General features: G+C 40.1%; 5 protein-coding genes across 5 annotated transcripts; 3 read left to right on the top strand and 2 right to left on the bottom strand.

Annotated features, from left to right (window-relative positions):
- Positions 1-35,822: 35,822 nt before the first annotated feature.
- Positions 35,823-72,929, top strand: rnf32 (ring finger protein 32). Its single transcript, XM_074693267.1, has 8 exons — positions 35,823-35,882; positions 36,469-36,694; positions 36,766-36,908; positions 39,089-39,246; positions 40,987-41,095; positions 46,238-46,405; positions 47,205-47,438; positions 70,590-72,929. Exons 1-7 carry the CDS (start codon positions 35,868-35,870, stop codon positions 47,424-47,426), a joined length of 1,041 nt encoding a protein of 346 aa, XP_074549368.1. The 5' UTR covers positions 35,823-35,867; the 3' UTR covers positions 47,427-47,438; positions 70,590-72,929.
- On the bottom strand, positions 49,003-92,203 carry lmbr1 (limb development membrane protein 1). Its single transcript, XM_074693265.1, has 17 exons — positions 91,945-92,203; positions 86,936-87,008; positions 85,644-85,683; positions 84,553-84,692; positions 82,769-82,872; positions 74,870-74,996; positions 74,488-74,556; positions 74,307-74,371; positions 73,983-74,055; positions 69,400-69,489; positions 66,748-66,824; positions 66,194-66,271; positions 59,627-59,700; positions 59,326-59,416; positions 58,648-58,714; positions 53,635-53,796; positions 49,003-51,675 (listed from the first exon to the last, which is right to left on the bottom strand). Exons 1-17 carry the CDS (start codon positions 92,005-92,007, stop codon positions 51,590-51,592), a joined length of 1,479 nt encoding a protein of 492 aa, XP_074549366.1. The 5' UTR covers positions 92,008-92,203; the 3' UTR covers positions 49,003-51,589.
- Positions 92,204-92,260: 57 nt separating this feature from the next.
- nom1 (nucleolar protein with MIF4G domain 1) lies at positions 92,261-102,813 on the top strand. The gene is made up of 11 exons (XM_074693262.1): positions 92,261-93,394; positions 93,490-93,602; positions 94,571-94,766; positions 95,026-95,349; positions 95,452-95,562; positions 95,807-95,980; positions 96,821-96,942; positions 97,053-97,185; positions 99,142-99,273; positions 99,352-99,461; positions 101,317-102,813. The coding sequence occupies exons 1-11, from the start codon at positions 92,486-92,488 to the stop codon at positions 101,492-101,494; spliced, it is 2,502 nt and encodes an 833-aa protein (XP_074549363.1). The 5' UTR covers positions 92,261-92,485; the 3' UTR covers positions 101,495-102,813.
- Positions 102,814-103,909: 1,096 nt separating this feature from the next.
- Positions 103,910-105,924, bottom strand: mnx1 (motor neuron and pancreas homeobox 1). Its single transcript, XM_074693894.1, has 3 exons — positions 105,426-105,924; positions 104,624-104,784; positions 103,910-104,194 (listed from the first exon to the last, which is right to left on the bottom strand). Exons 1-3 carry the CDS (start codon positions 105,922-105,924, stop codon positions 103,910-103,912), a joined length of 945 nt encoding a protein of 314 aa, XP_074549995.1.
- Positions 105,925-110,871: 4,947 nt separating this feature from the next.
- ube3c (ubiquitin protein ligase E3C) lies at positions 110,872-143,229 on the top strand. The gene is made up of 24 exons (XM_074693690.1): positions 110,872-111,018; positions 111,612-111,722; positions 111,851-111,904; positions 112,022-112,096; positions 112,627-112,773; positions 112,873-112,988; positions 113,073-113,230; positions 113,339-113,492; positions 114,085-114,305; positions 114,401-114,552; positions 116,391-116,578; positions 119,303-119,389; positions 119,489-119,646; positions 120,894-121,120; positions 124,414-124,518; positions 125,405-125,492; positions 127,946-128,043; positions 128,669-128,801; positions 131,162-131,409; positions 135,666-135,878; positions 138,583-138,771; positions 138,857-138,923; positions 139,005-139,135; positions 142,214-143,229. Exons 2-24 carry the CDS (start codon positions 111,657-111,659, stop codon positions 142,382-142,384), a joined length of 3,246 nt encoding a protein of 1,081 aa, XP_074549791.1. The 5' UTR covers positions 110,872-111,018; positions 111,612-111,656; the 3' UTR covers positions 142,385-143,229.
- Positions 143,230-144,179: the final 950 nt, after the last annotated feature.

Below are 144,179 nucleotides of genomic sequence, written 5' to 3'. Positions count from 1 at the left end.
TAAAAGTCTGGGGTTTTGTTTTGTTTTTTGGCATGGTGTGTACATGGTTTCCAATCTTTCTGCAGCCAGCCTTAAGGTGACTCTTGATGAACTTTGGTTTTCAGCACTTCCACATAGGCTATCCTTTTTATTCTAGACCAGAGCTTGCCACTTAGGCCTGCATCAATGCCACTTTTTTTACTTCATACTAGATGGACTGAACAGTGTTGCCAACTTAGCAACTTTGTTGCTATATTAAGCTGCTTTTCAGGCCCCTCTTTCAACTCTTTTTCAGAAAAGCAAAGAGTGACAAATCTAGCAGCTGTCATGGAGTTGGGAGTCTCTGACATTAAGGCATGTTTCGATCTTACCCTCCTCAACAAGCAGTGGATGCTGCTATGGGCCCCTATTCCTCTTACACTCAAGGCGTGGTCACACTGCCAATCCAAACCATGCTGTACTCAAGCCCCATCGCCCCCTCGCAGCGCTGCTCCCCCACTGGAGAGTACAGCCAGTGGTCACACTACTCCAGTACGAACCAGACTTTCGTAGAAACAGTGGCACAATGAGACACAGAGGGCACTGCTACAACTTTTGTGACTTTTTGGCTTATGTTAAGTCCAACACAGCCCTCCAACGTCTGGGCTATTGTTAAAAATGATTGTTGAGCTACAGAAACAAACAGACAACATCGTGGAGACCACGTCAATGTATTTTAATGTCCAAGGCCAGCAATGAAACTATTTCAGATGCAAAAAAGGCATGAAGAGACAAACATAAGCAGCATGACGTGATTTTTTTTTGTGAGCATTTACCGTTTAATTCTACTCAACGTAATAGGTGTAAATTCATTCAACCTTTATTTCACAGGTAAAGTAATTTAAAAAAACATTGCTTATTTATAATGGCAGCCTGAGAAACCATCAGTCCATTGACAGAATAATGCTCTGCACTTCTAACCAAGCATTAAGGTAGCTTTCCTGGTTAATTAAGGTGCGTCCAGAACACAATGTAAATATACTGTATATGTATGTTGCCTTTATTTAGAGGGGTTGGGACAGTTGGAACCAAGCCTAGGCCACCTGCTTGTGGACTACTGCCTCTGACTTAACCATGACGCCAAACCAGCAGCCCTTTTACGTGAATTCTTGACTGTTACTGCAAAGTGTTTTGTATTAAGGAGCATGACAGTGCTAAAAGGAAAACAAGAAGTTTATTATGCAGGCACTTCAGCTGCAGAAAGTAGAACTTACTGTGTAATTTCATAGTAATTCACATTTCTAAAGACTGCTTTGTATTGACTTCATAACAGCCATATTCCATCATGGATTTAAGAGATATTGTTATCTTGAAGCTTTTGTAGCAAAAATCTTAGCTGACTCTTGAAGTCAGCAGTAAACAGTAATGTTCAGGTGTTTGAATATACTCCCATTTAATTACCTGAAGCTGCCTCAAACTGGATTCATCCAGATTCTCAATTGGCATAAGCAGCGGTTAAACTCCCGCTGCCTCAGCCTCGCGCACCAAACTCTGTTGACTTGTGCGGTCCTGGCCCATCCTTGCACACATCACTGAGCCGCTATTGTCCTCGGAGCTTATTTCAAGCCAATTGTCTGCCACTAATTGGGTGTTTTTGGACCAAAATTGTCAAATTCAGGGCACTGTTGCTTAAAAGTCACACCACTGCTTGAGCCGACACATCTCGCATCAGCAATTAGGTCATGTTCAAAGTTGCCTAAATCACACGTTTTGCCTATTCTCACCTTCAGAAAAATAGAGTTCCTGCTGACTCACTGTCTGCAGGATCAAAATGTGTATAAACAGGAAGACGTATTTGATAAAGACCCCAGACTAATCAGAAAGGAAGGATCCACCTAGTAATTTCCCATAAACCAATTTGATTTAACTACAGTGTTATGACGCCAAAACTTCCTTATATAAATTGGCGTGAATGTATGGCAGCTTGTGTAAGTAGTGAGAGTTGTTGTTGCCTTCCACAGTTACGTGTGAGCGTCTTCCCTCTTTAGCTGAATACCCTGTAATATTATTTCTTCTCACCGTGAATTAGGGACTCCAAAAATTACAGGCCTGAGGTCTGCATCGCAGTTTTATGAACTTTAAGTGCTGATATTGATGGAAGGGTAATGGTAGTCCTCAGCCCACAGTGTAAATAGTATCTAAGGTGATTACTCTTTTATCACATAGAGGGGGAATTTGTGAAGGAAGAGATAAGGAGCTCTGAGGATTGTTTTCATGGTTTTGTTTTACTTAAGTTTGGGTCCATAATGGTTCATATGTCGTAATTTTTGTTTGTACACTTTTCTGAAAATTCTGTAATTACGAGTGCACAAGTGTGTGTCAGTAATACTTTCTTAGATGTCTGCAGATGTAGGGCAGCTACACCTCAGTGAAATTTTTGACTTATAAGAGAAATGTGTCATGCAGAATCAGTCCCACTGTTAGATTAACTTTGACTTACATGGTTGTTTTAGTCATAAAACATAATTTGGATTTATAAACTGCAAACAGTTCATCCTTAAGATACATATTTATTAGACAAACTAAGTCAAATTCTCTAGTTAAAAAGTTGATGGGCTGCTTACACATATGATTTGGTTTCTTTCTTTTTATTTATTTATTTTCAAGACAGGATTCCTGTTGACACAATGTGGCAAAAAAATTCTCTCCTCACTCTTTCAGGATTACGTTTTGCAAAACTACACACTCACCGTACATCCAGGAAGTAGACAAGTAGTAAATTTTGAATGATTAGTTAAACCTCTTTGTGATGGTTGTCACATATTTGTGACATACCTGATTTACCACATAAGGTTGAAGCTGGGATGACTTTTGAACTCATTAATATCAAATGCACTATGTCACAATATGTTGGTGAAAGGGTAAACTGCTTAAATATGAATATATATGTATATTTCTTTGGACCACCTTTAGCTTTGATTATGGCACGCATTCGTTGTGGCATTCCATCCAGTGTTAAGTGTAATTTTTCACCAAGATCTTGCATTGATGATGGTCGAGTCTGACCGCTGTGCAAAGCCTTCTCCAGCACATCCCCAAAGATTCTCAATTGGGTTTAAGTCTGGACTCATGCTCCCTGAACCGCTCTTTCACTTGTCAAAATTGCAGCTTCCATTTTTTCAGACTGAAGTCGACTTTCCCGAAGTTTCCCTTGCAACGAGTACACATCCGACCAATCAAAACGCTCGTTGTTGACAAGTCACATACCAAAACATTTAACATTGATTGTGTTCTTGTCCCAGCACCCAGTTCTTTAAGACAAAAGACATAAAAACTGCAAAGGCACAAAGACATCATTTGGAGAAGAATGGCTGCGGAGATCGAATATGATGCCTCAAAATTTTTAGCAATGTTGTACTGTTATTTGCGTCGCCTTTGGTGTGCAAAGGCTTTAATACACAGGTTTGCAGATAAATAACCAAAGTGATCACCTGACAGAAAAGGCTTTGGATGAAAAAATGCTTTTAAAAGTGTTAGTAAGTAATTCAAACTTTCTGCTGTGGGACTGCAGATGAGAATGCAGGCTCGCAACCACACATTTTGAACTGTTGATTTATCTATATTGTGTCAGTGTGTGATGGAAATGAAAATGTGTCATTCTCTTTTTTTCCTACTAAGGTAATATTCTGTCATTTTTCTGATTAACATTTGCAACCGGAGCATCACCATGTTTATTAATGTTAGCTACGGTGCGCTGCAGGTGGAAGTCTTCTATAGTTTTGAGTCTGAAAAAACAAACATCCTGCAGAGGTTAGCTTCCTAAGCTGCTGAGCTCTATATCTCTACAACATGTTGAGATGAATGTGTGATCTTAAGACCTGGCACAGATCCACCATGTGTTCAGCATCGCTCCACAGCTGAGAGCTTGCCGTCACACAGCAGCTGAGCCCGACCTCAGAGTTTCTCTGTTTTGCCACATCTCCAATCAATCTGTCCGACAGCTCCTCTGTTCACAGTTAAGCAGCTGTTAAATTATTTTGCTCGAATCAAATGTGGAGGCAGGACTCCCTAAAAAGCGCTCTTGACACCTGTGTTGAGGGGTTAAGATTTTTTGATTTCCATCAGTGAGTGTGTCGTCGTCCCCCTCCTCCTCCTCTGAACGTATAGCTGATATCTTTCAATCAAGAGCTCTCTCGTCCTTGCAATCACAGTGTCATTGTTCGTCTCATGTTGTGGAAAGCTCCTTTGACAGAGCGCTGTGATGAATCACCTGGCTAAGGCTTTTGGAAAAGCAGCCTTCAGATCCCATCGCCCTTCTTTTTTCATTGAGTTGGAAGGAAAAAAAACAACATTCAATTCATTTCTCCTGCTCTTTCATGTCTCCTGCTGCTTTTTTTTCACTGTCGCACACAGTGTTTTAAAAGTTGTTCACTGCAAAAAAAAAAAAAAAGAAAGAAAACTCCTCTTTTCTTCTTGCTGGGCTTCGCAAAGCAAATATCTGGCGGGTTTAGCTCATAAAGGAAGCGCTTTTACTTGCTTAAGGTGCTGACGGCAGGGCACACTCTGTTATGTTGGAGGCTTAGAAAAACAAAACTTCGCGGGGTAAGTCTCAGCCGCCAAATTAAGTGGCGGAGGCTTCCAATTCTTCCCCTGCTCGCTCTGTGGAAAAACGAATCCCTCCGCTCTTTTGTCCCAATAAGCTGGAGCAATGCAGAGAAACTTGTGCTCTTTTTCAAGTTTGTCATGAAATTCTTTGAGTTTTTTTTTCCCCTCTTCTTATATCAACTCCTTAAAGTGAAAAGAGGGACAAATATAAACTTGCAGGAGCAGCATGTGCGCACATGATCAGGTCCTGGGTGAGTGTTTTTCAAAAGGCTGAACACATCATAGACGAAACCGACTGAGAGAAAATGACACTCCCTCAAACTGGGCAAAGGCAGTGATTTAGAGCACCTGTGATTAAAAAAAAACACATCAGTGATCGCTCATTTCCTCCAATATCTGATTTTAACATGCTCATTTCAACATTTACGGGATCTCAATCAAAAACGAGTTGGGAATGAGCTCCCCGGCCACTAGAAAGCCTCCTCTTCTCCCAGATACCTGAGAGGTTGTGTAAAGGTGAGCAATGTGATGCGTTCCTAGCCAAGAAATTTATAGATCCAGACGTTTCGTACCTGCCAGCTCTGCGGAGATCACTCCTCCAAATCCTCCAAATGCAGACATAACAAGCTTCCTGAGTGATGGGATAGAAACCCTTGGACTGGCCTCCAGAAGCTTAACCCAAACCAAACACTGTGAACTTCAATGACACACACATCAAACTGTATAAATACTGATATATTTATACATCCAGAAAATCCCTGACCACACCAAACACTTTGGTAATCTGCCATATGCCTGGAGGTGTTGCTTTTTATACACTCATGAGCAATTAAAACACCTTATTGAAGCTGAACACAATGCAGGGAAATGATTAATTCTCCTTGATTAACACTCTGTTAATCAGTTTTGCATACACAACACAAACTTGGATGATAAACAAACGCAGGTACGTGAGAGTCTCTAGGTCGGAAGTTTTCTTAAGGAACCAAAAAACAAGGCTTTCAAAACTCTTCCTATTTGTTGCCATAATGTTTTGAATACATGCTGGGCATGTTTGAACATTTCGACAAGGGGCACCGCTTCTTGTCACGATTATTATTTTTTTTCCTTCCTTGAATGAAGCGATGTGTACAATTAAAAAGCACAGAAGCCTCAGCAATGTGAAGTTCGCAGACCTGGACAAACCCTTTGCTGTCTGCGAGCGGGGAGGCCTGACACCTGGGCAAACACTGCAGCCCGATGATCTGTCATCAGCTATGGAAACCAGCAACCAACCCGGTCGCTTTTGTCAGCACACAAAAGAAAATGCCTCAAATTAATTTAGCACTCGGCATTCATCTTCTGTGGAGGCTTAAGACCTCATCTTAAGCTTGCGAAACAGCAAAAGGGGCTCACGGGGCTTCATGTAAGAATTTTGGCTCATGGGTGAAGCCGAACGCTGTTAAGACGTGACATGTTGACTGTTTAGTGAAGTATGTGTATCCTGTTAATTCAGACAGTCGCTAATACCTGGGATCTACGGAGCCCTCAGATGTACTTCTGTACGTTCCCTCCTCTTCTGATCCCTTTTACTCAGCTTCTCCTCCACAATGCCAGACCTCTTGAGGACGTACAAGATAATTGTCCGTCTCCCACACACACAACTTCAAACGCAGCATTGCCAATTCGAGATTATGGTGAGCATTGCAGGGATGATTCGTAAGGCCCGTATTGATGACATGTTGAGTTTTGTGGTGACCGTCCTGGTGACGCATCGCTCAGGCCTGAGGTGCATTTATACCACCTGGAACGGAAATGATCAGAGTGAATTCAAGCTTCTTCTTTTTTTTTTTTTTTTCCTTTTTAATTATGTAAAATATGAACATGTTGATTTATCAAAGCTAACACATCTCTATATAAAAAACTCATTAGTTCTGCTTTTTGGGAAGGTTATAAAACAGGGGGGAAATATATTTTAAAGAACATGCAAAACAAGAAATCATCCTCCAAAATAAAACTAATTCAGTTACACTTAAGTGATGTATCTGCATGAAAGTTTCATGGATTGTAATATCATAACACAAACAGGTTTAATCAGAGCACTAGAGGAAGAAAAACTGTCAGACTGAGAAATAACATCCCAATCTCACTTATTTAAAACAAAGAAATTAAATGTCTGAAATTAAGTTTTTCTAAAGCTGTTTTTTTAAACCCAGCTCAGTACAAGATCACTCTCTCTTGAATCAAATTCATGCATTTCACACACTTAGTGTTCAACCCCATCCCCGCAAAAAGAACCTTAAACCAAAAATTGTGTTCACATAATTTCTTTAACCATTTCGATTGAATATTTTTCTTCTCTATCGAGCTTGATAGTAACAAAACTGATGATGAAATGATGACAGAAAGCAAAAACAGGCAAAAAATTTGATGAAGATATTCCAGAAATCATTACCTTAAACCAAGAAAAATGCTTCAGAAAATGTTATAATAATAAAAAATTACTTAAAAAACTCTAATGAAATATTTCTTTTTCATTCAGAATCTGACCAAAGGATTGTAAAATATATTTCATATCAAAGAGTCACCAAAGGGGCGCTGGTATGGGTTAGTTGTTTGGTCACACGCCCCATTAGGTTAGCACTCGAGCTGCAGGCCTGGATTCTGATCCAACCTCCATCCTCATTTTCCCACTCTCATTCTGTTTCCTGCTCTATTTACTGCCCTGTCCTCTGAAAAAATGCACAAAACATCTGAAAATTTCACCTCAAATTAAAACTTTAAAAATTGCTTTGCGGCTATAACACATCTCCCATAAAGAGAAGTCCCTGAAGTGGGCTTCCTGGGCTGCATCCAACACCAGGACCAGGGTTTTCAGGTCTTTAGCTTTATAACTTATAGTTGATAAATAGCGTGTTTACATTGTGGGAACATCCTACACTGCTAAAAAAACAGAAATCTTATCAAGTATTTTTCTCTTGTTTTTAGTAAAAATGTCTTTTAGACGTGATATGAGCCACATTCACCTGACCTGTCCAGAAAATGTCTAATTTCAAGTTATTTAAAGACAAAAATGAGGCCTAAACTGCCTGTAACAAGTAAAAATATCTGCCAGTCAGGTAAGAGAAATGCGCTTGTCAAGATTAGAATAATGCTTTAACACAAGCACATTTCACAAATCAAGTCTAAAAAGACATTTTTACTGAAAATAAGACAAAAACACTTGATAAGATTTCAGTTTTTTACAGTGTAAAGTGTTTCTCTATTAGTACAGGTGTGACGAGATTGCTGTGGTTCAAGCAAGTTTTTAGTACTTTTGGCGTTGTGGGCAGGTGCTAAGTTAAAAAATGAATATGCTTCAGACCATTTCACGCTGTGTCTCTTTTTTAATAGAACTACTGGAATAAATAAACTTTTTTGTTAAAGTGTAGTTTAGCATTTAGCTTGTTATAGCATAGTATGCTTTCATAGCATAGCCTGTTTTTCACTATCACTAACAATTGTGCAATTATTTTTATCAGATGTGGGGCAAGTTTTGATGTACTTTTGAAAAGCACAGAGATCTGGCGACCTTTTCCAGGACCCACTGTTGTTTTTGCTCTTTTTTTGATTATCTCATTTCCATCCAAACAACCTCTTTTTTCACCCTTTATCTCTATGTTTTTTTTATTCCCCACTGCCCCCTGCTCTCTGTCTAAATAAAGGCGTAAAAGTCTCCTACTCCCAGGAAAAACAAACATATTCTCAAGATTACTGAAGAAAATTGTGCAGAGCTGCTGGAGATTTTCCATTAAAACATTTGAAAAATGTACATGAGGGAGATTTTTTAAGATTATTGTCTAACACCTCAGACTCCTTCCAGTAATCTCAGGGGTCAATTATTGCAAAATTTTCGCAAATAAATCCAAACTGTATATTACTACTTCTAGAAGTCTGCATTTTAAAAATGAAAGACTGATCTGACTCTTAATAGGTATATACTGATTAGCACATGATGCATTTTCTGTTTCCATACTTAGCTACAAATCAGCTGCAGCCTTGGATACATCCACTTCTACAGGTATGGCTGCCATAGATCACCTCCAAGCAGAGCACAAAAGGAGTAACCTGAGTGTTATTTCCATGGTAACGCCATGTGGCTTGGCTACAATCAGTGCGACAGAGCTACGGCTATCACACAAAGCCATTCAGACAGTCGAATGGCGAGAGACCTTGAGAAGAAGACGGAAGGAGAGTCTTTTTCTTTCTACGAGGCGCAGTGCTCAGACTTGATCACACAGCCGAGGAACTCATCTTAAGCTCTTTAAACTAACCAGTAATCCACCAATATGTGCAATGTGACATGAATCTTTGGGCTGGAAAGGAGGGCATGCTACTGCACCGCATTCAGGTCACCTAATTCCTTGTCAGTGTTATCCATCCCACATCCATGTTATTATTCTTAACAATACTTGCTTTCAGATCAAGCACTTAAAAGGGAGTTAGTGTATCATCTGGATTTGCATGAATGGCAGGATAATTTGGCAAACACATCAGTGTGTGATGCCAAACAAAACTCTGAGAATATTTTTAAAATGACATATTTATTTTAATTTTACGCCTCATTGCATCACATACAGCTGCTACTGAACCTAAAGATTAAATGTTAAGTCAGAAACGTCAACCGGGGATCATCAACTTCTTGTGTTTGTTGAAGAACCGTGACGCTTTCATGTGGAGTAACCCTTTGTTGGTGCTGACAAACATAATCAATACAAAGTATTTTCTGATCCACATCGAAGCATGAAGTCTGAAATGGTTTTAGGATTGTTTATTACAAGAGATTTGTGAATATAAACACGTTTTTTAAGAATAACTGACATTTGCAAATTTCAATCAAAGGCACTAAAGAGCACTTCTAGGGACGAGTCAGGATTTGGTTGGGCAACTTAAATAATTAAGTGTAAAGACTTAACATCAAGTTAAATACAGAAAAGAGTCTGTGGATTTCAGATTTTAGAAAGTACTTTTGGTCACAGTTGGTCTGTAACTTCAGCCGCCCCTCGTCCCACATAACCTAGACTCTCCTCATGGGACTGATTATGTGTTACATTAACCCCCACTGAACTTTAAATTACACAGCTCCAGTTGCACTTTGTAACCTCTGTTTCTGATTATAATTATTATTATTTAGTTTTTCTGTAAATATTACTGATTTTTTATTATTTTATTTCATTATATTTTTTCTATATTTTTGTGTGTATTTTATATCTTAACCTTTTCTATATTTTATCTGCATTTTTATTATTTTCTTGTTAATTGCTAGCACCAACACACCAAGACAAATTTGTTGTACATGCAAATGTACTTGGCAATAAAACTTTATTCTGATTTGGATTCTGAGTTAGTATAAAGCAGAAAACTTCAACCATAAGGAATAAAACCAGAAGTTCTGAAAACTACAGTTCCTTGAGAATCCACTTGGGGTTGGCTCTGCAAGTACCAGAGACCACATACACACCTGTTTAAAAAACTGGATTTTAGCAGCAAAAATAAACATGTTTATAGACTGGTACAAAAAAAACCAACAACTTCTGAATAGGTTATTTCCCTATGGAGATGATTTTATTCACAACTTTCTAGTTTCAAAGACATTAAGATTATGACTTTTGCATAATTAGCAGCACTGCTGACTTGACTGACGATGCTAATGTGGAGGCTCAAAGTCTGTTTTAATCCTCTTTACCTCAGGCTAGTTCGACTAAAGTTTGGTTGGTTTAGCATTACCAACATGCCAGCTGACAATGACAGGTTTCTAAACTTAGCTTCAGGATGGGAGATGTCATATGGGCTATGTTCATACCATACAGTCTCTGATTTAAACCCACTGTAGCTATAGAGGTTTCTGTGTTTTCAAGAAGAGAAAACACAATTTTGTTTGTGTCATTTTTGGCGCCCCTTCCGGTCAAAGAAGTACGTTTCTGCATCTTAACTGATCTGGTCCTGTGAATACTAAGGTAGTACTTTCAAATGTAATTTGGAGAATATTTTTTTAACATTATGAATAATAAATCTGTAGAAAGACAACAACTGTGGGGAGCAGGGGATGAGAAAAGACATGCAGCAAATCCTTGTGGCCGCTGCCCGAGTACTCTACATGGGGTGTGCGCTTAAACTGCTGGGCCAACAGCGCTCTTTAGGAGATATATTCAAACTAAAAATGTCACCCTGCTGTCTTTTTACAGACAAACTGTATCACTCATTGTAAATCTGTGACACTGACAGTGTTTAAGAAAAGCTGTTTTCTGTAGATTGACTGGTCTGACACCCACTGCTCTCATGGCTGTTACGGGCAAAAATAAATCAATAAATCATGCCTCTAATGGTCTTTTTTGTTTTGTGGATATAAAAGGTCATCCTTTCTTTTTTCTTTTATTTTTTTACAACCTATGAAAGATGCATAACATGAGCTTTAAACCATAGAAACTTACGATTTCAAGTGGATTGATGGCATGAGCACCCATTCAGAATAAAAACATTGTTTTATTTATTCCACATTTTAAAGTTTGCTTCATAAATTGTATATGTATCCAGATAGACATCTCCATACATTTTTCTCCTACATATTGTCCACCAATTTGGATTAAGCTGTGCCAAAGCTGTCCATGTGTGTTAAAAATGAGCTGATGAACAGGAAGAAGACCTTGGTACCTTAACATATTAACCTGATTTGCTGTTTTTTTGCGCATTTCACAGCACTTCAGGTTGTTCTAATTTCATAAATCTAAAAAAAAAAAGCTCAAAAACTATCACTGTGATTGATATAAGGAGAAACTAATCTAGTACCTTATTATTCAGGCCCTGGTTAGCAAATCCTTCCCAGAGCTCCTCTCTATGTCTCCAGAGGATGAATGATAAACTTTGTCAGCCCACCGGCTTCATGGCTGGCTTCCCTGCAGGTTTCTTTTCAGCGACAGGTTAGCCACCAGGGCAGATTAAGCCTTTCTCCCCTCCCCAATCATCCAGTAATACCAGCAGGCTGAATAAAGCCCATGTTGGGTTTTGCCTGTTGAATGGTGGCTTATGGCAGCTAAAGACCTCTAGAGGGGGAATCCTGAGGGGATTACTCTCACGTTCTCCATGAAGTGGGAAATCAAAACAGTCTTGAGCGTCTGGGGATGATCTCAAACATCCAGCATTCCCCCACATGCACTCTCATTTGCAAACATGCACCAGCACACACACACACACACATACACACACACGTTAACTCAAATTGTACACTCCCATCCCTCCTACCCATTGACACCCAGGCTTTTTGGATTCCCAAGTTATAGACGCCTAACAAGGAACAACTCCACTCTGAGAGGATTAGTGTAAGTCGCACTGATAATGAAATCATGGGCTGAGTAGCTCTTGGGAGGATTTTTATACAAAAGAGGCCTGAATTACTTTGTCTTTTCTTCATCCTCTATGGTGAGAACATTAAGAACAGTATGAATTCTGCAACCCATGTCACCCTGCGGCCCCCCGTCTCTTCGCGCGGGGAACCCAAACATTTCCAGCATCCATAAAGAAAGTGCTTAGGCTGCTCTCATCAGCAGCGGAACACATCGTCATGGCATTAATCTGCTGTAAGGCCTGCATCTTCTTTCACAGCCAGAATGTCCTCTGGGATTACACAGGCGATCAGCGCTCCCTCACATAAAAAGATTATTACACAAACTAGGTACAAAAAGTCGGCAGGGCTGTGATGAATAGTCAAGTGTCATCATGTATGTCTAAATTATCATAAAAATGTAAAAGTTCTGTCGACGCTTCCTGCTCCGTTCTGTAGCTTTATATCACATGGGGAAAAAAATCATCATCAGTGCATCAAATACACTTATAAGGGTTTCATCTTCCTCCAAATTTTAAATCAAGTCTTGAGTCAATATGTTTTTCTGCTAACTTTTCCAGGAAGTGTAAAATATTGAATTATCAAAACCAAAGAAAGAATCTCCATCCAATACTTAAATATTTATCTTTAATTTCTGTAAATTTCCTAAATAATATTCTGTTATTTTTGCCAGTGGGATGTCAACAACAATAATTTCACATTATGATTTATAATTGAGTGAAATGTTATGTTACATTACATTACAAGGATGTATAGTTTGCTGATTGTGATGAGAACTAAAAGCTCAACTTTCAAGAGTACAGATAATTTAAAAAAAAAAAAAAAAAAGTTTCTTCTCTTTTTTTTTTATTGTAAATAAAAATTCCTGTCCATATCTGAGGTGTTAATTAATATTTTATTATCCATTTTGTAATCAAGAAAAATCATATACAGTGTATAATCAGTCCATTTTGTCAAACACAGAAGAACCTTGGCCTCATGCACAAGCATCTTCTTTGGAAAGTGTGAATTACTAATACTGACTGAATAGAACAAGAGTGGCAAACTAAAATTGTAAAACTATTTTTTATTGTGAAATCATGCCATTAACATCAAACATAAACTTGTAGTTTTACATTGTGATATATACCCTAAGTTGCCATTCACAATGCAGAAGTACTTAATTTGGGACACAGCATATTTTTCTTTTCTCACCTTATCAGAAAATTTTTTGGGCCCAGCTCCTTCTCCAGATGCTCTCACATCTCTGCCTGATAACTTTAATTTTTGGAGCATTAAAACCAGCCTGAGACAGAAAACAATATTTTTGCCACAGCGTCAACAGGCTGTGCTAAAATGTGTTTGAATTTTTTTTTTATTTTTTGAGGTAAGTTTTGTATGATATATGTGATCAGTATGTCCCTGACAGGGTTTCTACTGATTGGAATATTATACTTTAAAAAAAAACTTAAAAGTCGATTGATTTAGAAATTTGATGTCCCCAAATTTTGTATGTGGTGTTTTTTTCCGCCCCCACAAAGACAGTATTATCATTAATTCAGGCCTGCTGAAGATCCTGATATTTCGCTACATTTCTCAGTGAGCTATTTCATCCTCTAGAACAGAATATGCAAATGAGCGTGGGATAACCCCGCCTCTCCAGGAAGTAACCTGCAGGCTAAGCGTTGTGTTACCATAGTAATTTTACTACAAACAAACAAACTGTCAGACATTAGCCCAAGGTTTCAGCCCATCATTTTCAGAAAGGTCAGCAGCACACGTCAATATGTACATACATTACAATAATGAAAGAGTAATTATAAACAGACAATACTTGGAGATAAAAATTGAAGGTTAAATGCTACGTGACTCGCGGAAACAAATAAAAAACTAAAATATATTACAGGATATGATTAAAAACAAAGTGCTTTGGAGTAAAAGGGCTAGAAGGTGACTCACAAAGCAGGTTCATAAACACAAGCACTGGTCCATGGTCTCTTGTCTGCCATTTAGCATGGAACCAAAGGCTCCAAGAGAAATGAGTTCGGACAGATTAAAGTCTGTCCGTAGAGCATTCCATGCAGAGGGAGCAGCAAAGCTAAAGGCGTGCTAGTGACACATATTTCTGTCAGTAAACCATATAAAAGTGGATTGTGTGTAATATGTCTCCTTTAATCAAGTGGCAACCTCTGGTCTAAGAATATGAGTTAATGTGGAAGTGTTAAAATCTGCTGTTCGTTGAGTGTCCACTTGATGCTGGCTGTGGAAGTGATGGAAACCACAAACACACCAAGCCAAAAAAAACATATTCACAGCAGAAACAAACATGTTTACAGCCTGGTTCAAAAATGACTTCAATCAAACACACTGTACCAAAGGTGTTTGTTTGTTTGTTTGTTTGTTTGTTTGTTTGTTTGTTTGTTTGTTTGTTTTCTTAATTTGAAGTTCAGACTATATTAAGATCACCACTAAGCCCAATCAGAGGCACAGCTCAGCTGATTGACAGGCAGACACCCTATAGCTGTTAAGCCCGCCACATTGACAACATGGCTCCTGCCAACAACTTGCTTCAAGACTCTGTTTCAGAAACAGAAGGCTAACGCCATGGAGACTAACTACATTTGTTTATTATAAAGTCTGTGATTTTAACCAATCATAATCCAGAATTTAAACCTGTTGTGACGAAATTTCAGTGGATTATGAAACACTGGAAGTAATACTCATGTCTTTTATGATCAACAAAAGCAAACAAGATTATCAGTTACAAGTAGGGTTGCAAAGAGGAAAAAAATGGTTTCAGGAAAGTCTCCTGGAAATTTCCATGGGAATTTTAGCTCTTAATTGGAAATTCTCTGGGTTTTGTTGACTTTTTTCTTAAAATTCCTTGGAAATTTGGGCTCTGAGATTTTTTTTTTCTTGTCATCAAACATGATTTAAAAAAATATTGCATTAGACATTTTGCATGCATGTTTGCTCATAATAAAACAAAATGTCTAATAATCAGGTAAATGCAGGGAAATTCTAGAAAATTCTCTGAAAAGTCCCATGGAATGCTTCCAACTTTGAAAAAGCCTAAAACTTTGCAACCCCAGTGACATGATGTAATTTTTCATGCGTATGCCAGCGTAGAACAGCTGTCACACAGGAGGTTAACTAATTGCTAAACAGCCTTTTTAAATAATTTGTGCCGCAAGAATTTATTGAAGAGGGAAATATTTGACTGCCAGAATAGAAAAGTCAAAATCTGCAAAGAGGTGATATGCTCCATTTTTGTCCACAGGGGGCGCTAAACTTTGAGTTCTTCACTGGAGCTTTAAAACAGAATAAAAATCATCATTAGATATTCAAACCAATCAAGACTGTCAAGATTTATCATGACATCTCGTGGATTTATTAAGGATTTGATGTCATAGAAGTTGTTTTATGTCGTTTTAAGCTTTTATTCAATTATTTCTTACAGTTATAACAATAAGGAAGATTTTCATTCACATATCTGTCAACCCGCACCATCACATCCTCATCTAAGGAAGTTATCTTTAAGCATTTACAACTGGAGTGAGTCATTCCCAGACACCCGCTATTTAGGCCACACAGCTATAAACAGCTGTTACCTGCAATCAAATTATGTTTATGTTTAGCAAACACAGACACATTTATCAATGACAGGGGCTTTTTCAGTCATGGACCAAGAGTGAATGTTTCCTTGAAACGTGGCGTCACAATCCCAGTGAAACTGACCTGTGGCTTATGCTCAAAAAGCTTGGGGAGAATGTAGGTCAAAAGCTAATTATGTGGTCTGGCAAGTGGGGCTTATATCAAGATATTTCACAAGGACTACAACAGCTCTGCCTGCACATGCTTGCTCAAGACGTGCACCATGTGATCGTTTAGGCTATTGTTTGTTTGGGTATGGGATACAGTCACACCTTCACCTCATGAACTTAACGGTCTTCAAAAGCCAAAGTCCAAATGTCAGAGCGAGCTGTCACAACGCTTTTGTCGACTTGAATCAAAGAGAGAATCCACCGCGATCCTATTTGTCAAACCCGGTCTTCTTTCGGGGTCTCACAGAAAGAGGCGGTAATTTAGGGATCAGGCAGGGAGAGCCACCTGTTGAAAAACACTAGGTAAAAGGCATCCACAGGCCTTTCCCAGCATGCCTCTCTTCGTAGCCAGGAAGTACAGTGTCAGGACTTAGTGTTGCATTCCTCCAGCTGCCTGTGCTGTGATCTCACAGGAATGCTGCTCTCAAAGTGTGTTAGATTAATATTTAACACAACTTGGGCTGAAACGCTGAACAGAGTCTGTGGTTTCGTTCGGCTGTGTTTTCTTAAGGGCTCTGCTGCCACTGTTATCGGGCTCTCGTTCGTAACAAAGTATTTATGGGTCGTCTCCAGTGATTGATGCACAGGTGGGTGGGTGGGTGTCCTGGAGAACAGGCTGAGGTTAGAGCGCACTGTTTGGGTTGTTTAGCTGCTCGATCACAATTGTCCACTCATTTGCAGCTTTAATTTAAAAAAAAAAAAACATTATGTTTTCATGATATGGACATAAAAAACAACTTTTTCCCAAGTTTTTCCATTGATAAAATACAAGAGATGATAAAGGCAACAATGAAAAAAAGATTCTATTAATTTCTGATGTGACAAGAAAAAAGTTGTAATATCTGAGACAAATGTTCTGCATAAAAAAGTTTTCTTTTATGTGAATTGGGTCGTAATTCTACAAGAATAAAGTTTTGATCCTTCAACAATAAAGTGGCAGAAAGCCATGAAGTTACGTGAAAAATATTGTAATGCTTCAAAAACAACATTATGAAACAAGAATTGAGATCAACCCTGAAACACTAAGGCTCACATAAAATCTAAATCTAAATTTAAGAAACAAATAATCAAACTTGAATATAAAATGTTGGTTTTACGGTAAATACTGTACATTGTTTATGGTTAATATGTTCATTAATAGACTTTTATAGCCTTCATCATCTCTTGATGGCATCAGTGAAGCCTACTTAAAGCTCCCGTAGGGAACTTTTTAGTTGGGTTCATTTTGGTGCCCCCTGTGGACAAACTAATACATCTTATCTTTTTGATGATTATGTACATGTACATGTGTAAGTAAAAACGATCTCACCCTGTTGTCTACAGACAGTATGCCTATATTTACATCATTTGAATCATTCAATGTGTTAATATAAAATATCTCGATATATTTGGGGGTTTTTTTGTTTTGTTTTGTTTTGTTTTTATTATTATTTTATTTTATGTACTTTTTTATTCATTAATTTTTTAATGTTTTTATTTATTTATTTATTTTCATTTATTTTTATTTTATTTTATTTTATTTATTTATTTATTTATTTTATTTTTATTTTTATTTTTTTATTTTTTTTTTTATTTTTATTTTTATTTTTTTTTGGGGGGGGGGGGGGTCTTGTGGGCCGTGACCTGGATGGCCAGGTACCCCAGTACCCCAGTACCCCAGTATTAATTTCAGTCTGTTTTGTTAACAGCTAAAAATTCCTTACAGGAGCTTTAACAGGACATAAAAAAAATGATAACAAACCGACCATAAAGCCAAAAGTCTTCTTTTATGTAGCTCGTTATGTAACAACTTTTAAAAAAGAAAAATTTAAAAAAGGGATGTGTTTAGATTGACTTACAGCTTCATATAGAGATAAAACTTTTCTAAGAGGGGAAAAAAAATGTTGAGTTAGAGAAACTGCCTCTAAAAATCTGAAGTCGAGAGTCAAAGCTCCTGTGAGGAGATTTTAACTGGTTTTGACACAGGCTGGAAACAACAATAAAGCTTCATTTTTTTGTTTTAATGTTACTGGGTTTTTTTTTCTTTTTTTCTAGATGTACAGGGGGCGCCAAAAGGGGCAAACTAAAACCTTACAGAAGCTCCAAATAGTATTTTTGCATTTTAGAAAGAAAAGTCAAGGTATTCTTTATCTGTAGACAAATTATACCCATGGCAAGTGAAATAATCTAAGTACTCTTGAGTTAATGTGAGCAGTGACTCTGGCCATAAACATTGCAGTCACTGTTGAAAACACCCACAGAAAGGTAACATTTACTTCTACCAGGAGAAACCTGGGTCCACATATTGCTATAGCAACAACAGCCTGACCACTGAGATAGGAACGTGACGAATGAATGAAGCAGGCTGAGGCTGGAGGTGCAGCACAGAGATGGGAAAGTTGGGCTTTAATGAAGACGTATTGGGTGTCTCTTCTTGTGCTGCTGCAGATCATTCATAGTTACATTCAGACCAACCTCAGAGTTATCCTTTTCTCCAAACACTCCAGTTCAAACAGATCTAAATTCAAATAGTCTTTATTCTCTGCTGATGTCTGGTCTTTATTTCTGTGTAAAAAGCACCTTTAAATAGTAGAAGGATGAACTGCACAACACAGACATAATGTTCGGCTGTGAGAAGTTCACATTAACTTTAAAACAAGACAAAAAGACGATAAAATTAGGCAGAAAGTTCTGACATTAAAAAGAAACCAAGTTTTTAGGTAAAGAATGTGGAGAGTTACAGGAAAGAGGAAAAAAAAACTTGGTCAAACATAACTCCTTGGGAGTGATCATTGCACTGATTGGGTGACAAAGATGAAAAAGACCTTTTCAATATCTCAGACTAATGTTGTGCCTTTGCTCAGACCGGCTGTTGCCCCGGGTGCGTGTGAAATGCTTGGCGTGGACAAAGTAAACCGCGGCCGGTGCCCATGCTCCATTGTCCCCAAAGCCTCCTAAAGAGGTCTCTTCACAGGTCCAGCAAACACACTCTCCAGACTCTTGGCATATCTCTGAAGATCCTCCTTTTGTGTGAGGAAACACATTACTCTCTCAAGGAGAGGAACAGGGGAAACAAGGCAGCACTGCTGAAAAGGCTTAAGTATCTCAACCCCCCCACACCCCCAGACCGCCTCTTCTCCTTGCCGGATGATAATTGGGACCGAAACACTTTTTTTGGTCCGCGCCTAATTCAGTGAGTAAATTGCAACATGGGAAAAACATGAATGGGGCCCAAGCTGTGTGATGACTCAGCCTCAGAGACGCTAAGAGTCGCTCTTTGTGGTCGCCCACAAAAGGGAAATGTTCTGTTAATCAGCATTGTTATATAAGTGTGCTTTCCTTCAAAACTCTGTGATTGAACGCTCCCTCTGAGGAGAAATATTGATAGTCGGTGTGAACACTGCAAATATTTTACAAGCATAATGTTGGGAAAGTAAACCGAGGGACGCTCACAGTTGTAACATCTGTCCGTGAGGTCCATCCGTTTGTAAACAGAAAGTTATGAGAGTGCAGGGTGACGGCGTTGATTGGTCATTTCTCACCGCCGTTTAATTCCTTGCAGTTGGCATGGAAAACAACCCACAATGCTGACCTGACCAGCTTATGCTGAATTGTTTCCCTCCGCTTGTATGAAAAAAAAAATGCAAAGCAGATTAAAATTCAGCAAGGAATGCAGAGCATGCCTCCAATGGAGGATCAGCAACAGTCTAAACTATGCCATACGGATGTTTACTTCACTGACATACACAGAACGTAGGATAACTCACAGATGCTCTGTTGTTACTTCACAAAACAGCCACACAAGTAGGTCATATTGAGTCTGCAGCTAAAGTGCAGAATAAGTATAGTGGTGCTCATCTCAACAAAGGTTTTGATTGTGTGTTTACCGTAGTGTGCCATTATAAAAAGAGGCCAAATAAATATTACGCAGAGGAAATTGTGAATGAAACAGCCTCCTTACAGCGGCTCTACCTGTCTTAAAGCTTGGGCTGGTCTAGCTTAAACCAGGAAATAGGTTGAAAATAAGAACAAGAATACACAAAAGTATTGCTTCAGGCAATCTCAGGTGATAATTTTCCAAATTGCTAGTCTCCTCTTTCTACTGTCTCACTGTGCAAGTTCAAATCCCTCCTCAGACTCAGACAGACGACTCTCTCATTACCTACCGCTCCTTCCACACAGATGATGGGAACAGGTAAACAGGTAGCAGTGCAGCAGTGAGCCCACTTCAAGCCCAAAATTAAATGAATGTAGGAGTAATATTAAAAAAGAAACGTTTAATTCATGCAAAAAAAAAATCTGTCTTCTACTTCTTAGAGTCAGATGATCTACGAGAAGATAAGGAGATAAATAATAATCAAACAAGTACCAAGTTGTTTGGAAGCCAAGTTTAACTGGAAGAAGAGATTATCTTTTAAATTATGTGCTAAACATTTATAAGACAGAAAAAAACAAGTCAAGAATAGCTTAAAAAAAAATAAAGAAAACAGCTTTTTCACCTAAAACATCACTGCACTTATCAATGTGGGACTTTTGAAATAAACTTTGATAACAATTTGGCGAGAAACTGATTGAACTTGTTTTTTCATGCACACAACTACCAGGTCTGAGCTGCTGCCAACTACAAGTTGTGATTTCTTTTTTATATTTTTTAAGCTTTCTTTGTTGAATTTAAGTTGCAGCCTTTGGATTTTAAAAACTATGAAGCCCGAGCAAAAGTGCTAAAAACTGCAGTTCCTCGTGTGTCCACTTGAGGCTGGGTGCAGAAAGACTGGAAACCACATACACAGCAATTAAAAAAAAAAAAAAAAGTAGGATTATCCTTCCTTCCTTTTTCCTGCCCCTTTAAGCCCAAATTGTGTGGTCTGAAAATTTAGTCATGGTGAAGAAACTTTATTATTCTATTGGTTTGGCAAAAATGCAGCCCATAGCGCCACCTAGAGTACCCCAAATAAATCAGCCACGTTGCATACCACCCAGGTTTTTGTTCATGATTATCATGCCTCCACCCACCAAAAAATGTCTTATGGTTATGGTGAAATCCAAACAGGAAGCATTTCTTTGCGATTTCAGAGTTCTTTTTAAATATATATATGATCTTCAAATTTATTTTGTATGTATCAGACCCACTAATAAAAAAAAGTTATAAAAGGATGTCACATGCCCCAATAGGCCTGTTGATTGCTGCTTGCTGTTTTGATCACAACTTGTTAATTTTTTTAAAAAAATTTAACTTACCAGTTTTCCCATGTGAGGGCATGGCTGACTTGATTGACAGGTGGGCACCCTCCTGTCAAGTCCTACCTCTTTAACTTGTTCAAAATATGATTAATCTGGGTTGAATTCAGCATTACTTATATGGCTCCGTCAATGATACACTTCAAAACTCTGTATCATAAAACAGTGGGTGACATCACAGAGACTACATCCAAATATTTTTTAGTCTATGGTTACATTTTGCTGAATGGATGCACATTTAAGGCACACCAAACAATTTTCAACAACTTTGCCCACAGTTGTTTGGACTCTCTGTTTCACTTTATGTCTGTGTTTGTAACTTTGATGTATCGATGGACACGTTCAGAACAGTGTTCCTGCTGCTCCAGGGAAGTATCGTCGTCCATTTCCTGGTGTATTCTATATATTCAGCACCTACCCACGATGGCGTGCAAAACAAGGGGACATAAAGGATGATAATCTCCTTGGAATTCCTCTGCATCTTCTTATAGAGACGAGAGGAGTGATGGACAGTGGGGTTGAAAGGTCAACGGGACCAGTTTGCTGAGGCCCATCTGTCGGCTCCTGCTCTGTTTACGCACCATCTCAGGAGTGAAAGGCGAGCGTCTCAAGAGCTATCCTGTTCTCATAACACCACAGAGCTTCATATTGGTGGAGGAGACACAAGGGGAGCTTGTGGTGGTCCAGTGGTGCCCCCCTTCCTTCCCTTCCCTCCCTCCCATTCATCATCCGATGAGACCTGTGGACGAAGCTAAAGAGACAGAAGAGCTTGGAGTCCAGAGGGCCTTTACTTTGCAGATTTAGTTTTCAGCCTTGATGCTGCAAATTTCCAGACAGCTTCAGCAGATGAAGGCTGCAGGAACATGAAAGCTGAAGACTTTTCTCTACGAAAGCTTATTTTAAGCGAAATCATGTCATAACTTGGGTATTTATAGGACACTTTAAGGAACAGGATGACACATCTATAGAAACACATGACAGATATAAAAATAGACTAAACAACAGACGGTAAACGTTTGACACAAACGCAGAGAAACAGCGTGTGTGTGCACGTCCGCAAATTTGCAACGTGCTTTTTTCAAAGGCTATAATTACCAATATCACCATCGAAATGGGATTTACACTGTAAAATTATCGTGGTTGTTACAATTAGAGAGCAGGTTTCCCATTAGCTTCATATCAGTGTGTTTATCAAAGTTTATTTTTCTTGTTTGTTTTGCACCTTATAAAAGTAAAAAAAAAACCTGCAGATCTCAAAAAAAGAAAAAAAAACTCTTCATGAATTAAAAATGACACATTCAAGCCTCAAGGTCTGAAACACTCAAAGTGCTCCTTACCTGCCATTTTGACTCCACAGCAAGTCGTTTCATTCACAGAATCTGTCATTATGAGTTTTAATGACACCGTGCCGCTTGATGAGAGAAAGGATGGCTGACTGGATATCAGATGGTGATATATAAAAAATGAGATGGTTATCCCTGCCATTTGAAACTCTGATACTGTACTTAGAGTGAATTTTGCCTTAACTTGTAAAAAATTACAGCCCTGGCTCTGTATTTAAGAGCTGACTACAGTCAGAAAGCGATACATGAACAGCCCATGACCACATTAAACAGCACTTTAATACTTGACTTCAAAGTTGCAGAAAAGTAGCACCAGGAGCAACTTCTGTGTGCATAAACAGTAATTTCACACATCATTGTAGATATTAGTTAAAATCGACTCTTCAGTTGGATTTTATTGAGTTCACCTTATGTAATGAGAAGTTTGCGAAGAAAACAGGTTATTTTTGAGAGGTTTTTTTTTTCAGAATGCACCTTTAATATTCTGTTTATTTAAGTGAAACATTGTTAGCTTAGCTTTGCATAAAGTTTGGAAACAGAGAGTAAAAAAAAAATGTTTTAAGCACTTGTAATGATCTTCATCAAAAGGTTAAGCTGATCAGGCAAGATGACGATACCTGGACTGAGTCTGAAAAATGTTGAAAATGTCAAAGCAAACAAAGAAAGAGGGAACATTTTCAAAAGTAAAAGTCTAACTGTTTTTGTTCCGTGACTTATTTCCAATGTGAGGTTTTATATGAGCCACACCACAGTTTTAAAATGTTATTCTTTAATATAAAAGAGGATGTAATTACCAAACAGCCCTGTGAGCTATGCTCATTACATTAATCACAGGAGATTAAGCCCAGGTAACATCAGTCAAACACAGAGGCATGAACCCTCAAAAAGGAAACCATGAGGCTAAATCTTTGGAGATAACCTCACTTTGCTTTAGAGGTGTGTGAACTAGGGAAATTCCTATTGTTGGCAGATGTACCAGCAGGCCTAGAAAGTCCTTTAGGCATCTACAGTGCAAGTCGTGGCTACACGAGACACGGCCTGAGGAGCTCAGACGAAAACATTCAAACCCTCAAAAAAAAAAAAAAAAAAGTCATCACACAGATGAGTGAAAAAACATAAATTGTCTTGTCAGCCTGTGTAAGAAAGAGATCACCATTATGTCACCTTAATTTTATGCCATTCAGTGAGCAGCTAGTATGAAATAATGATGTGACAAATGGGAACATCAAAGCAGGAGTGAAACATTAAGACTCACTTTGTGGAGGCAGACGTGAGCATGCTCAGACAAGTCCTAGCGAACATTTAATAAATCTTACATTGAAGGAGGAAAACCCTAAACAGATTGATTAACTGCTGACAGCTTTATGACAAAATTACTATTGTTGCACTCGGAGCACTCATCATTAGTTAAATCAATGCTAAGGCATGATCATTTAGCCTGTACCGCACCTTTGGAGTCTCTGTCAGCCCTTCCATTTGGGCCCACTCTATCAGCAGTCTGTAGCAGTACAACACACAGGCTCTGCTAACCGCCCTCAGCAGTTATGACAGAAGCTGTCATGTGACGTCTTATACCCTGTAGCTTCGACTTTATGCCTCAGAAAAGTTGAAAAAGAAATTTGTGAGGAGCTAACTGTGTTTGAACTTTAGAAAACTTAATGGGATAATCTCCACTGAAGTTGATGTTATCTACCTTGTTTCCTTTGTTTAATCAGAATTAGCCTTGTTACAGCTGATATGTGCCCTTGGCTTGTGACTTTGATTTGGTTAAATTATTTTTATTTGTGAAACACTTTTCCATTTGTTTATGAAAGGTGCTACATTATTAAAACCAATTTTAAATTAACTTGAAGCATTTCACAGCACTTTGTATTTGTCTCGCAAGCTAGCTAGCTAGCTTGTCATTGTTACACCTGCTGTTTCAGAATCCATCAACACAGAAAAATATTCAACTTCATAAAAAACTTTGCAGTTAAAATTTTGATTTATAACTTCATGGATTATTTAAGCTGCCAATTTAACACTGAAAACACTTTTTATTTTCCTTCTTATTTTATTTTCCAGTGAAAATTTTCCATAACCTGAACAGAAATGTGATTTCTCACAACATGCTCAAATAAAAGGAAAAGGGAAGTAGCCCATTGATGGATGCGCTAAAATCCAAATTAAACAAGAAAGAAAAATAAAGGTATTCCTTAGTGGGTTTTTCTTTTCTTTTTTTTTTTTTTTTTTAAGATATAGGGGTACTTTTTTGCAGTTTGTTTGTAAAATTGTATTTACTCTTTAGCATTGTTTGTCTGAGGAGCAGTGCAGGCAGTCAAATGTTTTCTGTTTTCATCTGCGAGAAGGAGCAGCCTGGGTGTTTCCTGTCATTACGCTCAGCATCTTGACAGTTAGGTACATTGTATTTTAAATGTTTTATTATAAATATTAATGGTTTGTAGAACAAGCTGAGCAAAACTCAGAATTTTATAAAACTCCCAGGGACATAATTTTACGACATAAAAAGGAGGACATGTCCGGGCAAAAGAAGACATATGGTCACAGTTACCAGTGGGCATTGCAAGTGTTGGCTAACACGTTAGCCATAATACTTTTAATGACTCCTTCGCTCATTATTCTGGCTGACAATTCAATGATGTGAGCACTTCATTTTCTTGCTTCTAAAATATCCAGCTAGCATTATGACTATAGCGTCAACTAGCATGTTACCTGTACATTCTGTGGGCATAGGAAGTGTTAGCATCCACCAACAGTCATGTTTTTACCAACACTTGGCTTTTATTTAACAATTTCACTTACTCACTCAAGTTACTTATTTTAGCTGCTGTTTTAACAGTTAGAATGCTTTTTATCTACCTGCTTTTAAAATCAAGCTAGAATTAATGCCAAAGTGCTAGCTAACACTTCAGTTATAAAGCCATTAATTAACCACTTCATTATTTTCACTTCTAATCCAACAGTGAGGCCACTTTTTATTTACCTGCTTCTAGACATCTAGCTAGTCTTATGGCGTAAGTGCGAGGCCAGAATGTTACCAGATCATTCTGTGGGAACAGGAAGTATTAGCAACATTGGTGCAACTAACTTACATATAACTTAATAAAATAAGCACATTCATTAATGCAACTAAAAAAAAAAATGTTAAAGCGAGTCACATAGTTGAAATATACATGATTAGTTCTCCTTTTCTAAGTTATTTGTCTTGGCATGACAACTGACAGCAAACCAGATGTATGTTCATTGTGCTGTCACTTGTCCTGAACTTTACAGTGGTTCTCAAATGGGGGTACATATACCCCTGGGAATGCGTGAGAACACTACAGGGGGTACACAAGATTGAAAATGTATATTCAGAAAAAAGCAACCAAGCAAAATTCCTTGTATACCGTCATTTGAATCCAATATAAGTTTAAGTTCATAAACTGATTATATCCAATAGACACACATAGTACATCGCTGGGTTTTACTTTTTTTATTTTCCAACCAAAACTGCTTTGCACTTGTTAGGGGGTACTTGGCGGAAAAAAAACATTTCACAGGGGGTACATCACTGATAAAAGTTTGGGAACCACTGCTTTAGCACACGTACCTCAAGGTATTACGACAGCAGTTTTCCATGCAAATGAAGAGGAAAAACACCCCAAACAATACCAACTTGTCTGAGGGAAATGATTAGGCTAAATCACATTTGTTTGGTTAAAGCAGCTTAGAGCAAGAAGCATGCAACCCCAACGAAATAACACGGCGACTGGTGAGGAGCTTAAGAAATACCAGAAGTCTGACAAAACAACAAACAGTCCGGGCTAATGGCCTCATTCAGCCTGTGCTTGGGTTCAAGATTATAATTCATACATGTTTATGGACTCTTTTAGCTTTTACCTCTTTAACTCGCTATTTTCAAGTCAAAGGTAAACAAATTAAATTAATGTAGATTATTTCTACCCCAAAGAATGAGGGGACTAAACATTTAGCATCATAAATCATTCCTTACCTGTACAGTTCCTCTGCCACTGACAGACGTCTTATTCAGTTTCTCAGTTTTGACTACTTCTTGTAAGTGCTCGCTTCAACTTTGGATCTCACTCGACACATTTTGCTGTCAAGATGGAGCAATCTAATATGCCCTTAGCCTCAGGTCAGCCCTTTTTTTCCTCTTCAGCGATAGCCTCATAGCACCGCAGCAGCAGCAGGTAGTAACTTCATCTCACTCACATCATCCTTCACGAAAGGTGTGTCTGTTTACAAAACCTCAGCGAACGCGACACTTACCACGTCGGCGGGTACAAAGCCCCCCAGTCGAGTGATCTGGGCCCTGCACTGAAAGATGAAAGCCCAGCAGACTGGGACTTGCGCGCTGGAGCACGTGTCTGGATGATGCTCTCATCGGCCTGCAGACGGACAGGTGGAGGAAAAGACGAGGACAGGAGGAGGACGTGAGGTTAAGCCTCGGCCAAGGTTGGGCTAACCTCATTCACATTTGATACACTTTGATATGAGCACTCCACCTGAGCCCAGACTGTGTGTGAGGGGCGATGAGCAGGGACTTGTCAGACGCTTTATGGGATGCACCGTTTGTTTATTAATCACTAGGTTCTGTGATGTGTCTCTCATCACCCCAACAGGTATAATTAAGCTTTAAAGGGCATGGGAGGCTTGATGTGTCTGCAATTCATTTTGTTTTATCTCCTTGTTCCGTTTGAAGTCACTGCTGCGTGGGTAAGGTGTGAGTGTGTGCGTGTGTTTGCATGTACAGTAGGCGAGTGCGTGTAAATCTCTGTATGGTCAGAGAGCTTCTTAATACAGATTACTCTGTGGTTCCCACATTGCATGACCTTTCAAATGTCTGCTTACACGCCAGCTTGTTTAGCCTGACACGTCTTGTTTAGCGTCGATTTGAGGAGTGACAGTTCAAAGGTTGTCAGCTTCTGATGGCCGGGTATTGTGCTGCTTGTACGGCATCTTGGGTTCCCAGCATGCAGCTGCGGCGGCCTGTTTTTCAACAAAAGTATGTAACAGATGTTGGGAGGGGAAATAACACAAAAATCGTCTCATGATGACTGAAGTGGCGCTATTGACCCGATCAAAAGGTCAAAGAAATTGGAATCAGAGAATTGTTTGAATTTCAAGACTTCTCCACTTTGTCTTTAGTGAAACTGATTTGAGGTGTCAAATGAGGAAGACTTCACAAAGGAATGTAAACAATGCTAGCTGCTCTTTACTTTCCTTAATCAGCCAGTCCAGCTTTTATCTCACAAGAACGATGCCTACCTTTCCCCTTAAAAGACTCTTCCCCCACTTAAAAAAAAAAGACAAGATATGTCTGAAACATCCTCTTTGAAAAGCTGAAATGAGTCATTAAAACGCCTTTGCTCCCTGAAAGTAGGCCAAACAATTGTCCGTGATGTGCTCCTTTTTGATTCCACTCCATGTGATCTCTGTCAGGAGCAGGCAAAGGTGTGAAAAGATGAGAAGCTCACCTGTTTACATTGGCAGGCAGCAGAGTCTGAGCAGGCAAACAGCCAGTAGCCTGTCACTTCTGCCGCCGGATCCCCCCTCACATGTGAGTGGATCGATGCAGCTCATGCAGAAATGTCACTTGGCACCACACTAAACATGGCAAGCGCGGGTTGGGGAGACACTTCAAGATCAGTCCAAGGAAATAATGTAAATTAAACTGTTTAACCTAAAAGATCTCCCCAAATGAAGTAAAACTGTAGAAATGTATTAAAGATGCAGAATCTCACTGGAATTTCATTTTTTTCCTCTTCCTGACGTTCATTTAATGGTTCCAATATCTAACATTCCTCTCTTTTGACAGTTTAAAAGCTGTCACTCAGTTTTGTGCGCTCATCTGGATGCATCAAGGGAAGTGGTATTAAGTGCCGTCAATCTGACATCAAATCAGCAAGCTTCCGAAATGCAAAAATCTTTCTACTGCAGGAAAAAAAAACTTTACTTTGCTCATTTGATTATAGCTAATAATGGCCACATGCTCTAAACCTGAAAGAACTACAAATGCCCTTCCTGTTTAACTGTCATTACACGCAGCATAGATAAATAATCATTCATCAGATGATCAGACAAATGGATCCAATGAGACTGGCAATGGAAACAAAAACATCTGCAGCAGCAGCACCTCTGGCACACTGACAAACACGTAAATAAGTGTTGCTACTTTATCTTTCATCGCTCACTAAAATTACAACAAGAAACCCAAGAGACTTTCTGCTTGTTTGGCAGAATCTCAGCAGGCTTTGAAGTGTGCGAGTGATGGTGAATGACTGTTCTTCTGAATGGTGAAGCAACATGTGTCATGTAGACGGCAGAGAAGAAGTGTTTTCTTAATGATTCACTTCGCTGTTTGATGATCAAATGGTTTTGGATTGTTGTATCTCAGCGGATGTTTGACAGTGGGAATGTGGCTTTGTCCATGCCAAAACACATGTTGGACAGTGTCAAGTAGTTGCACATTATCAATCAATCAACCATTTATTTTTATAATGGGCCAAAGTTACTACCCTTATTGAGAAAGACACCACATATGTTCAACGACTGTGAAGCCAAATTATTCAGGGCTCCCCCTACTGACTGGCTGCAGTAAAGGTTATAAGCTCCGCCTTCCTCAAGTTACTACACCAAGCGTGAATAAAAAAAAAAAAATTTTACACATACACATACAGTTTCTACCATTATTTGGTATTTTATTGGTATTTTGAGCGATATTGCTAGACGCCGCCTTATTGGCTATGACTGCCTTTTGCAGCAGCTCTCTCTTATCTGTCCGTTTTTGGGGTTTTTTTGTCTCTTTTTCGTAATCTTTGTATTTGGAGTGGATCATTACTTTGTATGGCTCATTTGTTGGTCATGGACACCAAACTTTTTGTGGCTTCAGCGATATTTCTACTACTTTTTCTCCTGTGTTTGTCTGGAGATCCTACATGTAACCATGGCTGCATTGTTTACATGTAAACTCAGCTGTTAGCAGTCTGTAGCATGTCAATGCTAACTGGTGCAAGGCCTGATGTCTTCCCACAAGGTGAGGAGAAGAAGGTGAGGACGACGGGCTGGTTCTCAGGTGTGAGCCAAGAAGTGACGTCATGGACCTGTCCTTCTATCCATCGTTATTGGGAACGTAGGATCTATCTCCAATTAGATGGACGAGCTAGCCATGCTAACCCAGCAACAGAGGGAATACCAGAGGGCAGAGTAGCATCATGCTATTCACAGACATGGCTAACAGAGCCAACATCAGACACCAACGGCATGTAGGAAGAGCTTCACCTGCTGTGAGCAGACAGGATGTAGGAGACAGAGATGGAGCATGACTGAAGAAGCTCAGTCCTGGACCCTGTGGAGGTGGAGGCTGGCTGAACTGGAGAATGATGGACAAGCTGTCATCATCTATTTTCTTATGGACCTTTTTGCACTTTCTATACACTTTCTTACTTTGTTTTCTTGATTGCTGCTGTGACTTCAATTTTGTTGTACTTGCTACAATGACAATAAAGTTCTATTCCATTCTATTTTATTCTATTCTCTGGTTTTTATTTTGCTAAAGAAATTTTTCTGAGATGTTTATTTCTAATTAGGTGTTTACTGATGCTTTAAGTCACCAGTTGACAGAGTAACTCTTCACTCTATAATATTGCAGGATGTCAGAAACACATTCCCTCTGTCAGGTTTCAAATAGATGATTTTTTAGGAGTTATAAAACAAAGTTTCAGCATCACATATGTGTGCGTCATCTTATTGTGGTAGGAGGGTGAAATAAAGCACTGCTCGGTCATAAGAAACCTTCAGATTTAAGGCCTGTTAGAGCCTGAAACTATCAACAACTCGAAATGTAATAATACCAAAAAGGATATAAAGCTTGAAATCTAATCTATACCTAATTTATACTTTAATGTATTTATACTTTTTTTTAAACTGTTATTTCCATCTTAAATTATGTGCTTTGCCAAGCTAAATATGGCTTTTCCTACTACCTCCTCATTCTGCATCACCTTAACATGGACTCATCCACTGCAGTACATGTAGGGTAAGAAAAGGAGACAGCGGGGTCCTGTGTAGACGCGGAAAGTCCCCAATTATGTGGTAATTCTAGAGAGTGGTTGTGATATTTACTCTTATTGCCCAAAGAACTTGGCATTTATGAGACTCACCACAAACACAATCCCCACGGCACAGGCAAACTTCAGGCTCTTTGCTCTGCTTCAGTCAGATGAAATGGCGGCTGGTGCTGATTTATGGCGCAGTTTGGAAGTCTCGGCAGCCTTGCTTATTTAATTTGGGTGCTCCTGTAAAATATTAAATAAGTTAATTATGTTTATAGTAGCTCCTTTAAGAAGAGGCTGATTAATTTCCTTTCAAACCTCCACATTGCTGTTTTCAGTCAAAGGATTATATTTTTTAATGAGCTGATCTAACTGATGGAATAAAAAAGTGTTTACATTAATGATGTAGAAATGATCTCAGACAAATCTTATACAAGTTTTCAATTATGGATTTTTCAATTTACAAAAAAACTGCCATATCACACATCATGCCTTTTACACCCTACAAAGGTCAAGCTGCTGCACTTTGTGCTTAAAAGGTATGAATTGACTCCACTGGAAGCACATTGTGTGTAATCAGCATGGAGTCAAAATGTAAGGATGAAAGGAAATGTGTAGAAGTTGCAATGCCTCTCGGACACAGCGGGGGTGGCTGGATTTTCAGTGCTCACAGGCAACAATTTATGGCCATTATGGTGGTCTATTTCTGGCCATAGTGATGGATTTTGCTCAATTATTGTCCATTATGGAGAAAGATGGCCGCACCACAGAGCTGAAAATATTGGTTTCCAATGCAGAGGGATTTCAGTGAGTTCAGAAAGCATGTTCAGCTAAGCTAAAAGTGACCTCATGTCAAATATTCTGAAACAAATAAATGATTAATTACCACCAATGATATTCAGCATTATTTTTTGGCCATACTCTGCTGCTCATGCTGTAGAAATAAACATGATCATAATGCCTTTAGTCCTCTTACATTTTCAAAGCTTTCTGCGCTTCTTTGAAAAATAAACAGCAGGGCAACAAAAACTTAAATTAAGAATCTAATCCTTATTTTTTGGCTAATTAGCATGTTAAAGTTACGAGACTCAATAACAAACACATTACCTTGCTTCTTTTTTGAGTGAAAGGTTGAAGAAAAGAGTTCAAGAAAGAAAAAAAAAGTTTTTAACATCACTCTAAAACTGCATGAAAGCTAGCAAAAATGTGAGCCATGGGATCCCATTCCTTAACAGCAAAAGCTACAGTTGGGATAGTGAAGTTTGTTGAATCTACAGGACGGCTTTCATTCAGGTTTTCTTAAAATTTAAAAACAGGGCATAAGTTTAAACTCTGTCTAGCTTCAACAGTTTTGTTAGCTAGCCAAACAGCACAATGGCTGGAGGAGTAGCGCAATTAATTGATTTAAAAGCTTTAGATTATACCTTTCCAAACCATACTAGTTCCAAACTGTAGTATTGCAAATAAAATGTTTTTGCTTTGACTTAAATTCATTTGGAAACACTAAAAAGTATCCTTTCATCCAGCAAATAGAGCTAATGTTTAGGGATGGGAATTGATAAGACTTTTTCAATACCGATGCCCTTATTGATTCTGCTTATCGATCTGATTCTTTATCGATTCCCTTATCAATTCCTGTTGTGAATTTTCTTGGTACAAAAAGTAGCTTTACAGGTTTTCTGTGTCAACAACATTTAATTGAGTTTATACTGTAAGTGAATAAAATGTAATTGGTCCCTAAGTCTGTATATTTCTGGGCATAATTATACAGAACCAGGTAAAAATTGCGCACAATGTGACGTTGATGTACTGTGTTGTAATATGCTGATAATTCAAGTAGGCCATCTAGTGTCTCAAAGTGGTTATAGCGATGGTTTAAGTTGTTTGGAAGCTTTCTGTAGCCATGAGCCTTTCATTAGCCTGTTAGCTTTTGACATTTGAAATTCTCAGTATTTTTCAACAAAGAGTTGATGTGATATGTTTCTGAGATGAAAGTTGAAATTCTATTCTGAAGCTGAAGTTATACTGATGTATGCTAACTGCTAGCATATCAGTGCAGTTTTCCATATACGTTAGCATCAAGCAAGCGCTATTTTTTTGTTATTTCGGTAAATAAGGTGATTTATACCATTTTGAATGAACTGAATATGAATCTCCTGAGAGAGAGTGATGTACATTTCTTTTTGAAGTCAGTTCTTCAGTAAAACTTCAAGCTGAAAATCCTGAATCAGAGTTTTCTTGGGAACGTTATCTAACTGCTAAGCTAAGATAGCTGCAGCAGACTAGTTGACGTAAGGCCCGGCTGCTCTGGCACAATGTAAAGAATTGAAAAGGGAATCGTTAAGCACAAAGGCTAAAGATATTGATGGATTGAAACATTTCTTATCAATTCTCAACAGGAACCGGTTTTCGATTCCCATCCCTACTATTGTTGGTAGCTAGCTATCTATAGACAACAAGTTTCAGTCTAAAGTTGTGATTTTCACATAAAAATTTGAGTAATTGATAAAAGCCAAGTGTCCTGCTTTTTTTCTTCCTTAAAGTCAGAAACAAAGGATCTGTTAAGTCTTAAATCTAAACTAATATTAAATGTTAAATCAATCAAACTCACCGACTGTTAATAGGAGTCAGAATCACCTTTGTTTGTGCTAAAAACGTTTGCCCACATAAGAAATCGTAATTAAACATAATTCTTATACATTTCATCTTCAGTGGTGCTGACCCCTACACAATTCAATGCCCAACAGGCAAATCCTCCTCTGCCCTCAAAGCATTTATGTCTGAATAATGGAGAAGAATTTGGAAATAGAGGGCTGCCATCATTCCTGGCACAGTGATGCTGCAGTGGCTGTCGTCTCGCCAGGGCTCAGGCTGGCAGTCAGCACAAACTGAGGGTAATTGAGGAGGAGGAGTCCCAGCCAGTTTCACAGGGAGGCCTCTGAATGCCACCGTAGCCCCCAGCGGGCATTAATCAAAATGCCCGATCAATAACTTCTCAAGTGCTAATAAGCACTGGCACATTTCGTGATATGTGAGCCCCTTCATCATTTCAACTACCCGGAGATTTATAGGAAATCCATTGTTAGGTCCAAAGTATGAGGTAATGTAGCACTTAGTAAATGAAGTAAAACCAAAAGCCTGAGGTGATTTGTATTTCATTTACAAAGGACATGTCTAATCATTGGGAGCTCCATCTCTCTGAAAAGTAACCAAACGGCTGTAATGATGCCTCTGTTCTTTTATTGCTTACTTACTCAGCAATGATGCGAAAGATAGTGATGTCTTCACCGTCCTCCCTCCCTGACTGGTCCACTTCCAGAGAGCCACGGGGGACTCCTACCCACCGTGGAGTGATTAAAGTCATGTTAGGGAGGCATTACGGGTCAAGTCATAAAATAATTTGATTTCTGTCCCCCACCACTGTCTCCTATCAAAGTGATTGGTCTCCAGGTCATCTCACCGGCTGACATAATTGTTAATTAACCATTATGGGCTGCCCTCTCTCATCTATATCTCACTGCAATTACTCATTTGACAACAATGCAATAAATCACGGTGCATTATGTATGGATGCAGAGCTGTTTTATGAGAATGAACTCTCTCACTGTCATTAAAGTGTTCTGTATTTACATACGTCAGGATAAAAGATTTCTCTCATTTTTGTTTGCACGTCATGCCTCATACGGAAGAAGTTTAGATGTCTTTCTTGACCTGCTTTTGATGCTAATTTTTAATGTCCTTCTTACACATACAGCTTTTTCTTCCTTCTTCTCTTTAACCTTTAAGTCATGAGCTCTTTACATGTCAAGGTTAGTTGTCTTTTCAAAAATACCACAGATCAGGTAAAGAGGTCCAGGGGGAAGAAAGTTAAATAAAAAGCTCTTTAAAATGGTATTCATGAAGAAAAAGACAAACAATGTACCTGTTGAAAATAAAAGCGCTCACTGAAATCCGTTCTGATGACAGTTGAGAATGCAAGCTTTACAGGGGACTTGAGCCCCATCTTTGCCGTATCTTTTAAGCGTGATTATTTACTTAAAACAACAAACCCAAAGCCCCAAGTCTGGCGTTGTGGACGACAGGCCTTTGATTGAGCTCTAAGCTTGAATTCTTAGCTAATAAATTGTTCCACGCCTTTGTCTAGAGCATTAACAGCAGTGGTCTGCGTTTTTCTTGCCCTAATCTCAAGAATGCAGCAACCTCTTGAGAAGCTCAGGGGTTTCCTCCTCTCCCCAGAGCTGAGTCTTCACTTTGTTTTCTTAGATTGACAGGCCTCACCGTTAGCCTGCTCCCCGGCCATCTGTTTTCACCAATTCTGACTGAACACATCAAAGTCAATCAAGACTGCAAAGCATTTTAAAAGTTAACACGCCCCTCGTGGTGTGTGAGAAATAAAGGAAACTTTTCATCAGGCGCACAAAAAAAGAGACGGTTTGGACGGTGTGTTTGTATGGTTTTCCATGTGAAGATGACCTGGGAGGGATCCCTGAGCTCACAGCACAGGTATGAGCAGCTTAGCTTTGTTCAGCGCCTACTCTGACGACAGCTTGGTGAGTCACCTAGACATAGAGATTTACCTCCTTTGGTTGGGTTCCAGCTATTCACTGACAACTCCCTGACAATAAAATAATCATTAGTGAGATTGAGACACAGCACAGGGTTCTCAAGAAGCAGAGGTGTCTAAGTGTGAAGATAGGAGGTGGAGAGCTTTGTGAAATTAAAACTATCAGTGGAAAGTTTAATTAGAAAAAATAACTCTAAAGGAAAAATCTAGATTATGATAAAAATGAACACTGTGCATCAGAATATAAATTGACATAAGTGATGCTTTTCTTCATTGATAATTATTAAATAACTTTATAAGAAGATAGAAGATATACTTTTTTTATCCTTTTGGGAGAAGTTTAATTTTTTTCACCCTGGATCATGCTCTAGATCACACGTACATGAACAGAAACATGCACTAATGAAGAGTGCAGGGTGAGGGAGCTGTACTGGTAGCACACATATGAGCAGTAGGGTGTTCAGTGACTTGCTCCAGGGTACTTTGGTAGTGCTCAGGACATTAATCTAGATTCAATCGGCTTCCAGCCTTATTTTCAGTCTTGGTTCATGCCTGGACCAAGATTATTAAGCTTTTTTTTTTAAAAAAATAAGCTGATGTATTCATTTGTTTATTATTGCATAATGTATTAATTTAACTGTGCAGGGGGTGCTTACCTGAGTTGTCATACAGCGTTTTCAGGTCTTCTTAAAAGACTATAGAGCCTTTTTAATGTGATTTTATTCATAAATCACAAAATACAATTCGAATATTTTAGGTTTTAACCGGCATTTGTGAGAATTTATTAATAAAATCAATGAAGATCTGTCTTTCCGGTCTCTGCCTCACTTTTGGCACCAACAACCAATCAGCTAAGAGAGAGCTCCCAGCTCAGCCAATCAGAGACAGCAGTTATGCTCCGCTTAGAGAGGAGGCGGTTCCTGGACTTGGTTGCCGAGTTACCATCAAACAGTTGTTGATAGGATGGCAGTGCGGAAGGTTTGGACTACTTAGGTTGTTTACTTGTCGAATTAGCTGATTTAGAAAACAAAATATGAAAGATAGCTCGGTAGAATTTCTCAGTAGAAGTGTAAATTTAGTTTGAGACTTTTATTTTAGCGGAAACTTTCGTTAGTTCGACACAGTTCAATTATTGGGATGTTTCTTTTGCACCTGCTAGCATGCTGCTTATCAACAAATACCAAACACCTGTGGTTATTTCTCTGCATAGCACAGTTTAAAATGATAGACAACTTATTCTGCAATTTATGGGAAATGTTGAGACAATTTCCCCAGTTTTCACCAAAAACGTGTCTGTTTCTAAGCTCTTTTTTTCAATTTATAGACAGACTTTCTATGATCACGATTTTCTCTATATGTTGCAAATTAGCATCTTTAATTTTACCCCACAGTGATTTGTATTTGTATTCCTTTCATCATTTTGTCCAGACAATAGGTTACAGAAATTATATTTATTACTTTTTTGTGGGAAAAAAAGTTTAAAACAAAAAAATTATTTGCTGTTAAGATCTGCTGTTAATTGTGGTGAAGTTGTAAGAAATTCACATCTGTATCATATTTTCAGGGCTTGAAATCTAAAGGAAGCAACAGTCTGGTGGTCAACTCAGCTGCCTTTCAAGATCACATCACACGCACCTTTTTGCATCCAGATTTCCCTCTCACTGACCCTTTTAGATGCAAAAGAAAAGCACCCAGAAATCCAAGAGCAAGAGGACCATCAGGCAGGGGTCAGAATCAAGAAGAAGAGATAGAATATGTGCTTGATTCTGCTCCACCTCCTTTAACTTTAGGTAAAACAAACACCCTCGAGTCTTTTTTGTCTCTTGAACATGGAGGAACTAGTGTTTTCTTCTTGCTGTAGCTCAGAAGTTGGGTTTGGTGGCCTCCCCTGCTGGAAGACTGACAGAGGATGAATGGATGCAGATCAAGGCGAGATCTGTTCAGCAGGGGGAATCAGCTCAGCCCTGTGCGATATGCAGGGAGGAGTTTCACCTTCAGCCTCAGGTATTTTCCCAACACTGTTAAAAGCTTGTGAGAGAACTCTTTCTTTCCTCTTTTCCAGCGTCCTGTCTGTCCTCAGGCAAACCTGTGTTTCCGTATGGGTACACACACACTCAAACCCCCCCTTACCCCTACATCACACCTCCCCCTTGCAGTTCCTGTATGTTCTAATCTGTGTAGACAACTGTACAAATTTACCCATACTGCCTTGGAACTCAACTGTGACGTGATGATGTAGCAATCAGTGTGTTACTGTGAGGGTCATTCAGTCTTTTACACCTTTTCTGATCCCCTTTTAAGATGCCAATCTCCTCAAGAATGCAGGACTAGAATAGGCAGCCTCACAAAGCACAGTTGCCATAGATGCACATGTAAATATTAGTTTGACTCAGGGAGGAAAAAAAAAGTTAATTAGAGCCTGCTAACAAGGGAAAGTGACAAGAGAGAATCTGTGTTGATTTGGCATTTTTCTGAGAGTATTCATATTGTAAAAATGTATTTGTGTGCTGCTGTTTTGTTGCTTTTAAGTAATAATATGACAATTAAAAATGCTTACAACAGAAGCCAAAATCAGTAAAGGCCTTCTTAAAATCCTTAGGATTATTAGCTTTTATTGTTTGTGTGCCTTTAACCCCAAATAATGTGTTTTCTTGCCAATATGTGCTCCACAGTATACCCTTGGTAACAAAAAACACATTCGTCAGAGGATTAAGGCCATGTCAATGAAAAAAAGTTATTTTTCAAGATTTATCATGTAAAATTACAAGAATAAACCCATAAATTTACAAGAAAAAAGTAGTCAGTTTATGAAAATAACTCTTTATCTTAGTCTATAGCTAAGAGTATTAGGAGATCTAAGAAATGTGGTATGAAAAACGTGAGATCACGTGTGTAAAATGATTTTGATGACCCTAGACCTTGCCTGGGTGAAGTTATTTAATATTTCCGTATCATATTTTGTTGGTGTTGTAATTTGCAGACATTTCATTTAAACAAGAGCTGTCTCTTTTCCTCCAAATGAGTGGTCACTGAGGAGGACTTGTTAGGAGGAAAATAATAGTAGTAGTAGGAGAAGCTTGTAGACTACCTTGCTGTGATTGCAGAGAGGTTTAAAAGAATTGTTCTACGGATGAGTTATTAATCAGGGAAAACTGAATCTGTAAATACCTTTCTGACTCTACCGGAGTTAAAGACCCAGTTTCTAAGCTGCCACAACATCAGCATAACATCATCAAATATTCAATAATTCTTTATTTTTGAAACCTACTCTAAAGTATAACTTCACAAGATGCTTTACTTTCACAATTTTTTTTATTTTTTATGTGGCCTTAAGCCTGCGTCTTAACGTTGAGCCATGTGCCTGAAACTTTTTTTTTTTTTTGCATAATTATCAGGCCAAGTTCTGCAAAAAACGTATCCTATTGTCATGGTGAAATCTGAGCTGAAAGTTTGGAAATTTTAGTTAAATGTTGGATTTTGATGATTCATAGTGTACGTATTTGAACAAATTCAACCCACAGTATTTTTCTTGATCATCTTCAAATTCAGTTTTAATTCTGACTGCAAATTTATTCTGATCAGACAAGATCTGAAAAACAACTAATGCCCTCTTTTGTCTTAATTTGATTAGGATTTATATTTGAGTCCTTCCATAAACCAGAGCTTCCAGCATTGTGAAATTTTCTCGCTGCCCTAATGGCTTGTTGAGCTCCTCGAAATTGTACACTGCAGGGGGTCCTTTCACCGGTGATGGAGTGTGTTGCTCAGGCCAAAAACAATGGGAAATCAATATCCCCCCTGCCCTCCAGAGATCTGAGTAAACTGGTTTGTGTGCCAAGCCCCAGAGCTGTGGCTGGTTTCTTTCAGACGATAAAAGTGTCCCTCTCACAGGTAGAGGAGACTGTAGTCCAGGTTCCAGCTGGCCCACGGGGGTCATGCTGACTCTCTCTATCCTCTCAGCAAATAACACTTGAAAGGCAGATATGTGTATGAATACACACAGATTTAGCATTTCTTAAGGCTCATGTACGCTCACCACATGCATAAAGGAGAGCGCTTAGAGAAGACCTCACAGCCAATACACATTCTGGAGCATCCTCTGGTGACCCATAGACAGGATTAGAGGCTCCATTCATCTTCTAGATGATACAATCTTTAAAGCTTGTGTCTCTGCTTCTTTTTAGGTGTTGCTGTCCTGCTCCCATGTTTTCCACAGAGCCTGTTTGCAGGCTTTCGAAAGGTTTTCAGGGCGGAAGTGCTGCCCCATGTGCAGGAAGGAGCAGTACGAAACCAGGGTGATCTACGATGCTGCTCGACTCTTTAGACATCAGTGTGCCACCAGGTAAAGCAAAGTTTTAAAACCACGCTAGACTACTGTAAAAAGTTGATATGGAACATTCCCTTCTACAACAATCAGTTCTAAAAGTTATGATCAACATTCAAACTGAATCAAAGACAGAGAAGATGAAGTAGCTTCAAAATACGACAAAAAATTCAGCACATTTCAGTGTGAGCATAAAAAAAAGATATAAAGTCATGATCAGATTTCTTATGTTCCAGTTAGACATGTTTAATTTCATCCCTAAAGTTCTTGGTGTTTTACAAGATTTTAAGAGTTATTATCTCCCCCAAGGAGGTTATGTTTTGGAGAGAGTTTGTCTTTCTGTCTGTCTGTGAACAACATAATGATTGGATCACTGTCTGGATCCAGGATTTTTTTTAAGGATTAATTATCATTGTGAGATAGGGCTGTTTTCACCATATGTGTATATAACTCCATGATAAATGTGCGCTCTGTGCGCTGCAGGACTGAGAGATACTGAAGATCGTTCCTCCCTGCAGCCATCAGAGTGTATAATTCTTTAATCGGAAGATGAGCCCAAACAACATGAATTTCCCTTCGGGGATGAATAAAGTATATTTTATCTTTATCTTCTTATCTTAAATGGTCAGATTGCTCTGCAAGACAATACAAGACAAGGTCATGATCATTTCTGACGGATGTAAAAGTACGATCCAGATCCTGGCAATATTCTGGATACTGAGATCTAGAATATGAAATATGTTCTGGTTCATCATAATTTTCAACACTGTCAGGAAACAAATTATACAAACCTGCAACTAACACCAAATTGTAGCAGACAGTCTGTTGAAAGGGAGTATAACATTAAAGTAGGGCTAAAGTGTTGCGTGACATCACAGTATGCTTGGCGAAGGTATGTGCTCTCTGAGTGTTTTTCTAGTTTATTTAAGATCAAGATATGATGTTATGTCATGATACTGAATAATGACAGGACTTTCTGATGCAGAATTATGACATTTCGTGTTACTAAATTGTCACATTATAACATGATACTATGACTAGGACTGGGGGATTAAGTGGAAAATAATCAAAACAGACAATTAGAACTTTTAACCAATGTAAAATTGGCATGTTGATTATTTCTATCAATCAACCACAGAATAAACTGAAAGTAGAAGGTTCGGTTAATCCTGATTTTTTTTCTTTTGCCATAATCGCCCTGCCTTAATAAAGTTGAGTTGAGTTGAGTTGAGCCCTAGTCATGAAGTTATGTGATATGTTTTCTGGCGGTGTTGGACTGGTGCAGCTTGTGTCCATGGAGCCTGCCAAGCCCCTCCAGCTCGTCGATGATAAATGAAGCTACCTTCAGAGCATCTGACTGATTCTTTCTTCTCTAGAGCCCCATGCATTTCTAAATCCATCTAAGTGTTTGCATATGCATCGCTATATCATCTGCATCGCTCAATAACAGCAGAATCTCCTAATGTCTTAATGAAAGCATGAAGCAGAGTTTAATCAAATCATTTAAGTGAGCCATGTTCTCCACTTAACAGTTTCTCCAGTTAAACATGAGTTTAGCAATGTAACTACTCATCGGACTATAATGTGATGCTGATCTGTTTTGTTTTGGGTTTTCTTCTGGCCTTGCAGCGATACATGTCTGTAGCTCTTGGATTAAGAAGAATGAATAACTTTTTTTCACTAACATCACTGCAAAGCTTGGGTTCTTGTGCATTTGATAAGATTCAATGTAATTTTTGTGTGGGTTTGTGTACCTAGAATCCAAGCAACCTGGCGAGGCTATGTGGCTCGAAAAAAGTACAAAGCTTTGAGGAAATCAATCTGCCCAAAAGACAAGCGACTGAGACGCAAATACTTTGAAGAAAAGGTGAGTTTGGAGCTGAAAATGTAGTAATCATGCTTCTGTGGATCACACTTCAGCCCAGCACCTGTCGCCTCTGTTTTCCTTTTCCCTTTCTCTTACATTTCATTCCCAAACTCTTTAGTTGATCATATTAAAACTCTCATCCTGAGGGTTGAGAGCGACTCAGTGACCTGACTGGTAACCTGCACTCACGCACTAACACACTCTAACACACACACCTTCACCTGCTCTCAGGCTCCTTTGATGCTTTGTGAATCACACACTGTTTGTCCAATAATTTCGAGAGTGTTTTGTCTTTAAGTCAAACAGTCTGGACCTTTCAGGGTCAACACAAAAGCGTGATTTGGGTCTGGTATTCCTTCATCTATCTCAATGTCTGGTGTGTGTGCGTGTGTGAGTATGTGTGTGTCGTATTGGTTCTGGGTATGATGGGTGAGGGTGAAGAGGTGAGGTTGACCAGGTTGTCATGCAAGGTTTTGTCCTCCTCACCCATTTCAAAGCCATAAATCACGCGACGACTGGACTTGACGGGGGGATTGTTTCCAAGTGGCTTCGAGTTGTTTGACTCTGAGGCTGTGTTGCCTTCATGGTCGCTCACAGAAAAAGGGAACATTGCCACCTAGTGAACCTCCCCCAACCAAAGCCTTGGATGACCAAAGACAAGACTGGTCACCATGTTGTTGTTGTTTTCTTTTAACCTTTTTTTTTTCCTTTTTTAACGTTTGCAGTCCTTGAATTCATCCTGCTTTAAAAGACTCACGGCTCCGACACACGTGTGCTGTGTATGTTGGGTGTCTTTCAGACCAGGCTCTCGTCGTCCCTGTGTGAATATCTGTAATCATGCAGAGTGCTCCTGCACTGCAGAGGCTGATTAAGCAAAAGTGACACACGCATGAGGGCCACACTTTTAATGTTTCCCAGGGTCGGATTGCTGTGCCCATCCCCCCCATCACTGTCCATCATCAGGCCAATAAACGCAGCCTCGACATGTCACGTAAACAAAGACACAGCATTTACCGAGCCAATTAAGTGTGTTCTAACACATTAGGCCATGTCCGGGTTAACATGCTGCGGATGGAGTCATAGACGCCGTCACTCACTTTACATTCACACCGTGTGATTCAGTGGTTGTGGGTGGTCATGAGATTGTCTCATGTCTTTTGTCACGCCAAGGATGATCTTCAAGAGCTTTGAGCTGCGCAGCACAGCGCTGACAGCTCTGATGGACTTGATTTTTAAGGGGAGGACTTATTTGCTTAGCTGACTGTAATGCAAACAGGCGTGTTAGAGCCGGGCTGGAACCTGTGGGAGACGGGGGAGACCTATTCTTTCAGTTTTTCCTTGTGAGAGCAGCAGCAGGGCAATAAGGCATCTTTGTACCACCAGGACACAGGTGTTCCCTCAGGAAAAAAACTGTCTGTTCTGAAATCTTATCAGCTGATCCTGCCGCTCAGCTTTTAATTTTCACTCACTTTGGACGCACGACCCTGAGTCAACACATTAAGGGTGACACCGCCAGCACGTAGATGGATGACTGTGAGATAACGCCACTGTGCACCTCCACCTCTTCCTCCTCCTCCTCTGTGTCTTCTTCCCCTTCCACATCTCCTGTGGAGCAAAGGCAAAGTTCAGGAGAGGCTGCTCTGTTTGCTCTGACCGTCGAAAAGTCAGCCAGGCTCATAAAAGCCTCCATCTCGATGGTCAACAGTTGTTTAATTAGTGATAAAAGCCCTGCTGTAAAGCAATTCTGATGCCACTGTGACAGGCTGAGGGATGGGGTCTGTGTGTGTATGTGTGTGTGTGTGTGTGTGTGTGGGTGTGTGTGTGTGTGTGTGGGCAGGTGAGTCATAGATGAAGGAAGCATACATATCTGAGAGCAGGTGTTACGTGTGTTAGGGGAAAATAACTTTTGTTCTCGATACAGTTTAACAGTCAAAATGTTGTGCATGAATCACTCTCAAAGTCACTGTTGAGGAATTCACAAGTGATTTTGAAATAATCTTCCTTCAATATATTTGCCGGATCCACGATTCAAAATGAGATTATTGGCACCAGAATAATTTACTTATAAATGCTATTTCTCAGTTTCTGTGGTCCACCTGATCACAGAATCCGTTTATGTAGATTTCACTGCGACGCCACCTAATGCAAAAGTTTAGCAGTGAGGAGCAAGAGCTGTCCTTTATCTTAAAGAAAATGATTTCTCAGAATTATTGTTGTAGTGGTAAAGCTGAACTGTCAAAAAGAGAGGAGGACAGAAGAGCAAAAGAAAGCTTAACAGGAGTGAGATAGAGCACAGGCTAAAACACAGGTTAAGCTGTTTGTGATAATGTTCAGTCTAACCCACATGCAGCAGTTACATTGTTGTCATGTTTCAGACAGTAGCGCTACGTAACTGTAAACACATTACCTCGCCGCTTTGCGTTCTGCAAAAAAAAGTTGTCTTGAACAAAGAAAAGTAGTGTTAAAAAGAAGACGATCCGCAATCTAAAAGAGGTGCATCCTTACCACAGTGGGTGCTAGTGCTCATGGGAAGCTGGGTTTATTCCAGAAAAACACTGCTGTCCAATTCTGGACAGTCCTCACTGCACCTTTAGGTGCTTTAAGGAATATCAAGAAAAGCTAGTGTTTTTCCAGGATAAAGACTCTATTTCCCATGAGTATTAGCACCCACTGTCACGAGGATGTGACTTCTCCATGTGAGTTTGTTCCAGAGAGCAGATTTTCTCTTTGACATTACTTTGTTTAAGACGTTTTTCTAGATACATAGCGAAGAAGTAATGTATTTATTTACAGGAGGTCCTCGACTTACATGGTTCTCAACCAAGCAGCAACCTCCGGTCTAAGAATATGAGACAATGCTGAAGTGCTAAAATCTGCTGTTTCTGGAGTGTTCGCTTGAGGCTGGCTCCGGAAAGTACCGGAAGTCACATACACACCAAGCCAAAAAAAGCTGTTTTCAAAGCAAACATTAACCTATTTACAGCCTGGTTCAAAAAACGTCTCCTGTCTGAGTCGCTTATTTTACTTTCAGCACCCACTGTACGAAAGGTGAATTTTTTTCTAACTCGGGCATCCAGAGGATATTAAGATCGCAAGCTCCCCCAATAAGAGGCACAGCTGAGGGTCACGTGACCGACAGACGCCCTATGGCTGTAGGCTAAGCCCTTGCAACTACCAACATGGATGCTATAGTTGATGTGCTTCATTTTCTGTTTCAGAAACAGACGGGTGACGTCGGAGAGACTACGTCCATGTTTTATACAGTCTATGTTCTCAACTTACGTCGTTTTGATTTTACGACACCAATAAATATATGCTCGTAAGAAAATAGAGAAGGTTTAGAAGCTATGCCGCTCTGTTCGTAAGCTTCTGCGACGCATACTAGTTTTTGACGTGGACCGCGTATAAATACATAGCTGTGCGCTGTGTGATCCTGCACCTAGTATCTCTCCAGAAGTCCCTTCACTTGCTAACCCTACCACCTCATCGGATAATCCTGATTTCCCAGCAGCTCTCACAGCCTCCCCTCCGTCTTCTTCAGCCACTTCTCAATAATACCTCTGCCCATCTCTAGATATTTAGGGGGTATTAAGGGTAAAAATCCAATTTACGTGAATTTTCGGGTTACATGACAACAAACAAACTCTATACTCAGTTTGTAGTGGAGTTAAGTGTCTCAGAGGTAAGCTGAAGATCTGTTTAGTGTTCCTCACAGCCCAGTGCTCTAAGACATGTCCATGACTTGTAACGTTAGTGAATCCTGTCTTATCAGTGCTTATCTACCAACTCCAACCTCACCAAGCAGAGCTAACGTAACAACACTCTCCATTTTATTGATAGACTCTCAAGTTTGAACAGTGCACTGTAGAATAACTGCTGACTGTGGGTTGAATTGAACATTATCACAAACAGTTTAGCTCTATCACTTTCCAGTTTACCTTTCTTCTGCTATTTTGTATTTTTTATATTTGACAGCTCAGCTCCTGTGTCCACCATTACTACAAATTCAATCCAAGACAGTTTTCAGCTGAGAAAAAACAGATTTCTCTTCCAACTGCTATTCTTTGTCAGCTTCTACGAGCCATAAATCACTCCAGTCCTGGATACTGGAAACAGCATTTAGATACAACCTATTTTGGGGTTGATAATCTCATTTCAAGAGATTACAATCAGGCATACTTAAAGGTGAGACTTTTTCAAACTCACCCAGAAACTCCTCACAGACACTTTGATTTTCAGCTGTAATTGTCAGTATGTCTCCTCTTTTCTCTGCCAAAGTGGGTATCTGAGATGCTGGTGTGTTTGTTTTACAGGAAGACGTCATACTGAGCTTTGATGAGTCACTTTTTTAAATTTGATCAATCCAGCAGTGTTCAGACTTTTGTCCAGACTCACTTTTTTGCCGTCTACTTCCAGAGCTTCAAACTCTTCAACGCAGGATGTGGTTTGCTCTGTTGTCATGGTGACGCTTTGGTTGTCATCACTGAATAAAACGATGATGTCGTTGCACGCTGAAATCTCCTCCGATCAGTCAACTTCCCCGGTGCTGTTAGAACCTACGTCTATAAATATCCCATTGTCTGATGGATATGTTTTTTGATATAAACATGCATACGCCGGTGTTTAATTGTTGCCTAGCAACAGCTGCTGTGATGGGAGAAGACAGATGAGGAGGACAGAAACTGGAGGAAAGTCTTTGAAATCTGTCAAATTAAGAATGAGAAGGGTGACTGAGTGCGTCTGTGAGCAAAGATTTTGGATCCACGTCATAGAAAGTGGATTTGGCAAAGTTTAAGTTTTCTTAATTTATGAATTAAATGGTTTCATTTGATTAAATTTATCTACTTAAATCTAGTTTTTCTATCAACACGAATGTCGTATGAATTCATCTGTGACTTCCCAGACAGAAACGTGTCAGAGATGTGTGGATTTCCATGTTTCCCATCACTTTTTACTGGTTTCCATTAATTCTCCATGTTAGTGAGAGACGCTGTTTAACAACTACACCCTGTCAGCGTGCCTCAGTCGCTACAATACACACACACACACACACACAATTAGCCCTCGCTGAAAACACGACTCTATTGTGTATCTGAAAGACACATGCCTCCTTTGTGCCACTAAAATGGTTTTTCTAATTAGCTGCAGGAGTTGAATGACAGCTTTGTCCGATACTGTCACACCGACACGGAGGCTTTTCTGAGTGATATCAACCGCTCGCTGTCATCAAGCAGACGAGTGTTTCAGCAGCTGGAGAGGAGGAACATCTCAGAACCTCTGGAGAGCGACTGGGATCGGATTCAGAGCCAGGTCAGACCGCAGAAAACACATTTAATCCTCGTCTGATTCTTCTTCTTCTTCTTCTTTTTCTCCGAGCCTTGCCTTTCCCTTAACGTGTCAACACTTGCACGGGGACGAGAGCATCACAGCTGCTGTGCGGAAAGCACACATCTCTGCAGAGGTCATCATTCACGTTAACCAAGTGAATGGAAATGAGGAAGCCTAATAATCCTCCGTGTCTACAGAAAAACAAAAGGCCGTCTGATAATGCACGACATGCTTTTCAAAGCCAGGAGAAATTGAAAGGACATTAAGATTTGCTGTTCCATAAGGCTCCATTGTTGGCTTTCTTTGCAAAAAGCAGCATTTTCCATGAAGGAGGGGGGTGTAAAGAAGATGCCTTTTTTTTCTTTCTTCTCCTTTATCTGCTGTAAAAAAAAAAAAGGTTGAGCACAAGGCAGGAGTGGCTCAGCCTTGACACGGAGTCTCGAAAGCTGAATGTGCTTTCAACACATACCTTGCACCTTTTTCACGGGTGCAAACTCTATAAAGCGGCGTGCGGCTCGTTATGAAACATTTAACAGAGAGAAATGTTGGCCTCCAAACACAGGAAAGAGTCTGCGGTTAATGATTGGCGGAGCTGTGCGTGTGCTGCTTTGTTTTTATACGGATCACTGATAAACACGTTATCACCTCGTGTCTGATTTCACCAACCAGGTGTTTGCCAAGAGTTCTCTTTAATGAAATGGCATTAGCAAGAATAAAGTCACTAATAATAGCACAGCAAAAAAAGAAGAAGTAAAAAATCCTCGTACTTTTGCTCTGACAGGTGATCCAGAGAGGAGTCTGGGACTGCCCCATCTGCCTGACAGCTCTGAGCCTCCCAACAGAAGCAGGTACATCCAACCATGGACAACACAGACGCGCCGTGCTCCTCTCCTGCTCACACCTCTTCCACCAGCTCTGTCTGGAGGCTTTTGAGACTTTTTCTGAGGACAGCAGACCCTCCTGTCCTCTGTGCAGATTCTTCTATCACAAAAAACTCATCTGAGCAGATACAGAGGTACGCCTCATGACAACTTTGGAGCTGTTACTGTAGAAAAACTATTTATAACTGTGTAAAATGATCCACAAACATATCAAGACATGTGCGATTTGGTCAAAAATACACCAATTTGTGGATTCATTTACACACTTGAATCTTTTATGTAACTTTTTCAAATCAGTTTTCATATTTGCAAATTTGTTTGAGCATTTCTGGATCATTTCAGATAATTACAAATGGTTTTGTGACAATAACAGCCTCACACATAACAAGCAGTAATAATTAAAGTCTCTTGCACCCATCATGAAGAAACATCCACTTGAGTATATGAAGTAGGGGCAGACTGATGGTCAGTGCTGGTCTTCTGCGTTTCAAGGCATACCAGCACCAGCCTTTCTTTAAATTCGACAGCAGATAAAAATAAGATTTAAAGCTGTGTTATTTTGGCTCTGATGCAGCCAGCATTGTCCCACTCCAGTACCATATCTTACGTACCTTAAAACAGAGATAAAAGATAATGTAACAATCTAGTTGAATTGAAATTTTAGAAAAATCAATTTATGCCAAAAAAAATTGAGGGAGAAACTTTTTTTCAGAGTTTGTATTATTCAAAACTTTGACACCAACATTTTCACCAAATGAATATCGGCCCCAAATATTGGTTATCGGCCTCCTTGACTAGTAATAGTCAGTATCAATGTTGGCCCTGAAAAAAACACATTTGTCTACCTCTAAAATGAAGGTCCAGCGCTTTTGGAAATTATCTCTTTGGTTTCGATGTGACTATTAAGTTACACCTGGTGAATCTGAAGCATCCAATCGCTCTGATTTGACACTAAAATCTTTCTGTCAATCAAAAAAAAAAAAGACCAAAAACACAAAATAAAACAGTCCATTTCTTTAAAAAATAATTCAAGTCACTAAAAGTTGATAAACTTGTTTTGAAACTGTAAGCTGATGCCAAAAAACAAGCTTAGCATACTACAAAACAGATCACACAGAACAGTCGGGCTGCATTCCAAAGTAATATGTAAGGGCAGGCGATCTGTCATCTGTCCGTTTACATCCAGGTAGTAGAGCATTACAGCTATTAACCGGAGCCACAGTCCCAGCTAGTGGTAGGTGGCTGTACTGCATCTTAGACACAACATAAGACCAGCATTTCAGTCTTGAAGCCTGTGCATACCAAAGGTGTCGCAAATAAGCGGCACGAAATTGCGAAACATTTGGAAGCGTCATATTGAATCTCCGCAGCTATTATCCTCCAAACGATGTTTTTGTAATCTTTGTCTTTGTAGTTTTTGTGTCTTTTGTCGTAAGAACCAGGTGCTGGGACATAAACACAGTCAGTGTTGAATGTTTTGATATGCGAGTGGTCAACAACGAGGGTTTTGGTTTGTCGGTTGTGTACTTGTTGCAAGCGAAACTTTGGAAAAATCGTCTTCGGCCCTGTGCGAAATATTGACGCTAAAAATTCATGTCTGGTGTGCAAAGGGCTTCACAAGAAAACAAACACCCAAGTTTTGAGGTCCATGTGTCTCATGGTAAATTATCAAATAATCCCAAAATATTTTTCTTCTTTTATTTGCAAACACACAAAACATCACAAAAAATAACGAAAAGTACATTTAGCAAACTGAGAAATCGTAAAAAAATACATTCACAAAACGTACCAAAATTTACATGCAGAGACCAACTGACAGAGACAGAAAAAATAAAAGTTGCTTCAGTTACAGTACGGGCCAACTATCAACTCTGACCCCTCCCCAACACAACACAGAGATGTACTGCAAAGGCAACAAGAGAAGACTACTGGAATAAAAAACAGAGCCCGTTCATTTCTGAGAGTATGATTGTGATATTTTATCAGGACAATGACACTTCCCTGCTAAATAAGATGGAGCTGGAAGAGAAACTCCCCTATGAAGTTATTTTAGTTCAGTCTCACTTTTCATCCCAAAAATGAAACCATCAATTTAAAACATCACTTTTTGGTCTTTCATGTCACTTTGGACAATCTTTATTTCTCACAGTCTTAAATGTCCATGAAATAGCTGCAGAAACAAAACTAAAGTGTGCAAAACTTACAGGATAACCCAACAACCATTAAGCCAGACATCTCTCAGAACCAGAAGCACAGTCCTTGTTTTTTGGGATGATAGAAGCCGTTGCATGAAGAACTCAACTTTAACGGAACATTCACTGGTCTGATTGAGAAAGACGGCTGAAAATGAGATTTGTGATTGAGAGTAGAACTTCCAGTCTTTGTGATAAAGCAACAAAATATGACAGACGGCTTCATTGAAAACATTCCCTGTCTCCAGAACTAAAAAAATCAGATGCATAAATAAATTAAAAATCCTTTCGGTATTTTTAAAATGTTTTTTTGTTTGTTTTGTTTTTCATTTTTAACATCCTTTAAAGGACACAACATCTACTACACCATAAAATGAACACCATTAGATCACTCCAGCCTATCCTAGCAAGTGCTCGAGCTTTAAGGGCGATGACTGAGTCTGGAAATGAATCCTCTCACTACAAAAGAGCGACTGTGACAACATTCATGTTTGAAAGTGATGTGTGAGTTTTTTCAGCTGGCTTCAGACTCGATGGTGTACAGGAGGGGAATCACAGTGGATCTGTCTACAGACGATGTACATGTACATATACTGCACATGTGCGACAACGACACAGAACAAGAAAGAACCTTAACACTAAGCCTGCGGGATGCTCGTCGTATAAGGCATTTAAGGTGGTTCTAGAGACAAAGAACGTCACAGTTCAGAAAACTATGCAGCAATACAACAACACGTAAATGGGGCCTGAGTCACAGAGTCTAACGGCTGCAAAGTTTTTTCCACTCATGCATTCTGTGTGAAATCTGCTCCAGGTTAGAGTTAGGTGTTTGTAAAAAAGAAGGAAAGTATGTACAAATAAAATTCAGAAAGCTTACTGAGTTGGACTCTCAGGGGGCTCAAGGAGAGTCCAGTATTTACATCCAAATTATGCAAAAGAGGTATGAAACACAATATAATATGTACATGTAAATACAACATTTACAAAAGTGACACAATTTCACAAATTCTTCCGTGCCCTGCTGATTTAAAATACCTTTTTTTTTTAATTTGGAGATGAACAAAAATCGTTGACATTTCTTTCATGTGCATAATAAAACCACAGGATCATCTCCAAGAACTGAGGCCCAGGCCACTCCTTTGTAGTTTCCCATTTGGAGAGGACCTCATTTCTAATCTGGAGCACCTAAAAAATGTCCTCACTCACTAATCCGTACTCACTAATGACATCATCAATAAAGTTAAAGCGCACTTGAGTAAAGCCAAATGAAATTTAAAAAAAAAATGCCAGTACGAGTGCTAAAATCAGCCAGTCGTTAGTTCTAATGCATAAAATGTGAGTTGTATTGCCATGCTGTTTAATGTAACGTGACAGGTGTGAGTAAATGACTTTCATGCTTCATGAAGCACATTTTTTTCATATTTCAAGCTTTAAAAAGTCTAATGTGACACCCTGACACCTGATCATTCTTGTATCAGTTCACATAACAATCAAAGATCAATTAGAAGAGACTCAACGCTCCATTTAGCACTGACACTGATCCATGTGGACATACTGACAGAAATAAGTCTTCACAGAATAGTTTGGATCTATTTACTGTTGAGGAAGAGCACAACGATGGAAGAGAACTAGATGTACAAAAAGAAAAACAAACCAAAGGTGCATTATTTCACCTGCAAACTCTTGCTTCTGTCTCGTTCTGTGGTTTTTGGGGACCGTGGAGGAGAAAACAGGCAGTGAAACCTGGGTGAGGGGAGAGCAAACCCTGAAGCGAGAGATGGGTGGTTTTAAAGTCACAGTCGTGGTTTGAGGTCAGCATCAAGGTGACTGCAGCGATGCCAGTCTGTCACTCCTCAGCCCCTGTCCCTGAATCCGTCCCCGCCTCCATCCCAGACGCACAGGATGGAATGTCACGAAGCTAAATTGCTCTCAGCCTCCATTTGCAGTATCCATCAGACACTGCCCGGGTTTATTAAGTTCCTTCCAATCCCTTTCACCTTTCAGCAGTCAGGCAGTACTGTCGAAATCTCCCTTTGGCTGTGCTAAGGTGTGTGTGTATGTGTGTGTAAGTGTGTGTTGATCTATCGTCCCTTTCACAGAGTTTTCTGATGCCCGTTGGCCGAGAGCTTCCCAGATTCAGGGTCTGTGGGGCTGTTTGACAGTTGCAATTTATCCAGACCTGGGCAGGGGGAGATAAGGGAGAGAAATCTCATTAAAAAGCCTCAGACTTTAACTTAGACAGAGGTATTGATGTGCTTTTTTTCCCTCTCCCTCACTGCCTCTGCCTGACATTTTCTACCACTATCCCACCCGGTGTATCAAACACCCGGGGCCTGTCACCACAAGCCTTTGAGACCGGCTCCATCCTCTGTCACATGTCAGTCCTGCAGCACATCACATCTCACTGGATTTCTTCCATTTTGTCACTCGGAGTGACAGAGAAATCAACACGGTTGTCCTTCAGGAGCAGGGAGGAAGTTGGTGATGCCACTCATAGAGCAAACCTCTGCTGGGATTGAGTCGTCAAATCATGAAAACAGAAGTCTTCTGTTTTATAAAACTTCTGGCTCATTAAAGTTATGACTGTGAGACTGTTAATGAAGGAATGTGTAGAGCAGGGATGCACCAATCTGACTTAGTACATTCAGACACTAACACTCATACCTGGGCTTTGGTATCAGAATTTAAATGTCAGATTGGTGCATCCCTTCTCTACATATTCTTTCTTTTATACGCTGATACCAACACTGATCCGATCTAATACCAGAATTATTTTAACAATCTTTTCCCTAATATGAGGATAAGATTGAGAGTAACTTTATGCTTTTTTAACTTTTTAAGTTTAACTTTAAACCAATTTAATTGTAAACCTCAGCAGTGGATAAGTGTGGAATTACCATATTGACCTGAATATAACACTATTTTTTTTTTTTGTTGTTGTTGCAAATAATGTGTAAAAAGGGGGATGGTCTTATAATCCAGGTCTAACTTTTGACACGTGCTGATAGTTGTCTAGGGTCGCCACCTGACTGTATCAGCACAGAGCTCCAGCTTTTTGAACAGCCAGAGACCTCAGGGTGGCTGTGGTCACCTGTCAATCATGGCAGAGACGCAGTGACAGGAGCTATAGACAGGAGATGGGAAATGGAGAGTTGAGGTAATTGTTCGGAGCAACGTGGATCAAAAGTAGGGCGAGTGAACAGACAACTGAGGCCGAGTTATGATGCTAATTTTAAGATGATGATGGTCAATGCAGCAGAGACGTTAAACTGTCAGGTAGACAGAAAATATGGAGTTACGGTAGGGCTGAGCGATTATGCGGTTGCGATTTAGCGTGCAATTTTTGGGGGTGGGACATTTTTCTTCTTCATTATTTACTAAACAGAAGCACAAAGTCATTCTATAGTATGACCAACACGATAAAGGATACTGTCAACTTATAAACAATTGAAGTTTTAAACACTTAATCAAAAAAGAAAAAGGAACACTGAGAAATTTTACCAACCTTTAGTTGTTAGTGAGAGTAACAAACCATACAGAATAAAGTGTATGGCTCTATTGTGGATCTCTGTAGCTCACCGCCAGAAAAAAAACCAGCATATTGACTTCTGAAAGTCTTGATAAAGAATCAAGTACAAGTTACTGCATTCCCTACTGATCCCTGTACATGAATTTTTTTCTATTTTTAAATTGCATCCTTTGCGATTTAAAAATTGCATTCCATCATATTGCGATGTCGATTTCAATTCGATTAATTGTTCAGCCCTAAATTACGGAGTGTAATGTCTGAAGATCGGCCGTCCAAAAAGACCAACTAAAAAAATGCAAACTTTAAATGAAAAGCTGTCGTAACGAAGGCATGCCCATTACCAGAGCTGTCATCAGAAATATATTTCAAAAACGAATCTTAGTGGTTGTATTTATGGTCAAAAATGAAAGCAGTCTAATTATAAAATCAATGATTTTCTCAGAATTTCAATAAAAAATAGTTTCTTCAAGCAAATTAAATTTTGGTTATATGAGTGTTTATCTGAAGATTGGTTTCACAAAGAGGAGGGTTGTCTTATAATCAGGGTAGTCTTGTATTTGGGTCAATACGGTAAAACTTGGATGTATCAGAAAGTTGCCGTCACTTTACCTAATGCCTTCAGAAGCTCCTCTCGCACTGCTGACGTGAACTTCCTCACAAGACACAGTGTCGTCACGACGGCGAACAGGAGGTTGTACGAAAGGACGATGTAAAAGTTTCCCAGCCAATTAAATCTCCCGAAGTCTCCCAAGAGGTCGAACCTGGTGATACCTGCAGAGACACAGATATTAAAATCAAAAATATGGCTTCAAAACAAGTGAGAAGCAAAATCATTGTATGTGTTTGACTTTCTCTTCTGGCATGTTCCAAAGTTATGGAGCTGTAGAATTTGTAATGGAGACAACTCTTGACGAAAAAGGAAGTCAGTTTGCATAGCTCACCCTTGAAAGAATTCTCATTGGCAAATTACTTTCAGCAGCAAACAAGAAATTTCAAAGCTTTTTAAAATTCAATTTCAAAAGACTGTTTATCTCTTAAATGTTAGAAGCGTTGCTTTCCAATTCCCCAGAACTTCAACAAATGTAATTACCCAGACTGAAGGTGAGAAAATGGGAGAAAAGGAAAACTTTCATCAGCTTGAAAACTAGAAAGCTAAAAAACAATTCATACAACTTATTGTTTGGATACTTGTTTTACATTTTGATCCATTTCTGTCTCAGTCGATGAAGCTGAAATTATGGTGTTGCATAAAAAATGTTGGTTTAATGGAAGCAATCATCTGAGTCTTTTTCTGAAGGGTGTACCACTTGTCTTTTTTGACCAGGATCTTTTAAGAAAAGTAAATTGACTGTCTTGAGCATGAGAACCATGGCGTGTTGCGAGAGGCCTTAGAAAGCCTTTTTGCTTTTGCCATCAGGAGGTCATGACAACGTTAGCTTAACGTTGGCTTAGCTGTTTCATTTCTCATGTAATGAAGTACGTCGTACTGAAGTCTACTTGCTGTGAATATGTCGCCCAAATCTGACATTGGTTTATCATCAGTTTGTAAAAATGTATTTTGTTTGGAAGTAGGGATGCACTGATATGAAATTTTGGCCGATACCAATATCCGGTATTAATATTGCTGTTATGGCCGAAAACTGGTATTTATCGATATCAACATTGGTAAAAAAAAACAACAAAAAAAACAATCTGAGATGATGTGTCGAGGTAGTTCAGAGAGAAAGAGCTGCGTGATTGTGAGAAAAGACGACCACAGAGAAGATCAATGGAGTGCTCGAGATTAACACATTAAAAAAAGTAGATTTTGTCAGTTTTTTTGATCAAAAACAGGAAGAGAGACATTAAAGAAGAGAGTCCACTCTTCTTAGATAGTTTGGTGTTTACATTGTCATAGAAAACAATATTATTTGGTTCTTGAAAGATCGTTCAAGATGCTCTGAAAATGGTTGGCAGCAAATGAGTAACATCGGCCCACTTTTACACATCGACCAACATTGGCCGATACCGCTGTACTGATACCTATAAGTTGTGAATCCCTATTTGGAAGTGCATAAACAGTCACTGTGCCTGCATCAGCCAGTGGGCAACTAGGGGTGGTGATGTAGTGGAGATCGAGTGGCGTATCATTTCTAAGAGATGCTTTTTTTTTACTCCTTGGCCCTCTGTTTTAAGGTCCAAGGGGAAGGGGTTAAAAACATGGGTAAAAACAGTGGTAGAGCAAAGGGAGAGGGGTAAAAGAGACAATTGTGATAGGACCTTAGACTTTTTAAGGTGATAATTTTAACTCCTTGACCAGCAGGAGCCTGCCTGTAGACTGTTGGTTGTCACCTCTTTTAAGATACTGAGTTTATCCATGGTCTCTCCAGAACCAATGATATCTCTGAGAGTGACATGGGGTGAATGGACACCTGCATATTCATATTTTCATTTACGCCACATATTAAAACATAATACCAAACAAGGAAAAAAATGTTCAATTCCTGTGTGTTCTTACTTCAATAACTACATACTATTTACCGTTACAACAAGTTGACTGCTGAGGTTAAAATTTTTGTGTTTCCCTTCGGAGAGACGCTTTCCAAAACCCCACATAAAGGCAAGTTATTAAATTTAATTTGGAAATGCCTTTTATAGGCATTTGAAGCATTTAAGGGGTTAAACTTTTTATCAGCTGATGAACAACCTGTTTAAGATTAAATACAGTTTTCAATTAATGATCTTTCTACGTTTTGTCTCCTGCTCCAGCTTCTCCTTTTTGCATTTTAAAACCTGCTTAAGATCCACTGGTGTAAAATGCAGTATCTTGTTTATGTGTTTATGAGTGTATAAACCTAATTCAACCATGAGAACAGAAGCTACACAGCGCCTTGATTCAATTCCTCCCTTGCAAACTTTGTCTTAGTTAGCAGTTTTGTGAAGACTGCTCCCTGGAGAGCTCAAAAAGATGGCGGACTAAATATAGCAGCAAAGGTTGTGTGCAGCTGGACTTCATCTCTCTTCCAGGACCTTCACACAGCCAGAGGAGGTTTCTTGTGCAAGCTCCGAACACCAGTTTGAGGAATCTTTAACACCAGGGTTGATTTGTTGTAACATCCAATAATAAAGTAAAAAACACAACAATGATATTGACAGTTGGTCACTTAGGAGATATTAATTTTTCATGCAGTGGAAATGACTACATCTGAGGTTATCTGGAGACGCAGCCCAGTGAAGAAGCACGAGTCTCTTCACATCCTACTCCTCCAGTAACATCTTCACTACCTCTGTCGTCAATTAGGTCGTCCAATCGATTCAGTGTCTGCAGAGATGTATTTACAGCCGCAGTAAGCAGTTTGCAAGCATCAAGGACCTTTAACAAAATTGCCTGTGAAGAGCCAGGGAGAGATATGATGGAGACCCCAGTCGATACAGCCTGCCACTGTGGTCTGGATCCATCCATTTCTGATGCCTGAGGTTTTGATCTCGGTTTGGTAATTTGAGAAAATCTAATTGGGGTTGAAAAAAAAGATGCTTGACATTTGGAATCTCAGGCTCACAGTGGCGGGGTTGGAGACGTTAGCATGCTGCTGGTCATACATTGATGAAGCACGTCATTGAGAAATGTAAGGCTTCCTCTGCATGTGAGGAAGACGTAAGTTGTGGTGCTTGTGGCCTGTTCCTTCCTATTGACAAACATATAATGACATCATATTATGTCATTACTGACACGACAAAAAGAGGTTTGTGTATTTTAGTTGTTTTTTGTGTGTTTGACGTGTTTTCTGTTGCTCCTCACCCTCTCGTACAGCTCATATTTTCCACACTGACACGCACAAAAAAGCAACACGTCACCGCACAAACCCCGTCTTGTCTCTTAACATCTTACTTTGTCACACTCAACTCTCTGCTTGTCTGTTTTTTTCTCTCTGCGGCCCTTTTTTTCTCTTCAACTCTGTCTCATGCATTTATTCCTTTTTATCTATTCAGCGCCACAAAGCAGAACCTGTTGATATTTTGTAAAGCCCCCAATGAGTCACTGTATGCTCACTCGGTCCCATTTTCCCACTCTGTTGGTCTCTCTAACACACACACACACACACACACACACACACACACACACACACACACACACACACACACACACACACACACACACACACAGAGTAGAGCTATTTGAACAGCTGTGCTCTGCACTCCGCATGTTTATTAGTGCCATTGTGATGCCGTTTCTCCTGTCATTTCTACCCCTTCACCCTTTTAATGTCGCTACGGGAAACTACGGGAGAATTCAACCAGCTAATGTTACTCGACTTCTGTTTCGTGAACGGACATATCTCCATTCCAGTTGTTTAAGGTAAGATTGTTATGTCCATTGTTTCTCAAGTTTGACATTTTGGGAAAGGTGCTTTTCTGTCTCTAAGTTCCTCTCATCTCTTCGTCAGTAATGTGGGGGAAAAAACAGAAGTTGAGACTTTCCCTAATATTCAACATCCATTTTATTAAAACAGCAGTTTTTAAAAAAGGAAAGTTGTCATTAAAATGAAGCAGCTATTTTTTTCTTTGGTTCCTTTTGTCTTCTTTTTTTCTTTCAGTGTTTAACATATTAATTAATGAGTTTAAAAGGGGCTGGGATCAGTTTGGATCAGTAAAGTCTGGTATGACTGGAGATTTGAACATGGCAGGGTTATGTGTTATTCTTTATTACCACTGTCACACAGGAAGTGATAAATCTTTCGACCAATCAACGGACTGCAGTGTTTCTAGCTCCACCTTCTGGGATCAGATGGGTATGTCTGGCACCCCAACAGAAGGGTACTAAAAAGTGGGACGGTAGGGGTTGGAAATTAAGGGACCTGTCCCAGTTTTAGTCAAAGGAAACGCCACAAAATATGTGCAGTATTTAGACCCACTGAACTGACCCCTCTGGTGGGGCCAAAGGGGGCAAGGCCAGCTGTTTTTCCACATCCCCTGTCCCAATGCTAACCTAAGAGTGCTTTTCAACTACAAAAACTTTCCCCAGGAACTAGGATCTTTTGGAAGAACTATATCCTTTTAACTGCATGAACTTTCCTCAATAACTATTTTTAGGGAACTAGAAAAATTTTTTGCTTTTTGAGCAAAGGAACTTTTCCCAATAACAAGGAACTTTTTAAAGAAACAAGTACTTTTATACCAGGAACTAGGGTCTAAATTTAGCTCAGTTGTCTGTTAAGTGGCTCATTATCAAACCGGTTGATTTCAGCTGTGTTTATGCTTTAAAGGGTGGCGTGGTCTTGTGATTCACTGATTTTAGCAGATTTGTGGTTTTTGAAACAGCTTTGACTGTCTTCTTCTATGGTGTCATTTTTTTCTAAATGGTCTTCGTCATTGTCTTACTGCCCTCTAATGGTCTAGAGATGTGCTGCAATCACCTTTTTTTTTTCTTCATTCATTACTTGCTTGATTTACATAATCTGCCCTGGTCTTCAAAAACACCAAAAGGAACATTTAAATAAATCTTTGTATCGACCTAGATTGGAAGTTTAGCATTAAGTCTTCTCAAGAAAGAGAACATGACTGTTTGGCAAAACGTCACAGTTCCTGCAAACATTTAAAGTCTTCACATGAACCCACATACTCTGTATGAACACACCAACTCACCCAAAGTTCTGGACATCACTGGCAGGGCCGAGCTCAGGACCAAGATGGACACACAACAACCAATGATCTACAAATCAGAGCAGATAATTAAACATCAGATTTCCCATCTCTTCTGCACACATACTTTTTTATGGCGGGAAACTGTGACATGTGTGAGGAAAAACAGATATGAGCCCACACATAACGCACATGGCACTTCATGTTAACTGTTTTCACATATTGCACAATTAGTACCTCTGAAGTTGCTCATTACCAGGTTCTCTCTGTTGTCCTTTCAAGCCTTTTCACTGGAGCGTCATGGCTAGTTAACAAGCCTCACCACTCCCCAACTCATTACCAAGTGAATGGGTGCCACTATTGGCCAAAGAGAGCACACATCCTTCACCCCCTCACCCAAAAAACCCCACTCTCCCTCTGATGTACAAGAAAAGGGGCTTGCACTTTGCCAATGTTTGCGCAACCCACAAACAAATATTGGACAGATCAACTAAAGCCATTGAGGGGCCCTGAGGAAAACATTAGTGAGCAGTAGGAGTTCAGAATGGAGAGGAAGGCGGGAGACAGAGGAGGGAGAAAAGGAGGAAATAGATGAAACGCAGGGGGTCCCAAACACACAGCACCTCAGGAGGAATCTCAGCCGCCACTTCACCCCGCACCCTGCCTCCATCCTGTCCTTACCGTCGTCATGGTTGTGTCATCCTTCCTGGGAGTGAGCACCTCAAAGACTCGCAGGCTGTAGAAGCCGACGACTGAAGACACCATCAAATAGCTGTTCAGCAAATCAATCAAGGAGCAACAACACAACAGCAGCAGCTTCACTGAGTCTGCACCTTTTCGGCTGAGAGGTGACGAAATTGTACATTGTTTTCTGGAAGATGTCCGGCTGAGCTATGCCCTGAGTAAACAAAGCTGCCCTGACAGTGTTGCTCTTGGCCGTGGAGCATGCAGACTGAGAAGAGGGGGGTCACTGAAAGGATACAACATGAGGATGATCTCCAGCGCCGCCTGAGCCACGCCGAATGTGGACAGAGAGGTGTTCCCAATGCCCCGATCCTGGAGGACACAGACAGGAAAAAACAAACAAACACAAAACAAGTTGTTCAATGCCATCTCAAAATTTTTAAAAAAAGGGAAACATAGCACTGCAGGCAATCACACATACATGCAATTACAGAAATCCTGCAGAGTGAGTGTGCCGTGCCGTGCACCAAGAATTTCCCCCACTTGAGAGAGACAGAATCAAATTGGCGAAGTAATGAATGGAACAAGATGAAAGCGGCTCTTTTTAAATCACTGTCGATCATACAATATGTGAACAGGTGTTCAAACAAAAAAAAAAAAGGAAAACGGCACATTGCTTACGGTAAGGAGAGTGAGGCTGAAAGCGTGCCAAAAACATAAAAACAACAAAACAAATACTTCAGCACACACTGAGGTGAATAATCCTGCTTGAGCCCCTTCAACTCCAAGACTTTTAGAAAGTGGAGCACATACACCTACATAGGCTGCACATACCAAGCATCTGGGTTGTCAAATGATTAATATTTGCTTTTGTCGGACCTGGCACTGGTGTGTGTTGAAAAAAAGCACACACAGTACTATCGAGTAAGATGTGACCACAGATTTCTCTCCTCAAAGATTTTAAAAGAAGTTTTTTTTTTCATAAATATGTTTTAAGTTAATATTTGTTTTTAAAGGTGTTTCTTCAGAGCATATCCCGAGAGCACTAACTTCCAAAGAGCCTTAAAAAAAAAAAAAAAAAACGCCTGGCAGGTTGTTTCATGCCTTTTTATGCAACTGTCATCCCGGGAGCTTACTGCAGAGCCATGGTGCAGTGCTCTTTCTCTCTTACACGGGGAATTAGCAGACAGCATCTGATGTAATTTATTAATGGAGGGAAGGCGGGCGTGCATTTAGACCGCGTGTGTGTGCGCGTGCACCTCCCAGCATACATGCGTGCACGCGCGTGCGCTTTGGACAGCTAGCTTTCACAGCGCACCTCCTTTCAACTCTTACTTCTTTTCATTCCAGTAGCAGGAAAGGGTGATGGAGTGTGTGTTTGTGTGTGTGTGTCGGAGGGAGGGAGGGGTTTGTGTGTGTGTGTGTTTGAGGGGGACTGGTAGATTAGTGTGTGCTGCCTGCCACTGCTCTTTCAGCCGACACGTTGCATTTGTTGCTTGTAAGATTAACACCTAGGTAAACCTGTGCACTGGAAAAGCTGTCAGTGTTTTCCTAACAGACAAGCCTTCATGTACTGAACATTTGACCTCGAGCTGGTCCTCTACAATTGTTTTTTCATTTTTTTTTGTGCTTCTTTCTTTATTGAGGAATGTCAATCTTCCTAAAGTCAGCGTTTACTTTCCAAAAGAATACAACACATACAGTAGATACAGTTCCTTAGCTACTCTGCTCCTTCAAGATTTGTTTTTTTAAGGTAACACAGGACATACAACAGGACATGGGAAGGATTCCATATTTAAAATGTTGAATTAAGGAGATAGTAAAAGTAAAACCAACAAGTTTGGGAAACTGAAAAATTATTGTATCTTGAAAATTGGCTTTATGGGTTTAACATCATCTTTCCATTTGGACCAGATTCCATGAGATCTTTCCTTTTGAGCTCTAAGAGAGAATGCCAGCCTTTCCAAATCTAAAATCGATAGACTATTACTATTAATTCATAAATTGTACAGGGTTTAGATGTAAACCATTTCCTTGTAATAAATTCATATTTAATTTATCAAAGAAAATGTCACCCATATAGATCGTATCACAACTAAAATAGATGTTAATGCCAAAGATATTATTGATGTGCCTGTGAATTTCCCGCCAAAAAGGGCATAATAATCACTGGGTAATTGTAGAAAATATGGTAGTAGTTGGTGTTTTTAATCCAACAAAGCAGCCGACAACAACAATCAATTCCCCCTTTTTTTAGCAGCATTGTAACGAAGACTGTACAACAATTTTCCAACAGAATTCCCACCAAACTGTTATACATGTCAAAATATTGTAATTCCCTTCCTTCTCCCGCCTCTCTTTGGTAATCAGTGTTGTTTTTCCAGGATAGAAAGACTCCAATTCCCATAAGCACTATCACCCACTGACGAGAAGATGTGACTGTTATCAAGGTGAGCTTTTGTTTTGAAAGGACAGCAGATCATCTTTTTACTTATCTTTGTTTGAGAAAACTTTTCCCAGGATGCAAAGCAACAAGGTAATGTATTCATTACCTAGGGGGGCAAGGCCAGTTTTTCCACATCCCCTGTCCAAATGCAAGGCTAAGAGTGCTTTTCAACCACAAGAACTTTCCTCAGGAACTAGGGGCTTTTTAGAGGAACTATGTCCTTTTAACTGCAGGAACCTTCCCCAAGAACCAGGAACTTTTCTAGGAAATGTGTACTTTTCAAGTGGGCACTAAGGCCAAAGTTTAGTTTGTAAACTCAGTTTATAGCGTGATTTAGTGTGCAGATCGAGAGCAGACAATCCGCAATCCTAACCTCACTCTTCATTTTATTTCATTGATAGACTCTCAAGTTTGAACAGACCACTGCAGATTAAACGCTGTATGTGGGTTGGAATGAACATTATCACAAATAGCTTGGCCCGTGTTTTAGCCCATGCTTTATCACTCTCCTGTTTAGCTCTCTTTTGCTCTTCTGTCCTTTTTGTTTTTGACAGTCGAGATCCAGTGTACAACATAACTACAAAATACATTCAAGAAAATGTTTTCTTTAAGAAAAAGTCCAGCTCTAACATCTAACTGATAGACCTTGCTAACTAGCGTGGTGTCATCATAAGCCCCATTTCCCCCAGTAGTCCTGGATTGGTACGGATCAGTACAGTACCTCTTGGCAGGTGGCGGTGTGAAAAATACAGCCGCTGTTGAGCGGGGTGTGCCAAATTCTTTCTACCAGTTAACCGTCTGCAGTGTTTCTAGCTCCACCTACTGGAGTAGGATCCACATGTCTGGCAGTCCAATAGAAGGGTACCAAAAGTGGGACGGTACGGGTTGGAAATTTGGGGACCTGTCCCAGTTTTAGTCAATGGAAACGCCACAAAATGCGTTCCATATCATGACAAACCGAACCGGACCACTTGGTGACCAAGGGCCTTTTGGTCTGCGTGGCGCAAATAGATTTGTGTTGGACCTGACCAAGGATGCAGAGAAACAGCATCTACAAAAAAAAAGTTGGTGCTGATAATCTCATCTTAAATTGTTGAGTTGGAACTGGCAAATATACTATTTCAAGTTTCCTCATAAAGTCGTCACAGGGCCTTTAAAAGTGAAAATGAAAGGTGCCCAAGAGACTTATTTAAAACTCTGCTTTGTTTACTATAGCAGTTTTCCCATCTCGCCCTGTCTTAACCTTTAATATCCACCTGCAGTGAATAATGTTCCAACACCACATATCTAAGGAGTCGATAAAGGAGACACCCATAAAAACACAGTAAATGTAATATATAGAGGAGCTATTAAACCCAGTAGCAGACCTGGAAGAGGGAGTATTGGTCTACAAACCCTTATTTTTTCGTACAAGATCTGCTCTTTATGGAGCCAAATCCTTACTAATAATATCAGTGAGATTTTTGAGTTTTTTTTGTTGCTTCTCTTCCTTCATATTTTCCCTCTACATGTCCTCCCATCCCGCTCTTACATCTTAAAACATTTAAGTCATTAAAGAAGTGAGTTATGCTCTCTTTTCTTTTCATCATCACAGTTTCATGCATTTAATTCCACTTTGTCCCACCATAAAGTTACACCATCACTCATCTGGTTCTCTTAACAGCAGAGCCATGGACATTAATGGGCAAAGAGTGAAACAACAGTGGTCCCAGTGGTACAGTTACTCTCACTTTAAGACTGTCCTGTCAAATTGTTCTTCATTTCAGGAATCACTTTCTGCTCATTGGTTTTAATGACAATGTTGAGATAGCTCAACCAAAATGTAATGAAGCCTTAACTTCTAGTTTTGATAATGTTAAATTAGATTAGATTAGCTTAAGGTTTTAGAATGTACTTCGGAGTTTAATTCATTCTATAATGTCACTATTGACACATACATTTTTCCAGTGAAATGAATTGGATTGCCATTAATCCATTACAGACCCCAAAACACTGCAATTTCTTTGTGATAAATGTTTTTAAATAAGAAAAAATGACCTGTAATCAAGGAATATTGTATAAAAACACAAAACACCAGAATGCACTGCAGTAAACTGGTTTTATGGCTTGAAAATGCTGACAGAGGTGGTGGAGGAGAGCTGAACTACATAACTGAATATTACTTGCTTATTTTTGCCCTTTTCACCACACTTTCCTCACTTTCATCTTGGGATGGGTACCTTTCACAAAGGAAACGATACAGTACAGATGCCCGGTACCTGACAATTGGTATTGGTACTCAACAGTACCAATTTATGGTACTTTTTTGTGTTTTTGTGGTAAAGAATATAAATTTGTTTAATAATAAAATCTTATTTTTTTTCCATTTAACATATTTCTTTCTTCAATATATAACCTTGCAATGCTGTGTTCATGACCAGCATGGAAAATCACCTGCTCTTCCACTCCCTCACAGTCGCAAGGATGCATTTAAGTACCTAAACATGGTACCTTTTGATTTTACATAAATTGGTACCCAGTACTATTGACTATAAAAGTATCTAATTCGGTACCCATCCCTATTTTCATCTGCAAGTGTTTTCAGGTGATAGAAACCTGTCCAATGAGCTCTGTTTTATCTGCCCTTGCCGAACGTTTCTAAAATGAGTTAGGCAAGTGTCTTTACACCCAGTTGTAACTTTTTCTGGGTGTTTCTTTTGAATTAAGTCGGAAAGTTTTGGCAAGCACAAATGTGAGACAACACGGATCCTTGCACTGCAAGTTAGCCGCTTAAAGTGGACTAGTGAAACAAGGGATGCTGGGCGTATGTTGTGGCCCTCACCGTGGCATTGGCTATGCCTGTGGTGGGGTATCTGAAGCTGGCTCATACCCCAAATTTGAACTCTCAACTCAAAGCAAGAAATCAGCTAAGAGACGGCTAAAAAAGTTGTTTGTTAAGGCACTCAAAAGTCAAGGTACCACTGTAGTTCATGCCGGTAAAAGTCTGATTTTACGCACTCATTAAGAAAAAAGTAAAGTTTGAACGACTGGGGACTCCTGAAGGTGATGTTATGTAAGTTGGAGTGTTTTGACAAGGGCGACTTGAGTGAAAAAATAATGAAGTGACCGCTGTGACTGTTTCATTGGTGTCCCTAAGTGCTTGTTCATCAAGCTGTAAAACAAAGTGTCCTTTCTCTTCCTCCTTCCCCTCCATTCACCTACTTCTCCTCCTCATCAGCCTTCCTCACCTCCATCCTCAGCTGTGCAAAAGGCAACCGGGGCACTGCTCAGTATGCTAAGGACTACTGTGGGATGCTTAGAGGGAAGAGAAGGCAAACATTGACAGGGCACTTCCATTGTGATCTCCCCCCACAACAATCAGCTCATCGGGGCCTCATTTGACTTTCCCACAGTCTGAGTCTCTTTGCTCCATCCGCCCTCAGACGAGCCGCTCCAATGTTTTTTCATATCACTTTCTCTCCTCTTGAGCTTATCTTCTATCACACACAGTGCAGGTAGTTGCAGGGGACTCCAGCACTAGAGGGCGGATAGCTTGAGTGTTGGAGGCTAGGGTTAACGGGGTGGATGGATAGATATCATATCAGTATCGATTGTTTTGGAGGACAAAAACCTTCCCCCACGCCCGCCCCTCGCAGCGCTGTGAGATCAGAGGTGTGGCATCCATCCAGCTCGACAAACGTGTAAACCATTTGGTGGGGCCGCACTGTCAGGGAGGACAGCTCCGAGCTGCATGACAAGTGTAATTTGGGGGATTTTCTGCAATGTGTCATGCCAAAGAAAACATCTCTGCTCAATAAAATAATTGGAATGTCGAGGGCAGCTCTGTCAGATGCCTGCGAGACGAGAAATGAAATGAGGGAGAAATAGGATACATTATGTTGCCCCCTCCTCTCAGACAAGAATGCAACCACAAGCGCACACACGCACGTGCAGGCGCTCGCACAAACACACACACGCGCACACTCTTCTGTCACTGCAGAGGAGATGAGATAAGGAGAGCTTAAAACACATCGCATGTTAGGCTGGAGATGAGAATCTCGGTGCGCCGCACAGTGAGAGCCCTTCACCTGGCCCTGTGTGCTGCTCGCAGGAAGGGAGGGAAAGCGGCTTATTCACACAGCGTGGACTTGAGACACGTAGCGAGCTCATTGAGTCGGCACAAGGCTGTGAAATGACTTTCAATGAGCTTCCAAAACAACACCAGGGCCACAATGTTTGAGCCTGATTAACATCTGGTGTGGCCTTTTATTCCTTCATGCATCTGGGCTTATCCGGAATTTGATTTATGTCACCGACAGGATCACAGCAGGTCTGCTGGGCAGGCTGTAGTGCAGTTTCAGTATTCAGGTAGTGTGTTCCTGTCTGTGTGTGTGTGTGTGTGTGTGTGTGTGTGTGTATGGAGCAGAAATATAGGCTTACTGTGGATCCCTTGGGCATGGCAGTCTCGTCTACCAGAAGGTAGAGGATATTAAATGCCACCAGAAGAACAGAGATCGTCTGCAGACAGAGAGGAAGATAAAGATTTGTTTACATACGACATGGTAAAAATAAGATTGATCAAATCCTCACAGTATCTGGCTTCATGATATAATTGAATTGTTGGGGCCTTGCTGATCCGTAAGTATGGTTATGCATAATAACCACCTTGTGATTGTAAACTGTTCCAACATTAAGCTTTCCAAAGCCTGAACAATGTGGGGGCTGTTTGGTGCACGTGCCATGCCTCTCACATGGCCTTTTTACGCCTTATACAGCGATATCAGACGGCACAAACAGTGTTCCCACACTATAATCTGCTGAAAATCACAGTTGTTGCAGGTGGCTATTAAGCATTGTCTTAAACAGCCATTAAACAAGAGTAATTTCCACACCCAGACGATGGGTTGGAGCTATAGGGTGTTAGTCCCTCTGGCCTCCATCCAGGCTGAGCACACCATGAGTAAACAGTTTGAGTGTGATGATAGGTCACTCACCGTTCCTGAGAGGAGAATCAGCATCACCATGGGATACAGCAAGTTCTTCTCCCAACCTGATGCTTTCTTTCTTCTCTCTGGGAAAACAAGACGTTATTAGAAGTTGACAACAGATTGGAAATGAATGGATCAGACATACTATAAGCTTAAAAGCTTGGGCAGAAGTTAAAAAGATGCTTTAAGATAGTGGATCTATCTCTTGAGCTATGCCCATAGTAGGCAATGTTGATTTTCCACCTTTGATTTCAGATCATGGCTTTAGGAGATGGGCGGCCAAAGGTCTCATCATTTTTCATCAGTTATTTAAAGAAACACACTTACAGTCCTTTACCCAGCTCCAGGAACTATCCGACATTTTTTTTATATTTGCAAGCTGGGCACTACATTACAAATCATGAAGAAAGAAAATATAGTATAGAACAATATTTTATTACAGTCTTGGACAAACATCTCCCATCAGGAAAAGATGTCTCCCATCTCTACAAAAGGCTTTCATCAGACTCTTGCGAGAATACTTAAATGGAAATTGGAATCTGATACCATAATAGAAGACGGACTTTGGGATAAACTTTTTAACAGCAGTCATAAAGGTATCAGCAGTCAGCATTGGAAAGAATTCGACTGGAAAATCAAAATTAGATTTTTTTCATAGTCCTTTGGTTGTTTCAAATCTTGTAAGGGATCTTCAGCAGTTTTCTGTTGGAGACAGTGCGGTAAAGTAGGAAATCATGTGCACATATTCTGGGATTGTCCAGTTATTTTTGAAAACTGGAAAATTATTAAAGAAGAAATTGAGAAAATCTTGAAAAGAGAAATATCTTCAAATGTACTGTTTTCACTGCTGACCAAAAATAGATTTTACAAATCTTATTGTTGGTTGCAAAGAAAACTTTAACAGCAAATTGGAAAAATCCTAAATCACTGAATGTGGCTGAATGGAAGCAGAAGTTGAGACACATGTATCTCATGGAAGTGGAGCATGGTCTAAATCAGGGGTGGCCACCCAGTCAGAGACCAAGAGCCACAAAAATTACTGTGGTACTACAAAGAGCCACATCACACACATGGTCTTAGAGACACACTTCCTCTCACACATAAACAAAATGACATAAAATGAAAATCAATACATTTCCAATTATCAAACCAAGATCTATTGTCTTGTCATCTATCTATCTATCTATCTATCTATCTATCTATCTATCTATCTATCTATCTATATAGGTAGGTAGCTAGCTATGAGCACATGAGTGATTGAGATGATCGCATGTGGAGAAGAGAAAATGAAACTTAAGTATCAATCTCATCACCCGAATATTGATCAATACTGATCCCAATGTCGAATGAATGGATCGAAGAGCCACACACCGAAAGGCAAAGAGCCACATGCGGCTCGCAAGCCACAGGTTGGCCACCCCTGGTCTAAATTATATGATAATGTGTGAATCTGTTTATTTATCGATTATTTATTTACTGCCTGTATGCCTTTTTTTCCTTCATAACATTGCATTGTATAGTGTATATCAGATGTGCAGTTGCATTATATGCAGCTCTATTTTTTTATGCATGCAATATGTTTTGTATGTAATGTGTTTTGCACTTTCTTTTATTTCACATCACTGACCCTGTTTCAGATTGTGTTCTATGTTAAACTGCAAAATAAAATCAAAATAAAAAGTAAAAAAAAAAAAAAGTTGACAACAAACAACTTCTTAATAACGAGAATCAAAGGTGAGTGAAAGCGCCCTATTACAAAACACTTGGGTTAATTATTCATCAAAGACGACCCTCAAACCCTGTGGTTTTATTTACCCTGTTTTTACAGGTGGGTTTTGATAAAACATATCATGAATGTGTTTATTAAAACACAACTTCACCTCCAGGTTAAAACCATTTCAAGACTTTTAAGAAGAAACGCTCTTCCTCTTTAATTAACCACACTCATCATAGACTTAATTAGAGGAAGGAATAATAAACCCTGGATAAAGAAAGAGATCAAAATTAATTCTGTGTGCGTGCGGTGGTCGTTCCTCCAAACCAGATGAAAGTTTCAGCTCATATCTTCCATCTTCATCTTATTTTTACAGCTCATCAGTCATGTTTGTAGACACTGCAGACAGCCTGTGCTATGAACTGACTGCACTTTATTTTCTGTTATGGACATCCACAGCCCCTTTACTCACTGTGTGTATCTATCTGCCCTCCAGTCCTTGCCATATTGACTTTCTTTCTCCATTTCCAACCTTGTTAGTCCTCCTTATTCTCAAAGTGCACCCACCCTGCCTGCCCGAGAAGTTTGCCAAGTGCACTTTATATGCACCATCCTTCTAAATTAATGACATCACTAAAAGGCTTGCTACAATATAAAGTTTGCATCTTGTCCAATATCCTAAGTGCCTTTGTGCCCCTCCCCCTTCCACCCCTCCCTCCCCTGCTCCCCAAAAGGCTCAGGCCTCATTTATAATATCCTAAAATGGATGGAAAATTATCAGGCAGTTCTGGTTCCAGTCCAAATTAAGAAATTAAGGCAGACGGGAAGAAAGCGGCCGCCTGTCAGCAATATGTAAAAAGCAAACTTCTTGGCATTTATTTCCACGGCAATTTAAGGTCTTAAGAGGAAATATTTCAGCCCTGTCACACAAAACAAATACTTACCCAATTTATTCCTCTGATTCCGAACATTGTCCAGTTCTTTACTGAGGTGGTGAGCAAAGCTCCCTCTGGTATACGCGTATGTTGATGATCCTGTGGGGACAAAAAAACACAGACATAAATAAAATCTACTGCATTAACAAGATTATTTTTCGAGCCAAAACTAATAAAAATTTCTTCTTATTAAACCAGCAGATACGTTTTACAAAGACAGGGGTTAATCGTCATGATTATGAATCATCTATTGGTGACTAAAATCCTTATGACAAGTTTTAAGAGCTCTGTTGTGCCCCCCAAAAAAAGATTTTCTTTTTTAGATTTTTTGCCAGGCTGTAAACATGTTATTTTGTGCTTTAAAGTTTGACATTTTAAAATGGGGCTCAATGAAGAAGAACTCACGGCTGGACACAGCCTCTAGTGGAATTAAGGGGAATTGCATGGAGCAGGAGTTTTAATAGATTGCATTGTTCTGTTAAAAAAAAAATGAAGATTTTTTTGATTAAATAAAGAGTGTAGAAAAAGAAGGATGACATAGCAGTTCTTCGACTTGAAGCCCCGCCTCCTCCATGTTAACAGATGGGACATGGGTCAAAGTTTAAAATCCAAATCCAGGTTGAATAAATGTTTGCCAAACATGGTTTCTGTACGCTGATTTATGTCATGTCATGTCATGTGAGGTCATGTCTGACAGCTATGTTGACCAATGAGGCTCCTGCAGCACTGTACGTACTACAACTATAGGTGTGGAAGAAGAAAGTTGAGAGGAAACGTATCTAACAGGAACACAAGAGAAGTACAGAGAAAAAAATGATGTTTTTCCCATTAAAAACTGATGAAACTGGCCTTTTCGACTTAAAAACATTATTTTCTTACATTTCCCATAAACAAGATACATTAGACCATAAAAAACGCAGCTGGTGTCTTAATTAAAAGCTTGTTAACTTTTCACTATATTTGTCTAATGGTATTTGACTTCTCTTTATTAAGAAATCCCATCAAAACAAGCGATCCCTCTCCCAACATAACAAATGTGATCTCAAACAAGTAAAAATAATCTCTTGTGTCAGGAGCTGTCTCGTACATGCCACAACTGGTTGAGCGGGCTGCAGAAGACAGCAAGGGATTCTCCAGGAAAACCGCAAGGCCGACTCATTTAAGGCTAATTTATCTATTTTACTCTGTTTTCCTTCCAGGTTGACGCACCAGCGTAGAGGCCCCCTGGAGCCAAAGAGGAAGAGTATCCATTTGCATCCCCTGGGGTGATTGGCAGCTCAAGACCAATTAGTTCAGTGTTACACCGTTACTAGCGTGCAATAAAAATACCATCTTTCATCTTTGTTACAGGAGTGAAGGACCAATCACTTTGATCAAACCGCTTTCTTCCCTCTGTTATTACGACACGCCCTGTCTGGATGGCTCTGAGTAGGCAGGAGAGCTGAGAGAGTCAAGGAGAAAGGCAGAGTTAAGAGTGTGTCTGTGCCCTCGCTGATACCTGTCTCGGGATCTAAAGACGGGAAAGTTTGAACCCTTGGAGCACATGCAGTCACAACAAAACAGGAAATGTCACGGACAGTTCAATGATTTTTTTCACGCTGCCTCAGGGAAGTCAAATCTGCTCAGCTGCAAGTAAACTAATCTATCACCTCTCTGCATAACATATCCTCTGCCCGTCACCCAGCGCTGATAAATCATAGATCACATGAATAGATGGTTTGTCAGAGTCGTGGATTCAACAAGGGACAAAGAACAATATCATCACTTGTTTCAGGCTGCAGAGGGAAACAGCTAGAATACAACTGCAGTATCTTCGATGACATCACTCCCCCGGACTGAAGTTAAATATATCCTTCTCTGCTTCTGCTGGCAGCATCAAGTAAAGACTGAATTACAGCGAGGCAGAGATGCTGAGTGAGGCTTCTGGCAGCCAGGAGGGCCTTGAGTAATTCAACGTATCCTTCTCCAACCTTCACCAACAGTCAAAAAATGACGTCACCCACGCATATGCTAAACACCACGCTGAGGCATCAGAGGCACTGGCAAGGTCATCGCGCCGCAGAGCATCTGGACTGGTGCTCTGCTGCTCTGCTATCAGCAGATTAGGCTCAGAGAGGGCAGGTGTGTGGAAACCTCCACACCTGTGCTGCAGTGTACTTAGAGTACTAGAATATGGATTTAAAGTTTGTTCAAAGCAAATAATTCTTAAAAATCTGAAACAATTAATTAACAATTTGGTTTGTTGAGATCTCTGATGTTTCTGTCCTTGCATTGGAAGGCTTCAGGCAACATCTTTTTAAAAATCAGACAGAAAGAATAGAAAATAGGTAAAATATATGAATCCTTTCACCTTTTCATAAACAAATGCAACTTTGTGAGTCTTTAGCATAGACTGTAAAAAAATGGACGTTATCTTGCTCCGCTCAAAGTGAGGTTGCCACAAAAACTGCTCCCCCTGGTGGCTGGCTGCAGTATGAGTCAAAAAATCCAGCTCTCCAGTCATTCCAGATGGGCTGTCGTCAAACTTTGAAAAATTAATACACCTTGTAGAAATGTTTCTCACATCAGATTGTTGTGGTGATTTGAATATATCATTTGGCTGCCTTGTATTCAAGTCCTCTTTTTTCTGAAAATTTACGTTTTCATTAGTTATAAGAGGTTAAAAACAAGGTTTTACGTAACATTTAACGATGATTGACAGCTGCCGTTCTTGCGTATTTTTTTCAGAGATTGTAAAATATGTCGGGAGGTAGAGTCAAGAAGTGATTAGACTCTCAAAAGAAAAAAATGATTATTATTTTTGTCACCCAGCTCCACTCACATTCTCCCAGAATCCCTCACAGTCTCTACTGCGCAGACTCTGGCTGCACAAGTGCTGCCAATGGTGGCGCCTGTGATGGGGGTATTGTGGCCTTAAAACCATACAATGGTAAATGGTAGAGTCACGCTGTCCACTCTTTATATGGTCTATGGTCTTTAGTTGTAAAAATAAAAATATATTGATAGTTCTTTCAGGAGTTTACTGGTCTGATGCCGAAAAAAAGAAAGTTTCCCGCATGTTACAATGATCACAGGCAGGATGAGCATTTTGTCCCCCCCAAAAAAAAGATTCTCTGAAGTTAAATGTCCAAGACTCTAAACATATTAGTCCCATTGTACTCCAAACAAATGAACAGTTAAGGCCATTACTCTCTGATCTGCAAAATCGAAAGCATCCACACTGCCATTACAAATGGGCAATTACACGCAGAGAGAGGACAACAAAGGGCCAGATGTATAAATAAATGCTGATGCCTACAACTGATGTGGCTCAACGGGCCACATCTACAAACACAAACTGGCTGAGAGGCTGAGAGGATCGTGTGGATGCGGAGCGGACACAAGCAGTTGAAGCAAGGAGACAACATGGCTCGCCCCTGGAGTGTGTCCCGTGAACTGTTCCTGAACTGCTGTCTGCTCTCAGCACATCAAAGAAACGCCACTTTAGCCTGAGTGTGTGTGTGTGTGTGTGTGTGTGTGTGTGTGTGTGTGTGTGTGTGTGTGTGTGTGTGTGTGTGTGTGTGTGTGTGTGTGAGTGTGTGTGTGTGTGTGTGTGTGTGTGAGTGTGTGAGTGTGTGAGTGAGTGTGCGCACAAGAAACATTCAACCCTCTTTCACTTTTTATTCTGACCTGTTTGTTCAGGTAAAAATGGATAGTTTCTCAGCCTCGTGTTAAGTTGTTCAGAGTTATTTTTCACCTCACAGAAGCTTGTAAAGATCAAACAAGGCTGAAGATGATAAGGAGCAGATTACAATTATTCTATCAGAAACTTCAAAGCTGCGCAGTGCGGTATGAGCCCTAAGGAAGCATACGCATTGGTGGCAGTCTATGGAGGTGACCAGTGTGGCGTTCAAAAACATGCGTCATTATCAGACAGCCATCTCTCTTACCTCCCTGGTTTGAAAAGACGCTCATCCTCTTCATTTGCTCGCATCTGTACTCCTGGTTGCGTGCTTGAGTTAATATTAAAGTAGCTTTTGGAACTTGTCCCAAATACTTCCTGCTTTTTGAGATCATTCACTGTCAAACAAGGCATTTGTGAACACAGAGGGGGGCCGGTAATGCAGGCTGAAAAAATAACGTCTTCACCATCCATAAACCTTTAAAACTTTCCCTTTGTGCCCGCGAAGGCTCCCAGTCGCCTTTTCAGAAGTCGCTGAAAAGTCGCTTTAATGTCCACAGGACCCGGCCAAAAGTTCTTATAAAAGATTTCATTTCCATCCTATTACCCAGACTGCCATTCTGGGCCTTGCATTAAATGAGGCAATCATTTCGCCAGCAGTGACAGTGGCTCTGCAGTGTCTTAAATGGATCCTTAAAAACTTCCTTAACATAAAATATGGTCCTGGCTGCTTCGCCCTTTAAGCAGAAAGTTATGAGAGTAAGACAGCAGCAGGGAACGGCTATGTCCGTGTATGTGTCCGTGTATGTGTGTGTCTGGCTGAAATTTTCAATGCTAATTGATTCCAGTGTGGCGCGCTCCATCACACCCAAAAGGGCAGTCAACCCCTCTCCTCTCCTATAATGTGCCAACACGTCTCCCACAGACATACCGTTTAATCTCCTCTGAAGGGCTTCCTCCTGCAAATGGATGCAGTAAATCTGCTCATCCAGGTCCTCCAGGATCTGAAGGGGAGGGAGAAGAGGGAAAAAAAGGAGATGAAATGGGTTATAATTAGGCCCAAAGTGGGACTGGAGAGATGGCAGATGGGAGAATGAGTTGGTGATGTATTTGTAGTCCTGTGTCGCATACATAAACGGTCGACTGAGACGGATTAGAGGAGAAGGTGGCTTTAAGTAACAACTTTAACTGTGTGTTTCAAATAAAGTCATAGGTTTAAATTCTTAAAGAAGAGACAGAAATATTGATCACTTACTGTTGGCTTCACTAGTAACTGGCCCATGACGGTAAACATCCTGGACAACCCCACAGGAGTACACACTGCACATCAGACAAGGAATGAAAAAACTTATCAAGCAATTCTAAACTGATTATAAATAAGCAGATGAGGTGATAGTTTTTTATTATCAGGGGGTAAGGGAAAGTAAATGGCTTACTGAGTAACAGCAATCCTCCCATCAGTGATATGCAGGAGTAAAGGTACGGCAGGTAAAACTCCCAAAGATCTACAGAAAACATACACTCATTTTAAAAAGAAGTACAAGTGCAATGAAGAGTTTGGAAATACACAAAAAAATTCAGCACACAACTTTCTGAAAACTCAAGATGTCTATTTCAGAGCCAATTTGTTGGCTTCAGAGGTCAGGATGGTGGTATCATCTATCCTTGCTTACAGCTTTAACACTGAGCTTAGCTAATCAATTTGTAGCCTAAGTACCTCCAGTAATACCAGACATTTAAAGCTCTGCCAGAAGCTTTCCAAATCAGCCAGACTTCCCTTCAAAGAGACTCAAAAGAATGTCTGGAAAAAAAACCCACCGTACAGCGACTCCATACTGGCAGCATCATTATCAATGAGCGCTGAAGCCACCCACACAATGCCCAGAATGAGCAACCCCAGCAGGAAGAGCATCACGAAGGTCTCCAGGATACGTGCCTTAATGCCCTGAGGGGAAAAAGTGTACAGAGAATAGAGTCTGGTTGATATCAGTAACAAAATGTGCAACATGTGGCTTAAAGATGCTATGAGGAGGATCTGTTTTGATTGCACTCCCTTGCCACCTTGTGGCCTGGAGTCTTCGCACACTGTCCTAAATAACTTAGGTGAAGCGTGTGTGTGTTCTGAAATTAAATGAAGATCAGATCAAAACAAATTTTCTTTGTTCAAAACAACTTTTTACTGGATACAACGCATGGAGGTAAGGTATTTATCAGTACAGTTGCGTAGCACTACGGTTTGAAACGAGACATCAAGCAAACACTGTAGCAGCTGGCTATACGTTAGCCTAGTGCTCTGACGTATCTGTATGCTAACGTGACAACAAGTAAACACTGTCAGTTTGTTAGTGGTTTATTAGCTGAATATAGTTAGCGCAGCTGGCACCCCAGTGCTCTAAGACATGTCCGTAATGTGTAACGTCAGTTAGGGATGGGTACCGAATTAGGTACTTCTATAGGTACCAGCCGAATTCTGTCAAAAGTACCGGGAACCGGTTCACGTAGAATCAGAAGGTACCATGTCTAGGTACCTAAATGCATCCTTGTGACTGTGAGAGAGTGGAAGAGTCAGCAATTTTCCAAGCTGGACATGAACACAGCATTGCAAGGTTATAGACTGAAGAATAAATATGTTAAGTTGAAAAATATATATATATTCAATTATCAAACAAATTGATATTCTTTACCACATAAACAAAAAAATACCGAAAATTTGTACCGTTGAGTACCGTTGAGTACCGGTACCAACTGCCAGGTACCGGGTATCGGTACCGTATCGTTTCAAAAGTGAAAGGTACCCATCCCTAACGTCAGTAAATCCTGGTTAGCTATGTCCTGCCAGTCATCTACCAAGCAGAGCTAACATAAGCTCACTCTTCATTTTATTGATAAACTCTCAGGTTTGAACAGACCACTGCAGAATAACTGCTGCATGTGGGTTGAAATGAACATTATCACAACTAGCTTAGCCCCTGTGATGAAATTTTCCATGGGATTTTTTGTGCTGGAATATTGGAAAATTTTCAGGATTTTGTTGCTATCATCTTAATTTAGTTTTTCTAAAAACCTTGAGAAAATTTTGAAAACTTTTTTTCTTGTTATCAAGTTGATTATGAAACATTGCTTTAGATGTGTTTGCATGTATGTCTGCTGATAAAAAACCTGAATGTTAAATATTTATACATGTATACAACTGCAGTTAATATAAATTCCCATAAATTCCAGTTAATTCACATTTATTTCAAAAAATCCCACTGGAAGTTTTTTACTTTGAAAATTTGCAGAATTTTGCAACCCTAATCCTAATAACATACATAAAATTGCAGTGACACCTTTGGTTGGAATCTGTATTGCTTTTCCAGGATAAAGACTCCAAATTCCAGAGAAACTTTTGCTGAGGTGTGCATTTGTTTTTGAAACAAATAAATAAAGAGCAGACCTCTTTTTAACCACAATTTTTATCTGTTTAAGACAACTTCTTGCAGGATTCGAAGTGACGAGGTACAGATTTCTTTCTGGTAATTTAGCGCTTTTAGAACACGAATCCATTTAACGTGCAGTTAAATGGATTCGTGTTCTCGTGGGAAATCTGAACTGACCCCGTATGCTGTGAAAGATCATTTAGAAATAACAACTTTCAGTGCTGATAATCTCATTTTAAATTGTGAATTGTGAAAAGTTTGACTACTTTAAGATCACTTGCAAAGTCCTCAGAGTGTCTTTTAAGTTTCACCCACAAAAAGGATTAAATTTATGAGACATGTCCCTCCTCCTCCATCCTGCCTGGCTCATATTAAACACCATCATTTCCATCCACATCGCACTAACATGACATAAACGCTCTGTGTCAAACAGCTCTTTTATACACACATATTGCGGTCTATAAAGAGGCTCTAACTGGGCCTGGTGGTTGCAGAGGTGAAATTAAAAAGAGTAAAGAAAGCGGGGGGCTGGGGGTTGCTTTAAGGAGCATGAAGCCTGGCTGGGTCAGCTACTGTCTGCGATCAAGAGCAGGCCTCCCATCTGGGGCCGATTAGCTGCTCCCTCAGCACAACAGTTGTGTCCCGGGCCGTGCAGACGAGAGGCTTTTTGGGGTAATTTGGGTTTTCCGGGTCACAAACTGCTGAGTGGTTAATAAAGTCCTCCCTCTACCTGTTCACACAGTTTCCATTTCCCCCCCTGCTGGAGAGCCGAACTGTGAGATAGATGCATGCACATGTCAGAGAGGCTAGCAGGCAAGGGATAACAAGGGCTCTCTGCGTTTTTTTGAAGTGCTGCTTAAATTGAGCACATATGAGCAATTTGTTACCAGCTAGCTGTGCGGTTGCTGTTCAGTATTTGCCAACAGGTACGTGAAGGAGGTCTCTCTTTGAAAGTCAGCTCTGTGAATCGAGCGGCTTTATAGAATGGAATGGTTTCAATTCTGCAGATCAAATCAGACAAGGCAGAGTTTTCTTTCCCAGCGCCGTTTACTGTCGTATAAACCACCTGTCCTTCGGCATGTGCACTAAAACTTGGATCATAGCTGTCTTCTCCTGCATATAACCTAAAATATTGTTCTTTTTTAACTCGATTTGAAGCTCTTATCTTTTTAAAAGCACCTGCCTGACAAGTGAGCATTTATGGGTCACAGACTGACTCTGTGTCTGCACATAATCACCACAAGTGAGCCCCTAAGTCCCTACTTTGGAAAGTAATTCCATCCATTTTCAGAGGTGAAAATCCCCTGTTGCATCTTTCCTGCTTGCCCCTTTCCTCCTCGTACAGGGGATATGATGGAGAAGGTTTAGTAAGACAGAGAGAAGGTAGAAATTTCTAGCACAAGAAGAAGAAGATTGGGCAGGGTGTGGAGTGCCCCAGTGTGGCCAAGGTGGACACTGCAGTCACTGGACAAACAGCTTTGGAGGGGGGTATGATGAAATCTCACATCAGTATTAAACAAAACCTGCTATCATAAATATATAATTTAAATCAAAGAGATATCAAATCTTGCGGGAACTTTAAACTAGCTATAAATTCACCAATCAATGCGCATCAGGGCATGAAAATAAAGCTGTAAATCTGACGTGCTCATTTAATTCTGCTGACTGCTTGTCGTGCTCCTCTGCACACTGAGTTCACTTGATGTTTCTGCAGCTTGCAGCAGAACTCAACTGGGCAGTGGGGAAAGCCATGATGAATAAAAAAAAAAGAAATAGAGAGGAATAAAGAGGGGGAACAACAGAGCTGGTGGAGAGGAGTCAACGTCTGAGCGCATCTCATTCCCCGGAGGTAGGAGAGGTGAGAGAGGAATGCTTTCAGGGACTTGAGCCACGTCCCACACGCGCTCTCTTAAGGATGCATCGGGGCAGGCAGGAGCCAGAGGCGGGACGTGCGTCCGCTCAAGCGCACCAGTCCACCTTAACAAGCTGCCCATGCCATGCTGAAGGTGTATTCCCTTTAGATAGGTCGCTCAATCATTTATAAGGCTCAAATCATTACCCATTCAGATCATTTAGGGCAAAGGCAATGCTTCTCACCTCCCCTACTATCATCCCCGGCTGCTGCCTCGCTAGAAGAACAATCCACACTGTCAGACATGGAGGAGGAAAAGGACGCCGCCGGTTCTGATTGATCCGTCCACGCATGCATGACATTGCACATTGAAAGTCTACCTTTTACCTATCCTGCAATCGACATATGTTTGCTCTGCCAAACAAGGGTGTAAAATTAAGAAACTCCAATTAGCCAGTTATCACTGATCAAAGATTAAACTGTCAACTGGTGAAGGAAGCAGGGAAAAAAAAGAAAAAGACCTCCGCCTTGGCATCCAGAGCACCCGCTGAAAGTTTCTATTCTTGCCTTTCTAAATGTGTAACTACCTCTAAATATAGCAGCTCTGAAATATTCAGCATCCCCTGATCCTCACACCGACATCGAGTGAGGGGGCTGCTTAACTGCAGCTATGTTCGAAACAAGACTGAAGAGACTTCCAAGAATGTAAGCGGCCAGAGAAGGGCAGTAACCGCTTCATGTGCCGTCGCAAACAAACATGCGTGGGTTCATGTGCGCCCCAACACACACACACACACACACACAGAGGAGTAAATCAACGTCTAAATCCAGCCAATTACACAAAGCCACAAAGGGCCTGGTGAGCTTTTTCACCTCGCTTGTGCAGCAGAAAAAAAAACTAAAGCGCAATCTAGTGCACCTTCTCTAATATCAGCTGGAGGAGTCAGGATGATGCTCGGGAAGTTGCATTGTTGTGTTTGAGGGGAAAAAAGAGGGAGAAGTCAGACAAAGAAAGAGACGTCTGGTGGTGTAGCAGCTTCCTAGCTGCCACCATCAATCCTGCGCGGGTCAGCAGGCAGTGGCAGAGATCATCCCGCAGACCATCCTTCTGCTCACTGTCAGGGGCGTGTGGAACAAGAGGCAAGAGTGTAATAGCTGAAAGGAGGGGGCAGGCAGGTCTTTCTTCTTTTTTTTTGTTGCTCTTTGGCCAAAAAAAAGGACTGCCCTCCTTGCTAAAGACGTGCCAGATGCCCAGAGACCTTATTAACGTATCCTTCAGCCAGTGGGCCGGCAGAGCAATGACCGTGTCAGAGACAGAAAACAGAGGACAGGGACACTCCCCTGTAAAGCTGCACTATGAACTTCTAAAGACTCTTAATAAGACTTCTTAATAAAAGCAGCACTGACTGGCATTGAACATGATCGGCATCACGTCGTATCATTCAGGTGGGGGGTGGGGGGTTAAGAGGAGAAAGGAAATAACGTAGGTGAAGGATTAGGGATGTGAAAAAAGCGGCTGTGTGCCCTGCTGGTTTCCACGACTGATTCACTGGATGAGTCAGAAAACATAATGAAGGATGCAGCTCCAGAAACGTGTGATGTTTGCAGAGTTTTATTTGACATCCTACAGTGACCAAAGCTACAGAGAGGTGTCAGACTGTTAAAAGAAAACTGCTGTATCCTGAGCGCGTCGACGAGTGCGTCTGATGGAGAAGAAAACGAAGCAGATTCTGTCGACGTGTGCGACAGATGCTTTAGAACAGTTCAGTTTTGCTTTATAAATCACTTGTTTTAGAAAAACTGAGTCATGAGATGAGGGGGGAAAAAAATCCTGAGCAACTCGCTTGTTCTTTTTCAAATTCCCAGCTCGGACTAATATGTTGCCATGGTTACCAACATTGTAACAGGCAGCTTTAGGGAGACATTGTGACCTTAAAGGAAGGTATGTAAACACCACTTTATATTCTCCGGCTGGCCCTGCCCCGAAAGAAGGCCTGGGAAAAATGTCTGCATGTGCAGGAGATTTGAAATAAATATCCAGGCTCCCATTGTGGAGCTCCAACAAAGACGAGTATCTTAGTAACACCACGCGGGGTTTGCTCGGCGAGACGTTTTCTCTTCCTACCCCCCTCCTCCTCCTCCTTCCCTGCCCACTGCCTCCCCAACTCCCCCCACCGCCCACCCCCACCCTCCTCCACAATAAACACACTTCTCATCATTGGCGGGTTAGGGCTTAGGATGAGATTGATGAGGAGTTTCTTTAACTACCAGATGAAACCTGTTGGCCCTTTGCTGGGTCAGTCAGGGGGTCAGACTCGTTCCAACTCGTTTCAGGATCAAACACATTTCAATACGGTGGGGAAGGACCAAGAGACTATTCACCAAAGAAGTTCTTGATGCGGAAAAACTAAACCTAGAAGCCTGAACGTTAACTCTGCTGACTTTATGTCATCGTACTAAATAAAAAGACCCGTTTCCTCCAGATATTAAACATCTGAACATTCAATTACACTGGAAATAGACAGGAAGTTTCACCTTCATCCAAGTGTTTCTGAGCAGATATATCATACTCCTCATGCATAATTATCAAGCACACTTTAGTCCCATGATATAAATAGAATCTGAACAAAGGCTGGTGCTGATGTCTTCACAGTCTTTGTCAGAACATGCTGATCATCTTAAAGAGGGATAACAGAGATGGCTGTAGCTATGATAATGCCATCTACTGGAGATATAAAATTAACTTTAGACCCTGTAAAGTTTAAAAACTTTAAAATAACACCTTTCTGATTCAACAGTATTTCTTTAAATGTCTCTAAAATGTGAACTACAAAACGACCTTTTGTGACGCAGCTCGGACGCAAAGATTTGAGAGCCGTGCAGTAAAAGTGGGAGACATTTTAAAGCCGGATCATAACATCTGACATCAAGAACCTCAGTGGCCCTGATTCATCCACAATTTGGACAATTTGTTAAACTATTAATCACTCAGGTGACAGAGCCTCTGAAGAGGTGAACAGTTAACATTAAGAAAAAAAAAATCCACATTTCCATCTTTATTCTGGTGGCGTCTTTTAGTACATCGTCAAAAGTAAACACAGCCACATGAAAAGGCTGACTTACGGTGTTAGAGGTGAAATTCATCATTCACTTCATTTCCGCAGTCAGAAGGAGCTCGCAGCGCCATAACGTTAGCCCGGGAGGTTAAAACGCCACATAAAACCTTACAACATTGTGGTCTAATGCTGTTATTAGGAAAAGGATAATATCACATGATAAAAAGTCTGATCTGCGTTTTACATTCCTCTGCCTGTTGGCTGCATGATCGACTCTGCAGGCAGCTTTTTTATTCTCTTTTTTTTTTTTAATAGGTGAAACAGGGGGTGTCACTTCCACCCCGTCCACAGCAAACTCACGGTATATACCTGGAAGTGCAGTTCAACATTGAACAGTGCTTCCTCTGAGTGAATTTATGGAAGATCGGTAGCAGAAAACAGTCTCGCAGAAATGAAAAAAGAACAAAAAGGGGGAAGAGGCCTGCGCCCCACTTCCTATACAACAGGGCCCTGAAAGAGAAATCCAAGCGAAACAAATTAGTGGGCTGAGGAAGAAAAGAAAGAGCCATCTACTACAGTACAGGCTAATTTTTATGTGCTTTTGCCAGGAGGGACATAAACCAGAAGGGTTTCAAACTGTGACACAGGATAGAGGTGTATTAAAAGTAAATCTTTCCCCCTCCATTTTGCGAGGCTCTATTGTGCTGTCATGTTGCTGCGACTTTATGGACTTTTGGAACACAAGCTCCCAGCTCTCTCTGTTTTTTTTGTTTTTTTTTTCAAGGTAATCAATTAAACGAGGAAGTTCGCTGAGCCTTACAACTCGATTATTAGCCAGTCCTTTTGAAGTTTTATTTTAGGGGGCTGGGGGAGGGGGGGTGACAAGGAATCAGGCTTTAAATCAGAGGGGCCGATGCAGCAGTGTTGAAGCGTTTGCAGCCTATGGCCTTATTGGAAGGGTTTGTCAGGATGTGGCGCTGGGCGAAGTCCAGATTCAGACTTTCATGGTTAATGAGCTTTCTGCGGTGGCAGTTACAGTCAGTGGCGTGAGTCAGGGAGAGGGCAAGGACTAGGCACCTGCTGCTGCTGCTGCTTTGGCTGCTCAGAGAAAACTCCATGCATGGATCGTAGAATAATGCTTCAACACACAGACAGAGAACAAACTGGTTTCCACATTATGTGGTTTGAATATTAAAGATTTTAGTTTGACACAGGGTTTAAGAAAGTAGTAACTTTTTCTCAACAAATATCCTCTTTAATCTCATTTCTCAATCTCAATTTTTTAAAACATTCTTCTTTCCCCAAATGTTTTGATAAATTCCGGTTATGAACTACATGCTACTCCCAAAGACATCCCCAAAAGTAGATATGATAAACTACCCAAACGTACCTTTTTTGATCCTGCAAATCCCTCAGATTCCAAGAAGAAATAGGCAAAGGGCATCAGGACGAAGAGGCAGAGGTTGGAGAATAGTGACACCAGGTTCCACAGACCTGCAGAAACCACATACTTCAGATGGAGCTCATGCACAAACAGTAATTTGTAAATCATGATATTGTTTGTTTTATAATTTATCTTTGAATGTAATAATTTTAACAAACAGGAGTCTGTTGAGTACAATGACATAATTGCAGTTAGTGAAACGGCTAAAATACTCTGTGTCCTTATGTATGACACCAAGATGTGGACTCTGATGCCCCCTGGTGGCTGATGGGGCATCCTACAGCATTACTCACAAAGCATGGATTTGATACAACACACAGGGAGATAATGAAGTATAAATTAAGATAATTTTCTACCAATTGACAGCAATTTTTGTCCCTTTGTCTGTTGTTATGGATTGGCATGTTAGTGTATTCCCACGGCAGAGGGTCTCTGGTCTCCAGGACTGTTATTTTAAGGGGTGGAAAGTTTAGGGAACCCCTGTGGTTTTTTTTTTTTTTTGCAAAATTAAAAAAAAAAAAGAACAATGTGTCCTTAAATGTCTTTTTAAGCTGTAAAATCAACAAACACATCAACATCAACAAACAGGAAATCATTTCAGAAAATCCTAAGTCGGTGTCGGGGGGGGGGGGGGGGGGGGGGGGGGGGGGTTAATTAAATATAAAACAGCTCGAAATTTTTGCAGATTTATTAAAATTCACAAAGTTTTGGATTTTCAATTTTTTTTTTTAATATTTGCAAATTTAACCAAAATAACAAACTAAGACATTGCATGTACATTTTCATAAATTCAAAAAACTTAACATTTGGGAATTGTTTTTTTTTTTTTTTAGATTTTCACTATGTATGGATTTCTTCATTATGAAGTACAAAGTAGATTTTGTGGCTCCTGATTGACTTCAGTCCAGCTGAGCTCAGGCTAAATGGCTCCTATGAAAGTGAAGGTTGCAGACCCCTGTGCTAGAGGAATGCAGAAAGACCAGAAACCAATTACACAGAAAATCAACAAGATGATTTCGACAGAAAAACCAACATGTCACAACCCGGTTAAAATAACATTTTGGGTTTTACAGATACTGCAGACGTTAATGGTATGATTCATTTCTATTTTGTGGTCAAAACCTGAACCTTCATCATTTGGCCAATTGCCTGAGAAGGTCTCTGAAATTTATTCAAGAGAAGAGAAAATAACATACTGAGGCCTTGTACACACAAAGCCAGGTGTTTTCTAAAACAAATACCCTGTCATCTGTATTTTTGTACACACGCACGCCAATAAGTGCAGCTCAAAGCATGCCAAACACATATTTGGCAGTGTTTTCAGATGTGAAACCAGTGTCAGCCAATCAGAATTAACCCCCATCATTCAGCTGTGATGTTTGAGAACCAATAACTCTGTTACCAGAGATAAACATGAAACCAGAGTTTTTCAAAACCGTCACTTTGGCCATTTCTTCATTTTTTTGTGACGTAAAACTGCGTTTTTCTTGTGGATGACAGGCATAATCGAATAGAAATATATGTAGTTTCCCAGTGACACAGCCATGTGCAGACATGGCCTAAGACTGCAGAAGGATGTGATTGTTGGAAGGTGAAGCCCCGCCTTGACTGTGTGAATTAAAAAGGCCAAATCCCAATCTGAAGCATACATGTACCCCCCACACAAGAAGAGAAAATGGAATCCTTTGTCATTATGTAGAGGAAACACGTGATCTGTGTGACCCACTGACCGTGAATGAGGGAGCCATTGAGCCACTGGATGTAATAGTTTTTGGGGAAGGAGAGGAGGATCTCGTTACTAATGATTGAGAAAGGCAGGAGGAAGACGGCACCACCGGACACCGCCAGGGTGAAGGTGCACAAGTACAATCTGTGAATGGAATAAAACACACACAGACACACAGAGACACAAATGTCAGTACAAAAAGAAAGAGAAAAATTGCAAGAGATTTCTTTTGTTATCAGTTACTTTTTCTGTGTGAGAAGACTTTAAAAGCAAATCAGACTGAATGTTTATAACCATTGGCTTTAACCGCCAGTGACTTATTGTCAGTCTATACTTCTAATCATCCTCCACACTTCACTCCAGCGTGCCCTGCCCCTGTCCTCAGACAAAAGAAGTACGCTGTCCCTTTTTCTGCAGCCTGCAATGCCTTTTTAGAAATTTAGAGGCTGCAGGTGTCCAGATTGGACCCGGGGGACTGACCATCTGCTCAGAGGTTCTCAGTAAGGGCAGCACAACGTCCCCTCTTCCCTGCATCACCAAAGGTGTTCATTGACTGAAACTCTTTCCATGCATTCTTTTTCTTTGCTCTAAGATGCTGCTCTCCTGTGCAGGATGTATGTGGCTTGTTCTGTACGCCTAAACTGACAGATACGTGATACAGCAGCCCCAGTTCTGCAGCAGTTCACACAGACTGTAAGTGGAAGATATCTGCATATAGTTTATTGGGTTGGCCAAATCATTGAAATGCAAGAAAATTTTGCATCAAAATTTCTGCAGAAAGTCCAAGGAGATGATTTCTTCTGTTTTCAACCATCACCCACAATCCAAAGATATTTGGATCCTTATGATATTGAAAAAAATATATAAAAATTAATCCTCAGAATTTAACAGAATTCCAATTAATGTGTAGTTTAACTGATTTAATTCTGTTCCAATTTAACACTATGTCTTCTTTCCATTTGCTCAAATCAGCTCTTTAATCCTCAGTACTGTATTAAATTGACTGCTGCTCTGAAATAAGTATATCCAACTGCTACACTTTAGTAAAATGCTTTGTTCTAAAACGAAGACTCAGGAGGGTTCAGCTTCACTCACGATATTCTGTTGACAACAGCATCTTCGTCCTCGTGGTCGTCTGTAAGAAATCAAAAACACTTCAGTCACAAGGCGCTGAGAGTTATCAAAGGTTCACATTTGAAACTTCATATCCTACCAAAAACAGTAATTAAACAACGCTCAGGACAAACTTCAGGTTTGTTAACTGATTATGCCTTTTACAGGGCCACTGCCTCAAAAAAACCCAATCTTTGTTAAAGACTCTTCTCAATTGTTGTCCATGGCTATCAACTCTCGACTCTCAACTGTTCATCTTAAACTCTCAACTCCTCTTCTCAACTCTCAACTATCCACTCTTCCTCCCGACTGTCAACTCTTCTCCTCAACTATGGACTCTCCTCTCTTTTTCCTTGACACTGTTATCAACTCTCGACTCTTCTTATCGACTCTTCTTCTTGACTCCTTTTTTCCACTTTTCTTCCAAACTTTTTTTCTTTTTCAGCTCTCGGCTCTTCTTCTCAACTCGTCTTCTCCCGCCTTCTCAGACAAATTTTTCCATTTATTACTTTCACTTCTGACAGGATAGTGACTCAAGCAGGAAACAGGATGAGAGTTGAGGGTTACATACAGGAAAGAGGCCGCATGTTGGCTATCCACTTGAATCACTTGGTGTAGGAAAATCAGCAGTCTGGATTTCTCCTGTAAAAGCTCCATAAGGGGTTTTCTGGTGCAAAGTGGTCTACTTTCAAAATGCAACAAGGGAAGCCTCGGTGACCTAGACGTACTAAATTTGTCCTGGGAACATGGGATGCAGTTCACAATGTCTAACCGGGTCTTCCTCTCACTTTTCTTCTTCAAAACTTGTATTTCTATTTTCAGCCATGAATGTTTGAGATTAACAAAACATTTCCTTTTGTTTAACTTGTCCACATATCAATCAGTCTTTGTTGTGTGGAAACATTCAGCTGGACAGGTTGAGTCAGTATTGATTGATAGTATTTACTCAAAGCAAAGTGGGATGGGTGCAGTTTACACTGACACACAGCTGACTGTAACAGATTACTCTGCAGTCATGGGTGTGGCTTCTCACGCACACACACACACGCTTACACACCTCTTAGCTGTCATCTCCTGTAAACACAATGACCATCTGTGTATGTGTCTGTGTGTGTGTCTAAACAGAACACAATCAGCTGAACACACTGGCTTGGAAGGTTCAAGCTGAGAGAATGGATCCACCATGAACAAACTCGAGCAGCTTAAGTGTGGAAGATTCGTTAGGGCAAGGTAAATGCTAAATTCTGTTCCCATGAAGTGAGAGAAACACTTACCAGCCTTTCTCTTGTATCGGGTTATGATGAAGTAGGATACGATGTAGAGAACAGCAAAGAGGAGGAAGCAAATCTGAAATGACACCAGAACAAGAACAATGAATGTAGATAAAAAAGGGCTTTAAATGTTTGGTACAATAAATCAAATGGTAATCTGTAGCAGATTTCAGACCCACTCTTATAATCTACTAAACATATCATGAACACAATGATACCTCATTTAAAATACTAAACTGGATTAAATATTAAAAGGTCACATGAACAATACAGCTCTATATGTTCAGAGCTGCTGATCTGATGTGTTAACCTGATCTGTAACACAGCTGTAAACACTGGTCATGTGAGAAACCAGTGTTGAAATTTTTCCCATGAGTCTGACAACCATGATTACCCGGTTCATTTTCCTACAAAATTGCAATTTCAATGTATTTTGTGCAGCATTGCCACCAACCTAACAAATTGTTGTTTGCTATCTGTGGGATCTGGGGCCTCAGCTTCCATAATCTGAGTTATCAGTATTTCTACTTGTCATTTTTCCTGGTTACAAATCAATCAGATTAGTGTTAAGGAAGTCAGCAGATAGCCAAAACTTTAAAAAGAGTCTGAAACAAAAAAGAGTTTACCTCTGAGAAGTCAGTGAGTGATTTTTTTTACCAATTATTTTGCTCAAAGAGGTTTTCCACAGGCCCCAGTATGCCAGCATTTAGGTTGCACCCCTTATGAAGTAAGCCCTTTCCTGCATGTCGCTCCCATCTCATCCTGTTTCCTGCTCAATCCACCTTCCTGCCTTTTCTCCTGATAAAAGGCACAAAAAGCCTGAAAAATAAATTAAAAAGGGAGGGGGTACCTAAATAACCCTACCATAACTTAATAATAATCAACTTGGGCCAATAGTAGTAAAATAACTGTTTATGTTTTTAAATCAATCAACCAGTCACCTGATTTTCAGTTCAGGAGGTTATCAAACAAGAGTCAATAGCAAGAGCAGAATAAGCTGTTTGGCATTGTTGTAGAAGATTTGGGCCATTCAGCATCAAGAAGAGCTTGAATTTCCCAGTGAGTCCCCTTCGTTTTGTCCCTTTCAACAGAGTGAGGAATTTCAAACTGAATTCACATTTTATTTCCAAATTCGAGCCCACAAACTGGAATTCTTTAAGAAGTCAGAAATTCATCAAAATAACATAAAACCACAAGAACACATTTTTCTGTTCATAAACAAATAACTGGGATTTGACATTAAAAAAAAACTCTATACTCTGCTTTATTGTAAAACAGTTAATTTGAGAATTTATAGGTGACAATAATAATAATTATATATTATCATTAAAGATACATCATTTTAATTAAAGAACTTATACCAGTGGGTTAACTGTTACAGAGACATGAAAAATATTTTGGTAATCACCAACTGTTGATAACTCTAAATTTAGAACGGCAGAGGCAAAAAGCAACACTAGGTGGTGGTGTAGAAAGTTTGTAAAACCTGATTTTTACCTCTGCCGAGGAGGTTCTGTTTTTGGGAGAGTTTGTCTGTTTGTCTGTAAACAACAGATTAAAAAGTAACAAACGGATCCTGATGAAATTTTCAGGAAATGTTCAAAATGGGATAAGTAAAAAGTAGTTAAATTTTGGAGGTGATCTGGATCACCGTCTGGATCCAGGATTTTTTTAAAGGATTCTTCATCATTGTGAGATAGGGCTGTTTTTACCATATGTGTATATAACTCAATGATAAGTGCTTTGCAAAACAATCCAAGACAAGGTCACCATAATTTCTGACAGATGTAAAAGTATGATCCAGATCCTGGAAATATTCTGGATACTAAGATCTGGAATATGAAATATGTACTGGGTCATCATAATTTTCGACACTGTCAGGTAACAAATTGTCGTACAAACCTTCAACTAACACCAAATTGTAGCAGACAATCTGCTGAAAGGAGGTACAACATTAAAGTAGGACTAAAGTGTTGGTGACAATCACAACATGTTTTGCATAGGTCTGCGCTCTCTGAGTGCTTTTCTAGTTTTTTTTATAATGTTGTTCTTTTGGAACTCTTTTACGCCCCAGAAGATAGCGTTTTCTCCAGTTATGAATCTTAAAGTCATGCACCCCTTTTACCAGAAACTGGCACTGATGCTTTCTGGTTGTTTTTGGAAAATTTCTGAGTCATCATGGAAGATTTTTGTTATCTAATGGAAAAAAGAAAACAGCTTTTAGATACCCTACACCATCATGAGGTTAAATCACACTACAAACAAGGGCAGATAAAAATTTTGAAAAATATATTTTAAAAATGAGATAATAGTCACATGATTTGGATTTTATTGCTGCTTGATTATTCGAGTATTCAAAAGTGAGGACTCATCCCCAAAGGCAGTGTGCAGATGATTTGGAAATAAAGAATGAAAGTGATAAATGCATCGTTTTACAATGTGTGACACTAATTAGGAGAACGCTGAGCGCTAAGTGGTCCAGAAAGTTACAGATGAATGGAATCTATTAGGTAACCCTGATCTCAAAACAAGCTGGATGGTCTTACTGAGAGATCACCTTCCACATTCCCCCCTTCTACTGTGACAGTGACCGGGACGCCACTAATGTTAGAAGCTCCCACTTCAGCACCTATCATGCTCTCTGTCAACATTACACAACTCTTCATGGCCAAGCTGGGACTACGAGATGACTCAGCCAGACACCAGGCAGAGCGTGTACATTTCAGACAGACAAAACGACATAAAAACAGAGATACCAGGCCCTCTCAGTCAATCTGTTGGGTAAGTGGTGTTATATGACAGCAGGAGAGAGACAGAGAGCAGTTTATCCTGTGCTGCTTCTTTCAGACAGGAAGAAAGATGATACATTTTAAAAGTGATGGTGGTTCAAGCAGGAAAAAGGGGGTGCACAGAGGGGTCACACCCAAAATAACACAGAAGGTGGTGCACAGAGCTGATAAACTGGTACAGACCCAGAGATAAAACCATTTTAAAGATATAACAAAAGAGCACATGCTGACGTCACTGCAACTAGACTTGTAATCATGCTAGTTTCTTCAAAAATCAAGGAGTAGTAGTACAGAAAGTACTGAAACAAGAGGAGATAACAACCAAGTCAAGCCAGTCAAGATTCAAACAAGCAGTTTACACATACACTCAACCAAGTCAGGAATAGTCTTTCACACTTTTCTGATACTTGAACTCAAGATGGGGGTCCTGTACTGTAGTTAAGCTCCTTTAGGTGGATATTGTGAAAATCGTGCAAGAAGATGAGCAGATCTGTCTGTTTTAAAGCAGAGCAGAAATGCTATTTTTAGACTCTTGTATTAATTTCAGATTAATTTTCAGATGTGTCAACATGGAACATGGATATGTGCTACGAGGTAACCTGATTAACAGAGGAAAAAATGCTTGTCTATTTACAAGCCTTCACATGTTGCAAGGCAGAGCTGTTTGGAGGTACAAGGTGGAAAGTTTACAGAATCTGACGAGGACAAATGTGAAACCTCACTGATCACATTATCTCAGTCGTCCATGCATTCTTTAGTTTATTTTGTACAGCAGGACTGTGACCAGAGAAGCATTTTCCCGCACATTATGTTGCATGAGTGACGAGTAAAAACTAAAATATTCCCACTGATGTTACCTTTGCAGAACCCATAGAAATCAATTCATAAGCTGACTCACCACAAGCATGATTCAGTGTCATCATATCAGCATCATGCAAAAAGAGCATAGGTACAGAATGTTGATATGGGATACTGATGCTGAGGACAAAATGTGCAAGCTTAAGCTGAGGTGTTGAGACTGTATATGACTGCTGCTGAGACATATGATAGTTTCCATATTTTAGAAGTGTTTATTGATATGACAGTTACCAAATTTTAGAAGTGTTTATCAAGTAAATGTAAGAAGACCCAAGACACTGATACACTGTCCTTTTTTTGGAAATCCTCACTTAAATGTTCTGCCATAAAATTACCTAACCAAAAAACACCCAACAAGAAATTTTGACAGAGAAAGGGGGCATGAGCAAAAATATAAAACCAATCATCCATCAAACGGATGTAAACATGAGCAGAATTTGCATAACTGAAACCAATTTTTAACTCAGACCTCAACTTTATGTTTTTTTCCTAAATCACGAATCTATCATTCAAGTTCTAGCTTGATATCCAAGCTGCAGAAGCACATTAAACTTTATTTATTGGGACCAGAGACAATAAAGATGGTATACACTAAAGAAATAGGGATAGTAGAGAAAGCTACAAGCACATCTAACACATCTAATCATGAAGGTAATACATCTAACAAATGCAGGTGAAAGCAATAGAATGAAGGGCTCTGGGACTGATTTATCAAACAATAACCAAATACGTTATAGATGTAATGACACTGTACCAACATATGACTTACTTTTGACTTCTGGTAGACTTCTCCTCCCTATTACGTTATATTTTATGGCTTATCTGACCCTAAACGTCAAAAGACTTTTTCCTGAGATATATGAATGCATTTCTAACAAGCACAATGTAATAATTCTTTAACTTTATGGCAAATAAATGCTTCTTTCAGCTTAATTTAAGTGTTTATCTCCACCCTGACTACACAGGATTTCTGTGGTCAAAGACGCGGTATATTTTAGCTACACAGCCATGTCTACTTTACGCATCGGTCGAAACATTTTGCAGTAAATCAGCTTTAAAAGTGCAAAATTGTATAACGTTTCAAAGTCCAAATGCTGCCATAACAATCAGGTTATCAATGGGAGCTAACGTCAAAGCAGGCTAACTTGAAATAGCTCGTTTTTTTAACCAATACATGATTCACCCAAAAGCTTAATCAGACAACGAATAAATATTATGTATGTGCGTGTCAAAAGGAAATGTTTCACTAAGTGGGATTAATTTATCCGTTTATAACTGACAGACTGAGTTAGCCTCAGCGACCGTTAACGTCAGTTCAGTAGAGGACGTTGTTAGCCAGCTAGCCTTCATTAGCAGCTTACTTACGATGTACTCTCGAACCTGGCTGTGGAAATTCTGCTCTCTGATGGTCACATCGTCTTCTTCCATTCTTCATATTGCAAAATCAAAAAAAAGAAAAACATGAACTATAGACTCACTACATGCTAGCTTTTTTTCCACTCGCAACTCAACAGCAACAACTCATACGCCTTCTTCCCCCCGCTGTAGAAATCACCCTGACTGGTTTAAAAGACAGTTTACATCGAAGGGAAGGAAACAAACCGCTCCGTGCTAGAAGAATAACCGCCCACAAATAAAGTGCGTCATCACTGAGCGACAAAGCTCGCAGGCGGCCTGCCCTGGAAGGAGATGGTCACGTGTTCGTTGCAACTGCAGCGTTATCCTCATGGAGATTCACGTGAAGTTAAGGTATTTACGTGTTTAAAGCTGGAAAAGCTTTCCTTTCTTCTTTAACTGTAGATTTTTATAAAAGGGTTTACAGTTTAGCATCTTTTTAAGGCCAAGCTGAGTGACTCCACATTCTAAAAGAGATATAGCTCGTCAAAGTTAACGACATTCGAAGAAAATGAAGGGGAAATGGAAGCAAAACACGAAAAAGAAAAAGGGAAATAAGGTGTTACAGAAGTACAGAGAAGCAGTGGATGATTTTATCAAACAAAGTGGCACCGAAGAAGTCGAAAATGACCGTGGCTTTAAATTTGTGAAAAAGAAAAGCAGAAAGGAATTACGCAAAGAGAAGCGTAAACTGAAAAAGGCTAAGATGAAAAGTCATTATGAAGGTAAAAAGCTTGTCATTTCACCTCAAGAAACCAGCGAGAATTCAGCAACACCTGCTGATAAAGAGCAGAAGAAGAAAAAGGAGAAAATAAAGAAAGAGGTGTCAGAAGATCCAACAGAAAAGTCAAACAAATCTAAAGCACCATCAACGAAAGGTAAGAAAATCAGTAAGCTGCAGGAATCCAGAAAAATGGCACTCCTGGAGGCAAATGAAGAAGAGGACAGGGAAATAAAGAAACTAGAGCGCTGCCTGGGGATGAAAAAGAGGAAAAACAAAAAAAGTCTACCTCAGTCTTTTGTGGCGGATGGACTTGATTACATCCTGGGGATGCTGGACTCTGGTTCAGGGGCTGCAGGTGTTTATGATGATGATGAAGACATGGAGATGGCAAAGGAGAACTTTGAGAAGCTTGGTGAGACTGACTCTCAGCTGTCAGATGAAGAAGAAGGATCTGGAGACGAGATGGCTAGCGAAGTGAGTGATGAAGATGTGGGGTCTTTGGGTGATGAAGACGAGGAGGACGATGAAATGGAGGAGGATGGTGATGAGGAGGAGGAGGAGGAGGAGGACGAAGAGGAGGAAATGGAGGATGACTTGGAAGAGAGTGATGCCACTGATTTCGATGATGAAAAGGAAGAAGAGTCAGACAAAGAAGAAGACACTCCTGACATGACGACAGACACAAAGTCAGAAAATGTGAGTTTTTTTATGGCATCATGGCACAATTTTCATTGTCATTTATTCTGTATTTTCACTTATTCTAAGTAACATTTACATCTTTTAATATACAGGTCTGCTCTGCATCAGGGAAGTATGTTCCACCTCACTTACGAGGCATGGGAGACGATAAACGGAGAGCCGAACTTGAAAAACTGAAAAGGAATGTGAAAGGCCTGATGAACAGGTAACTATCTAACCACACCAGATCACAGGAATATTACAAGCCTCAATGATAAACAGTTAACCTCAAAGTAAGGACACTACGGTTTATGATTGGCTGGTATTGTGGACAGATTTGAGACCATCGCATATTAATACTTCTTCATATTTTCGTCTTCTTTGTGTTATTCTTAATTTTCTTATTCCTGTTCTCATTCTTTATATTTTTCTTTGTATCTTACTCTTCTTTATATTCTTCTTCATATTCCGTACTTTCTTTTAGAAAACTTCTTTCTTTTTTCTTTACATTCTTCTTTGTGTCTTTTGTATTCTTTTTCATAATATTCCCACTTTTCATATATTTTTTTTTGTATCCTTGTTCTTTCTTGTATTCTTCCTCATACATATATTCTTTTCTTGCGTATTTGTATTCACTGTATGCTTCTCAGTATTCTTTAGGGTAGTCTTAATTTTCTTCTTCTTCTGCTTCTTATTTGTAGTTTTGGTTTACCTCTTCATTTCTTCTTCACTGTATTTCTCTTCTCATTCTTCCTTTTATTATTTGTATTCAACTTTTTTACACGTTTTTGTCCTTACTGTTGTTTTTTTTTTTGTTTTGTTTTTTACCATTGTTGTGTTTGTATAAAATAAGCCAATATATGAAAGTTTTTATGTAGGAAAAATAGTTCATCCTTGAGTTCCCGGGGTGTTCAATCATTGATGTCATGACCTAGTTTGTCCAGCAGAGTGCGCTCAACCGCTGTTGTGTAAGTGCAGTACATGAAAAGGATGAAAGCCTGCACCAGACCTGGTTTATAAATGTAGGTTGACAATAAAACAGTTGACTGGAAGTGAGAAACATGGCATGAATATAGCTCAGAAGCGGTTGTTAGGATTAAAAAAAAAAAACATTTATATAAAAGAATACACCCAAAAGCAAGAGAAACAGCATCGAAACTGCCCTGATACAAGCTGTTTTTTAATTTCACCCAGGCTGAGTGAGGCCAACATTGCCTCCATCAGCAGTCAGCTGGAAGAGCTGTACATGAACTGCAGCAGGAAGGACATGAATGACACCCTGACAGAGGTGGTCCTGGCTGCCTGTGTCACCCCGGCCCTGATGCCCGACAGGCTGCTGATGGAGCACGTCCTGCTCATCAGTGTCCTCCATCACACCGTTGGTCTTGAGGTAAAAGAGTTTTTGTGGCACAGATTTTAACAGAGTTAGTTCTGGCAAAAAAGACATGTCTTAAACAGGATTTACTTTCTCTTTTGGGGCCTTAATCTAATACTTTTACTACAAGACAAGGGATCTTTCATGGACACGATTGTGAGCAAATCTTGGATGTTGAAGTCAACAGAAGGGTTTTGTCCTGAACGTAAACATGGTTACATCAAATTATATCCTGAGTGAAAATTTGTCAATACTTTGTTTCTGTTGTTTCCAGGTTGGAGCACATTTCCTGGAGACAGTTGTTCGAAAGTTCGATGAAGTATACAAAATCCCAGCTGAAACCAAGGAGTGTGACAACTTGGTCGCCATCGTTGGTCACCTCTATAACTTCCAAGTGGTGCATTCTGTCCTCATCTTCGACATCCTCAAACTTTTGGTCGGAGCCTTTACTGAAAAAGATGTTGAACTCATTTTGTTTGTGCTGAGGAATGTTGGCTTCGGCCTGAGGAAGGACGACGCTCTTGCTCTCAAGGAGCTCATCTCTGAAGGACAGCGCAAGGCCAGTGACATGGGGGCTAAGTTTCAAGATCAGACCAGAGTACGTGACACAGGGAGCCTGTTGACAGTCATAACCTTTGAGTTGCTGTAGGTTACAGCATACAGGTATTGATATATCATACGCTTATTTTAATTTTTGCAGGTGCGTTTCATGCTGGAAACCATGTTGGCTTTGAAGAACAATGATATGAGGAAGATCCCAGGCTATGATCCAGAGCCTGTGGAGAAACTGAGGAAACTGCAGAGGACTCTGGTGGGTAATTTTTACAGTGAAAATAAAATTATGTCTTCAGTGTGGAGCCTTCAGGAAATCTATTTCACTTGTGCCAGCAGGTGGCCCCAGAGTGTCACCTTCATACACCCCTTTCCATGACCAGCTGTTTTTAACTTTTCTTTTTATTTTCTTGACTAATTTGATGTCTTTCGGTCCTACAACAAAACTTGTATTTGCCTTTTAGTTGCACCAATTGGTCATACAGTGTGAATCTGCTCCTCAGATAAACCGCAGCGCAGGAGGCAGCGACATGAAACTGAGGGTCTCTCTGGAGAATCTCCTGGCAGCAGAGCAGGTGGGCCGCTGGTGGATCGTGGGCTCGTCGTGGAGCGGAGCCCCCATGATCAACAAGGAGCAAGACAGCGCATCATTGAAACAGAGCACCACAGAAGGACAGGTGGAGTCACAGACACTGTTAAATGCACCTTTAAATGCATCAAGTTTAAACCATGTAGATACCGATCTGTTTGATACTTGCTTCGTTGCATTTGATATATATGAGTTCCAGTTTTACATATTCACAGTCATTAGATTGCGTGCACTTAAAATAAATCTTGCTTCATGTTTGAAATTATACATTCTTATTCCTTATTCACATAGTTTTTTATACTCTCCAAAGGTTTCATAAGTTTCAAATTAGTAATGCACCAATCCAGCTTTTCTGTTCTTGATACCAATACCTGGGCTTTGGATATCGACTGATACCGATCCTGATCCGACACCAGTGTTAAATAATAATTTACATGCTCTACTGTGGGATAAAACTAGTAATGTTTTTAGTAAAAGACAAACATGAGTACACATGGAATTACTGAAAATGTAATTTTTTTTACCTTGTAGACCAAATCATAGTTAAGCCTTAGTGTCAAGTTTGGACCGATCCTTTTGCACTGATACCCAATCCAGCTTTGAGGGGTTGGATTGGCGCCAATGCCTGATACCAGGGTTGGATCAGTGCATCTGTATTTTAAATAATACTTGCCTATTGACTAAGCTTCAGACATTTAATATCTGAGTTATCTTTGTCTTATACTAATTAAAAAAGGTTTAAAGATGTATTTCTTAAGAGTAAGGTATTAACAAATGGAAAATAAGTTGCAAAAAATCCTCTGATACTAAAACAGGAAAGGAAAAAAAAATGTAAATCCATCCTGGGTTAGTAATATTCATCAACAAAAAGCAGTACAAGAGCATTTGATCTCCTCACTAATTTATTTTTTATTTTCATTTATTTCAGTTTAGTGCCAAAGTCCTGGATCTGGCTCGCAAACAGAGAATGAACACAGAGGTCAGAAGAAACATCTTCTGTGTGATCATGACCAGCGAGGATTACCTGGACGCCTTCGAGAAACTGCTCAGGTGTGTTATCCGTCCTTCAGCCTGCAGCATGTCTGTGTGTTACCTCGGCTGACGTGTTGATGTTTTTTAGCATTGGTTCATTCACATGCGTGTTTCTCCCTGTGTTAAAGGATGGGGCTGAAGGACAAGCAGGAGCGAGAGATAGTTCACGTTCTGATGGACTGCTGTATGCAGGAGAAAAGCTTCAATGCTTATTACGCCGTATTGGGAGAGAAATTCTGCTCACATGATCGCCGCTTCCAGGTACTTTTATCTGAATATAACACCTGTGTCATCCTGCTGTCTCTCCCTAGCAGGAGGAGATTTTTATTTTGCTCTGTAATCTATCAGTTTTTGAGGAAAGCGCTGCATTGTTTCTTGCGACAAGGTATCTAGTTTATACATCTGAAATATTAAAGGGTTAAATTTCAGGTCTTGTATTTGTAAAATCACAGTGTTTTTTGTCTATTTTGAAATTTTGTGTCTGAGAAAAACAGTTTTTACACTCCTAGAAAAAAGAAATTTGAAGATGTGTTTTTTTTTCAATCCTGTAATCTTGTCATCTCTATCTTGAGAGCATGTATGCTTAAGTTAAAGGAAGCAATGCAAGAATTATTTCATCCACATAAATGTGGCACCTCTGCATTGCTTTAATTTAAATTAACATTGATTTATCACTAGTCTACTTGTCTATAACAGTAAGAATATTTTGACATACAATTTGTAAAAGCCTAAGGTAGAGATCTGTAATTACTCATCCCAAGCATGTGTTTAATTTGCTATCACAAAAAACCAAAAGTGCAGCAAAATTGATCAAGTGAGTGAAATCTAGCTTTGAGCAACAGTTAAAGAAAATAGTTCCAATTATTTTTTCTTTAAGCAATTTAGTTATTTTACTTCAGGTCAATTTACATAGGCAGAAGACACAAAATGATCGTGAATTTTTTTAGCGTGTGGTTTCTTTGTTTAGTCGCTAGACCTAAGATCTGTAATTATCATAATCACACTGAGGAAGTTGTATCTTTTAGCAATCAATGTGATGGTTGCATAAGAACAATCATTTTTTTGATTTTAATGTTTATGTAAACTTTGAACTCTGTTTAAGTTTTGATTTTGAGTGTTGGTTTATTACCTCCACCAAGGAGGTTATGTTTTTGGGAGAGTTTGTCTGTGAACAGCATAACTCAAAAAGTAACAAACACATCTTGATGAAATTTTTAGGAAATGTTCAAAATGGGATAGATCACTGTCTGGATCCAGGATTTTTTTAGAGGATTCTTTATCACTGTGAGATAGGACCATTTTCACTAGCTGTGTATATAACTCTACAATAAATGGTCAGATTGCTTTGCAAAACAATACAAGACAAGGTAAAGATGATTTCTGACAGATGTAAAAGTACGATCCAGATCCTGGCAATATTCTGGTTTCTAAGATTTGGAATATGAAATATGTACTGTGTCATCATAATTTTCAACACTTTCGGGTAACAAATTATCGTACAAACCTTCAACTAACACCAAATTGTAGCAGACAATCTGCTGAAAGGGAGTATAACATTAAAGTAGGACTAAAGTTTTGCCTGACAATCACAATATGCTTGGCGGAGGTCTGCGCTCTCTGAGTGCTTTTCTAGTTTATGTTTTAACAGAGTGAGTACAGTTTAAAAAGACAGAGTAAAATTCCTTGTATTCTTTGGAAGATACTTAGCGAAAGAAGACGATTCTGATTCTGATTAAAACAAGAAATAATTATTTTAAAGCCATAATTGCATTTCTGTATCAGCAAAATCTATTTATAAATCATGGTTTTCACGTTTAATTCCATGTAGATTTTTTGATGAAGTAGGAGCGATGTACCTGATTAAATGGCCTCCTGTGTGTGTGTGACCACCCAGTCTCTTAAACTGTGTGTGACCTGCAGTGAGTGTCCTGTAGTTCACCTCCACAGTGTGGGAGCCTCTCACACCTCTCACCTCTCATATCATTCTCCTCAAACTGTGACTACAAACAATCAGGGCGAGTACACACTTCCTACTCTGCCGTCTTGTTGATCTGTATCACAAACTGACGACCATTGTCCTCGTGGGAGATCTCAGAGCAGAGCTGGTGGGAATGTGTGCTCTTCACATGTAAACTGCATTCAGAGGAGAAGATTACCTGCTTTTAGTTGTCTGTAGCCTTTTGTGTTTGTTAATGTGGTGTCCTTTTTTCCTTTAAGATGACGTTCCAGTTCAGTCTATGGGACAAGTTCAGGGAACTGTCGAACCTTCCCAGCAGCAGCTTTAACAACTTGGTCCAGTTGGTGACCCGCTTCCTTCAGAGGAAGTGCCTCTCACTCTCCATACTCAAAGTAAGAGACATGATGAAACTATTTTTTGTGTTCAGTCTGTAGTTAAAAGCTGTAAACTGATTGTTTTCTTCTGTGTAGGTTATAGAGTTTGGGGAGCTTGACAAACCCACTGTGCGCTTCTTACGCCAGGTGCTCACCAAGCTGCTAAAAGAAACTGAGCCTGAGGATCTTGTTAGTATATTTGGAAGGTGAGCTTCATTGTGCCATGTTGTTTGATTTGAAACTGGAAATTTATGCATAAAAAGATAAGACAAGAGCAAAACTAGCTGCTCTGTGAGGCTGTTATTTGGTCCGGCTTTGATGTAAGCTGGTTGCTACCATGAGCATGCAAATATGGTTGTACAAGACATGCCAGCATTTGCCTATACGTAGGCATTTGGATAATCAGAAAAGTTATTTGCTGGCTTGAAAAAAATTAGAGGAAAATTTTGCCATCCTGCTAGCTAACAAACCTCGTTGACATGTTACAAAATAAGGTGGAGAAAAACGTTGATGATGTCTCTCAGACTGAAAACTTTAATCTGGAAAATGGGACTATAGTATATTGATTTTGTTTACTTGTTTATTTGACGGGGAGAAATCAAGGGGTAATATCGGGTTCAGAAAAGTGACGCCTATGTAGAAGTGCTAATAGATGTTGTTCATTGAGGATCTGCTTCAGGCAGCATTAAAAAGCATATTTACAGCCAGGTTAAAAAAACAGCTTGAGTCTGAAATCCTAATTTCACTATTGGCACACACTGTACGGAGGATACATTTCTTTTGTAGCTCAGCCGTTAAGAAGATATTAAGATCGCTTGATTATCCACTCAGAGACACAGCTCAGCTCACATGACTGACAGGCACCCTGTAGCTGTTAGAATGGAATCTCAAAGCCCACGTCATCTCCTATGTGGCTGCATCCACCTCATTTCACTGTTTCAGGAGCAGACGGGTGAAGCTGCAGAGACCACGTCTATGGAGGAAATGCATGGAACATTGCTTCATAAAATATATAAAGCAAATGTCATATGGTTAGGCTGACAGGAATTAAAAACAGAAGAACAAATTTTTGGGGTTTAAGATACAACATCAAATAATAAATAATTTCTATATAAAACTGGATCAAAGTGTGCAATGAGATCCAGGACTCCAAAAAACATGGAGACCACAGTGTAACGCCACATTATGTAATAATGTAATACATTTTTACTCTTTTATGTATTAAAACTGCATTTTGTAAAAATTTCTTGAACGCAATATGTAACAAACTTTTCTGTATTATGTAATAATAAGCATGTAAAAAGTAAGAACTTGTTACATAATGCAGCAACGTTTATTACATATTGCGTTCAAAAATTTTATTACAAAATAAAATGCGGCGTCATTACATAATAAAGTGAAAATTTATTACATTATTACATATTGGGGCATTATTGCATAATGTGGCATTATACACCATAAATACGGATACAAGAACAAAAAATTAAACCTGAATATAGTTAAACATTTTTCATACTCACAGATTTCAAATTGTACCGTAGGGTTTGCAGACTTGCTTCAGTTTCAGACAATTCTTTACATCTGTGTTAAAAAGACCTTAAAAGGTCAGTGTTTATGTTACAGGAAGTAATGCATCCCAAGGTTTTCCTCTCACCAAGAAAAACAACTGTTCTACGTTTTGCTGCCAGATGGTTTCCACCAAGTGCACCTCTCAAAATTTTTTATCTGCTGCAAGGTTTTCCACTCGTGAATTTTTTTAAAAAACACAAAATTGACTATATTGTCAAAGCTAAATAGGGTGGTGGTGCAGCTAATAAGGAAAAAATTTCCACCTAGTCTATATTTATTAGTGCATTCCTTGATGTTGATTAATCCTTGAATCTTTGCAGAACTTTTTAAATTGAGACCCACTCAGAAGCCCTGTTAACGGAGTCACACATCCAGCTTTTGAAATTCTATTTTACCTCTTTGGCGAGGTTAAACCCCATTAACCCACATCTTCGTTCCTTGCACATGGTGAACATCTGAAATCAATGTCCCTCATTGTTTCCCATCCACCAGGATCTCAGGAATTCCCAAGCTTGGAATGCTGCGAGAGGGCTTGAAGCTTTTCATCAGCCACTTTCTGCTGAAGAACGCTCAGACACAGGGACCAGCTGAGCAAGCATCGCTGCTGACAGAGCGCGCACAGGTCGCCTCTGGAGCCATGGAGGCCAAGGAGGCCAAGCTCAAACTGTAAAACACACATGGACACAGACTTACACACAAGAACGGACACTCAGCAAACCTTGTATCATACGATTTTCTTTCAGCAGACCAAACAGAATATTTGTATATTTTTTTGAATAAAATACATGTACAATTTCTTGTACATAGCTGACAGAAATATTTTAATTTGTAAGAGGCCGCTGCATTTAGGGACACAAAAATGCAATGACATCTAATTACATAATGACAATTTGTAAGTATTACTACAAATATACATTTTTCACCACTCAAATGCACTGCTCATGATGGTGCTTGTATTTCTGTTTACAGTTTCTTAAAACTATTTCAACCTCCAAGAAATCTCATTTCTCTTTGTCCCCTTACAAATTATATGTATTTAAGAGATTGACCCTATATAGACAGTGTGTAATAGGAGACAATATTGCAGAGTTGAGACACCTGGCACTATTGTTTTGGGCCGAATTGAGTCTATTTGCACTCCTACATTCACAAAAGCGCAGAGAAAAAAGTCTTTTTCTGCCTGAGAATGATCAATTAGTGACTGTTTGTGTGTCAGCCCCTCCTGTAGCTGTTACACAGGAGGACAGCAGCACAGTTCATTCAGTGTTTGCACTCTCTGATGAAGTGACCCCGGGCCCTGAGTCTAGCCTCCTCTGTTTGCTCGCTGACACCCGTCTCTGCCCGCGTGGTTAGCATAGCAGAGTCGTTCTGTTACATTTGATACATGCTCTTATTAATTAGCTTTGTGCGGTGTGTATCAATCAGAGAACGAGTCAGAGGTCAGGAACAGGCCACTGAGGGTCAACCAGAGGAATCTTTTTAACACTGCAAAGCCAAATCTAAGATGCAGATCTCTGACACCGGGAAACACTTCAGTAGCTGTGATGTTTTCATGCAGACTGCAAGAAGCGTAGCTGTGGAAGTTGTCACTTCAAAGGTGGAGATAGTGGGATCAATGGGCTCACTGTGAGGCCCATACACTGCCTATTGTCTGCAGCCATGAAGCTCAGACTTAATGCCAGCTTCACCTGGTGTTCTCAGGTCGAGCTTGACCCTCGGTTGAACTTTGATTTTAGTCTGCTGGAAGCTAAAGCAAACAGATGAAGATAAGCAGCAGATCCCTCAGTAATCCTGCTACAAATGGGACATTTTCACTCAACTGCGGCTGTAGTTTGATGCTGATTACAAGTGAGATGGTTTTAAGGCTCTGTGCTTTCTGTTAGAAGCTGATGCAAAATGTGAACAAGCCTACATGTGAGTTGTGTAACTGGCTCTAAATTAAATCATAAAGAGATAGAAAATTAAATTGTGGAGCTTTAAATGTGAATTGTGGATGTTATTTTTAAAGCAGGAAGTTGTTTTTTTTTTTTTTTTAGAAAATTAAGCTCTCCATACATTTTTGTGGTTTGTTATGAGCAAGACTCATAAGTTTGTTTAATGATGAAAAAAGCACAAAATAAAAGTGCATATATTCTATACGAGGCCAGTAACGGATCATTCCATTCCCGAAAATCAGCTATGAAAATATGTAATGCATTTTCTTTCCACGTAATTGACCCTAAAATGATTCCAGCCCTGGAAATAGTGCTCCAGCAGCCAACTTGTCGCTCAACGCTCCGCTTAAAGCCTTTATTAATGCGAGCCCATTGCTAGTGTGGTGTGAAATGTTTCCTCCGTCTGCCTGCCTACTTGCTGTTTGCTCTCACTGCACGTTTGCACGGATCCGACAGCGCTATTAACAGTAATTCCCATGACCCGAGCTGTCAGAGCAAGGAGAAAAACACCAGCCTCTGTGCACATCCGCGCGGCAGCACACAGCGAGTCAACCATAAATCAAAAGGGACTACTTTTTTTAAGGAGAGGCGCAGAAATACCGAAACCGTTTCATAAAAAATGTTTTATTTTACAGTGTTTTCACCAAGAGAGACGCTAAAGAATAATTTAGCATGCATTGGTATTACCATTTTTATAAATACAGTATAGAAAAATAAACAGTACTTTTCCAGCATAATTTCAATTTAAACGGTACACCATAAGGAACAAAAAAGGCCAAAATGATAGGAAATATATGACTGTTTACTTCTGTATGGGCTGTAGAATAACATCGAATATTAATGCTTGCAAATTAAATGTAATAGCAGGTAAAGATCGTCTATTGCTCAGTTAGTGTACAGTGTTTTTATAAACCATGCAGTGTTTCACAGTTTATCTGAAGCCGAGAGCTGAGATATGAATTAAATCTTCTGGATTATTGCTTGTTCTAACTGGAATAGCTTTGTTTTGACCTTTAATTTTATTCTGTATGACAAAAATAATAATAATGATTTGAGGTTGGATTACATGCAACTGCATTTTTATAGCGAATCCCACCAACAGTCATTAATATAAATGAAGATCTCCTTCATCTTTATCTTCATCTTCATCATTAGGGCTGCGGACTGATGTCACTGGTGTGATTCCTCTCGTCGTCCGAGGAGCAGTCTGATGAATTATACAAGAAATTATCGCCCTCATCATCGTCACTGTCTCTGAAGTCTCTTATTCTGCCGTTTTTGGAGTCTGTCTTGCTGTTATAGTCCGACTGTTCGTGTCCGTCAGATTTCTCCTGGCCGCTCTTGCTGCCCTTCTTCTCGGCCTCCTGGGCCGCCTGCTCTTTGGCCTTCTTACTCCTCTTCCACTTCATGCGTCTGTTCTGGAACCAGATTTTAACCTACGAAGAGAAATGCAACTTAGTTTATTTCATTTGAAGGTACAAAGACAGAGGGAAGCTGTGCGTAAATGTGCGTAATCGTTGCGTAAAGGTTGCAAGACCACCTGATATTGACCTCCTCAGTTTGCAATTAACCTCAACTGTAAATCAACCTAAAATTGCAGTTTTAAATGTAACTTTTATATTTTTCAAAAATATTTCTTCAGTTAAAGAAAAAATAGATGTGGTACTTTCTCATAGCCAATTGGTGGGCCAATAAGGTTGTTTAAATGAGGATTGAAACCTATGGAGTAGGATTTGAAAATATCTGAAGCAGGCAGAATATTTTTTTATCCAAAAAAAAAAAAAATTAAAATAAAATAAAATAATTCGTTTGCTTCATTAGAACAGTATTTATTTTTTTTAGACAGAGGAGCTCTGATTTATTACCTGGGTTTCTGTGAGCATGAGGGACGTGGCCACTTCAAAGCGCTTGGGTCGTGACAGGTACTTATTCAGTTTGAACTGATGCTCCAGCTCCAGCAGCTGCTGACTCGTGAATGCAGTTCTTGGTCGTCTGCACTTGCCAAGCAAGTTGGACTGCGCCTGAGCTGCAAAAATAAAATAAATCATTAAATATATTTTTATACCTTTTGCAACACTTATTCTGAAGAAAAAATAACAGATCAACCAAAACCAACTTCTCAAAATCAGCACACATTTTCTAAGCTCTCAGTTTAAGCATCAAGGTCATCCACTTATGAATATTTCCACGGAGTAACTATTTGCCTCTCCATTTTGAACAAATCTGTTAAAACGAGCAGAAACAAGAAGGCAGTATCTGGTGAGCAAATAGCATGTCGACTGTGGGTTTCACACTCCTCCGCTACTTTCCCACTGTCCATTATCTGTCCATTTTAGTTCCTCTCAGAAAAACCATCACTGTGTGACAGCCTCTTTATTCAGAAATGCTTAGGACTCAGAAGAATATGCATAAATCTGACCATTTCTTTAAAAAACTAAGAATTTTACGCCTCTGAATCGAAACGTGAGGCAGCCTGAAAAAGCTGCATCATTGCATTATCATTTTACACAAGCATTACTAAATAATAATTATTAGCAGTCTCGCACATAAAGCACTTTTAGATCAGTTTCTGAAGCTATGAACAAAACGGCTATGTAATATTTTACTATTATTTTGATAATTTGAAAATAAAATGTCAGAACACTCCGTAATGAAACAGCTTCTTACAGTTAAAGTCGGACATTTTGGGCAGCATCATCCCAGCCGTGGAGACCCGCAGCCAGTGGTCCAGCTGGAAGGTGCTGGCTGTCAGTTTGATTGGATCGCTGCTGTGGTGGTGATGGGAGCCGTGTGGGTAGGAGTAGGACAGTGCAGGGTGTTGGCCTGTGAGTGCAGCAGCAGAGTAGGTGTACATGGGGTGTCCATAGAGAGCTTGTGCCGGGATCCCTGCAGTGCTCTGCGGGTGTAATCCAACCATGCTGTGTGGACTGTTCAGGAACCCCGGTTTGGGAATCAAACCGCAGGTGGAAATCCTCGGAGGAGAGGGGGTCTCTGTGCGTAAAGACTCCGCGCTGGTGCTCAGCTCTGCTGCCATGCTTCCAGACGATGGGATGGAGGAAGAGGAGGAGGAGGACAGTGAAGTGACCAGCGCGAGCGGAGAGGTCTGCACTTTGGGGGTATCGACAGCTAACAGCGCGTCAATGCGAAAGTTTTTGGACTTCTCCATTTGGGCCACCCGGTGCGCGCGTTCTTGTCGCCTCTGTTGCTGTAAAGAAAGGAGAAGTCAGCGCAGTTTTTTCTACCTCTCGGAAGTTCTGAAGCACTCTGGAGTGTGAGAGAAGAGCTGAGTGTGACACTTAATCCCTGACAGATGACGGCGATTGGTGCAGCCGGCTGGAAGGGGGCGGGCCCACGCGACAGAGCCAACAACGCCTTTCAACTCTCATCAGGGTCCAGCAGTATGTATGCTCTTTATTATTACTTTTATAAAAATACTTTTCAGAGCGTAATTTTTTTCGATAGAAACCCCTATTTCAAATTCAACAAATATGAACGTATTCATCTGCCTGAACGTGCGCCTAATTAATTTCCAGTTGGTGTGTGGGGGAAAGGTTTCAGAGGTGACTAACGCTGACTTCATTCGTTTATGATTATGGAAGTAGGTGTGCTCCTCGTGCTGCGTAATTTTGCGCACTTGCGTATGCATCACCAACACAATCAAGGTCACCTTGAAGAGAAGGGATTCTTTTACCTTTTATATTCATATTATCGGATTTAAAAAATTACTCTGAAAGGTACAATGAATAAGATTTTTTTTTAATTTCTTGAAATCCTTGTGGAAGTCAAAATGAATAAGGAAATATTCAACATTTCTTGCTGCCTGGATGTGTTTATTAACTGATATAAACCCGAATTTTCAATCCTTAAATGTAAGGTGATGTGTCAGGTCATCTTAACTTGTCTGAATTAGATAGCAGTCGCACCAAGGGCGTCGTTTTTGCAAGTAAATAAAATACTAAAATGACGCTCTGAAGTGAACATCTTGAGCCGGAGCACCCTGAGAGGCCAACAGGGAAATTTCAGTAAAAGCCCTCCTTCTGTCGCTCAGCAGAGCTGAGGGTGACAGACGCGCACTGACCTGTTAAAATGGACATATATCACCCAAACTGATTACGTTTACACTCTCAGTGTTTCTGCTGTTTTGCTATCACCAACACGAGTTTTATCTCGGCAAGTTTCTTCGAATTTTTACAAATTATAGAATATTTCTCTCTCGGAAAAAAAAACATTGTTTGGTAGAACTGTAGGGCTGAAAATATGTTTGGATTTTTTTTCTCACAAGAGCAGAAAAATTCGAGGAGACAAGCAATTTGATTTTTGGATTCCAAGAAAAGCTTCACATAGCTGTCAAAATGGGTCACATTTAGGCCCAATTCGTGCGCAGCGAGCAGCAGAAATGGGGTAATTGAAAGGCCGAAAGTGTGCTGAGGAGAGATTGAGCTAATAGGCCCGTGGCTCTGGGTGACTTCGGTCTAATAAGCCACTTAAAGTTAATGGAAGAGGAGGTCAAAATGAGAATTATTGACACCCAGTTGCCCTTAACCTGTCTACCAATAAAGCTGATTAGTTTTTGTCAATTCATCAGCTGAGCACGCTCAGGGGACGTTTATTTGCTCGGGGGAAATCAACAAGTCACCGGATAGTTCCCAGGTAACGGATCGCCGTTTAATTGTGGACCCTGATGATCATGACCAATTACAGGATGATAACTGGGAGATTGATGTGGGTGGGACGTTCACGGGCCTGCACGGAGACGTGGGGGAAAAAGAAAGACAGGACAGACAGTTGTAGATGTTTTTCATTGTGAATTGATTACGATGATTCAATTGTGGAAAAGGTCTCCCAATCTCCACTTCTGAAATTCTTTTTTAATTTTGAACCCAATATCAACCATACATGTTAGCCAACCAAACGTGAAATTTTTTTTTCGATGTGTTTGGCAGTGGAAAAAAAATGTTTTTGAAGGTCGAAATCATCATTTTCTCTTGGAACCCCAAACAAATCCTTTTTGCAATCCTCTCAGCAATTAGCCCCTAGTTTCTTCCTTCCTTCCTGCCCGATTATCACCAACCTACATCAGCCAGACTCTTTCCTCGCCCCTGGTTTAATTTCATTAAGGGCCCCACATGAATATTTCTATTAAAGCAGCGGTGAAATATGGAGCCATTTAGTATTGGCCTTCACCGATCATCCAGATTTATCGCTCCTCTTCATCACATCCAGGGGAGAGAAAATTAATATGGAACCCAAGATGGAACCGGACCCTAAAAACCCTGGTATTTCCCTGAAAGCTGTTCATTTGTAATTACTTTCACAATTAACTAAAGTACAAATCATGGTGACAAATCGGGATAGCTTATTTATTAATTACGTTCGGTAAATGTGTTCGTGATGGAAAGGCAGGGTTGCAGGGCCCTGTACTGTCTCTTTAAATCCAATAAATAGGTGTCTTTGAACTGGCACAAGGAGTGACCGTCAGAAGTGTTAAAGTAGTTTGAAAACTACATTATTTTTCTCATATCACACCTAATAACTGCTAAATTACCACACACACAAAAAAACCATTTGCCTCTAAGGTCTGTAGATTTTTTTGAAACACAAATAAATAAATAAATAAAACCGATGTAATCAAGGAAAAAAAACATTTGATAAAACATTTGAATCTCAAAGCCCATACAACTGGTAAATCTGTCTCAGGCGTGTTATCGATAGGATAGAGAACGGAGAGTAAAACCTGCGTGACCTTCACAGTACAGTATCAGTCTATAGACCCAGACAGACTGTATCGATAGAAACATTAGTCTTATCCTCGTGCACGTGCGTTGAAAGCCCATATATGTTTAGCCAATCAAACGTCTGATGATGATAGGCCTATAGGTCACCAATTTGTTGATGAGTGGCGACCGTGCTCTGCTCTTACCTGACTGTCTAGACAGATTATATTGTAAAATAATAAGAAAATAAATCATAGAAAAAAATAAATACAAACGAACAATATTGCTATTTGTGATCATAATCATTTGCAAATACAAAATATAAGTAAATAATCTCTCGAAAATATAAAAGCCAAACCAAAATATAACAAACCGATATTCTCTTAAGAATATAATGTATTTGCCTTTACATTTTTTAACATGTGTAGGGTTGCATTTCTTTGAACATCCATGGATTCAAATTGTCACGACCGAAGTCATTAGGAATGCCATCAAATGCCACTAGACTGATTTGTCCCCTTTATTAGCCTACACTATTTTAGATTTTATAAAAATAAATACTGGACTAATGTTAAATTATTTTTTGGAAAAAGCATACAATTACTCAGTCATGTAAAAAAAAAAAAAAAAAAAAAAAAAAAAAAAGCAAAAACATTAGGAAGATAGTCGTTTCCCTATCAGACGAAGAATCACTTTGTCTGAGGTCCAAGGGTGACTGGTTATTTAAACACAGAACTGTAGGTAATAATCTATCATACTTAAAATGTATTGTAAACTGATTTAGCACAGTTACCTGATCATGATTTTAAATTTCATTTTTACATTTTGTACACATACATTTTATATGCACAGCAAATAGAAAATACAAAGAGGATCAAAGAAATCATTAAAAACCAGGGTACTCCCATTATTTAAAGAAAGAAAGAAAGAAAGAAAGAAAGAAAGAAAGAAAGAAAGAAAGAAAGAAAGAAAGAGTTCAACAGAAGAGGTGCAGCTACAGCTTTACAACATAATTGTGACATATGAAGTCAAACAGCCCCATGTTATAGAACTCAAAATGTTATAACTGACCCCAAAAGTAATAACTTGTTACATTTTGGGTCAGTTTTTACATTTTGGATTTTATGACATCTTTTTTTCTACATTTGGGCTCAGCACTTTTGTTACATTACTGATCAGTTATTACATTTTTGTATTACATTTTTGGTTGCTGTTACATTTCGAGCTCTAACAAGCCTTTTACAGGTATGTGCAGTACAGTCAGAAGCTCAACCTTGCACAATTTCTGTATTTTATCACGAAAAGGTACTATTTAATTTACCTGTGTGTGAGCCATAGAAGCCACTGTGCACTAGTTGTAAGCCCTGGGGTACACCAGGAAGATAAACCTATCCACAAATACTCAGATTTCTTTACTATATAAGATAAAATTAACAGTTAGTCACATTGGAGCTTTAACATCACGTTTGATTTTAAAACTCTTTATCTTACTCTCCTTCTTTTTGTATCAGGTGGCTGTTGTTTTGTGTGTGAATGACTGGATTTATAGAAGGAACAGTTTTTGTTATTTTTCTGCACACAATAATAATAATAAAAAATGAAGAGAAGAAAAACACCAATTAAGTCATGTTATGACCTCCAATAGCAGTCTGAGGTTCAAATTTAGAATTTCAAATCATTTCAATAATTTCCCACTAAAGAGTTAAGCAGGCATTTAGAACAAAAGATCCCTTTTCCATCTTGGGCACTTTAAGGCCTCCATAAGAATCTGTTAATAAATCAATTAAACAGATTAAATCTAGATTGTTTTTAGATATGTGTGAGCTTTTCGACACTATTTTAAGCAGGCTTTGAATATTTTGCTCTTCAAAATTGTTAAAACAGAGAAAAGGATTCTGAATGCATTATAGTACGTGAATGGTGGCTTTATAAGTTAAACTAAATACCTATAGTTGAGTGGTGTTAAGATCCTCAGAGAAGGGGTGGGGGAATTTATTTTGTAAGGATTAGGTGATAAACTGACTTGAAAAGCCCAAAGTTGGAGAAATAGTTCATTATTTATTTATATATTCAATTAGTTGTTTTTTTATTGTGCATATTACAACTCAAGGGAGATCCATTCTGAGCATTATGATATCTTGTATTGTTAGAAATGTTATCATTATTTTTATATTTCTCTTGTTAGCATTAATGTCAATGCATACTGTACACAAATATAGTGAAGTCAACTAAGACGTGATGATAGAGTTCCTGTGTTTTCTGTTATGTATGTACAGCAGATGTAAACAGCATGCACACACACGTCACAGAACCTTCTTCACAGATCTGGTTGAAGGGCGGGTTTTAAGCCTCCCTGAAAAGATCGACAACAAATCTATCCAATCAGCTGTCAGATGTCCCAGAAACCGGATGCAGTTAAGTTTGCTGTTCCCTGTGTTGTGTTGATTTCTAGAAAGAGAAGGAAAAGAGGACTTGACGTTTGGATTAACCTTAACTGCCTTCCACGAGTTATTGTGTCTTTTCACTCCTTTATTCAAACGTCAAAGGTAAACCATTCTAATTCTCGGATAAGCGTCCTGTAATGTGAGCAGTTAGAAAAGTGACATCCGTTTAGAAAGACAACCAACCCCCGTGAAGTTAGCCTATCTAAGAGGTTAGCTGCTCTGCTAGCCAGCTGCAGTGCTAACGTCAACGAAATCATATCAGTCCTACACATAAATCAGTACTTCAACATGTCATAGAAGAGTTTATGGTTATTTCATGTGTGTGTTTCTCCTTAGATGGAATGAAACGTGAACAGCATTGTTTACAGCCTGACAGCTGCTGAGTCATTAGCTAGCAGAAGGTAACCGGTTAGCTAACTATTGTTAAAGCCAAACAGAAGCTGGCAGCCGGATATTTAGCTGAAGTTCACCTCCTGTCACGCCGTTTGGAAGTCGTTCATAATTGTTTTATTTGGTGTAATAGCCTGTAAGCGTCTTACGGTAAAGGATATCTAGCTACTGGTTAGTACGTTAGAGCCAAGTCACGAGTACTCTTGTTATTTTAGTTTCATTTCGTCACTCGTGTCAACATTTGATCCATCATGAGGCATCAGATCACGACTTAGAAATGCTCTCCCTTTCGTTTTCTCTCCCAGAAACCTGTGACATCTTCTGAATCAGTCCATGGGAAAGATCTAATAATGTTTAGCTTTGAGGGAGATTTCAAGACAAGACCCAAGGTTTCACTTGGAGGAGCAAGTAAAAAGGTAAGAGGGAATTACTGCAGATGGTGACACTTTCCATAGCCACAGAAACAAAATGATGGTATGAGTTTAATGACCTGAAATTGTACTGACAAAGAAAACTGTGTGTAACTGTCATGTGTGTCTGTTAGGAGGAGAAAGCCTCTTTGCTGCACCGCACTCAAGAAGAAAGACGAAAAAGAGAGGTACTGTTTTCTTTATTTACAAGCAAGTATCTAAGGACTTGCACGTCTCTAAACCGTGTGATGAAACTGTTGATATTTCTTATGTGATGACAATAAACTCTCCCGTTTCTGGCTCAGGATGAAAGAAAGCGACTGAAGAACGCCATTATCATCCAGTCCTATATTCGTGGCTACCTGGACTTGAAACGACAGGTACACTTTTTGATTCATATTTCATGGATTTACCTTGAAAATATTGGCATCAGAAGTGTAAGCTGCATATTAAGCTTGTTGTTGATGAGTGCAAACAGTAACTTTTAGAATAAATGAAATAAATCAAGGAATGAGATTTACCCTTAGCAGAAATCTGATTCGGACCTGTTTGAGTGCACAAAACATTCTTTTTTGTAATAAAGGTGTTAAAGGGAAAATCAGAACAAGTCTGTTGGAGAATAACTTCATCTGTTGCTTTTGTATTCTATTTTTTGTTTGTTTTGCTGTCAATGGCCAATTTCAAAGATGGGGGCATTTTAGTTGTCACATAGTCGTCTTTTGACCTAGACAGCAAACCATGTAAAGTATGAGTGACATTATTGTTGGATTAAAAAAAATGCAGATAGACTTTGACATGTTTCATTATCATGAAGATTTTGCACTTCTTGATGCTGAACAGCTTCTTTAAATACACGAAACTGTAGATGAGAAGTGTTTTGGATATGTGACCTTTGACCTCTTTCTTCCAGTATGCCATCCAGAGAGCCAGATTCGACGAGTGTGTCAGCCAAACTCTGTCAGGGGGAGCACAGCATTCTTTGGATGGTCCTGGTCTCAGCCTTCTATCAAGACGGCTCATATTTTTCTACAGACAGAGTGTGGATGCACATAGATTGGTAGGAATAATATACATATCTTTGATGTTTGCTATTGTTTTCCTTCTGTCTTTGCTATATAGTTATTATGTTGTGTCTCTGTGTTGTCTGTTTGTAAAGATATGGTTGTGCCAGAACCTGGTGAAACTCAACAGCCAGTTTGTGAAGCTGCTTGTGGGCCAAAAGAGAGATACATGTATGTTTCAGATCAAGAGGATCTTAGGCTTCTGCTGCAGGTATAGTACTTAAAAAATAACAGCAGAATCATTTTTATATCTGTTATAATCATCTGATTAAAGTCTCTAATTTTGTCCTAACAGACTGCTGCAGAACTGCAAAGATGATGGTTTAAATGTGGCCGTCCCCATGCGGATGCTAGAAATCTTTTCTTCAGAGAAGACTTATCTTCCCATTAATCCAGATACTAACTATGTAGCTTCAATACTCGAGCAGATTTTGCACTATATGGTACAGAAAGGTAAGATCACAGCAGTCACAACCTTTTTAAAGCTTGTTTGTCACACAATTGGAAGTGTGAGTAATGATGTATTAAGAATCTTAACCTCTCAATGTGTCTTTCCTTTAGGATACTACAGGTCGCTATATATTTTAGTGAATCACAGACTTCCTTCCAGTCTGGACTACAGCGATGCTCCCTCTGTCCCTCTAGCAAGCACACTGTTGGAGCACATTCTCAAACCTCTGCACTTTACCTACTCCTCCTGCACAACGGGCGCAAGGTACAGCATGAGACGGACACAACGAGTAAAACCTAAATAACTGAAGACAGGAGATTTCTGGATGCAAAAATAAGTCATATCATTAAAGATATAATTCTAACAATTCAAATTTAGGATTAGGAGTAAGAAAAATAAGCTCTTCTTTGTATTCTTGCACTGATCAGACAAACTACAGCAGGTTTTTGTCCCCTGTAGTCGATGGCAAAGCAGTAATTGCTTTGAACACCAATTTACAACGAGCCATAAAAGACCCTGGGACTTGCTCGCTGGAGTGCAGCAAATCAGCCTGTTTGCCTTCAGTTTCAGACATTCTTGATAACAAACGACGGGGAACTCCTTTTCTTCTTTGAAGAAAAGCAAGGCGGGAGTGAGAGAAACTTGTGTACACACTGACTCCAACAGCTAATTATCTCACTCGGCCCACCAGATGTGTGTGACTGGACCACACAAAGCAGCTCTGTTTGGAGACACAATATTGGATCAGAATGAGCAAAGTGAAGTTACAACAAGCCAAACCTTTAGCTAATTTCTGTTCGAACTTAAATTGTTTGGATTGTTTTTCACTTGTGTCACGTCTTTTTTTGTCTTTCAGGCAGTTTGTATTTGCAGCCTTCACTGAGGAGTTTATTTCGGCACCGTTCACAGAGCAGATCTTTCACTTCTTTATCCCGGCGCTTTCCGACGTCCGTCTCCTGTTCCCATTTGAGGCCTTCCTGAGCTCCCTCCAGGCCACCATCTGCTCCTCGTCTTCGCCACAGAGCCAGGCGCCGTGGGTGTTGTACTTTGTCCTCTCTGCAGGAGAGAACTGCTTAGGTTAGTGGAGTGATCTGATGCAGCAACTCTCAGATTAACTGAGACCAAGATATGACGTTGTGCACGTTAACTTGATGATTGTTGTGTCTCTACAGGCTCACTATCAGAGGAGGGTCTCCTGCTGTACCTTCGAGCTCTGCAGACGCTGCTGCCATTGCTGCCTGTGTCAGAGAGCAGCAACAGGCCTGAAGTGAACAGTGACTCAGAGGATGAAGACAGCGCTGGTATCCATCCGCCACCAATGCAGGTACGATACACAGAAGTTTGATTCAGATGAAAAAAAACATGTGCTGAGGCAGCAATAGTCTGCAACTACAACTAAAATAATTGGTTCTATACAGTATATTTTCTAGAAAACATGACTCCTAGAGATTGCAATATAAACAGTGGATACATGCACTGTTGAAACATGAATGGTAGACTCAGTATGATGTAAAAAACGTTGAGCAGAGCTTTTCTTTCTTCGAAGGCCACAAAATTTCAAAAATGGATTAGTCAAGAGAAAGGAGGACTCTGCACACATCTAATTTATGGCACAAGTGCATAGGAGAGGAGTGAGAAGAATGACATCTGTAGAAATTCCACACACCGTTCAACTTGCAAAAATGTTTTTTTTTATTAATAACTTAGCTGTACAAGACCTTTGTCAGGCAAACTGTTTGCAGAGAAATGAAGAGCATCTTAGAGAGGTTTGGCTACAAGCCTGCAGCTGATCAACATCACAGCATCAGATGTGGGTAAATACAAACCTAGAAAAAAAAATTAGTCTTCCAATTTAATAATGCTAAACTCAAAAACAAGCTTGTTTGGGGATTTTTTCAATTCTAAATGCAGCACAAACAATTTTTGTGCAAATCAGATTTCAACCACGATGCAGCTTTGTGGATGCAAAGACAGGTCCTCTCAGGCAACCACACTTGCGCTGTCCATAATTATAGCCAGCTACTGGCACACGTTTCAGCTGAAGCACAAAAGTGCTTGTTTCGCCAATTATTTCTGCATAAGAACTAAGACGCTAAATTGCTTACCTTGTGCAACAGAGGGAACTTCTTTTCATGCTAGTGTAAACTATAAACTGTCAAAGCATTGTCTAAATACTTAACAGGTGAGAAAGAAACCTTTCTATTAAAATTTTTTTTTTTTTACAGTTTAATGAAAATGTTGGAAAATGCTACATGAATCATTTATTTCCTCATAAGTTTCAGACATAGAATTGAACAGTCTCACTCCTCTTTAGTAGCATCATGGCTACCACTGTCTCTCAACTTTAGGTACATTTGCCTGTTTAATAACGCCAGGACGATATGTTATTCTTGTGATTCGACTATGATTTGAATTGAGATGCTTAGATGTTTACGACTTTTGCGATATTTACTTTGTTTTTTAACACTAGACCAAGGGAAAAAATTAAATGATGATGATGATAATGTCTACAGACTACATCAAGAGCCATATTTTCCCATAAAATGCACATGATGTGAGTCAGAGAGAAACATTTCACCCTTTACTGGAGAAAAGTGGTAACCTTTTTCCAATCCAGTTTATAAACAAAGACTGAAATGAAGAATTTTAATATGAAAAAAAAAAGAAAAATCAATTTTTGACGAATTATCCCGATTTTGATATTGTCAAACAAAAAGTCCCAATATATTGATTTTTGTTTTTTTTGCCCACCTGTACTGTTTAATACTATTGTAAGTATTGTTTGTTATTGTGGCCCTAATTATAGTAGATATCTTGCCTTCCAGCACTTGATTGTGGACTGATCTATGAGATAAATGCATCATGGAGCTCCCAACTGGACATTAGGACTGTTGGGTCATTCACTGATGAATGTTGTTTCAGAATGAAGTTAATTCTGTGCGTTTTCTTTATGAGTACATTTGTCAAAAAAATCAACAAAAATATCCCTGAGAGAAAAAAATGGTTTTGATCACTTATTCAAACACAAAGGCATTACAGATCAACACATCTGGGATCGTTTGTTATGCTATAATTTCAACAGTTTTCTTCAAGTACTGAAGTATGAGCTAAACTCCACATTTTCCTCGTGTGCTGCAAACCCTGTAAATTTTCCCTCTTCAGGACGACAGCAGGATCTCCGTCCAGCTGATCACAGAGGAGTGTGTCCACAAGCTCGACACCAAGCATCAGACCAACGCGCTGCTCAACCTGGTGTGGAGGGACTCGGCCAGCGAGGAGGTTTTTACTATGATGGCATCCATCTGTCACACGCTCATGGTGCAGCACCGCCTTATGGTGCCAAAAGTCAGGTATGAAAAACATAAATGTGCTAGATATTAACTTGTAATTTAACAGAGGTTGAAGTTTTTTCTCCCTCCGTAATTACCGACACTGAGTGAGGGTTTTCGTCTTCAAAACAGAGCAGTTCAGTTTTATTTCATATCATAACATTTTACTCGTCTTGTCGAGAGCATCACTGCGTCCAGAGTGCTTGTTTACACATCGGCCTGATTGAGGGGAAAACTGTGTCTTTATGTGTTTCCGCGTTGTAAGCAATAATGTAAATAACGGCGTAGTGAGGCGGGCGGTTATCAGCAATCCTCACCCACTGGCATTTACAACCGGCAAAGGAAGCGGGGATGTCAGGGAAACTGTCAGCGCTGGATGAGGGCAATTACCCCTTCTCAGGTTGATTACATTAGGGCCAGGATGTCAGAGGTGTGTGTGTGTGTGTGTGTGTGTGTGTGTGTGTGTGTGTGTGTGTGTGTGTGTGTGTGTGTGTGTGTGTGTGTGTGTGTGTGTGTGTGTGTGTGTGTGTGTGTGTGTGTGTGTGTGTGTGTGTGTGTGTGTGTGTGTGTGCGCGAGGGGGGTGATGGTGCTTTGACTGACGGGAGGTGATCTGAACAGAGTTCTGTGGATGGTCAGCCTGTTCTAGTTAATTATGGTGGAGCCGGTTGATTTAAATGTTGAGCTTTTATGAATATAAAAGCATGTCTTGTTGATACTGATTTATTATCACGTTGGAGGCCCCGACTTTTAGAAAAATGAGCATAAAAGGATGAAAACACACTTTTCAGGCAGCAGTGTGGTCAACAAGTCATTCTGCAGTTTCCCTTCTAAAACAGAAGATTTCCTTCTCCACCTTAATTTTTTTACAGCTTCCTCCATCTCCTTGCTTTTACCATAAATCCTCCCCCTCGTCTTCCATCATTATTGGATATCTGTACAAAATAATTAGCTCACTGAGAAAGATTAATCACTGCAGGAGTGGACGGGATAGCTTTACAAGAGGCTAAGGGGAGCAAATTGCATCCCTGCCTTGATTTACTGCTGGTACGGCTTAAAAAAAGCGCGAGGCTGGCCAGTTGTCCGAGCACCCGGCACACTGCCTTTTAATAAATATATAAAATGTGTCGTGGAATGATTTTTGTTGAATCCAAAAGCTTCACAGTGGAAATGGATGTCTGATACGTTTGCTAATCTTCAGTTTGCTCTAGTGAGTATGGTGTAATCTCCCTTTAATTGTTTTGAATCGGATATTTGGTGTAATTTCACTTTAATTGTTTGACTCTGCTAAATGTAGCACTCTGTTGCTAACAGGGCGGCCTCTGATGAGCTTCACTCTTATTTACTTTTCAGTGATTGCTGTGATTCTTGTGTTTTCATGGGACAACGATGCACAACACCATAATCTGCAAAATCAAAACACGCCGGTTTCGGTTTTACAGCTTCAAATTCAACCCGGTGGATGCTGCTTTTTTTTTTCTGCTGAACAGAGATTTTTTTCATTACCGCAAAATGAAATGATCCGGGCGTTATTCATCAAGCTCCTTCTCACACACACACACTCACGCACGCACACGTAACCCCTTTTGATGTCTTGACTTTGTTTATTAGCGGTTCATTCCATGATTGAAATGGGGGTTTGGGTTCTCTCGGGCCGTAAATCAGCGTGTCAGCTGGCATTTAGTGCTTTGTTTCCCATTTCAATCAAACACCCACATCACTTGTTATGAGCCCGGCGCTCGACGACTTGCTTCTCTCCTGAGCCTTGTAGTCCTGACAGATGGTGCGGGTGCTTGGTAAACCATTTTTCAAGCCACACTGAGGGCTGTCTGACACCCCGCTCCTGACTCTCATTTCCATTTTGGGACTTCCGAGCGGTTTTCCGTTGATGAGAATTTGAGCGTTGACATTGAGAATATTTAGAGGATTTCCCTGTTTTTTGTTTTTTTTTAAAGCTTTTCTTTCTTCACCGACCTTTACTCCTCGTCTCCGCTAAGCATACAAGACGCTCCTCTATTAAAAGCAAGCATCCTTATAGGTGTCAGCAATGTCACTCTTAAACAAGAGCCTATTCTATGCAGGGCCACTTTATTTTACCTTTCAGCTTACTTAACACATTATTGTCACCTGTACTCACCCTCTGCGTGAAAAGCCGTGCAATTTCAGGACACACACCTCAACAAAGAGCTGCTTCACACCTCGGTGCCACAGCACAGCGACTTCAGCGCGGTATGCAGGCCCTCCTCTGCGTTAATCCACTATGAGTGTGGAAGCATGCTGGCACCACGGGGTCACAGCGAGGACCAGGCTTCCCCTCCTCCTCCGCCCTCCATTGTCCTGCGCCCCTGGCCATTAAGTTAAATGGGGCTCCAGCAGGAAGCCAGAGGGCTGTTTACGACTGGAGCCGGGTACCATCGCCAGCAACTAGTTTACTAATGGAAGGTGCCTCGCCTAAATAAAGCTTAATGGCTCGTTTAATCTCTTCTCAGCCCTCACGAGGTATAAAAGGAGAGAGAAAAGGCCAAGAAAATCCTATGAAGGAAATGTCGGATTGCTGTGTTTTTCTTGTGTCCTCTGGTTAACAAGGCAGTGTTAACAATCCCAGCATAGCAGACAGATTGACGCAAAGTCCTTTTACTGTGTTCGCTCTGATTGAGTCATCGTCCTTTAACTTGTATCATCTTGTCTTTGAGAGACAAATTAAAATCAATGTCCGAATCCAACCTCGTCTCCTTTCTTCTCTGCAGACTCTTGTACAGCTTAGCTTTCAACGCACGTTTCCTGCGGCATCTCTGGCATCTTATAACATCTATGACAACGAAGATGATCACTGGGTGAGTTCATCCTGATCTGATCATGTGCAGTCATATTGTGTTTATGTTTGTGTGTGTTTTTTTTCCTCACACTCTCGCTTCTTCCCTCCCTCCCCACAGCTCAATGGTGCCGCTGCTACAGCTGATCTCTCGAGGGTCTCCCATGTCGTTTGAGGACTCCAACCGCATCATTCCCCTCTTCTATCTCTTCAGCTCCCTCTTCAGCCACTCCCTTATCTCAGTGCATGACAGCGAGTTCTTTGGCCATGAGATGGAAGGTAAATCTAAATCTCATTATGCACCCTCAAATTTTCATGCTACATGCCCTTTATTGGAAAGCATTGCATGGTAATGTTCAGGCTTTGAAATAAGCTGTTTTTAAGAAAGTAAGGCTGGCACACATTACAGGATTCTTTAAACCTTCACACGTTTAGAGAGCACACACTTGACGATAACAAAAATAAGATCTCATAAGATCTCTCCCTTCTGATCTTATGGTGTGGTGTGTACGTAGGAGGACACTACACACTTATCGATTCTACAGCATCTGCTTCTTCTTGCTCAATATTCCATCACAAGTATCACAGATATATTTCTTACTTCTTCTTCGGTCAGTCAGCTGACTGGCCGTTTACACGACAACAGTTTTATGGTGAAACACAAAACTTTTGTTGCATTTTGGCCGTGCGTTTACCAGGAAACAGCGTTTTAGCTGACCTGAAACGCAAACTTTTGAAAACAGCCTCCAGAGTGGGATTTTTCCAAAACGCTGCCGACACCGTTGCTGTGTGAACAGTAAGCTGGTGTTTTCAGTGGAAATGAGCCCATACAACAGTACTGTTGTTACGGTTGTTGCGGACTACCATGTTGTGCTTAATGATCATCTCAACTCTGCTTCAGTAGAGATCTCCCAAAAGCGGCTTCTTGACAGTTATAGCGCCACCTACAGGTATTGTATGCTTACTACAGCGTTTTCAGTCCCTCTTCATTTCCATGTAAATGGGATTTTTTCCATTGCATTTTTGCGTTTTCGGATAAAAGGTTGTTGTGTAAACAGGGCCTGAGTCAGCTTACATCTGATTGGCTTAGCTCTGACATTACACGCTGTACTTGCTCGGCTCCTGTTGGCGCCCCACACCTTACAGGATTCTTAGTCACAAATGTTAAACATGTTCATTATCTACATTCTCTGAAACAGAAGTCTTTAAAGTGGCTCTGACCAGAAAAAAATTACTCTTAACACACCCCGCAACAGGAAAATCACACATGGTGTCATTTTCAAACATCGGACAATGGGGCCTTTGCCGGCTTTGATTGAAAGGAGCAGATTGGGGCAAAATCATCCCAATTATCCTGTAGTGTGTACCCGCCTTAAGACAACAATGGCTAACCTCAAAAGTCTCAAATCTTCCTCAGAATAATATATATTCCATTACCTGCTGTTTTCAGCGGTCATGCAGTATCTTGCCACCATGTAAATGTAAAAATCAATATCTGTTAAAGTTACTGAATCTGCTCCCAACAGGTCAGACACAGTCCTCCATGATGCCCTTTACGCTCTCAGAGCTGGTGACTCTGTCCCGCTGTCTGAGGGACGCGTGCCTGGGAATCATCAAGCTGGCCTACCCGGAGACTAAAACAGAGCACAGGGAGGAGTACATGGCCGCTTTCCGCAGCGTGGGCGTGAAGACGAACACGGAGGTTCAGCAGCGCATCCAGGCTGAGCAGAAACGCTGGGTTCAGCTCTTCAAGGTGAGATTAAGAGCGTGGCAAGTAATCAGACGACACTAAAATAAAAAGTCATATTTCATCTTGGGATGCACCCACCAAACAAACCAAAGTCCGTATACTGATACCAATACTGATGCATTGGCTTTATTGATCTGATCCATCAATTTTACAATCTTGATGAGGATGAGACAGAGATGGTTGTTGAGGAAACGTCAAGCTTGAGTTAAATAGATGAGCCTGATGAATCAGTCCTTTGCCACAGATATCAATCCAGCTTTTTGAGTCTGTATTGGACTGAAACCAGATACCTATATCAAATCAGTGTATCTCTAGTATCTCAAATGTCTGATTCTCTCTCTGCTTTAGTGTCTTCTATCTACTTACTGTTTTTGAACAGAGCTTGGGAAATAAAGTAGGAGGTATTTTCACATAGCATTTTCACTTTTATATTGAAGATGTTTGCAGACTTTATGAACTTTGTAAATACACTTTAGGCAAGAGTGTCCCAAATTGCATTTTTTCACTTTGTATGATATTAAAAGCAGCATTTTAGAATTTATTAGCATCAAACCTGGATTTAAAAAGTCCTACTTTCTCAATTACAAAGGAAATGAAAAAAGTCAACACCAAACCAAAGCAACTTTACAACTCAAAAAACTTGCACCATCCAAGGTATAGCCATAACTTTGATATATTTACACAAGTGTCTCATACACATATTAAATTGAAGATAATCTGTAAAAAAAGAGTTTGTAATAATTACTAGAAAGTCACTAGAAAAGCACTCAGAGAGCGCAGGCCTCCACCAAGCATATTGTGATTGTCACGCAACACCTTAGTCCTACTTTAATGTTATACTCCCTTTCAGTAGACTGTCTGCTACAATTGGGTGTTACTTTCAGGTTTGTACAATAATTTGTTACCTGACAGTGTTGAAAATTATGATGACCCAGTTAGGGATGGGTATAGAATCAGGTACTTTTATAGGCACAGACGGAATTTCTGTCAAAAGTACCAGGTACCGATTCACGTAAAATCAAAAGGTACCATGTTTAGGTACCTAAATGCATCTTTGTGACTGTGAGGGAGTGGAAGGGTAGGCAATTTTTCATACTGAACATGAAAACAGCATTGCGAGGTTATATAATGAAGAATAAATATGTTAAATTGAAAAAATGCATACTTTATTATTAAACAAAATGATACTTTTTACCACATAAACAAAAAAAGGTACCGAATATTAGTACTGTTGAGTACCGGTACTGATTGCTAGGTACCGGGCATCAGTACCGTATTGTTTCCAATGTGATAGGTATCCATCCCTTGACCCAGTTCATGTTTCATATTCTGGATCTTAGTATCCATGATATTGCCAGGATCTGGATCGTACTTTTACATCTGTCAGAAATTATGGTGACCTTGTCTTGTATTGTTTTGCAAAGTAATCCGACCATTTATTGTGGAGTTATATACACATGTGGTGAAAACGGCCCTATCTTACAATTATAAAGAACCTTTTAAAAAGAATCTTGGATCCAGACGGTGATCGGGATCACCTCCAGAATTTAATCACTTGTTCCCTATCCCATTTTAAACATTTCCTGAAAATTTCATCAAGATCTGTTTGTTACTTTTTGAGTTATGTTGTTCACAAACAGACAAACTCTCCTAAAAACATAACCTCCTTGGCAGAGGTAATACAACATTAGACCTGTGTAGACAAAAACATGAAAACTAAAACACACCATTCTTGGAGCAGAAAAAATCCTGGAAAGTTGCTTTAATTAAACAGAAAGTAATAATAAAATTCTCATATAACCTCTGTTCGCTGATGCAGAGTGTCCTTCTGCTCCTGTGTGCTAGTGGAAATCAAGCTTGTATGCCTGAGCAGGCAGAGACAAGGTGGAGTGCTGCCATGGAGGTCATCCATTGCTTATTTACAGAGAGGGAATGAGGCAGCAAACAGCATTAAAGTAATTCTCCTCGGCTATTTTTCTCATCACCCTTCCCTTTCTTTTCTTTTCTCTCAGCTCAGGAAACACTAATTAAGAAACACTGGAGTTGTGTGAAAGGTGGCAAAAACGTGAAGAGCACGTCGGGTGTTTTCATAAAAGATCAGCTCAAAGGCCTCTTGTCAGCTAAAACGACCCATTAAAGAAGTGGGGAGAAGGGGAAATGCATTTTCCAAATTGAACGGTGGGATTTACAGTCGGTTTAACGCCACTGACCCCTAACACGCTAATGTTTGGTTCGTGTCATCAGCCGTCCCTCCCCATCTTTTATCACCTCCATTGTCCAGCTATCTATTTAATTGAAAGAAGTTAATTGAATGAAAATGATCAACTAAGCTTGTATTAATATTGCTAATGGAACTTTCTTCTTGGCCATGTTTGGAGAACGATGTCACGCCGGAGTTTGGGAAAGGCCCATTAAGGCTTGCACTTAACCCGATGGGCTAATTAAGGAATGCTTATTCATTCCCAGAGTCAGGGGGTAGGCCTGCTCCAAACCCATCGCCACGCACCTCTTACAGCATTTTGCACTTGCCATTATTGCCGACTCGGGTTGCCTCGTAGTGATCGGCTGAGATTGATCGTCGTTCTATGAAAATGACGGGCTTTAGAGACGACGATTTCGATTGAAATACTCTGGCCTGGGTATTATATGGAAATGGAGTGGCTTAAGCGGTTATTGGCAGACGTAACGGCTACCTTAACGAATCTTCATGCAATGACATGCATGAGGTTATATTTCTGAAGGGGACTAGCCGTAGCAACTGCAAAGCCAAGGCCAAGTCAAAGCCACTCTGAAGTCTCCAAAAACTGGGCTTTAGATTCGAATCTTAGAGGAAAACTTTATATTTAACTGTAACTGCACCTTATTGACTTCAATAAACCATTTTTCTTTATCAAGACTGTATCACAAAAATGAATATCAGAGAGAAGTTTTAATAATAAGACTCCTGCTGCATAATTCAGACACCCAGCACTGGCTTTGGTCGCTCGTGCAGCTTTGCATACTCGGCCCGATGGCTGATGTCAGCAGACCTCGTCCGTAATTAACGGGGCTGGACATTGAGGGACAGCACAGGTCGTTTTTCTTTTATACTCCCCATAAATGGTTCACTAATGGCTGAATTCTCAAATTGCTTTTTTTCCTCCCTCTAAGAGGAGGCACCTCATCCCGTGAAGCAGCGTATACACAGGATATATAAGTGTTTTGTTCTCTGCTCTAAAATGCCTGTAATGTACATTAAAAGAGATGTATCACCTGTAAGTATGTTTATGTCTGTGTGTGTTTGATAAATTACCCAGGTCATTACCAACTTGGTGAAAATGGTGAAAGCTCGGGACATCAGACGACCTTTCTGTCCAGCAGGTCACTGGCTCTCTGCAGAGGTCAACATCCGTGCAGATAAGGTAGGCAACTCATGACTGTTTGGACTTTAGATTTCTTCTTGTTTGAGGTAATATTCCACTTTGTGTGGAAAGAAATACAAGAGAATTTGAGCTCTGAGTATCTGCAATTAAAAAGCTTGCTAACCACTATATAAACAATGATTTTGCATTGTTTATAGTGGTTAAAGCGGGTAACACTTATTGAATAACAGCCATTGTTTTGCCATCTTTAGAGCACAATTTTTAAAAAAAGAAACTTTATTGGTCAAAAAATATGGTGCAAAATAAAACAATCTAGTTAATTCAAAAAAAAGAAAAGTTAAAGAGGGGCCATTGTGCTTTTATTTAAGTCTCTATTCTGTCCTTTTGATACCACCGAAGTAGCTTCAAATTTTTTACAGTAAAAAAAATAAATAAATAAAAAATTCACACTGGTGTTAAAAAACAAAAAACAAAACAATATTTCAGCCTGTGTCTGAAAGATTCATTTTAGCTGCTGTCTCTTTAAGGCTCTTTGCCCCACAAACCCCCTTTCCTTTGACTGGCCAGCCCATTTGAGGCCTGTTGAAGGCAGGGCTGTGTACAGACCTTTTTTGTTTAAAGGTGTCACAAACCAATCGGAAGATCCTTATGAGATGACATCATCAATTCAGAAAGTCTCATTAAGATTTGAAAATTTGCAGACGTTTAATATAAACATCCATCATTGCTACTTCATGCCCATGTTTACAATATGGCAAAGCATTATCCCCCCTCTTTAATCTGTAAAAACTACAGGAGGAAACATAAAACAACAGATCAAGCCTTTGAGGTATTCCTGTTGAGTCATTGTAATGTTGCTACATTTAGCCTGGACCAACTGCACTCATGGTTTGTTTTTTAATCCTGTCTCTCTTTTCCTCTGCAGGTCACCCAATTATATGTTCCCTCTGCGAGACACGTGTGGAGGACGCGGCGGATGGGTCGCATCGGGCCACTTCAGTCCACACTCGATGGTAGAACTACCTTTCTCTCTTACCTTTCTCTTAATGGTCTGTTGCAATACTCAGCAGCTCCTGGGGAGAACTGTACCAAGTAATACTTGATGCTGGCTTGATGCATAGTCCAGGAAATCATCCTAATTGACCAAAGTCACCTTCTCAGAGGGATTCATCTCTATGGTTTCTATTTATTGAAGTGTTTGTAGATGGAGAGAAAAAGTTAGGGTGCAAATTTAACCGTGAAATGATTATCTGACAAACCATTGTAGGAAAAAAGTTACTGACCTCTCCTCGTCTGCACAGATGTAACACTGCATTAATTTTGTGCCAACTCAAAGTAAAACACCCTGACACATGCAGGCATAGCTTCATCCAGCTCAAGTATGGTGTGAAACAAGCTGATAACAATGTGTGTATGATCTGCCTTACCCCACTCACAGGCAGCATGGGATAAATCCAATTAGTGTGAAAGTACCTGATGAACTCAGCCACATCTGGTCCATGTGTTTGTCTGGCCTTTTCTCATTTCCTTAAATGGACAGGCCCATGGCTGATGAATGAGCTGCGTATTGACCACTCGGAGGCCATATTTCTCCTCAAAGATGGAAACCTGATGGGAAAATGCAGATCAGACTGACTAATTGAGCAGAATAATTGAGCTGCAGTGGACGCTAAGTGAGGAGGGTGAAGAGCGGTTCAGCCATTGTGGCTTTTTTTTGTGGGCTGAACGGTCCAAAGCCTGAGTTAAATACAAAACAAACATCAGCTTAATGGATGGAGAGCGGGTGGCTAGGAGGTTCACAGTTGGGTCAATTAAAAGGTGTAATTAAGAGTGTGTCTTAATGGCTGGCCTGTAAACAGTAGTTACTTGCATGAAGAGGCTAATGATGTTGGTGAATAAGTGTTTAACTCTGAGGAAGCGTCAGATTGAGAAGTTTATCCCCACAGGCTGGTTTTTCAAAGGTTATCCAATCATATTTTGGTTATCCTAGTGGATTAAACTCTCCAGACGCTGAAAATGGCTTGTTTAAAAGGAAAAAAAAGATTTCAGAATCAGATTAGATTACGTAATCCAATTCTAGTTTTAATCCAAATCAAACCTTCAGTTTGTGTTGTTGGAAACTTTTCTGTCGGATTTGGCATCCTTTGATCCAAATCAACAGGACTATCCTGATCCCAACAGGAGGCAGGATTTTAAGGTGGATTTCAGGAAGAAAATGTAGAAAAACTTTAAAATTGGTCAAATAATACATTTTTACAATTTAGTGTCTATAATTTTATTTGTATTTTGCATTTCACTTGTTTAACCATTACAGTAATAAAGGAGATAAAGTTAACTTAGGCTACAAATTAAGCCCTTCAGTACAGAAAAGTTACAAAAAAAAGAAACTGTAAGAGCAGAAGCTGACCAAACTGCAGCAAACCAGAGAAAAACTTCAGATCCACCTTCTAAAAGCAGAGCTTAAAATGCTGGACTCTCCTTCACAGATGAAGAAGAACACTGAACTCTTTTATTTATGTATTTTGCTAAGTGTTGGACATTTAGCCCTTTTTTTTGCATTTCAGACGTTTTCAGAATACATCCACTTTGTAGTATTTTTATGTATATTTGTTATTCTTTTGTTGTGGCTCAGATGAGGGGTCATACAAGAAATTAAAAAAGTAGTGGATGTTTTTTATTTTTGTTTTTTTCTCAAAATAAAAAAACACCTTCAATGACCCCATGTTGGCTCTTCTACCTGTTGTTCTTTACAGAGCTGGTAGCCCATATTACATGTTGTCCCATTTACAGCACTGGTAATCCAGATTTGGTAATCCTAAAAAACTGTGTATCTGGATCAGGGTGATCCAATCCAATGATGCTTTGAAAAACTGGCATAAAACTTTGATGGATTACCTGATCCTGGATAGCAAGAATTGGGATTTCTAAATCTGGATCATTTTGATCTGGATTAAATTCTTTGAACAACTGGCCCCACAAGATTCAATCTTAAAAAAATGCAACAATTAAAGATCTGCAGCCCAGATTGAGAAAAACAGGTACTGAGGGGAGACGTTGGGAGAAACTGCAGGTTTTGAAGTGACTAAAAGGCTAAGGAAGCTCCATTAGGCCTCATTCAAAATTTACAAAATAAATACACAATTAGAGACAATAAGACGTCATTTTTGGGTGAAGCAAAAGTTTACTGATGTTTAATCAGCAAACTTTTGCTTCTTCTCAGGGAAAATGATCGCCATTGGAGGGTGATATTAGGGGAATTTATCAGGATTTTGTTTATGGCAGGATCAGGATCTAGATTTTCAAACTATTTTGGCCTGAATTTTTCTTGTCCTGCATTCTAAACTATTTTTTGCACTAATTTCTGACTTTTCTCCATGATTCATAGTTTTAACCTACTCTTTTGTGTTTATAAAGTGTTTTTTTAACTGTGCTGACGTGTTTCCATTTTTTTTTTGTCTCCTATCAGTTGGTTCGGAGCCTCCACAGCTTTCTGTGTCTGAAGAGAGACATCTGGCCATCCTCACAGAGCTCCCTTTTGTGGTTCCCTTTGAGGAGCGAGTCAAGGTATTTCACAATGTTTCACAAAGAACAAAAGAAATCTCAAATGAAATGAAGTACGAGTGTGGCAAAGCGCTAAGATATTTTTTCAGTGAAACCGTTTAATTCTTACAATGATACAGTAAAGCTAAAGTGAGCTTTTTTGAACATCTGACAAGGTATGTGTAATTATCTGATGCACTTTTGGGATGGAGATACTCTGAAAATGGATGCTTCATCAGACACCTACCCCTCAGCAGGGATGACGGGCTTATGGAATAACAACATAGAGATTACCAAAGGTGTTGCTTGTGAGCTGATTCACTTCTTTAGATCATACACAGGCTTTATTGTTAATTTTAGTCAGTTTTGTTGACTTCTAAAAACTCCTTAAAGGAGCTTTAATGTCTGAAGAAAACTGCCATTACATTTGTAATAGCCTTGGTTTCATTCTGTTTTGTTCAGTATGAATGTTTGTGTCAGTTGTTTTTGTATTTGGGAGCCTAACAGGGTGACATTCATTTAACTTTTGGAAAAGCATGTGTAAAAAGAAATAAAGAGATCGTTAAAAGTGAAGACAGACCTTCAGACAGAAGGAAACTGTTTACTCCTGAAAGGATTAGCCGCTCACCTTTCCTCTCCTGCTCTCCAGATCTTCCAGAGGTTAATCTATGCTGACAAACGGGACGTGCAGGGAGACGGGCCATTCCCTGACGGCATCAATGTTACCATCAGACGCAACTACATCTACGAGGATGCTTACGATAAGCTGTCACCAGAAAACGGTAAAGATTTCATGTGATTCTGCTTAGTATGAGCCATCACTTACTGCGTTTAGTATAAAGAGGAAAGCAAACAGTGAAATAGATGTTGATGCTGCTCCTGAAACGGTTCTTATTCTCTATAAAAAACATTGTTCTCTTAACAAAATAACTCTTAACGCTGAGGATGAAGCTGCGAGTTAGCATCAAAGATGTAGGCTAACTCTCCCTTTGTGCACTGTATTGAATTTCAGTAAAGCATAATTGTGGCTCCGATTATTATAATGGATCACATAAAAGCAGAGTCAATTATTTTAAGTCACCTCTATTGTGTTTGAATTTGAAAGGGCACTTTGGTGGGGGCAATCTGATTAAAAAGAGTAGTAGGGGACCTGAGCTGAAGACATGATCTATATCATTTATGTGTCTATAAGTTATAGCCACCTTGATTTATCACTGAACATTAATTATTCTGAAGGATGACCTGGGATAAGGTTTGATTTAAATATTTGGCAGGTCAGTAAGTGCTTCCTTGCAAAATCTGTCGTTGGGAGACAATTCCTATAGTTCTGACACACAAGTTTTCAATTTCAGTGTCTGTTATTTTTTACATGAGCAAAAAGGTTATTAATCTGAAGTTTTCTTTTTGGTTGTTGAGTGAGCTTTAGTGTGCAGCAAATACAGCTGACACCATTGTAAAGAGCCTGGAGTGGAGATCAGTCTGAGACCTTATAAGTGAACCTTGTCCTAGGAGAGTAATATGATGGAGGAAAATACACATAAATGGAGACAAAAGGATGCCTTACTTTCTCACCAGCCGCAGCATTTAAGGTTCATAGTTTAAAGCAGCTATAAAATATTGTTTCAAGTCACCCCTGTCTTCCCCCTGTATAAATCCTCAGATGCTTTAGTCCAAATAAAAATAAATACAGAAAAAATGAATCCATTGGGGAGCATGTTGTCAGAGACAATAAAATCCACAAAGACCTAACATGAAATAAGATAAACAACATAATAAACAATTTGGTTATACTATATAGTCCAGGTTAGAAGGCTAAAGTGGTCAATATTGGTCCAGTTGTATCCAAATACCCTTTTAAGAAGTGTTAGAATGGTGGAAAACACAAGACATTTAAAGATTAATTTTTTGATAGAAAGATTATCAAAGTTGTTTTTTTCTTTCCATTTTTTTATGGGTGCAGTCTCACCCTTTCTCTCACTTCACCTTTGCTTGTGTCACCTCATCAGTTAGGAATACGTCATGTGCTTTAACTCAGTTTTATTATGTGTTTTGATGTTTTTTTTTTCTCTTTTTTATCGTAAACTGGTTATGAGCTAATGTCTGAGGCAAACAAAAGACCAAAAAGTGGTTGTTAGTAAGGATTAATGTATAGTGGTAGTTATGCAGATGGGAATCTTGAGAGGTGAGCAAAACCACAACAAGTATTTTACAGTTGGCATGAGATTCTTTTTTACTCTGCCAGCTTTTTAAAGAGGGGTATGATGCTTTCTTTTATCATTTAACGAGGGTTTGGAGTTACAGTGCTGATGTCTGCACTTAATGAGTACAATTTTTTAACCACACCTTAGAAATTATGTCTTGGTAAAAAATGATCTCAAACATAAAAAGCTTGGTTAATGATCCGTTTCTTTGAGGATATTAAAGAGGGGGTATTATGCTTTACCATATTTTTAACATGGCTCTAGAGTTAAAATGCTGGATATTTAAATGAAGTCTTGATGATATTCAGGAGACTTTTTCAAAATCTCCTAACTGGTTCATGTCACATTGCAGGGGCAGGCCACAAACTCCAAGGTGTAGCCCTTGCCTGCACAGGCCCTCTAAGGGCTGGCCAATCAGAAGGAAGGAAGGAAGGAAACTAAAATTAAACTTTTTAGAAGGAAGTTGAAATAAGAGTTTTCTAAAACACAGAATGAGAGAAAATAAGGATTTTTTTGAGCTGTGAAGCCACGATGGGGATACCAGAGTGACAGCGTAAAGCCTTAAAACAAAGCTTGATACCCCCTCATCAATATCGCTAAAGCCAATAACATGTTTTATAGAAGACATATTATACTACTCTTTATTATTTATTTCTTTAAAGGGCAAAAAATTCAACATTTGTAGTTAATGACTGACCAGTCTCGAGGATAGGAAACACAAGGAAATGAATGAAAGAGATGATGAAACTAAAGGATGTAAACCGTTTTAGAATGCATGTCGGCTACAGTGTCAACAAGTGGAGGTGAAATGTGCCAGACTCCTTCACGTTGATTGATTTGATTGGATGCATGGGATCCAGCTGTTCACTTTGATGTTTATTATATTTGAAGAGTTTTAATTGTTGATCTTCTCACATTTACCCTAACTTAATAAATTACAGAGCCAGACCTGAAGAAGCGGATCAGAGTCCATTTGCTGAACGCACACGGTCTGGACGAGGCGGGCATTGACGGTGGCGGCATCTTTCGCGAGTTCCTGAACGAGCTCCTCAAATCGGGCTTCAATCCCAACCAGGGCTTCTTCAAGACGACCAATGAGGGCCTGCTGTACCCCAGCCCGGCAGCAGAGATGCTGGTGGGAGACTCCTTCACAAGGCATTACTACTTCCTGGGAAGGATCCTTGGAAAGGTGAATCAGGGAAAACAATGAACTTTTTAAACATGAAGTAATTTTAGAAGAAGGCATCAAACGCTTTAAGACTCAGTCGTAAAATAAACTGATTTGACGTCCAGTACATCAGCTGTTCAAATTAACTGCAGTCATTGCCAAAGCCGCCCCCAGTCTTTATGTAAATTCTGCTGATTTAGTGCAGTTCTGTTTTGGTGTTTGTTCGAGAAACTGACAATGTTTGGAGAAATTACCTCCATTTGTTTCAGGGAAAGATCTAAAGTTCAGAGCTGTAACTTGAACCTCCAACTTTACTCGCCTCAGTTTAGTTAATTACCCCTCTGCATAATCTGTTGACGGCATTGTTTTTTTTTCCACCCGCTTCCTTCCTCTGATGGCACTATTTATTAGAGCCTAATGTTTCTAAATCATCCCTAATGCACGTGGTAGCGATTGTTTATCAAGATGCCTTCCTCCTGGGGGGGCCATCATCTCTGTCCGGGGAGGAATTACCTCATGACAAGCGGTCGCCTCTCAATTAGGGCTTCCATTAGCCGATGATTCCTACCTCTTGTTTGTGTAGTGATTGCATTGGGCTGGCACTAAATCAGCAGGCCGGCACAGACAGGACATAAATAAGCGCTCAAAGCATGTGGTAATAGCATTTTGATCTGTTTTACAGTCAAGAACATCCAGGTCTCTTCTCTCTCTTGGTCTCGTCCACTTATCAGAGCATCTTCTTAATCTCCTCCTCCTTTTTTTCTGCTCCTCTTCTTTTCTCTGCTTCTCCGTGATCAAGTGAGAAATGATCAATCAGCAGCTACGAGCTCTCCACTCCCCCTCTCAATATTGTGCTCTCAGTAGCTAATGGTTCAGGCAATTAGGCAGGGGGAAATTAATTTGAATTTGACTTTCAATTAACCCTACCTTAAGTTCCTCTTTCTCCATAAAAATGGACGTTTGAGTGGCCATTTGAGGGGTGTATTGATATTTGTTTAGTGCTGTTATAGCCGGGATAAAAGGCGAGCGTTTATATAGATTGAGATTGCATCACCGCTGCCGCAGCGTGCACGGAGCACACTGCGGCTCAAAGGACACGGGAGATTAATATTGTTAATTAATGTCCGAGGCGTGCCATTGTTGTGGAGGTGATGTATTACAGGCAGGAGTGGCTTGTCTAGGGTACTCACTGAAATGGGATTGAACATCAGAATAGAGGCCGGTCGTCATCCCTCTTCCTCACTTGTCCACCTCCGCTGACAGGCTGAAAGATTTAAGACACAAACGGTGAAAACGGGTTACTTTGTTTATTCGATTCTATTGTTTCAGACTCAAGCTTAAAGAGTCACTTTTAATCACCTTGATGGGAGAGAATCACATTTCTAAGTCTGTGATATCGCTTGCAGAGGAGCCTTTCCTCATGCCTCATTTTTCTCTCATTAGAACAAAACCTCCAACCCCATCAGAAGTAACCTCCCTGCTCCGTTAACCACGCGGGTGAGGAAACTTTCCTCCTCCTCTAATCCGACACTCCCTGTAGAGGTGTGCGAGGTGTGCTCTCCTGATTGATTGCGATGCGTTTGAAAGGCATTATAATTTTATTGATTCTTAATGTTGTAAATTAAGCCGCGCATTTGGCAGCTAACAGAACGCACCTGCAGTGTGGCCGGCGTTTACTCCACCTGATAGTGCCGCGATCTGCTTTAATTGCGTTGCCACTGCACTCACTTATATTAAAAGGCCCGGGCCATGATAATTAATTCCTTCCAGGCAGAGTCATTTTGGCACAATTTCTGGCAATAAACACTCATAAATAAAGTAAGTGGCACTGAAAAAATAAGGCTACAGGTTTTTTCCATATACTTATTGCTGCCTCTTCCCGGCATAAGTGTTATTGATAGGTTTCAAGGGGCCATGCGGCGCATATGGTCTGAAACGAGCAGCGGCCATGGGAGAAATACTAAGTGGATTATTTTGCATAAAAAATAGACAATGTTTGAAGTTGTGCAATTAACCTGTGTTTAGAAAATAGCCGTGATTTATGCGTGCGTGTGTGTTTAAGATGCATGCATTATGGAAATCCTCTAGATTTATAATCCATTTAGCTGATGCGGTCAGGGTTTTTAGCGGTATCATTTATAAGACCTGTATATTTTAATGCCTCTTGCGGGCTCTTTTTCGGACTATTCCAGTACATTAGCTTTGGGTTTTATGAGTCACCTGCTCGGCTCTGCTTCTTAATGGCATTTCAGGTCAAGGTGAGAATCGGCATTTATAAAGTTTGAGGTGGATGACACAAAAGCTGGTGGGTTTCAGATGGACTAGATTGCATATGATCAAATTTACTAACATGACACTTGAATATATGATACAGAAGCAGGTGAGACCTTAACTTTGCATTTATATTTATCTCAATTTTGAATATGTACCACAGGCCACAGCTCATAGTGTCATCTTGGATAGCCACGATTGTACATTCAGTGTTAATTTCAAAGTTAAAGGGGCTGTGAGGAGTTTGAAAGTGATCTTGAAAAGTCTCTCTTCTAGATATATGCCTAATTGCAATCCACACTTTAAAATGAGATTATCAGTGCCAATATTGTTGGTTACATGTTATTTTAAATTTTCTATGTGTTGGCTTCCAGTTCAGGTTGTCTAGGACCGGATTGATCTATGGCATGTCTAGGTCTCAACACCACGCCGGCTAACAAAGTTTAGTAGTGAGAAGAGAAAACACAGAGATCTGTGTTTTTCTCTGCTAAAAACGATTTCTATGACTAATTTTGTAGTGATGGTGAACACAGGAGCCTAAGTGTCAGACAGAAAAAGGACAGAAGAGCAGAAGAAAGCTTAATGGGAAAGTGATACATCCCAAGCTAAAGGCTAATTAGCCTTTAGCTCAGGCTGTATCACTCAAAACACAGGGGCTAAACTGTTTGTGATAATGTTCATTCCAACCCACAGTCAGCAGTTATTCTGCAGTGGTCTGTTCAAACTTGAGAGTCTATCAATAAAATGAAGAGTGAGGTTACGTTTGCTCTGCTTGGTAGATGACTAGCACGAACTAGCTAACCTGGATTTACTAACGTTACACATTACGGACATGTCTTAGAGCACTGGACTGCCAGTTGGGCCAAATATAAACGGCTACTAAATTTCTTACAAACTGACAGTGTTTACTTGTTGTCTTGTTAGTCTGCAGATACATCAGAGCACTGGATTAACACATAGCCAGCTGCTACAATGTTTACTTGATGTCACGTTTCAAACTGTAGCCCAACGCAACTGTACTGATGAATACCTTACCTTGGCGCGTTGTATCCAGTAAAAAGTCGTCTTGAACAAGGAAAATTTGTTTTGATCCAATCTCTTTTGAATTTCAAAACAAACACTCGCCTCAATAAAAGCAATTTATGACAATGTGTGGAGACTCCGGGCCACAAGATGGCGAGGGAGTGCAATCAAAACAGATGCTCCTCACAGCATCTTTAAGACTTCTAACTCAGACTTTTCTCAGTTGAATCAAATGTGGCCATTCATTCCTGAAGCATTAAGCTGTTATTTAACATTTCACCTGCCAGATGCCTGCAGAAAACTACAACAGCATTGTTTTATGCCAAACGTGGCCACATCCAGGTCTTAGGACCTGAGGATAACTTTCATTGTTCAGTTTTTTGATTGTGGTGTTGAATTATTTATTATCAAAGAATATGTGTACATTTACATTTTCTAAGTATAGTCACAATGACTGTACATAGGTGACTTCTTAAAAGCTAAAGCTAGGTGAATTCTGCAGAAACTCAAGAACTCTTACAGCTGTGGCGTGATTAAATGAATGTATTTTTAATGACTTGACAACATGAGGACACAAGACTCGATAAAATTATGGAATAGTGCAGAAATCTTAATCCTGCCATAAAAAAAACAAAAACAAAAGAAACATATTTTTTAGATTACCACCCTAGTGGGAGGTAATCTAAACCTAAAACCAATCAGAGGACTTTAAACAAGCTTGCTGGATCTTATATTTCAGATCCTTCTGGCATTCTGTTCACCAAAGTGTATTAGAAAAACTCAGATTGTGCCATATAAGTGTTTTTTTTTTTAAGTTTTCTACCAGATAAACCACACAGCGTGTTCACTTAAGAGTAAAGGACACCTCTGCAGGGGCCTCTTGGTAGAAAAAAATGGGACTTTTGAAGCATCAGAATCAAATTTTGTTAAAGGAACTACAATCCTGTTGTCCGATGCTGATTCCTTATGGTTTTCTTCAACAGGCTTTGTACGAGAACATGCTGGTCGAGCTCCCCTTTGCCAGTTTCTTCCTCTCTAAACTCCTGGGAACCAGTGCAGATGTAGACATCCACCACCTGGCATCGCTGGACCCAGAGATGTACCGGAACCTCCTCTTCCTCAAAAGCTACGAGGGTGACGTGGAAGAGCTGGGCCTCAACTTCACGGTGGTCAATAATGATCTTGGAGAGGCTCAGGTAACCGTCAGTTGGGATAATGAGTTTTTTTTTCCTGCTCTCCTGTCTGGATCCTTCCTCTTTGTGGCGTTAATAATTCATTTCCCTCATGATGTACCACTTTTCAGCTCTCAGAGAGATAAAGCACGTTGCTGCTGTCACCCTAAGCTCCACTGCAGCGCCGTGAACACAACGGCTCTGTTGACCGTTCCACCCGCATTTCCCCTCTGAAATTATCTCCCTGCACGCCTGACAGAAGCAAAGCACCGCTCTTAAGCACGTCCCCTCCAGAGCTCAAGGCTGCAGAGATGTACCGCCAACACCGCTCTGACTCATATGGCCTCACACATGCACTCTGTCAGGCTTGTGTTTGCTCAAGGCCTTAACGCGTCTTATTAGCTCTCCTCAAACAACACCTGAAACGCTCTAGCTACAATGTAGCCCTCCTGGTCACAAATAGGGCATTGCAAACACGATAGGGAAAACAATTTGTGAAAGATTAGGCACACACGGGAGCAGTCTGCCCTCCATTTGCCCTCGTGAGATAGCCAGAGCAAGCGAGATAAGGGCGGTAATTCTCTGACATTAGCACATAATCAGAGTTCACCGTGTGTGAGGGGGAGAGAAGGAGCAGAAAATGATTACCTGTAAATCAGAATAATGGCACAATCTTATTCAGTATCACTTACTTGAAGACCTTTTTGGAGCTTAACAATCAGTTTTTGTTGAAACTGCGTCAGAGGGTGACTGATCCGGGTCTGTTGTAGCAGCTAATCAAATATCTGTGAGGTGTCTGTAAAGACTCAGAGCAGTCTGCGTGTTCCTGCTGTTACTCATTGCTGATAAAGTCTGATTTGTTTAGTGAAACTTTGTGATGAATCTGAAAGGAATGAGTGTTTTGGATTTGGAAAGTGTCACATTCTTCATCCCTCTGGGTTTGTAATATTCGCTCTTTAAAGTCCCTGTGAGGACTTTCTAAGTAATCTTAAAGAAGTCTCACATACATACACTCACCAGCCACTTTATTAGGTAGAGAGATCTTGCTAGTACTGGGTTGGACCCCCTTTTGCCTTCAGAACTGCATAGATTCAACAAGGTACTGGAAACATTCCTCAGAGAGTTTGGTCCATATTGACATGATAGCATCACACAGTTACTGCAGATTTGTCGGCTGAACATCCATGATGAGAATCTCCCGTTCCACCACATCCCAAAGGTGCTCTATTGGATTGAGATCTGGGGACTGTGGAGGCCATTAGAGTACAGGGAACTCATTGTCATGTTGAAGAAACCAGTCTGAGATAATTCCAGCTTTATGACATGGAGCGTTATCCTGCTGGAAGTAGCCATCAGAAGATGGGTACACTGTGCTCATGGTCAGCAACAATACTGAGGTAGGCTGTGGACTTTAAATCATGCTCAGTTGGTACTAAGGGGCCCAAAGTGTGCCAAGAAAATATCCCCCACACCATTACACCACCAGCAGTAGCCTGAACCGTTGATACAAGGCAGGATGGATCCATGCTTTCATGTTGTTGATGCCAAATTCTGACTCTACCATCTGAATGTGGAGCAGAAATCCAGACTCATCAGACCAGGCAACGTTTTTCCAATCTTCTATTGTCCAGTTTTGGTGTTGCTGTGTGAATTGTAGCCTCAGTTTCCTGTTCTTAGCTGACAGGAGGGTCACCCGGTGTGGTCTTCTGCTGCTGTAGCCCATCTGCCTCAAGGTTGGACGTGTTGTGCGTTCAGAGATGCTCTTCTGCAGACCTCGGTTGTAACCACTGGTTATTTGAGTTACTGTTGCCTTTCTATCAGCTCCAACCAGTCTGTCCATTCTCCTCTGACCTCTGGCATCAACAAGGCATTTTGTCCCACAGAACTGCCACTCACTGGATATTTTCTCTTTTGGGACCATTCTCTGTAAACCCTAGAGATGGTTGTGGGTTAAAATCCCAGTAGATCAGCAGTTTCTAAAATACTCAGACCAGCCTGACTGGCATCAACAACCATGTTGCGTTCAAAGTCTCTTAAATCACCTTTCTTCCCCATTCTGCTGCTTGGTCTAAACTGCAGCAGATTGACTATGTCTACATGCCTAAATGCATTGAGTTGCTGCCATGTGATTGGCTGATTAGAAATTTGCATTAATAAGAAGTTGGACAGGTGTGCCTAAGAAAGTGGCCAGTGAGTGTATATGTGCCTGATCATAATCCACAGTGTAAAATGAGATTATCGAATCCAAAATTGGTTATTTCTGAATAGTGTTTGTTATTAAGTCTTGAAAACACACAATTGCACTCTTAAAAGCCATATGTGAAAATGATCATTTCATTTTGTACCCGTGTATCTGCCATGATGTCATCCCACACACCACGCTTTATGAACCCAGATGAGCACATCTTATCAAGTGCTAACTGCTCTACAGCTAATGAAAAGAGAACTTGGGGCCAAATTGTGTTGGAGCAGATGTTCACTGGGTGTGTGCTAAATTTAGTGAGCACTTAGCTACACACACATTAAGCCATACCTTTAATCAGAATGCTGCTAAAAAAATACTTTTCATTACCTTTGTGAGTGAGTTATGTCTGCCTGGCACATGTACTGTTTGTTGGGAGGTGATATGCATAATGAAGAATGCAGTCCAGCTGTCATACAGTTATTCAAACCATTCAAGAAAAAAACTTGTGTCTTTTAAAAAGTCACCATTTGTCCTCTTATCCAGGTGGTGGAGCTGAAGCAGGGAGGGAAAGACATTCCTGTGACCACAGCGAACCGTATCGCCTACATCCATCTGGTGGCCGACTACAGGCTGAACAAGCAGATCAGACCTCACTGCCTGGCCTTCAGGCAGGGCCTGGCTAATGTGGTGAACCTGGAGTGGCTGCGTATGTTTGACCAGCAGGAGATCCAGGTATACGTCACATGCTGAGAAAAGCTGTTCATCAAGCTGAAACTTGTTCATCAAAGCTAAAATGTGTTTGTCATATTTTGAACAGGTGCTGATCTCTGGGGCTCATGTGCCAATTTCTATTGACGACCTGAAAAAGTTCACAAACTACTCAGGTAGTTACGTTTTCAGAGCTGATTTTCTTTATAGAGATTGAGTGTAGATAATTTAATCTTCTCCATCTTTGTCTCTTTCAGGTGGGTATTCAGCCACTCACCCTGTCATCCAGATCTTTTGGGAGGTAGTCGAAGGTTTCACAGACGAAGAAAAGCGCAAACTGTTGCGGTTTGTCACCAGCTGCTCCAGACCTCCACTCCTGGGCTTCAAGGTGACTTTCTCACCTACTTCAGACTTTAACCCCATAAACATCATCATTCCTTCTCTGTTTACATCTTCTCCACACTGTTAAAAGTTTTATTTCAAAATATGGAAAGACACAAAATGACACTTGAAATGTTTAAAAAGACTAAAAAATCTGCTCTGCTTAGCTAGTTTCTTTCATCAAGAAATAATCATTTTTTTACCCTTTTGGCTTATCAGGTGAATTAGGCTTAAATTAAGTCTCATGAGTTTATACAAAACAAAACAAAAAAAAGACACTAACACTTGATTGGATTTCCGTTTTTTGTGGGGCAGACCGTGCACTACCTGGGCTCAGTTGCTCAAAGGGTTTGAGCCTGATCCAGATTTACAGTCACTGTTTTCTATTCAGGATCAGGTAATTAAGCTCACTTCAGTTTTGAAAGGTTAATTCAGCTTGATTGAGATGCAGCCTCTGGGGACTAAAACAACCAGTTAGCTAACCAAGACTACGTCATGTATACTTTAGCTTTATACTCTATGCTTTAGGTGTTAAAAATCTCTCTAAGAAGTTTGCCACTGGTGCTTTCAGTCAGAATTCAATGTTTTATATCCACGGGAATTTGAGGAAGTATTTTGTAGGGCCCAAGTTGTTTTTTTGTTTAAAGTATAATGGGGGGGCCTTTATGCCTTCATTCAGAGAGGATATGACACTGGATAGAGCAGGAAACAGGGCAAGAGTGGGGAATGACACAGGCTGGACTCAGACCTGGGCTACCTGCCTCTTCACCTGATGCGTAAGCAGTTTGTTTCCGTCCTGTTACAGCAAAGGGATCAAATAGGTTTCATTCAAATCAATGTGTCAACTTACACAGGATCCGCTCTGTTGCAGTACATCTGGGTAGCTGGTCTGTTGTGTTGCAGGTAATACACAGCCATCCTATTTTTGCCGGATGCGGAGCTGTGACGCATAAATTCAGCGTAGGAAAGATCGAGCAGGACAGGAAGTCGTGACCAGAAACTACCTAAAAAAAACAGTAACTTTCAAAATAAAAGACCGTGTCAAAATCATTGCAACCTAGACCACTAGACTATACAGCGAGATTCTGAGTTGTTAATGTACAACCCTAATCTACTTTATGTACTACGTCAGAGTGGCAAAACAGCATCCACATGCACAGTATCTTTAAACGTGTTTAAATTGTCAACATTTTTTAACAGATATTTGTTTGATCAGTCAAAGATTTCATCCATTTTATTCCTGAACATCAGTCTGAATCCTGCTCTCTGCGATGATCGAAGTAATCTTGAGTTTTACGTCAAAATTATCCAAGTCCAGTTCCCCAGCATTGAATTAATGGCAGGTGCTCCATCTAATAAAGGGAAGGGTTCCCCTCTCAGGGCTTTGCGGTGACTCACAAGCCTCACACTGATCATTTTCACCTCATGTTTGTGTGACGAGGTCTTATCGCAGTCGTTCCATAGCTCGTGTTCTCCTTTGAAACTGAGTTCTGCTACCAAATGTTTTTTTTGTAAAAGTCTCTTCTCTTTATCTAATCTTAACATAAACAAAGCTAGGTTGAGTTCACTATTACCAAAATTGCCCCCCATTAATGAGTGTCTTTAAAACGCCTGATCAGAGAAAAATGGATGATGTCACAGACATAACGTCCATATATTTTACAGTTATGGCTTTGTGCATTACACACTGAGTCAAAGTGTATCAGTGGTGTAAACACCCCACCTTGAAGAGTCAGTTTGTAAGCGCCAACAGATCCTGTCTGCACAGATGTCTTCATTCAGAACTTCAACTTTTGAACGTTTGCCTCCTGAGTGACACGACAGAAAGAAGCAATTTCTCTCTAAACGACTCTATAAGGAGGCCAAACCCCCCTCATACCTCTAAACATTGTCTCGGCTGTGCTGATTCATAACTGCTAACCTATTTCTGAAATGATTTTCTAATTGGAAGCCATTTCGCGCTCTCGCTGACTTGATTTATGGGACACTCGGGCAGTTTGAGATGAGGGGGGAAAAATCTGAAAGTGTTGCTCAGAACCATTAAAGAGTTTTTTATGAGTCTCACTTCGTCAAAGCAGAAGCTGTAATCATCATATGATTGGTTTCAGTTCTCTTTATGACTCCAATCAGTTAAGATAACCTAATTGAGGTCCTGCAGTATATGAGGGAACAAAACTCTCCTTAAAATCCATCGCTGTACCTCCTCCAGGGGTTTCACAGTTGCCTTTCCTCCTCGTTTAATCAATTTGACTTTGGCCAGCGTGTGCGTGTCCCCCCCAACCCTCTTTCATCGTCTCCTCTCCAGGACCAATAATTCGTGGGGAGTGGGGGGGTGGCCCCTGACCCGGCCCTCAGCCTGAGCCAGCTAAGCCTTAATTAGCTGTCGTGAAACGGCACAGGATTCATTAGAGGAGAAATAGCTCTGTCAGGAGAAGCCATTTAAAAAAGATGATGGAAACTCTCTTTTTTTCCAGAATGATAGCCGAGGTAATGGCACTTTCTCAATAAGCAACGATAGTTTAATACGGTAATTGTCAGAAAAATGGGGTCGTTACGGCTAAGCCCCCGAAGACACATTTAATCGGGCAAGTGTGGCCGCTGAACCGCGCGTGCTAACTTTAGAATAGCGGGATGAAATCAGGGTGTATTTTATTTAAGGTGGAGCAACTCATTGGCCGGTGCTGCTTGTGATGGAAACGGTCGGTGTCACCGTCCTCGGATGAGGTGGCCTCATCACAGCGAGGCTTGATTTAAAAAATGCTAGATAGACAACATGAAATGACCATTCCTCCTGTGGCTCATTCAAAGGTCAAAGCACACGCCTGCTTCCTGATCATACCTTTCAAGCAGTAACCTGTTTTCCTAAATTTATACCTCAGAAACGTTTAGCGCCTTTCTTTTAACATTTATCCCCTCTGCAGAATCTGACAATTATTACTTAATGGGGATTGCTTTGGACATCATGATCATCAACATGAGTTGATTCACGTCTCATCTCTCGTCCGTCTTTTAACAGCTTCAAAATGTTCAGATTCTCTCCACGACTTCAACCGATTCATCAAACGTGTAATTGTGTCCCACACAGGAGCTCTACCCGGTCTTCTGCATCCACAACGGCGGCTCTGACTTGGAGCGCCTCCCAACTGCCAGCACCTGCATGAACCTCCTCAAGCTGCCAGAGTTCTGCGACCAACACCTGATGAGGAACAAGCTGCTGTACGCCATCGAGTCATCTGCTGGGTTTGAACTGAGCTGAGGAGAGCGAAGGCTTCTCTGTCCCTGCATCTGCGGACTGGACGCCACAGAAAAGAAAAATGGCTTGGGAGAGAAAGATTTTGTGAGAAAATATAAAGACACAGGAGGAGAAGCAAATGATGCACTGACCTGCCTGACTTTTGTGTGCCTGTGTGTGTGTATGTGTGTGTGTGTGTATGCGTGCCAAGCCTGAAAGGAAATGTTTAAGCAGGGTAGGAAGCCTTTTTTTAAGCTCTTATAAGTAACTTAAATGTTTAAATAATCACCTGTTAGAGTGAAAGCATAAGGAGGATTTTTGCAGGAATTCTCACACACATATGTGGACAGTTATTTTTCACCAAAGATTACGCGGCATCATTTTAAAGGCAATATTACAGACAGACAGACAGACAGGGGCAGACTGTAGGACTTTAAAGCCACCTCGTGGCATGCAAAGGGCTGCAGAGATGAAGGAGTTTTGGGTTAAGCCTTCATGTAGAGGTCATCTAAACTCCCGATTTTGTGATTTCTCCATTAGATCTAACTATGAATTACCGCCATGTCTGATAACCATACTGTTAGTGTGCACACGCAGTCTGAAGTGTGTAATCAGCTTAGATTGGGGGAAAATAGTCTCTTATTATGGATTTGTGAATATGTATATGTTTACAACTGCTCTTGTATTATTCATTTATTCAGTATTTGTACAGGTTTGTTTTTCTTTCCTTTGTGTGATGAATGGAGGTCTTGTGTACTCACACATGCTCGCTAAGGTGAACAATCTCTTCCCTGGTCGATAACGAGGCTCACGAGTGATCAGTGTACCAACAGGGTGGAAAAAAAGCAGAGTGTATGGATATGAATAAACCCCACTTTTCTTTTTGCATTTCTTGAAGTCTTTATTTTCTTGCTGCTGGTAATTTACAGTAATGACCGGGACATAAAACGGTGCTTTGTGGGAAAATCTCCTCCTGAGTTTTATGGCCTCTGACATATAATTAAAGAAACATCCAGTTAAGAAACACTGAGCAGAACTATTCTGGCCTTGAGATGCATTATCGGGCCGAGCACAAATTAAGATTGTGTGCGTTGCTCATAAATCTCCCTGCCCTCTGATGCAGGAGGAGGATTTCCGTCCCTCTTTGGACCGAGTCCATGTCTCCATCCTTGCCACTGTGCTGAAACAGCCAACTCAGAGCCCGAACCCCGCACATCCGCTGGGCCAGGGAACTCAAAGTGATAATTGGGTCTTAAAAAGCAGACTTGTCATTGAAATGAGGGATTCATCTCAATTACTCTGAGATTTATTTAAGACTATTACCTCGTGATGGATTATAACTGACAAAGTTAATGCAGGATGTTATGAATCATCTTCAGTAGGTAATATACTTTAGCTGCTGGTAGGCCTTTTAGGGGCTAATTGAAGCTTTCAGGCTTGTTTATCTTTCTGCAGAGAAGGGAAACATCAAAAATCACTTGAAGGAGGGGGGTGGGTTTAGGATTTTAGCCTATTTAGCAGAGAATTACTCCCGAAGTGCAATAGGATGTGAATAACTGGTGCGTGAGCATCAAACTCAACATGGAGGCATATCCCAAGAATTAATCACGGGTGACAAATCATGAGACAGGATGACTTTTATTACTGAACGTATTGCATCAAAAAGAAGTCTTGCAACATTCTTAGATTGTTTTGTTTTTACAGGGTGCCATCTGCTGGCTGGGAAGTGTCACTGCAGGAGATACCTGTAATGTTTGTAGGCCCTGTTTCTGAAATCTGTGGGACATTTCACTCAAATTCTAACGCCTTCTCAACTTAG

This window comes from Halichoeres trimaculatus, unplaced genomic scaffold (assembly GCF_033239565.1).
Source record: "Halichoeres trimaculatus isolate MK-OKI-2021-1 unplaced genomic scaffold, fHalTri1.1 fHalTri1_scaffold_18, whole genome shotgun sequence".
NCBI classification, from domain to species: Eukaryota; Metazoa; Chordata; class Actinopteri; order Labriformes; family Labridae; genus Halichoeres; species Halichoeres trimaculatus.
This window is presented reverse-complemented; position numbering and strand designations above follow the sequence as displayed.

What these genes read in the sequence shown, in the direction of transcription:
- nom1 (XM_074693262.1), top strand. Translation starts at nt 92,486, where the DNA reads ATGAAGGGGAAATGGAAGCAAAACACGAAAAAGAAAAAGGGAAATAAG. An exon ending in AGAGCACCACAGAAGGACAG is followed by an intron (nt 95,981 to 96,820) that starts GTGGAGTCACAG and finishes CATTTATTTCAG; the next exon opens with TTTAGTGCCAAAGTCCTGGA. An exon ending in GCCTTCGAGAAACTGCTCAG is followed by an intron (nt 96,943 to 97,052) that starts GTGTGTTATCCG and finishes CCTGTGTTAAAG; the next exon opens with GATGGGGCTGAAGGACAAGC.
- ube3c (XM_074693690.1), top strand. Translation starts at nt 111,657, where the DNA reads ATGTTTAGCTTTGAGGGAGATTTCAAGACAAGACCCAAGGTTTCACTT. An exon ending in TCCATCCGCCACCAATGCAG is followed by an intron (nt 114,553 to 116,390) that starts GTACGATACACA and finishes TTCCCTCTTCAG; the next exon opens with GACGACAGCAGGATCTCCGT. An exon ending in CCTTTGAGGAGCGAGTCAAG is followed by an intron (nt 128,044 to 128,668) that starts GTATTTCACAAT and finishes CCTGCTCTCCAG; the next exon opens with ATCTTCCAGAGGTTAATCTA.
- mnx1 (XM_074693894.1), bottom strand. Translation starts at nt 105,924, where the DNA reads ATGGAGAAGTCCAAAAACTTTCGCATTGACGCGCTGTTAGCTGTCGAT. An exon ending in CAAAATGTCCGACTTTAACT is followed by an intron (nt 104,785 to 105,425) that starts GTAAGAAGCTGT and finishes TTATTTTTGCAG; the next exon opens with CTCAGGCGCAGTCCAACTTG. An exon ending in TCATGCTCACAGAAACCCAG is followed by an intron (nt 104,195 to 104,623) that starts GTAATAAATCAG and finishes TTCTCTTCGTAG; the next exon opens with GTTAAAATCTGGTTCCAGAA.
- lmbr1 (XM_074693265.1), bottom strand. Translation starts at nt 92,007, where the DNA reads ATGGAAGAAGACGATGTGACCATCAGAGAGCAGAATTTCCACAGCCAG. An exon ending in GCTGTTGTCAACAGAATATC is followed by an intron (nt 84,693 to 85,643) that starts GTGAGTGAAGCT and finishes TTCCATTCACAG; the next exon opens with ATTGTACTTGTGCACCTTCA. An exon ending in CCATGCCCAAGGGATCCACA is followed by an intron (nt 59,701 to 66,193) that starts GTAAGCCTATAT and finishes TGTGTCCTCCAG; the next exon opens with GATCGGGGCATTGGGAACAC.
- rnf32 (XM_074693267.1), top strand. An exon ending in TCCACCTCCTTTAACTTTAG is followed by an intron (nt 36,695 to 36,765) that starts GTAAAACAAACA and finishes TTCTTGCTGTAG; the next exon opens with CTCAGAAGTTGGGTTTGGTG. An exon ending in AGACATCAGTGTGCCACCAG is followed by an intron (nt 39,247 to 40,986) that starts GTAAAGCAAAGT and finishes TTGTGTACCTAG; the next exon opens with AATCCAAGCAACCTGGCGAG.